The 106,531-nt window shown below is 37.3% G+C and overlaps 3 protein-coding genes and 1 long non-coding RNA gene across 5 annotated transcripts; 3 read left to right on the top strand and 1 right to left on the bottom strand.

Annotated features, from left to right (window-relative positions):
• Window positions 1-1,612: 1,612 nt before the first annotated feature.
• ZNF382 (zinc finger protein 382) lies at window positions 1,613-56,312 on the bottom strand. The gene is made up of 5 exons (XM_082439462.1): window positions 56,249-56,312; window positions 28,092-28,165; window positions 25,650-25,776; window positions 25,282-25,377; window positions 1,613-6,270 (listed from the first exon to the last, which is right to left on the bottom strand). Exons 2-5 carry the CDS (start codon window positions 28,098-28,100, stop codon window positions 4,847-4,849), a joined length of 1,656 nt encoding a protein of 551 aa, XP_082295588.1. The 5' UTR covers window positions 28,101-28,165; window positions 56,249-56,312; the 3' UTR covers window positions 1,613-4,846.
• Window positions 30,445-35,487, top strand: LOC309649440. The gene is made up of 2 exons (XR_014257115.1): window positions 30,445-30,675; window positions 34,024-35,487. It is a non-coding gene; the product is annotated as an uncharacterized lncRNA (long non-coding RNA).
• A 547-nt stretch (window positions 56,313-56,859) lies between the features above and the next one.
• On the top strand, window positions 56,860-76,007 carry ZNF529 (zinc finger protein 529). The gene is made up of 5 exons (XM_082439449.1): window positions 56,860-56,949; window positions 57,981-58,034; window positions 64,009-64,102; window positions 65,344-65,470; window positions 72,806-76,007. The coding sequence occupies exons 1-5, from the start codon at window positions 56,924-56,926 to the stop codon at window positions 74,209-74,211; spliced, it is 1,707 nt and encodes a 568-aa protein (XP_082295575.1). The 5' UTR covers window positions 56,860-56,923; the 3' UTR covers window positions 74,212-76,007.
• A 13,079-nt stretch (window positions 76,008-89,086) lies between these two features.
• Window positions 89,087-102,586, top strand: ZNF260 (zinc finger protein 260). Of its 2 annotated transcripts, none has more exons than XM_082439460.1 (2): window positions 89,087-89,641; window positions 99,604-102,586. In XM_082439460.1, the coding sequence occupies exon 2, from the start codon at window positions 100,073-100,075 to the stop codon at window positions 101,309-101,311; it is 1,239 nt and encodes a 412-aa protein (XP_082295586.1). In that variant the 5' UTR covers window positions 89,087-89,641; window positions 99,604-100,072; the 3' UTR covers window positions 101,312-102,586. The 2 variants fall into 2 exon arrangements, with proteins under 2 accessions (XP_082295586.1, XP_082295585.1); XM_082439459.1 differs by lacking the exon at window positions 89,087-89,641 and adding an exon at window positions 89,693-91,871.
• Window positions 102,587-106,531: the final 3,945 nt, after the last annotated feature.

The raw sequence follows: 106,531 nt of genomic DNA, 5'->3' as shown, positions 1-106,531 counted from the left end.
TGCTCCCAAAGTCCACCTCCTCAACTTGGGATGATTCGTTGTCTATTCAGGTATTCCACACATGCAGGGTACATCAAGTTGATTGTGGAGATTTAATCCGCTGCTCCTGAGGCTGCTGGGAGAGACTTCCCTTTCTCTTCTTTGTTTGCACAGCTCCCGGGTTTCAGCTTTGGATTTGGACCCGCCTTTGCGTGTAGGTCACCTGAGGGCGTCTGTTCTTTGCTCAGACAGGACAGGGTTAAAGGAGCAGCTGATTTGGGGGCTCTGGCTCGCTCAGGCCGGTGGGAGGGAGGGGTACGGATGTGGGGCACGCCTGCAGTGGCAGAGGCCAACGTGACGTTGCACCAGCCTGAGGCGCACTGTGCGTTCTCCTGGGGAAGTTGTCCCTGGATCACGGGACCCTGGCTGTGGCGGGCTGCACAGGCTCCTGGGAGGGGAGATGTGGATAGTGACCTGTGCTTGCACACAGGCTTCTTGGTGGCTGCAACAGCAGCCTTAGCATCTCATGCCCGTCTCTGGGGTCCACGCTGATAGCCGCGGCTCGCGCCTGTCTCTGAAGCTCATTTAGGCAGTGCTTTGAATCCCCTCTCCTCACACACCCTGAAACAATATTCTCTTGCCTCTTGGGCAGGTCCAGACTTTTCCCGGACTCCCTCCCGGCTAGCCGTGGCGCACTAGCCTGCTTCAGGCTGTGTTCCCGCCGCCAACCCCAGTCCTCTCCCTGCAATCCGACTGAAGCCCGAGCCTCAGCTCCCAGCCCCCACCTGTCCTGGCGGGTGAGCAGACAAGCCTCTCAGGCTGGTGAGTGCTGGTCAGCACCGATCCTCTGTGCGGGAATCTCTCCACTTTGCCCTCCGCACCCCTGTTGCTGCGCTTTCCTCAGTGGCTCCGAAGCTCCCCTGCTCCACCACCCGCAGTCTCCGCCCGCGAAGGGGCTTCCTAGTGTGTGGAAACCTTTCCTCCTTCACAGCTCCCTCCCACTGGTGCAGGTCCCGTCCCTATTCTTTTGTCTCTGTTTTTCCTTTTTTCTTTTGCCCTACCCAGGTACGTGGGGGAGTTTCTTGCCTTTTGGGAGGTCTGAGGTCTGCCAGCGTTCAGTAGGTGTTCTGTAGGAGTTGTTCCACATGTAGATGTATTTCTGATGTATTTGTGGGGAGGAAGGTGATCTCCGCGTTTTACTCTTCCGCCATCTTGAAGCTCCTCCCAGTATGTAACTTTTTGAGACTAGTTTCATCCATAATGTTGCGTGTGTCAATGGTTCATTATTTTTATTGTTGAGTAATATTCCATTTTGTGGATGTACCATGGTGTATCCATTTATCCATTGAAGAACATTTGGATTGTTTCCAGTTTTTAGTGATTATAAATGATAATACTATAGACATTCATGAATAGGTTTTTGTGTGAACATAAGTTTTTATTTCTCTAGGCTAAATATAAGTGGGATGGCTAGGTCACATGGGAAGTGTATGTTTAACTTTTTAAGAAACCGCCATATTGTTTTCCAGAGTGGTTTTACCACTTTGCATTCCCATTAGCAGTGTATGAGAGTTCCAGTTGTTTCACATCCTCTTCACTGCTTGGTATTGTCACACATCTATGATTGTGAAAAGCCCCAGTTTATAGAGACCAGTGTTGATATCTGTGTTTTGGCTGTTGTATATTACTTATAAGGCAGGGCATGACAAGTCTGGCACTATTTCTGGACCACAAATTAAGTGAAGATATTCAAGCATTACCTGGCAAGAATGTTTCAGGTTTGAGATGCACTATGCACAATCTGATACTGGGGACACAAGAAGTGAGGCGACATGCTTTTTTGCATACACAGATTATCAGAAAATACACAGGAGTTGTAGGAACCATGTTTATGGGATGGAATTGATTTATAGCTGGACTGGAAAATCTCTAACATTATCTCCATGATGCTTGAATGTCTGATGTTGCCTTTGATTGAGATAAGGGCAGAGGGATATATAAGGTGCTGTTTAAAGTTGAAAACTTCCTCAAAGACAGCCCAGAGTCAATTTGTTTACTCACATAAACAATTAGATAGCCCAGCTTGACTATGTGACCAGTGAACAGAGGGTCATAAAAGCCCTTGTGGGGAACTTCTGCCTGAGCTCTCCCAGAGCCAAGATTCACACAGATCTTAGTGGTTCAGTCAGGAGATAAGAGTGCAGTCTCTGTGTGAATAAGGACACTGGGGAGCTTGCAACTGGACTCCCCCCAACCAAATGCTTGCCTACCCTTTCTCTTGGTAAGCTACATCCTTTGCTTTTAAAGGAAAGCATTACACGTATATACTCTGTGGAGTTTTGTTAGTTCTTTTGAACTGATGAAATTTTTGCCCATGTTAATTCTCTTGTGTCCTATGACCTTGCAGTTAGGTCTACAAAATATGAATTTGCAAATTAATTCCTATCTTGTTGTATATATTTAGGAATAAGTGGACTTGGATTCCAAAACCATGTCCACTCCTCAGAGCTGCACAAACTTCACTGACCAAAAGATCAGTTAGATGAAAATCCTCATTTCATATATTTATCAATTCATAAAATAAGGACCCATAAAAATTAATGAAAAAGAACATTTTCATCTTCTTCAAAAGAAATCTTAACACAGGAGTTTGGAATATAGCCCAATCCTGTTTCATACCAAAATAAAAACTATTGGACCTAATTTTCCTGAACGGCTGTTAGAAAACAAAACTTCAAGGTATTCAAAGGTTCCTCCTACAAGGATATGGCGGTACTTATGTCCATTGGACTCTATATCTTGATTTCTGTCTTCACCTTAGTTCATGAAATGACTCTGCACAGGATCTTTCAAAGATAGACTTACTTCTCTCTGCATTGTCCATAGCTGGTATTTTGGGGCTATTTTAATTTTTTTTGCAAAATTGGGAAGTATACATTTGCATTGGTAATCAAGTTGATGAGTATAACTTACTACCAAAAAAGGAGAAAAAAAAAAAAAAGGAGGGAAAAAAAAGATATGTATATGGACTCCTCACTGAATTGTTATGTAGATATGTAATTGTAAACAAAAATTACAGTCCAAACTTCAACTGTATTTCAGGGCCAGTTTTTGCTCACGCCTAGATCACCTCGTAGTCACCACAGTTTTGCTCATTGACCCTGGAATCCAAATATTCATACCTTTATTTTTTAATACAGATACTAACAGATTATTTCCCCCTTCTTTTAATCTATCAAATTTAATTTTAAAATGTGACCATTTAATTTTGAGGGTCAGAAATTTGAGAAGGCCTCAGCTGAGCAGTTCCTGCTTGGGAAGGGGGGAGTGGATGTCTCATGTGGTTCCAGTTGGATGTCAGCAGCAGCTACAGTCATTTAAAGACTTGACTTGCCCCAGATGGCCCATTCATATAGTTGGCAGATGATACTGGATAACGGCTTGGTGCTTAGCTGGGGCTATTGACTAGGGTGCCTACACATAGGCTCTCTAGCATCATGATCTCGGTATGGTTGGACTTCTTTCATGGAAACAGCTTTCCCCAGAGTTAAGAGTTGAAGCCTCATCTGTTCCCATGTCAACCTTCCTTTCTTTAGTATGAATTCTTTGCTGTTGTATAGAGTGAGTTATAACTAATCATTCTTACAGTCATTTCATTTGAAGTGTTCCCATCCATTGTGAATTCCCTGGTGTTGTAAGGATTTGAGCTATGGCTATAAGCTTTTCCATATTTATCATTTTTATATGACCAGTAAGATAGTATTTTATCCAGTTAGAATTCTCTAATGTTGAGCAAGGAAGATACTAGATGCCTCCTTCTCTCTAGTATGACTTTGATTTCAAATAGGCATTCTTAGGGGTAAAGGCAATCTCACATTTATTACATGTGTCTGGTATTCAGGATTTGAGCTGTGGCTAAAAGCCTTTGGACATGCATTATATTTGGATTCCCAGTTTTCACAACATTCATAGAGTTTCCCTCTAGTATGAATTCTTGCGTTTGAGCCATCACCATATTGATACTATTTACAGCTGTCTTCCTTCAGAGTGAATTATCTCATGTTGTGAAAGTTATGAGTCATTTGATAGTATCAACATACATATATCCCAGGACCCAGCAATTCCACTCCTAAGTATATACATGAGAGAAATGAATATATGTACACTGAAATATAAATACAAAGAAGCATTATTTATTATGACCCTAAGCTGTAAACAATAAAAAAAGTCCATCAACAGTAGATTGGATAAATTGAAATATAATCATATAATGGAATTTTATACAGAATGAAAATAAATAAACTTCTGCCACATGCACTAATGATGAGTTTTAAAGACAGAGTGATGGATGAAACAAGCCATATATGAAAGAATACATGATGTATAATTTACTTTATATAAAGGTTTATAATATGCAAAAACTATAATGTTAGAAGTTAGAACTGTGGTTAACTCTGAGGAGGTAACAACTTTTATACCATATTTGCAATGAGAAATACAGTCACACCGCCTTTCTTTTAAAGCAGTTCTGTTCACAGTGTGGTCCATGGGCCACTGCCAGGCAGCCTACTGTTTATTACTGGGTCACAACAAGGTATATATTAAAATTTAAAATAAGCAATTTAAAATGTTTGTAGCAACTTGATAGAGGAATTTATGTTTGGTGAATCTAATAAAAATTTTAAGCTTGTATTTTCAATGACTTTTATCATTTAATTTGTCCAGTAATTCTTTTTATGTGTTTTATAGGAGAGCAAATAGTAGGTACATATGTGGTACAGTACCTTAAACTGTTTAATATTATTATATTTGCAAGCAACAGGTTTTACTATGACTTTATAAGTTTTCACCAAAAAAGTCACAGATTTTAGTGAATTCCCACGGTTTCTATCTTGTGAGTTTTCTGATGGACAATGAGGTTTGACTTACAACTGAAGAACTTTCCACATTCTTTACATTCATATGGTTTCTCTCCTGTGTGAGTTTTCTGATGGCGAATGAGGTTTGATTTCCTACTAAAGGCTTTCCCACACTGAGGACATCCATTGGATTTCTCTCCTGTATGTATTCTCTGATGAACAGTGAGGATTGCCTTCTGGCGGAAGGACTTCCCACATTCATTACAAATATAGGGTTTTTCTCCTGTGTGAATTCTTTGATGGAGAGTGAGGGTTGTCTTTTGGCAGAAGGACTTCCCACATTCATTGCAAATATAGGGTTTCTCTCCTGTGTGAGTTCTCTGATGTACAGTGAGGGTTGTCTTCTGGATAAATGCCTTCCCACATTCATTACATTGATATGGTTTCTCTCCTGTGTGTGTTCTCTGATGATCAATGAGGTATGACTTCTTTCTAAAAGCACTTCCACATTGAGTACATTCATAGGCCTTCTCTCCTGTATGTGTTTTGTGATGTCTAGTAAGGGTTGCCTTCTGGCGGAAGGACTTCCCACAATCCATACAAATGTAGGGTTTCCCCTCTATATGTGTTTTCTCGTGAAGAGTGAGGGCTGTCTTTTGACGGAAGGCTTTTCCACATTGACTACAAACATAAGGTTTCTCACCTGTGTGAATTCGCTGATGTTCAATGAGATATGACTTCCTTCTAAAGCTATTCCCACAGTAAGGACACTGAAAGGGTTTCTCTTCTGTTTGAGATCTCTGATGCATGATAAAAATGGACTTCCTACAGAGGAACTTCCCATATTTGCTGTATGCGTGGGCCTTCTTCTCCATAATATTTTGTTGGTGAACATTGAGATTTGACTTTTCGATGAAGCCTGTTCCATCTTTATTGTATTCAAAGGGTCTTTCTCCTCTGTGAGCTCTAGTATGTGTAAATAACATTCCTTTCATAAGGAAGGGTTTTTCACATTCATTATGTTCAAATGACTGCTCTGGAGTTTGAACCTTCTGATGTTGAATAAGCTCTTGTTTACCACTCAGACTCCGCTCTGTTTGTTTATAGAGATTCACTGCAGTATGAATTTTCTCATGTTTAGTATTAAGGAGTGATTTCTCCCATCCATTACTCTCACCAAACTTCTCTCTTACAGGACTTATATTTCTAATGACTAATTCTGAAATATTTTTAAAAATCTTTCCATCAGGTTTATATTCACGTAGTGTTGTTTTTGAAATAATATGGTTCTTGCTGACAGTAAATGTTTTCCCCAAAATATTAGTTCTCTCCTTCATTAGCCTTTTGTGGTTGATGGATACAACTGATCTAGAATGCCTGTCTTGGTATTCTTTGAACTTCACTAAAACATCTTCAGCTTTCCAATCTTCTTCTAGAAAAAATACAATTAACACCAGTAAGTCTTCACATAAACGTTATGGATAAGATATATATACAAACAACCCATGGTGGGACTATCTATCTCACTACTGTAGTCTACAGAAAGGCCAAAATAAATTACCTCTTGGAGGGAAAATGTATAGAACATTAAAATGAGGAAAAATTGCCATAAGCAAACAACATTTATATCTTTGGGATGTTGTAAATATAAGCTACATTAGGCAGGTGTAATAAACACAAGGGCAAGTAAGCAGAAGATAAAGGATGGTGAAAGTGGGATTGCTCTTGGAATGGGCGGATTCAGAGATAATGGAGGGAGCCTATCAAGGGTACTAAACAGTAAGCAATGAAAATGTTCAGGTGAAGATGAAAGACTATATATTTATTCCCTAATGACTAAATAAGTGTTATAAAATACTTCCATGTGTTTCTTCCTCACTTGTATTTAGCCCACCCATGGCAAATGAACTTTCTCAGGACTAATTTCCTAGTGCAAACAGACACACTCGTCTATAGTCTAGACCCTAACTCTCCATATCGCTGCAATTTTTTTCTCTTGAAAGGGAAGAATTGGGAAAACATAATTCCATTAGGAATTGTAAAATAAACCAGAGGACAAAGCATATCTGCAACATGAATATAATCACTGTTATGTTCTGACTGCTGCTACCATCAATGTATTCTTCCAGAAATGATCAATAACTAAATTCTCTTGACCGTCAATTATAACTTTTCCTCCTTTCAATTTGCTAAATTACTTTTTCAGTTTTAGGGAAGGATGGGTTCAAGTTTTCCTCCCAGTGGAGTAACATACCTTAACTCTGCTATTTCCTATTGGGGCTGTGAAAGATTGAATTCTTCAATGTATAGGTACAGCACTGATTGGCCTTAAAAACTATATCTTACTACTGTTAACTTACTACCACCCATATCTGGTGGGGCAATTTTAAAGATGGATTCATCTTACTCACGACTTACATCTTATTTACAACAGCCCTTTTATCCCATCAAACTAGACATCGAAAGGTAAACAGGTAATACTGTATCATATATTTATAAAATGGAATACTTCAGTGAAATTTATACAATGGAATACCATTCAGCAATAAAAAGGAAAAAACCTACTGATACATAATGACAAAAGGGATGAATCTCAAATATTTTTCAGATTTAAAGCTTTATGCAAAAGAGTACACGTCGTACAATTCCATTTATGTGTAGTTCTAGGACACACAAAACTAATTTGTATCAATAATTGGAATTATACTGCCTTGCTGAGAATTCAACCACCTTCAGGGACATGCTACAATCCAATTTATCCAAAAGCCTTCACATATTCTTTCTACCCTTCAATGTCTATTTTGTCTGAAATTAGTATATAATTATAGTCTGGACCATCCATTTCAAGCAATCTTTCAACAACCTGCCATTTTCATATAATATTATATGTAAAATGCTCAATTTGATAATAATGCCTTCCCAACTAAAACTTATGCTCTTGGACGTCAACATTTTATTGACTATCTTCTTCGAAACCTTCTGAGTATACATTAACACACTTATCAGTGGTAAAGAGATATGATCTTGACATGTATATCTAAAAAGAACTTACCATTAAATGATTTTTGAATGGATGAGAAAGATGTTTTCCTTGCATACTACCACAGGCCATCAATCAAGTAACTATCGGAATATCTAGCCTCTGCTACAAGCCACAGTAAGGAAAAGTAAAAGAGAGGACCTTATTTTGAGGGAATTGTTAATCAGATGGGAAAAGAGGCCTCAGATAAAACAATGTTGAATCAGGTAGCAAATTACTAGATCATATCAGAGGATTTGTCTGTTTGCATGTTTATAGACACTAAGTATAATGTGAATGCAGAAAAAAAGGAACTGACATGCTTTGGAGTCATCAAGGAACATTTCATGGGGAAGTGAAATTTGATCTTTTAATCAAAGGATATGTAGTATTGTGTGGTAAAGAATATATAATCTTGCCCAAAGAGAAGTCTGACATTTACCTTTGGATTCTGGGAGGTAATCTCTAAGTCCTTGGAATGTCATGCCTGAGAGGAAAATTAATTGCCTGGGAGCCTTTGGCCAGCCAGAAAGTAACAATGTGATTTGGGGGGGGGGGTGGTCTTTGAGTCACACCAACAATGTGATTGAGAACGGGGGGTTTTGGGTCACAGAATATTAGCTCAGTCTCTTAAGGGGTTAGAAACTTAGGTCAGCCACATGGGCAGTCAAGCATGCCTATGTGATGGAGCCCTAATATAAGCTTTGGACAATAGACTTGGGTGAAGCTTCCCTGGCTGGCAGTATTCTATATGTATTGTCACAGGGAAGTAACACTGTCCATGACTCCAGAGAGAGGACTACTAGAAGCTCTGTGTTTGGTACTTTCCTGGACTCTGCCTTATGTGCTTCTCCCCTTGGCTAATTTTAATCTGTATTCTTCTCTTACAAACCATAACTGTGAGTATTATAGCTTTCAGTAATTTTTTAAGTCCTTATAGAAAACTATTGATCCTAACAGTAGTTGTGGGGACCCTTGAACTTACAGTTGGTATCAGAAGTGAGGGTGGCCTTGTGTGTACTACTGTACTCTCTTAGTTTGTAGTTGGCTAACTTTGCAAGTATCCTTATGGTTATATGGCAGCTGTCATATAATGAAAGGTCCAGTGTGAAGAATAAAATCAATTGTATTGAGTACATTTGGGAGATTCAAACAGACATTAGCAGGAATTCTTAGTCAAAAAGAGAAATACATGTGGAATGACCAGATGGAATATTATTCTGTCAGCCCTTGAAAAAGAAGGGAGTTAAATTTTATATAATAAGTGATATCTTTTTAGCATATTGACTGAAAGAAAACTGAAAGAACTGGAAAAAAAATCATGGCAAATCTAAATAGTAATTACAGCAGCCCACACCTGAAATAACATGGCTCTCGCTTTTGAAGATGTCAGTGGCAAACGAGAATATGAGAGGATGTAAAGATATTTCATGGAGTGAAATAAAACACAAATTGTGGAGAGACGATTTTTAAAATATTGCAGAGATGATGGAATCAACCTGATGTTACAAGAAGCTGACTACTGGAACAAAAGGATATACAAAGATAAGATAAAGTTAATGACTATTATTTCTGAAACATCAATAACCAAAAGGATGAGACAAGTGATGCTATATTGCTGTAGGCAGATTAAAATATACCAGTAGAGTCCAAGTGGGAGAAATGGGCTGAAAATGGCTATTTGAAAGCCATTCACATAAAACAAGGAAATCACAACTTGAGAATGGATCAGATTATTACAGTTTACATGGCTTTTATAAAGACAAGAACTGAGGATGAAGAAAGATTCTTTAAGGATACCTATGAGAGCCTACTGAAATAAAATCCATTTATTCAACAAATATTTATTTTTTCAGAGGGAAGAAAAGCAACCAAGATGAAAAAGGCACTCAGGAACGTAGGATAAGTTTTTCACCCAAATCAAGGTGGGTACATATCAGGAATCTGAGCACTATATTATGAAACATGGAGATTTGTTGGGAAGAAATTTATTGAAAGAAGTGATACTGAAATTATCACTTTAGTCCAAGTCATATGGATTTTGAAATCTGATAGTAGGTCTCACAGTGAGAATGGGATATGAGACTGAGTGCAGGAAACAAGTAGAAGAGGAAAGGAAAGAAAGAAAATGAAAACTAAGAGGAAAATTAATATTAGCAATGATTACCCTTTTATATTTTGGATAGATTTAAGAATGCGTATAAATAGGAGACTATAATAAAAGAAGAAAGAGAAAGAGCTGAAATGTTAAAGAAAGAGATGAAAAACAGAAGAAAGGCCTAAACCAACAGTTTCCAAGAGACCCTTATGGGAGGTCCACAAAGTCAAAAATATTTTTGTTAGTAATAACACTTCAGGGGGACTTCTCTGGTGGTCCAGTGGTTAGAACTTCACCTTCCAGTGCAGGGGGTGCAGGTTCAATACCTGGTTGGGGAGCTAAGATCCCACATGCCTCGTGGCCAAAAAACCAAAACATAAAACAGAAGCAATATTGTAACAAATTCAATAAAGACCTTAAAAATGGTCCATATCAAAAAATCTTTTAAAAAAAGATAATAATAACACTTCATTGGGACTTCCCTGGCCGTCCAGTGGTTAAGACTCTGTGCTCCCAATGCAGGCGGCATGGGTTCAATCCCTGGCCAGGGAATTAAGATCCCGTATGCCACATGGTGCAGCCAAAATAATAATAAAAATAACAACACTTCATTATTAACAAAAATAATAGAATTTTAAACTGTGTTCTTATTTGCATTAGTGGGGCAAAAGCACTGGTGGGTGTCTTATGGAATTTTAATTTATAGAGGTGACTGAGTGATGACACAGAGAGGTTAATGCTATTAAAAGAAAATTTTTTATTACTTACCTTTCCTGAGAGGAGGGGCCATGCCATGCCATGCAGGGCCACATGGGGAAGCACCAGGTTTGGTCAGGAGGCAGAAAGAAGCAAGGGGAAAGTGTAGGCCAGAGCCTTTACTGGGGCTTGCTTCCATGGGAAAGGCAAGGCAGGGCAGGGGAAACAGCTTAGGATTGGCTAGTTTGAAGAGTGTTGGCAGGTTACGGGTTATAGGGGAGCTCTCCAGTTGTCTGATACCTGATCCTGGGTGATTTAGGGCAGGGTAAATATTGGCTTGGTGTCTGTGAGTTAGAAAAAGGAGGTGGTTGAGGATATGGAGTGGGGATTGGTTGATTTGTATATGAAAGGTGGGCTCACCAACAAGTTGTTTGTTTACTATTTCTAGAAATTGGCTAGCTCTGGGAAGGGCAATCTCTCCTCAGCCAGTAGGGCACCCCAAAGATGTCAAAACATAAAATATAGAAAATTTAACAATGATTGATACGGTGGGTAAAATGCTGGCACATTAACATATATCAAAGCACTGGCACCAATCTATAATAGTAATCACTGCATTTCTAACTACCACACACTCGCAGGAAAAAAGTTTCACTTAAGACTTTTTGATAGAGCAGAAAAAATTCATTAATTTTATTAGATCTCCACCCTTGAGTACATATATTTTCAATATTCTGTGTGATTGTTAAAGAATTTTGCATACAGCACTTCTTTTGCATACCAGAGTACAGTTGATCTTTAAATAACACTGGGAGTTAGCGGCGCCAACCCTGTGCACAGTCAAAAATCTGCATATAACTTATAGTTGGCCCTCAGTTCCTCCATACCCACAGTTCCACATCTGTGGCTTCAACCAACTGTGGATCGTGTAGTATTGTAACATTTGCTATTGAGAAAATTTGCATGTAAGTGGACCTGCACAGTTCAAATGCATGTTGTTCAAGGGCCAATCATATAATGTATTTTGTGAGGAAAAGTGCTGGTGTAATTATGTGAGTTGAGAACTAAATATCTACATTTTGTGGAACAGCAGTTTTACTTGAAAAAACACTATTATTCAGATGTGGGTATCTGGTAAACATTTTCTTGAACAATGTGAACCTGTCTATTCAAAGAAAACATCTGCCAATACTTGTCACCTACGATAAAAGAAGTATAAGTCATTATTTTAGAAAGCTTGTATTTGCTACAGTGAGCTTGTCAACTTCCCAATACTTAAAAGACTTTTATAATGAGATTGCTGGTGATATTAACACATGTGGGTTTGGGGTTTTAAAAAAAATATTGAGGGCTTCCCTGGTGGAGCAGTGGTTGAGAATCTGCCTGCTAATGCAGGGGACACGGGTTCGAGCCCTGGCCTGGGAGGATCCCACATGCTGCGGAGCAACTGGGTCCGTGAGCCACAACTACTGAGCCTGCGCGTGTGGAGCCTGTGCTCTGCAACAAGAGAGGCCACGATAGTGAGAGGCCCGCGCACCGCGATGAAGAGTAGCCCCCGCTTGCCGCAACTAGAGAAAGCCCTAGCACAGAAACGAAGACCCAACATAGCAATCAGTCAATCAATCAATAATAAAATCTTTAAAAAACAATATTGATATGGAAATGTGTCAAATTTGGCAAACCTGTATGCACCAGTGAACTGTTACTTTCCAAATGACCAATACACAATATTACAAAACAATGCATGGATAAAATATTTAAATAGGCCATTGGATTTTATGTAATAGTCTACAACAGTTCATTGTTATGATTTCAGATTTTATATTGCAACTAACTGTTTAGAAAAAACCAATTGTTAAGTGGCAACTAACTGCTTAGGAACTACCAATTGTTAAGTTTGGGTGTAGTATTAATGAAGAATATCCATGACAATCTAAAAAGGCTTTTAAAATATTTCTCTTTCAATACATATACACATGAAGGAAGATTTTCTCCATATATTTCAATTAAAACAACATATTGCAACAGACTAAATGTACAATCAGATGTGAAAATCAGCTATCTTTTATTCAGCAAGACATTAAATAAACTTCAATCAATCATGTAACAATGCCCCTTTGCTCACTTTTCTCTTTTGAAAAATAGTTTTTGTTTGTAAAAATATGATTTTTATGTCAACATGTAATGACTTTATTATATTTACATTGTTCTTTTTAAATGAAATAAATGGATATTTTTAAATGTGTTTTAATTTTGAATAGGATATACACGCATTCACAAAGTTCTTTTAATTCTTAATAATTTTAAGAGTATAAATAAGTCCTGCAGCTGCATGTAAATCAATGAAGTTAGAACACACCCTCACACCATGCACAAAAATAAACTCAAAGTGGCTTAAAGACTTAAACATAAAACAAGACACCATAAAACTCCTAGAAGAGAGCATAGGCAAAACATTTTCTGACATAAATCGTACCAATGTTTTCTTAGGTCAGTCTCCCGAGGCAATAGAAATAAAAACAAAAATAAACAAATGGGACCTAATCAAACTTACAAGTTTTTGCACAGCAAAGGAAACCATAAAAAAACAAAACAAAACAAAACGAAAAGACAACCTACAGAGTGGGATAAAATATTTGCAAATGGTGCAACAGACAATGGCTTAATCTCCAAAATATACAAACAACTCATGCAACTCAACAGCAAAAAAACAAACAACCCAATTGAAAAATGGGCAGAAGACCTTAATAGACATTTCTCCAAAGAAGACATACAGATGGCCAGTAGGCACTTGAACAGATGTTCAACATCACTAATTATTAGAGAAATGCAAATCAAAAGTACAGTGAGATACTACCTCACACCAGCCAAACTGGCCATCATTATAAAGTCTACAAATAACAAATTCTGGAGAGGATGTAGAGAAAAGGGAACCCTCCTACACCACTGGTGGGAATGTAAGTTGGTACAGCCACTATGGAAAACAGTATGGAGGTTCCTCAGAAAACTAAAAATAGAATTACCATATGATCCAGCAATCCCACTCCTGGGAATATACCCGGACAAAACTATAATTCAAAAAGATACATGCACCCCTATGTTCATAGCAGCACTGTTCACAATAGCCAAAACATGGAAACAACCTAAATGTCCATCGACAGATGAATGGATAAAGAAGATATGGTACATATATACAATGGAATATTACTCAGCCATAACAAAGAAAGAAATAATGCCATTTACAGCAACATGGATGCAACTAGAGATTATCATACTAAGTGAAATAAGTCAGAAAGAGAAAGACAAATATCATATGACATCACTTATATGTGGAATCTAAAATATGGCACAAATGAACCTGTCTACAAAACAGAAACAGACTCACAGACATAGGGAACAGACTTGCAGTTGCCAAGGGAGGAGGAGGGAGAGGGATGGAGTGGGAGTTTGCGGTTGGTAGATAAAAACTATTACATTGAGAATGGATAAACAACAAGATCCTACTATATAGCACAGGGAACTATATTGAATATCCTGTGAAAAACCATAATGGAAAAGAATATAAAAAAAGAATGTCTGTATGTGTATAACTGAGTCACTTTGCTGTACAGCAGAGATTGGCACAACATTGTAAATCAACTATACTTAAATAAAAAAAATTTTTTTTAAGTCCTGAGACTAAAAAGTTTGAGAACTGCTGTTTTAGACATTCAAAATTCTGGTAATAGCAAAGAAGTTTGTATCAGAACAACCTTCCAACTGATAACAGTGATAACTATGGACCAATTATAGAAGACCAACTTGTTTGAAGACACTAAAGAATGATCAAAAGCAGGCAGAAACTGGAATGGTTACAACCTTTGAAAGAAAGAAACCACACTGCAATAAGATCTACTTTTATCCAGGTCTTCCACTGTGTGCCCTGGTAGTTCATGCAGCACACAGGGGATAGATCTCAAGGAGAAAGCAGGAGTCATTCTGTGCAGAAGAATCAGAGATCAGAGTTCAGGAGTACCAGAGTGGCTGTAAATTGAGGACAAAATCCAAGGATGAAGAAAGCATAGAAGGAAAGCCCCAACGTTAGCATAAACCCCTCCTCAAAACCTTGGTTAACTTCATTTCTACAGGGTAAGACTGCAAGGAGCATAAAGGGAAAAGACAGCTGGAACACTGAAAGAACTCAGCAGAGATTTCAGCAGCTACTTAACTCTGCAAAAACAGTTTTTAATTCCAGTCCTGTGCCAAGTTAGAAGAACCTGGTTAAAACTTTGGCCTTTCTACTGAAATCCCAGAAGGGCCATGAATTAGGAGTAAAGGCTGCATCCCAGGACTTAGAGCAATACCATAAAACTAAAGGCAAAACTGAAACTGAAATAGAAATAATCTAAACAACTTAAAAGCAACCTGACAAAAGAATCAACATGAGCCTCCAGTAACTTAACCTCCTGTAAGATTAAAACTCAGCAATCTTCAGAGGAAGAAAAAGGATCCAGCAACTTCACAACATGTTATATAAAGCCTTCCTGAGAAGAAACAGGAAAATGTGACCAATAGGGAAGATAAAACCCATTCAACAGAAACAGGCTGATATATGTCCCTATGTTGAAATTAGAAGACATTTAAAATAACTATGATAAATATGTTTACAAATCTACAAGAAAAGATGGAAATATGGGTGAAGAGATGGAGTAGTCAGGAGGCATAAGGAAATGCAAACTGAAAAAAACCCCAATAGCTGAAATATAAAATTCACTGGATGGGTTTAACAGCAAATAAACATAAGAGAATAAAGAATCAGTAAACTTGAAGTCAGGTTAACAGAAATTACCCAAACTAAAAGAACTTTAAAAATCCTTAGTGAACTACAGGGTAGGATGAAATGATTTAAAATATAATTGAGAATAGAGCAAGAAAAAAACTGTAGAAGTACAGACCAAAATTTTCCCAAGTTTTATCTAAAACAAGAACTCTGTGAACTTGCTAAATTCACTTATTAGTTCTACCAGTTCTTTTCTTTTAGATTCCTTAGGATTTACTATGTACACAATCATGTCACATACAAATGAAGATAGTTCCCTTTCTAATCTGAAGCCTTTTAACTTCTTTTTCTTGCCTTATTGTATTGACTTGTGTCCTGTATAATGTTTAATAGAAGTGGTGATAATGGACATCCTTTCTTTGTTTTTGTTCTTAGAGGAAGAGCATTCATGCTTTCACCACTGAATGTGATGGTGGCTATGTTTTTCGAAGATATTCTTTAGGAAGTTGAGGAAATTCCCTTGGATTGCTAATAAATAGATTTATAATAAATATAAATTGAATTTAATTATTTTCCTGCATTTACCGAGATGATTGTGGTCTTCTCTTTTATTTTTCTATACTTTAAGTGGTAGCTTATATCCTTGAGTTTCGACCTCTTTTTATCTTTACATGGTGAATTATATAGCTTTTTATTTTTAATGTAATTAATTAATTTATTTATTTTGGCTATGTTGGGTCTTCGTTGCTGCACACAGGCTTTCTCTAGTTGTGGTGAGCGGAGGCTACTCTTTGTTGCAGTGCGCGGGCTTCTCATTGAGGTGGCTTCTCTCTCTTGTTGCAGAGCAGGGGCTCTAGGAGTGCGGGCTTCAGTAGTTGCAGCACACAGGCTCAGTAGTTGTGGCACGTGGGCTCTAGAGCACAGGCTCCATAGTTGCAGTGCGCAGGCTCTAGAGCACGGGCTCTAGAGCACAGGCTCAGTAGTTGCGGCGCACAGGCTTAGTTGCTCCGCAGCATGTGGGATCTTCCCAGACCAGGGCTCGAACCCATGTCTCCTGCATTGGCAGGCAGATTCCTAACCACTGCGCCACCAGGGAAGTCCCTATAGCTTGATTTTTGAATTCCAAATCAACTTTGCTTTCCTGGGATAAACTCCTTTTGGCCATGTGGTATCATCCTTTTAAAATACTGCTAAATTCAGTTATTTTCTTAGATTCAGTTTTATAATATTTTATTAAGGATTTTTATATCTAGCTTCATGAAGGATGTTGCTATGTAGTTTTCTATTCTTATAGTGCCTTTGATTGTGGATAATGCTGGTCTTATAAAATGAGTTGGGAAGTGTTCTCTCCTACTCTTATTGGTTGGTATAAAATTGTCTGTATATTCCCTAATGGTCCTTTTAATGTCTGTAGGATCTGTAGTGATATAGTCTCTTTAATTTTTGATATTGGTGATGTGTCTTCTATTTTTTATTAGTAATATAGTTATGGTTTCTTAATTTTATTATTTTAATGTATCAGCTTTTGGCTTCACTCATATATTCTTCTTCTGTTATGTATTTCATTGATTTCTGCTTTAGTCAATTTTTTCCTCTTACTAACTTTTGAGTTTAATTTACTTTTCTTTTTCTAGTTACTTAGGGTGACAGTTTAACCCCTGTTTTAGGCCCTGATTTAAAGGGATAAAAATTTTTAATGCTGCTATAGTTGCATCCCACACATTTTGATATGTTGTCTTAATTATCATTCAGTTCAAAATACCTTCTAATTTACCTTAGGATTTCTTCCTTGCTTCATGGGTTATTTGGAAATGTGATTAATTTCCAAAAATTTGGGGAATTTAGAGATACGTTTTTGATTTCTAAATTAATTCTACTGTGGTCAGAAACTATACACTATGATTTCAGTTCTTTTTAATTTATTGATACTTGTTTTATGCCCAGCATGTAGAGTCTATCTTGGTGAATGTTCCATGTAAAATAGTCTATAAAGATTAACTAGGTACAACTGATTGTGTTTCAAGCCTTCCACAGCCTTATTGATTTTCTTTCTCTTTGTTCTCTCAATTACTGAGGGAAAAGTATTTATATCTTAAGCTATAATTATATTGCTTCTTTCAGGGAGCAAATTTGGTTCTGGAGAAAATGAAAGAAGAAAATCTTACATATTACTATGGCTTGTGGCCCTCCAAAGGGCAAGAGAACATAGATTATGGTATTAAAATTTCATGGGGGGGGCAATTAGAAAGAAAATTTCTAAAAAGACTTTTTAAGGTAGTGAAAATGATAAAAAGCTGAGAAACACTGAAGTATTTTGAAGCTGTTAACAGTTGTTATGACTTCTTAATGAAGTGTCCCTCTTTATCACTGTAATATTCCATTTTCTGAAATCTACTTTGATATATGGCCGCTCCCATTTTCTTCTTAGTGTTTGCATGTATAATAGAGTCAGATTCTATTTTTGATGTCTTACTGCTGACAACTTCCTAGACCCACTCCCTTTTTTTCCCCAGTCAGAAACCTTGCATGTTCTCTCTGTTGGTGCTGGCAGGAAGTTTAAACCATGCAAGCCCTAGCCTATGTGTAGAGACCTGACCTTACCCCCCACCAAAACACAATAAACACCAAAGCCAGACACCCCTCCTTGCTCTCTCAAGCCATTTTAGGACCAGTTTGGGAATCTTCCCTGCTCTCCCTAGAAAACCTCATTATGTGAGATTTCAGTCTTGATATCTGTCCCAAATTTTGGGTGAGTGCAGGGGGGGATGATCTCATCCCCACATAGGGCAATCGCAAGACAGTACGGTACATATTTTTTCATCATTTTATGTTTTACCTACCTGTGTCTTTATATTTTAATACATAGGACATAGTTGGGTCTTTCTTTTCATCTCAGATACTGAATAGTCATCTTTAGAAGCTTCTTTTGGTTTTTATTTCGATCTTTGCTATCTTGCCTCATTATGTTCATTTTCAGTTTACATCCTTGATGATACTCAAGTCATTTATAATGGCTGTTTTAACATCCTTGTCAGCGAATTCCATCACCTCTACCCTTTTTAGGTCTGTTTTTATTAATTGAGTTTTTTTCCTATTGAATGATCATATTTTCCTCCTTCTTCATATGTTTAATAATTTTTGATTGGACATCAGACATTATCAATTTAATGTTGTTGAGTTTAAGATATGGTTGTATTTTCATAAAGAGTATTTTTTTTTTTTTTTTGGCATTCTGTGGCAGCCAGAGTTGCACCACTAGGACCTCCCTTCAAAAAGAACTTACCATTCATGTGCAAGAACTGTTAGCATCTTCAGGATGCTCTTCAGATTTTGAACCAAGCCAGGGTCTCCCCAGGGAATCCCCACCAAAATGACTGAACACTGAGTGGGTACTAGAGGGTGGCCATTTCTGTCCATTAGGACTCCTCTGATGAACAGTCTTTGCTTCAGAGGAGTTAGGCTGGTTGAGACTTTGTCATATCTGCATAATGGTCTAAGGGTCTCCCTGCCCAATCCCCTTTCCTTCCACATATCTGTATCATGGTCTGATGGCTTTCTGTTTCTGATCTTACTTCTTCCTTTATCTTTCATAGATGTCACCTCTAAGAAATCTATTACACTCCCAACTCCATCTCAGCATCTCCTTGGAGGACCCAACAGGCACACAGCAGTTATTTTTGGATTAGTTTAATCCTTTTGATGCTTTAATTTAAGCCCTTTTATGACAAATCTTGCAGTCTTTAATCCATTGCCCCATTTATTAGGTGTGACCTTTCTAGGGTGTCTATCTAATGTCCTATGTATTAAAAAGTTCTCTCCGCTCTGGCTGAAGGGAAATAAAATGATTCCTGGTGCAGCAGGCTATGTGAATTGTTTGTCTCACAACACTGTTGTAATTGTATTTTTCTTAGAACATGTCCTTGCCTGGTCTCATGGGGTTTCACCTACCCACGTGCAGACTTATCTTTAGCCAAGACTCAAGGGGAACCTTTTCAAGATTTGGGGAACTCTTTCTCTGCATAACTCCCTCTTTTGGAAAGTGTGTCCTGCAAATTCTAGTCACCTCAATTTCCTTGAATGCCAATGTTGGTCCCCTAAAGTCAGTAAAACTGCCAGGTTCTTTCTGGATTCCTCTCTCTGCACTGCAGTCTGGAAGTTGCCTTCAAATGAAAGCCTGGAATGAGGTAGGGTGCATCTCATTTATTTATCTTCTCTCAGGAATCCAGGCCTGTGCTGCCTGTTGTTCAATATCTGAAAATAGTTTTGTCCAGTTTTCTAGTTGTTTCCTGTAGTAGTATAATTCTAGACTCTGTTACTTCCTCAGGGCTGGAAGCAGAAGTTTTGAATTATAAAAATGCAGGCCCAAATGGCTTAATAATGATTTTCTTCAAACATTTAAGGTAGCAACAATGCCAATCTTACAGAAATTCCATAAGAAAGTAGATGAAAAGGAAACACCCCCAGTTTGATATGGCTGACACAATTCTGGATACAAAAACTTTTCAATGACATTACAAGAAAACTACAAACCACTATCCTTGGTAAAATCATGCATTTAGCTCACTAAAATATTAGCAAACCAATTTCATCAATCTATAAGACAGATAATGCATCTTGTCCAACTGGGGTTCATCCCAGGAGCCCAAGCTTGGTTTAAAATTCAAATTAATCAATGTAATACATACAGTAACAGATTAAAAAAGAAATATCATATGATCATCTCAACAGGTGCTGAAAAAGCATTTAACATCAACATCCATTCATAATTAAAATTGTCCGAAAACTAGGGAAAAAAGAGAACTTCCATAATCTAACAAAGAGCACTTATGAAAAATCTACAGTTAATATCAAGCTAAAGAATGAAATATTAAATGTCTACCTTCTAAATTTAGTGAACTGCTAAGGATGCTCACTCTCACTACCTCTATTCAACGTTGTACTGTAGATCCTAGTCAGTACAACAGGGTAAGAAAAAGAAATGAAAGCAATAAAGTATGCAAATGTAGAAGTGAAATATGTTATTTCAACAAGGCCTGTTTTATGTATAGAAAATCTAAAAAAAAACCAAAACAAATAAAGAACAACAGTAACAACAACAAAATTTAATACCATCAAAAGAAATATGCAAAGTCAATATCTAAAAGTCAATTGTGGAGACACATATTAAGAACAAGCTGGAAAAAGAAAATTTAAAAATCTCATTATTTACAATAGCATCAAAAATATTAAAAGCTTAAAGATAAACTTAATAAAATATGTATAAGACCTCTATACTAAAAATAATAAAACACTGCTTATGGGAATTAGAGAAGCTAACTAAAATGTTAAGATATAGTATAGTCATGGACCGGAAGACTCAATATTGCTGAGATGTTATTTCTCACCAATAAAAATCCCAGCATATTTATTTAGAGAAACCAAGATGGTACTGGCACAGAAACAGAAATATAGATCAATGGAACAGGATAGAAAGCCTAGAGATAAACCCATGCACATATGGTCACCTTATCTTTGATGAAGGAGGCAAGAATATACAGTGGAGAAAAGACAGCCTTTTCAATAAGTGGTACTGGGAAAACTGGACAGCTACATGTAAAAGAATGAAATTAGAACACTCCCTAACACCATACACAAAAATAAACTCAAAATGGATTAAAGACCTAAATGTAAGGCCAGACACTATCAAACTCTTAGAGGAAAACATAGGCAGAACACTCTATGACATAAATCACAGGAAGATCCTTTTTGACCCACCTCCTAGAGAAATGGAAATAAAAACAAAAATAAACAAATGGGACCTAATGAAACTTAAAAGCTTTTGACAGCAAAGGAAACCATAAATAAGACAAAAAGACAACCCTCAGAATGGGAGAAAATATTTGCAAATGAAGCAACTGACAAAGGATTAATCTCCAAAATTTACAAGCAGCACATGCAGCTCAATATCAAAAAAACAAACAACCCAATCCAAAAATGGGCAGAGGACCTAAATAGACATTTCTCCAAAGAAGATATACAGATTGGCAACAAACACATGAAAGAATGCTCAACATCATTAATTATTAGAGAAATGCAAATCAAAACTACAATGAGATATCATCTCACAGCGGTCAGAATGGTGATCATCAAAAAATCTACAGACAATAAATGCTGGAGAGGGTGTGGAGAAAAAGGAACCCTCTTGCACTGTTGGTGGGAATGTAAATTGATACAGCCACTATGGAGAACAGTATGGAGGTTCCTTAGAAAACTAAAAATAGAACTACCATACGACCCAGCAATCCCACTACTGGGCATATACCCTGAGAAAACCATAATTCAAAAAGAGTCATGGGGGCTTCCCTGGTGGCGCAGTGGTTGAGAATCCGCCTGACAATGCAGGGGACATGGGTTCGATCCCTGGTCCAGGAAGATCCCACATGCCACGGAGCAACTAAGCCCATGCACCGCAACTACTGAGCCTGTGCTCTAGAGCCTGCGAGCCACAACTACTGAAGCCCGCACGCCTAGAGCCTGTGCTCTGCAACAAGAGAAGCCACCGCAATGAGAAGCCTGCACACCGCAATGAAGAGTAGCCCCCCTGCGCCGCAACTAGAGAAAGCCCACGTGCAGCAACGAAGACCCAACACAGCCAAAAATAAATGAATAAAAAAAAAAATTAAAAAAAAAACAAAAAAGAGTCATGTACCAAAATGTTCATTGCAGCTCTATTTACAATAGCCAGGACACGGAAGCAACCTAAGTGTCCATTGACAGATGAATGGATAAAGAAGATGTGGCACATATATACAATGGAATGTTACTTAGCCATAAAAAGGAATGAAACTGAGATATTTGTAGTGAGGTGGATGGACCTAGAGACTGTCATACAGAGTGAAATAAGTCAGAAAGAGAAAAACAAATACCATATGCTAACACATATATATGGAATCTAAAAAAAAAAAAAAAAAAAGGTCAGAAAAACCTAGGGGCAAGACGGGAATAAAGATGCAGACCTACTAGAGAATGGACTTGAGGATACAGGGAGGGGGAAGGGTAAGCTGGGACAAAGTGAGAGAGTGGCATGGACATATATACACTATGAAACGTAAAATAGATTGCTAGTGGGAAGCAGCCGCATAGCACAGGGAGATCAGCTCGGTGCTTTGTGACCACCTAGAGGGGTGGGATAGGGAGGGTGGGAGGGAGGGAGACACAAGAGGGAAGAGATATGGGGACATATGCATATGTATAACTGATTCACTTTGTTATAAAGCAGAAACTAACACACCATTGTAAAGCAATTATACTCCAATAAAAGATGTTAAAAAATAAAATAAAATAAAATAAAGAAACCAAGAAGTTGATTCTAAAATGTATTTGAAAAAGAAAATGAAAATGACCTGGAATAGCCAAAACAATTTTTTAAAAAGAAGAAAGTTAAGAGGACTTACTCTGACATCAAGACTTATTATAAAGCTACAATAATCAAAGACCAGGTGGTATTAGTAATAGGACTTAAATTATATCAAAGGAAAGAATACTCTAGAAATAGACTGACACAAATACAGTCAAACAATTTTTGATAAGGTCATCAGAGCAATTTAATTCAATTCAACAAGTGATGGGACAAATTGATATCTGTATGGAAGAAAACAGACTTTTAACACTTACCTCATACCATAAATAAAACTTAATGAGATGGATCATAGAACTAATTTAAAAGAAGCAAAATATACATAACATTTTAAGAAAATAATACAGGAAACTATCTTTACAACCTAAGGCAAATATTTGTTTGAGAGGTCAAAGAAATAATGATAAAAGAAAAAAATGATAAACTGGACTTCAAAAACTTGTGCTTATTGAAAGACACCATTAAAATGAGTAGGCAAGCCACAGACTAGAGGAAATATATGTAATACCTATATCAAACAAAAGACTTCTATTCAGAAAATGTAAAGAATTCCTACTATTCAAGGAAAAAAAATATTACCCAATAAAAAATGGGTAAAATATTTGAACAGATACCTCTGAAGAAGATATAAAAAGCACTTGAAAAAGTTCTCAACATCATTAGTCATAAAAGAAATCTAAACTGCTAAGATATGCTACCATTCTTCAGAATAGTACTTCACAATGACCAAAATGAAAATATTGATAACATCAAATGTGAAAGAGAATGTGGAAGGCAATCAAAATTCTCATACATTGCTGGTAAAAGTTTAAAATGCTATGGTAACTTTTAAAAACTGGCAACTTCTAAAATGTGAACTATAAACCTGCCTTATGAATGAGCAACACCATCTGATAGGTATTTACTGAGAAGAAATAAAAACGTGTGTCCACAAAAAGATTTTTACAGGAATGTTAACAGAACCTTTATTCATAATAGCCCCAGGGACTTCCCTGGCGGTCCAGTGGTTAAGACTCTGCGCTTCCATGGCAGGGGGCTTGGGTTTGATCCCTGGTCAGGGAACTAAGACCCCACATGCCATGCAGTGTGGCCAAAATAATAATAATAGTAATAGTAATAGCCCCAAACTGAAACATTTCAAATGTCTATCAATAGGAGATGCATAATAAACTGGTATCTCCATTCAATTGAATACTATCCTGTTTAATTAAAATAAACTATTTATATATGCAAAAACATGTATAAATCTCTCAGACATTAAGCTGAGTGAAAGAAAGTAGATATGAAAAAGGTCCAGAATAGACAAAACTAATCTATGTTGGTAGAAATCACAGTGGTGATCGTCTTAGGGAGGGATTGACTTGGAAGAGGCCTGATGGAACTTAATGGGTTAATGGAAGTGTCCTTTATCTTGATTAGAGTGTGAGATATGTGGGTTTATACTTCTGTCAGAACTCAAAGAACTTTACGCTTAAGATCTCTATGGACATTATACCTACAAAGCATGGAGTGGATTCTTGGTAAAGTAATAGCAGCCAATAGCTCTACAAGCATAAGGCACACAAGGAAAGGATTTACGTGGGGAGCAATATTCAAAATAAAATTTAGATTTTAGAGGTATGGAAGTCAGTCATGTATAGACACTTCAAAGATCTCAGGCCTTTAAAAACAGATCCCTAATAAGACAGCTACTATCTGAAAAAAAAGAAGAAAAAAAGAAAATAACAGTTGTTGGTAAGGATGTGGAGAAACTGGAACCCTTGTGCATTGTTGGTGAGAATGTAAAATGGTGCAGCCACTATGGAAAACAGTATAGCAGTTCCTCAAAACATTAAACATAGAATTACTATATGATCCAGCAATTCTACTTTTGGGTATATACCCAAAAGAAAGCAATGACTTAGATATATATTTATATACCCATATTCATAGTAGCATTATTCACAGTAGCCAAAGGGTGGAAGCAACCAAAGTGTCCACTGAGAGATGAATGGATAAGCAAAATGTGGCATGGACATATAATGGAATATTATTCAGCCTTCAAAAGGAAGAAAATTTTGATACATACTACAACATGGGTAAAACTTGAAGATATTATGTTAAGTGAAATAAACCAGTCACAAAAAGGACAAATACCATATGATTCCACTTATATGAGGTACCTACCAGTAGTCATATTCATAGAGACACAAAGTAGCATACTGGTTGCCAGGGGCTAGTGGGAGGTGGTAATGGGGAGTTATTGTTTAATGGGTACAGAGTTTTACTTCTGACAGATGAAGGGTTCTGGAGATGGATGGTGGTGATAGTGGCACAACTATGTAAAAATACTTAATGCCATGGAACTATATGCTTAAAAATTGTTAAGATGATAAATTTTATGTGTATTTTACCACAATTAAAAAAATAGATCTCTGAAAATATTCAAAGGCATCAACTACCTGAGTCCACTGGACTTTATCGATACAGACTCACCGAGGTAACTCTGACTTGGAAAAATTTTCTCTGTTGTCCATAGTTCTTTTCCTTGTTCCAACTTGTGGATCATATCAGGCTTAGTCATGTGAAATCCTGATAATAAAAAATGAGACTTGGTCTAAGCTGTTGGGCTTCAAAACTATTGAAGGAAGAGAAAGATACAGCTTCAAGACGGCAGACAAGGTACACATTAACATCCTACCAAAGTTAATACCTTGCACTAGGCCAAGTGCGGACACAATCACGCTTTCTACTAACAGAAAGGGATTCATCACCTCTGATCTTTGAAATTCAAAGTTCCATATGTTTCAGAAATTCTTGAAAGGAGATGCATGACACTGAAAGATTCAAGGAATTTTCCTTACCTACAGAGATGAGGTGACAGTAGTTTTCCAACATGACATCCCTGTAGAGGGCCTTCTGAGCAGGATCCAGTTGCTGCCACTCCTCCTGGGTGAAGTCCACAGTCACATCCTTGAATGACACTGATCCCTGTAAGGGCATAGTCTAGTTCATCCTAACGTAATTGAAACTAGTGAGAACTAGACATTGGAGACCATGTTCAGTGGTCAAACTGGTTTTCTTACTTTGTGTTTTGTACTGTAGAAAATTCTCTCTGAAAATACATTCATCAGTATTTACTTATTCTCTCATAGTAAAAATACATGAGATCATACTCTTTGCCTTGAATGTGATTGGTTGCTTGGTGCACGAAAACAAATAAAACCCTGACCTTGCTCATAAGAAGTTACAGGCTAAAAGAAGGGCATATGTGTAAATACATACACTCAATAGATATTACAGATGCAATGACAGAAATATGTACAAGGGAACATACTACAAAGTAAAGAAAATTTCATTTTGTATTCTAAGACTTCATTGAGGACATAAAAATTCTGTACTCACAATGAATATTTTTTGCAGAACTACATGTCATTGGCTTTTAAGATTCATGGGGAGAGTAAAACCAGTCAGTAAATTCAGGAAATAGCAAAAGGTACAGTATGTTAGGAAAGAGTCTTTGAGCTTAAGAAGAAAAAGGTATATGGAGGTAGGCAGTAGGCATATTTATGTAATACTGGATTTTTTTTCTACAGAGCAATGGTCTTAAAAATGTACTGAGCACACTCCCAACATATTTGTATTTATTTATAAATCATCAGTTGGCATTAATAGCAATCCACATTGTTAACGATTACTGTTCTTGAATGTAAACTATTAGTATTTTCCTCCTTTTCAGTATACTGTCTTGTACATTCCATTGTAATGCATACCCCACTTTGGGTCTGCTGCTTTATGGAGTATAAAAAAACATGAAGAAATGTTAAGTCATCACATATGTTATGTGAAAAAATTTATACTTTAGAGGCAATACTCTTGAACACTAGAGAAGGCTTGAGGTGTGTTAGGTGGGAAAGACAATTAAGTAACCACTGTTAGAGATGTGTCCTAGATTAAAGTGGTATTAGTGGTCTGGACAGGAGACAATTGGTTGCTTCATGACGAGTTTCAACAGAACTGGTCATAAATTGGTTGTAGAGTGGAAAAAAGAGAGGCACAGCTCTTAGGTTATCTGCACAGCAAGTGGGTGGGTGCTGAGACTAGAAAATGGAAATGGGAAGCAGGAGAAAGAATAAGCTGGACCAAAGGAGGTAATGAGGTAAACCTTGGACATGTACTTGAAATGTCTATGGAACATACAGGTAGTGATAGCTGTTGGAGGTTGGATATATGGTTCTGATACTCTGGTTAGAGGTCTAGGGTGGAGAGAGGTATCTGAGAGTCACTAGAATCAGATCAGTATAACCTCTGGAGTGAATATGATTGTGCATACAGAAAAAGAGACAGAGAGGAGAAGAGAACCAATTACCAACTGGGGAAAACCCAGATTGGTATTTCAAAGATTGGTAGATGAAGAGGAATTTTCTGAAAGAAAGATATGGAAACAGGAGAAAGTATCACCTTTGATTCAAGAATAGAACATCTCAAGAGTGGATTAGCAAATGCATCTCCTTCTCTTGCACGCACATATAAAGATTAGAAGAAACTAAAAATATAAGAATAAATCTATAACAGCACTGAAACACTGTGGAAAGGTTTTCACTGGTGGGCCACAGTTTGTAGGAATTGCTGGCAGACATGGATAAAATAGAAAAATCAGAGAGCAATGTAAAATTTCAGTTTTCTGTACAAGATTGCAAGCAAATCTCTATCCTAAAAACCTCACAAAACAGGAAATCTAATCCAAAATAATAATGTGATCTATCAATTCTACCTCCCACTGTATTATTGCAAAACCTAGGTCAGTGGAGATGATCAAGGTTTTTGCATGTCTGCTCCCTGACTCCTCAGAAATTTAGATCTCAAATCAGTGTCTAGACAAGATAGATTCATTTAAGTAATATATTCCCATTTAAATGAAGATAATACATTTCTGTTCCAGCAGTACTTTTATGAGAGGACTAAGAAAGGAGATGATGAATGATACACCCAATCAATATGCAAACATTGGCTACAACTAGAAGGTGCATTTGGGGAAGACTTAAGTTTATCCGGTTGGAATGAGAGAAACTGGGAACAGGACTGCAACTAGGGTGAGGCAGGTAAGACACGTAGGGTACAAAAGTTAGAGCTGGACAGCCCTGAGGGTCCTTCTTAAATTTTGTACCTAGGCCACTTGCTTGCCCTACTGGAGACCAGTTTGATGGAAGCAAATCCCAATATCCAGAAAATTTAAGGATAGGGAAGCAAATGTTCATATAACGTAAAAACAAGTTACTTCAGAAAGAGAGGAAACATCATCTCACCTGAGGCATGGCTTTGATATTTGCAAGAGATGAAACTTCTCTTATGAGCTCTTCTTTTGGAAAAGGGAAGAGTCCTGAGAAGGCAGAGATGGGAAGATACAAGGAGCCATGTGAAACCATATTTGACTTAGATCACCCAGAATAACTCAGCTAAATCTACATCTATTTTCAGTTTCAGCACTTGCCCACTCTGTGTACCCGACACAAATCCAGGACAGAGATTAGTGGGGAAATGGACAAATCCTGTTGCCTTATCAATGCCAGAAGCCTAATCTTCTGGTGAGGTAGAATAGATTCTGGGGAATCTGTTGTAGCATGGAGAGAGGGAACATTGTGTGTTTCCCTCTGCAGCTCTACCTTCCATCTGCCATGGAACACAGATTTATCATATATTTCTAAATCGTTCTTCATGGATTTCCTACCAATTTACACTGTCTCCAGCAGTGCATGAGAATACCTCCCCACACCCTAATGAATGCAGTTGAAAATAACTTTAATCTCTGCCTACCAGATATATATATATATCTATATATATCTATATATATCTATATATATAGATATATATATTCTAATTTACACATTTCTTATTATGAGAATAAGTTTTTATTTCTTTTCTGTGATGACACCTTATAGTACGTCTGTTTTTCTCATAGGTGTTTATTTTCTAATTGGTTGACATTATCTTCTTTTTCAATTTAATAAATTAAACCTTTATCTATTTTAAGTTGAAAGTAATTTTTCTTAGCTGTTCATGTGACTATTAAAGTGTTTATGCCTTGTGAAGATTTTTTTCCCTGTATGTTTTATTGTTTAGCAATACTATGTTCTCAGTTGATGTGAAATGCCATCTCTATCATTATTACATATCCCTATATACTTGAGAATATTTGGACTTTCTATTTAATTTCTCTACTTCATCTTTTTATTGATTCACCTGTGCATACTACTAATTAGCATAGTTAATTATTGAAAATTAACCATTATTCATTATTAATTTATTAATAGTAATTTAAGTATTAACTACTGAGCAACTCTTTTTAGTAGTACAGGTATGGAAATAGAAAAGAAATTGATCTTTCCACACTGTAGGCTTTCAGGCAGAGAGAAGAATAGTTTGCTAAATGAAGTCTGAAGTATTGACTGCTACAGTGAATATTTTAAATAGCAAAATAATATTTTAATTACTAAAATGAGACTGGTCTTATGATTAAAAGTATACCTAATACTTTTATATCATGGAATGCCTGAAGAAGCTATTGACCCTGCCATAGATTTCATCCAGAAGCAGGAAAACTTACTTATATGTCAGTGTTGAAAGTGCTAGTTATGGGTAAAAACTGTTTTTTCCTGCATGCTACCCATGGAACACTAATCATTTTAACACATTGGTTTTAGTTCATATAATACTTCCCTGTAATGAACCTTACCATCTGGGAATTATGAAATCTTACCTCTTCCTTTCCAATACTCATACCTCTATTTTATTTGCTAAATTGCTACTGAGTTACAATTTTGCAGGCAGGCTTAATGACCACTATTCAGATAATCAAATCTTACGTACCTAACTAGTGGTCATACAGAGTCTCTCAATCACAAAACCATCACAAATAGTAACAGTAGGTTACAAACACATGAGAGTTACATTCGATCACTTACTTCAGAAAAGCACCGTCTCACAGCACCCCCATGTCATTCACAATCTCAGACAGCACATTACTAATTCCAGGCAAAGTCACAAAATCACATCACAAATCATTTCGCTTCTCCATAGTCACCTGGGGTCTCAAACACGACTCACATCTAATCCGAAGAGAGACATATGCAGAGGAGTCCCCACGCAACAACAAGACTCATCCAGCTTCACACACAGTCAGCCGCAACATCCCACAGAGCAGCACGCATCCAAAACGCAGCAAGTTGGACACAGGAGGCCGCTTCCATTTGGTACACACACACACACACACACACACACACACACACACACACACACACACACACACACACACACAGCATCCTCTGTGTGAGGCCCTGCTCCCTGCGATGGAGATTCCTCGGGGTCAAAACAGACAAGATCTCTCCTCGCAAAACTCGCTCCAGGTCACACTCGATTGTCACCTTCAGGGTCACGCCCACGGACCACGCCCGAGGCCCCGCTAGCACAGATCTGAGTGTCTGGTTACCACGGCCCGGTTCCGGTTCCCTCCTCATAATTACCAGGCCCAGTTTGGACTCCCAGTTTCCTCCCCAGACTGCCCACCAGGTCCCGCTTCCCTAGTCTGCCCTCCGGGACCGGAGCTCCCAATTCCCGCCTCCTCCTCAGAGGCCCTAGGACCTACCAACCTCACCCCCGCCAAGGCTCAGTCGTCTGCGCCTGCGCACTCCCGCGCGGGCTGGCGCTCCCAGGAGTCTGCGGGGCGGCGGGTTAGGAACCGCAAGGTCCCAGCAGCGGACGCTCGGGTGTGTTAGTGTCGGCGCCCGCGCTTTTCCGGGTTGGACTCCCGTTTCTCACAGGCCTTGGGGGGACTGATGAACTTCGGCCTCTGGTTCTTTTTCCGCTAGCCTTGTGGTCATCGTTTTCCGTGTGGTGAGTTGAGGTGACCCGGGTCTGGGTGAGGGAGGAGCTCACTGCAGGAGTCCCGGAGTTTCAGGCACGGATGCGGCAGGTGGAGAGAGGAGCCTCGAGCCTTTGTGAATTAGCTGCTGAGGAAGGTGATTGTGGGTGGGCATGTGTGATTGTGTGACTGCATCAGTGTAAGATACACACATATGAGTGTGTGTATCAGAAAGAGCGAGAGCGAGCAAGCGAGAGCGTGTGTGTGAGTATGGGGTCGGGGTGTGTGCGTGGTGGGGAGGCTCTGACTGGCCCAGATCAGCTTCCTAGGACTGAAAGGGGGCGGGGCCTCATTAATGACCGTGGTCAGCGGCGACTGTGAGGTGTTACACTGTGACCAAGTGATCCTGTGACAGCACTATTGTGACCGACTAGAGACAGATCAAAACTGGCCTAGTGTGACTTTTTTTTACTTTTAGGAGGGTGGTTTCATTTTTGCAGTTCTAGCATTGAGGAATCAGTGGACAAGATCCCTGTGTGACTCAGCCTGTGCCTGTCAAAGACTGCGAGCCCCTTGTTAACCACAGAGGTCCCCAGTTCTAAAGCATGGCCCCTGTTGCCTTCATCATTGCACCCTGTATCTATTGTCTAGCCTAGTGCTTAATACACAGGCATGCAGTACATTCAGTGTAACCTGTTTTGGAGCTAATTGTCAATTCCATGGTTTCTTGGAATTTGTTGCACTGGGCTTTCTTTCACTGCCTCTGTGTTTTCACCTGTTATAGCCACACTGCGCAGAAATGCTAGCTGCACAAAAATGGCTAGCACTCTAGGTCTCAAATATTCAAAGGGAAGTTGAATAGAGACCTAGAATGAAGGTTCCAACTAAAAAAATCAAAGCTCTGTGTTTATTACGGGGACTTTAGAGCTGGAATTGCCCTCAAGGCAGGGTCCTGGGAAGAGATGATATTAAGGCACCAAGAGTAGTAGTCCTTCCTCCAAAGATTCCTCTTGGAAGCTCTGTGGGGGCAAGCTGCATATTGCAGATCTACAGCATTTTCATAGCTTTGTTGACAGGAAACTGCTGTGAACACAGAAACAGATTCTGCTCCTAGGCTTCAGTCAACCTGACTTTTTTTTATGATACAGGGAAGGGTCAACAGTATTCCAGTCTTTCTCTTACTTCCATTGGGTATATTTAACATGGATGATGGAGGCTTGCTAGTGATGAAGAATGTGTTCTTATTTAGCCTGTCTTGGTATGAAAGGCCTAGTATGTCATGATCCCCTTTTCCTTCCAAGTTTTGCTGTATCCCAAAAGAAGGGCCGTGAAAGGAGAAAAGTGTTGCAGCTGCACATCTCAAAGCCAAGCTAGAGGTCATTTTTTTTTTAAACATCTTTATTGGAGTATAGTTGCTTTACAATGTTGTGTTAGTTTCTACTGTATAACAAAGTGAATCAGCTATACGTATACATATATCCCCATATCCCCTCCCTCTTCCATCTCCCTCCCACCCTCCCTATCCCACCCCTCTAGGTGGTCACAAAGCACAGAGCTGATCTCCCTGTGCTATGCAGCTGCTTCCCACTAGCTACCTATTTTATATTTCGTAGTGTATATATGTCAATGCTACTCTCTCACTTCGTCCCAGATTACCCTTCCCCCTCCCCATGTCCTCAAGTCCATTCTCTCTGTCTGCGTCTATTCCTGTCCTGCCCCTGGGTTCATCAGAACCTTTTGTTTTTTTTTTTTAAGATTTCATATATATGTGTTAGCACACGGTATTTGTTTTTCTCTTTCTGACTTACTTCACAATGTATGACAGACTCTAGGTCCATCTGCCTCACTACAAATAACTCAATTTTGTTTCTTTTTATGGCTGAGTAATATCCCATTGTATATATGTGCCACATCTTCTTTATCCATTCATCTATTGATGGACACTTAGGTTGCTTCCATGTCCTGGCTATTGTAAATAGAGCTGCAATGAACATTTCGGTACATGACTCTTTTTGAATTATGGTTTTCTCCGGGTATATGCCCAGTAGTGGGATTGCTGGGTCATATGGTAGTTCTATTTTTAGTTTTTTAAGGAACCTCCATACTGTTCTCCATAGTGGCTGTATCAATTTACATTCCCACCAACAGTGCAAGAGGGTTCCGCTTTCCTAGAAGTCATTTGAGGTTTTTGTTTCATGGAATGAATTTTTGTTTCTCAGGATATAGAATAACTTCATCTTAAATGCCCTGCCAAATAGTGACTAATCCATTTACCTGGCCAAGCCTTCTATTCCCAGTTAATGATAGTACCATGAGGATGGATCCCCTTCTTTCCCAGTTCCTTATCAAATGCCCTTCCTACAGTTAATTTTTGTATAACCACTTGGCAACACTTTCCCCTTGTGCTGTTTTTGTCTAAGCGGTCCCATGACACAGAAACAGTCCTCCTTTACATGGTGATTTGTTAATGCTTAGGTAGAATTACACATTAGATACTTTAGATTTTCTTCAAAGACATGAGTGGGAAAATGGCAAGGTAGGAGAAGGTTTGATTGATTTCAGAAACAGTCTTCAGTAAAAATGGTCTTCTGTTTTGGAGACCTTTAAGAATATTATTAGGGGTATGTACAGAGACATGTCTTTCAAGAAGGGCAGAAATTTTTCCCCAAGGAATTAGAAGATTTATGTGGTACCAACCAGTTATTGAATAAGATTTGGCAGTATCAGTTTTTTTCGAGTCACACAATTGTGTAGACTGAGTCAGCAATGTATAATGGTCTCTGAGTCTTGAGCAGAGGTCAGCAAACCATGACCCTGCAGGCCAAATCCAGCTTGTAGCCAATTTTTTTATGGCCTGTGAACTAAGACTGGTTTTAACATTTTTCTATAATTGACAACATATCAAAAGGAGAACAATATTTCATGACGTGAAAATTATATGAAATTCAAATTTCAGTGTTCATAAATAAAGTTTTGAATTTTGTCAAAAACTTCTATGGAAATTTGTTTTCTCTCTTGTTATATTAGCACCTGCATAATATCCTTGATTTTCTCTTTTGCCCACAAAGCCCAACATATTTACTATCTGGTCCTTTACAGAAAAATTAACTGACCCCTAATCTAGAGTATCTGGATTAAAATCTTGGACTTGTAAGTATTTGTGAATTTGGGCAATATATTCAGTGTCTTTCTGTTCCAGAGTTTATTGTTTGTAAAACACAAATAATAGTACCAATTTCAAAGAGTTTTTATGAGGATTAGGAGAGTTAATATTAACAGCACTAGGACAGTGGCTGGCAATAATAAGTGCTTAAATTAAAACGTGTTACGGGGGGACTTCCCTGGTGGCATAGTGGTTAAGAATCTGCCTGCCAGTGCAGGGGACATGGGTTCGAGCCCTGGTCTGGGAAGATCCCACATGCCACGGAGCAGCTAAGCCCGTGCGCCACAACTACTGAGCCTGCATTCTAGAGCCCGCAAGCCACAGCTACTGAAACCCGTGCACCTAGAGCCCGTGCTCCACAACAGGAGAAGCCACTGCAGTGAGAAGCCTGTGCACCGCAACGAAGAGTAGCCCCCGCTCGCCACAACTAGAGAAAAGCCCGTGCACAGCAACAAAGACCCAAGGCAGCCAAAAATAAAATAAATAAATACATAAATAAATTTATAGGAAAAAAAAAGAAAAAAAAAAACCTAAAAACCTGTTATTGGGACTTCCCTGGTGGTCGAGTGGTAAGACTCTGTGCTCCCAATGCAGTGGACCCAGGTTCAATCCCTGGTCGGGAAACTAGATCCTGCATGCCGCAACTAAAGAGTTCACATGCTGCAACTAAGAAGTCTGTGTGCTGCAACTAAGATCCCGCACAACCAAAATAAATAAATAAGTTAAAAATATTAAAATTAAAAAGAACCCTGTTGTTATTATGTGGATATCCTAAGTCATCCCACATTCATGAATGAGGAGCAATGAAAATATAAAGTTATTGTAATGGGCATTTTTAAGAAAACAAGCTATATGCTTAGATGGTCTATAACAGGTATCCTTCACCTTAAATGGTTTGCCCTGGAATGGTATACCAAATTATTGTATATTTATTTTATTAATGTATATTTTTCTTGGGGAAAAAGTCTATAATTTGGAGACTGTCAAAGGTGTACAGGAACCAAACAGGGTTTGAATCACTGACCTAGAACCAGTAATTTACACCTGGAAGTGAACTTTAAGAGGAGTTTGTCCCAAAATAATTTCCTGTATCATGTAAATATAAGGTTAATCATATTACATTCAAGTGATTAATATTATATAGATACAAAAAGAGATTCTAGTATGAAAAATACAAAGTGTAATGCTATGCAGTATTCATGTTTATGAACAAAATTACTCAAATTGCTAAATTATAAATCAGTTTAATTATTATAATGGCATTTCTTACCAATTTTTCAAGGATTGTATCCAATATGGTACATTAACTGGTCGTTCAGTAGAGAAAGGCAATGATAAAGCCACATTTATTAAGCCTCTACTATGAACCAAACATTGAAAGTGTCGCTTACCTGAATTGTGCACATTCACAGGTGAATCTTTTTTTTTTTTTTTTTTAGGACTGAAGATTTTTCTTTTAATTTTTATTTTATATTGGAGCATAGTTGATTAACAATGTTGTGTTAGTTTCAGGTGTACAGCAAAGTGATTCAGTTATACATATACATGTATCTATTCTTTTTCAAATTATTTTCCCATTTAGGTTATTACAGAATATTGAGCAGCATTCACAGGTGAATCTTAACATGGAAAGTGTCTCACTATGTTTATGAGATACAGTAAGAGAAGATACAAGACTTGGTAGGTTTATTTAGTCACACTGGTTTTAGTGCTTTTACCTGTCATTTTGCCAGTCTGTTTGCTCACAGTTTTCATAAGAAGTAGAAGATTGCCTTTTTAGAAAAATGCTTTATATGGAAATAGGTGTTAATTCCTGATGATCAAATGAATGCAGTCTTGTTGAAAAAAAATAGTAATCCAGATTGCACTTATAAAATCAAAAGTACTTATAATTTTAGCATCTAGAAATAATCACTATTAACATTTTGGTGTACATTCTAAATTTTTCCTTATGCTTATGTTTATATGATTTTGTCTTTTTCAGGAAAAAAAATCACGTGAATTAATCATTTAAATGAATAAAGACCTCTCTAGCTCTTAGTTTGAAAAAGGAATTCAACCCAATCAATGGTTTGTTGTACTTCCTTGTATGTAGTGTCAAATGACAAAACTAAAACAATTTAGTAACGAGTTTGATGTCTTTAATTCAAGGGAAACAGTCCATGGATTGGGGGAGTACAGTACCTCACAAGCAGAGCACTCTCCCAAGGGGTTTTGGGCAAGAGAGAATTTTATAGACTGTTAGAAGAGGCAACAGGGAAATGGCATAATTGGCTAGGAGGTCAGGGATTTTCTTATAAGGCTAGCTGGTCCAGTTTTCTAGGGTAAGGTAAGCTAGCCAAGCTGAGTTGGAAGATTGTGATTGGTGTAACGTTAGATTTCCTTAATAGGTGTTTCCTGTAAATGCAAGCTGACTTAAGTTTACATTTGTGACGTGGGCTGGACCACTGGGGTGGCCCCCATTTTGTGGATCCTGATACACAAATTAACTTTATCAGTAGGGATAAGGAAGTGATGATGACGTCCAACTGATTTGACAGACCTTTTGCAATTTTACAGATAACAATTTATGCATAATTCCAGGGGAACAAATTATCAAGTAAAGCTACTCAATTAAGTATTTAATATTTTTTTTTACGTAGTTAGAAAACTTTCAGAAAATAGCACTAATATCTCAAGACCAAATATCTTAGGAGACTCCATTATATAAATTATGCTGACAAGGATGAGTTTATAATTTCAGATAACAGAATTAGATGTTAGTAGTTATAAATATGCATAGTTACAAATAACCCAGCATAAAAGTCTGGGTTAGACAGCGAACAAGATTGATTTTTTGTTAATATTTTCAATTTGTTACTTAAGCCGGTCAGATTCTCTTAGCTAGCTTTATGAGGCAGAATGGTGTCTATCTGTAGCTGCTGTCCTCTTCTTTCTCCCATTCTTTGTGGGTTATGTTGCTGGTGAAAACAAATTACATTTGTAAGCTGTGCTCTGTAATATATTAGCATTATAAGGAAGAGCAGGCCTAAGAAGCTCGAATTTCACTTTCATAAAAAATGGTAAGCAAAGAGAATTTCCTTTAATGGTAATGGATTACAGGATATGAAATAGTCTCTTCATCATCAATAAAAAATAGATAATATTTTGTTGGGTTTTTTTTTTTTTCCACTTAATCCTGACAACTCTTTGAGGTACTAGGTACTATTGTTTTTCTCACTTTATTGATAAGGAAATCTAGGCAGTACAGATAAGATACTTACGAACACACACAATAACTTTTAGAGCTAAGATTGACATTCTGAAAGTTTAACCACAGAGCTTGTTCTTATTTACAACTGCACATAATCTCTCGATAAGTTTTTAACCTGCCTGTCTTACTTATTAATTCATTACAAATGTCTTTCCTCAATATTTACTATGAATTAGGGTAATCACCTTTAAAATCTAACGTACATATTAATAGTAGCTACCAATAATGTTTTTTTTTTTGGCTGCCCCATGTGGCTTGTGGGATCTCAGTTCCCTGACCAGGGATTGAACCCAGGCCCCAGCAGTGAAAGTGCCAAATCCTAACCACTAGACCACCAGGGAACTCCCATCAATAATTTATTTAACCTCTTTTCTACCCTGAGATTTTTATGGTTATCAAAACTACTCTATGATGAATATCCTTAAGATATATCTTCATCTACTTTTATATGTTTCCTGCTCACAATATGCCAGAACTTATTCTAGTACTTGAGGGGACACCAGCACTAAAAAGAGGTAAGTTGTTCATTATTAAGCAAAGATCAAATATATGTGGGAATAAATGTAAGGTAGACTGTGATAAAGGCTCTTAAGTCAGATGAAACATATTGGGAATGCATATGGAAGAGACATTCTGATGACAGCATTCTTAGGTTATGACCAGATTATATTGGAAGACATAAAAGCTCTGGGGAGGTAAATAGGTTTTATTCAAGAAAATTTTTGTGAGATTAGATGTAAAAATGAGACTAAGAGAACAAGATTAAACAGGTGTTTGGTGGTCATCAGGGCTAAAAGGAATGAATTAGAAGTGAATTAAACCCATACATCAGGAAGACATGAAGGCAGCATTTAGAACATCATCAAAACTTATGAGACTTCTCTCAGGGACCTTTAACCGTTCTTTTCTAGGCAAAACTCCAACTTCCTTTGCCATATGTAAAAATCAAAGTGTTAAATTAGGTGTTGGGAGCAGAAAGAAACAAAAGCCATTCAGAGTTGGCATCTATTTATCCTAAGCATTTTCTCAAAGTTCACGGAAGACTGTTTAAGACTACTTCTTAATTTAAGAGTGGCCATGTATTAATATAAATATGCACTTTAAAAGTCTTTAAAAAGAAAGCTATTCTTCAAAAATATATTAATATTAATACATGGCCACTCTTAAATTAAGAAGTAGTTTTAAATAAAAAAAATCACAGACAGCACAGAGAAGCAATGCTAACATAAGGTTTCATAACTTTCCAGATACTTTTCTTTCTCTGTTTATATATATACATTTTACAAGCAAAATGACATATTTATGTATTTATTTTTAAAAAAACAATTGAATATGTTTTGAATATTTTCATACTTTTTCCAAGTTTTATTGAGATATAATTGAACATATTCTTAACTACAAATTTTTTTTATAACCATGCATTTAATGACTACCTTAGTAGTCATGAATGGATGTTCTATAATTTATTTTAAACCAATCAGTTATTGCTAAAGCTGAATCTTACCTGCGCATTTCCTTCTACTTGCTCTGCAGCTCCCATGTCTTGGCCAACTTTACCTCCCCATCTAGGACCCTCTGGGAACATCTGTGTCATTTCAAGTGTAGACATGTTCTGCAGTGTCACATTGGCTCCTGCTGGGTGGAATGCAGATGACAGTAACTTGCTCAGATGTATTTATTCAGGGGAATAATATAGGAACTGAATAGTTTACCCTTTTATCTGGGTCTCACTGAATACAAATATCTATGTACCTCCCCATTCAAAATCTACTTGTTTTGAACTTCACATAATGATAGATCTTTTTAAAAAATAATTAATTAATTAATTTATATTTTTGGCTGAGTTGGGTCTTCGTTGCTGCACACGGGCTTTCTCTAGTTGCGGTGAACGGGGGCTACTCTTCGTTGGAATGCGCGGGCTTCTCATTGCAGTGGCTTCTCTTGTTGCAGAGCACGGGCTCTAGGCACACGGGATTCAGCAGTTGCAGCACGCAGGCTCAGTAGCTGTGGCTCGTGGGCTCTAGAGTGCAGGCTCAGTAATTGTGGTGCACAGGCTTAGCTGCTCCATGGCATGTGCGATCTTCCCGGGCCAGGGCTCGAACCTGTGTCCCCTGCATTGGCAGGCGGATTCTTAACCACTGCACCAGGGAAGCCCAAAGATAGATCTTTTTTTTTTTCAACATCTTTGTGAGATTCATCCATGTTGCTGCATGTAGCAGGCACCTTTTCTTTTGCTATATATTCCATTATAGGATGTTGCACAGATTATTTTTCTGTTATTCTGTTGTTGGAAATTTGAGTTGTTTCTAATTTTTCTTGAAGAGATACTACTGCTATGAACATTATTGTACATGTGTTTTGTGGACTTAAGCATTCTATTTTGCTGTGGAGATATATGCACAGGGAAAGGATTGCTGGGTTATGTAATACATCTATGTTTAGTTTTGTAGACACCAATGTACATATATCCAGTGTGTTATGCTCTAACAGCCACTGCATGAGAGTTCTAGTTGTAATAAGTTAAGCATAATACTGCAGTCTTTATGATAACCACTAAGAATAATGTATGACAGTATAAATTAATGGGGAAAACTAGAATAATAAAAGTATTTGACTAATACAACAGAAGGTAAGAATGGTGGAATAGAAAAACAAAGAAACAGATGGGACACATAAAAGCAAATGTTGGTGTACCCAACATTATTAGTAATTAAATTTAATGAAAATGGATTAAACACTCCAATAAAAAGAAAATTGTTGAAAAGAACAAAATCAACCATATGCTTTTAGCAGCTGACACATATTAAGTATAATGGCACAGAATATGAAATATGAAAGAGGTATAATGCAAATACTAAAGGAAAGTTGGTGTCTCTCTATTAAGATCAGAAAAAAAAAAGGACTTAACGAGAGATAACAGGGACGTTTCATAATGATAAAAGTTTAAACCCAAAAAGAAGATATAGTGATCATGAATTTGAATATACCTACTAACAGCTTCAGGATATACAAATCAAAGATTAACAAAAGTAAAAGGATGAATCAACAAATCCAGTCATTGTTGAAGATTTCAGCATACTGTTAGAACAAGGATACTAAAAATCATTAACGATAGATGTTAGCAAATGACCTAACTGACATACATAGAATACTATATCCAACAGCTAGAGGGTATACAGACTCCACTTACTGAAATTTGCAAATTGCCTGACTTCTTTACCTTTTGTGTTCTGATCTGTTGAATGGAAAGATTAAATTAAATTATAGAGCATTGATGAAGATTAAATGGTAAGGTTTATAAAGCATCTATCACATAGAGCTCTTAGTAAATATTTGTTGTTTTCAAGCTGTAAGAGGCTTTACTTTTCTCCAGCATGAATACTGATAAAAGAGGTGGTAAATGATGCTACTGAAGGAATCAGGGTAGCTGACTGTGATTAAGAAATGGGGGGGTTTCCCTGGTGGCACAGTGGTTGAGAATCTGCCTGCCAATGCAGGGGACACGGGTTCGAGCCCTGGTCTGGGAAGATCACACATGCCGCGGAGCAACTGGGCCCGTGAGCCACAATTGCTGAGCCTGCGCGTCTGGAGCCTGTGCTCCGCAACAAGAGAGGTCACGATAGTGAGAGACCCGCGCACCGCGATGAAGAGTGGCCCCCACTTGCCGCAACTAGAGAAAGCCCTCGCACAGAAACGGAGACCCAACAAAGCCATAAATAAATAAATAAAATTTTTAAAAAATGAAGATATAAAATTAAAAAAAAAAAAGAAATGGGAAGTGCTAAGCTGGAGGATTCTGGGACTTGTGTTGGCTTGGGGGTAGGACTCCATGTGGGCCAATGCTGTTTTGCAATGGCACTGTTTTCTGTTTTTGTGTGTAGGGTGATCAGGCATTCCCAGTTTCTACATAAAAAACATCCCAAAATTAGTGGCTTAGAACAATGATAGCATTTGTTTTAATCATTAATTTGTTCATTGGGCAGAACTTTGTGGAGACAGCTAGTCTCTGCTCTACCTGGCTTCAGCTGGGGTGGTTTTAATATTGGGGGCTGGAATCATCAGAAGGCTTGCTCACTTACGTATTTGGTAGCTCGTGCTGGCAGTCAGCTGGAACCTCAGCTGGACTGTGGTTGGAATATCTTAGCTGTGGACTTCTTGTGTAGCTGCTTGGATTCCTCACAGCAAAATGATTGGGTTTCAGGGTGAGCGTCTTGAGAGTGAGTTACTAGGAAGCTCTATTGCCTTTCCTAATCTAGCCATGGAAAATAGTGTCATTTCCACTGCACTCTATTCATCATGAGAATCACAAAGGCCTGTTCTGTTTCAAAGGAAGGGAAATAAACTCCACTTTAAAAAAAATTAATTTATTTTTGGGTGTGTTCTGTCTTCGTTGCTGCATGTGGTCTTTCTCTAGTTGCGGTGAGTGGGGGCTATTCTTTGTTGTGGTGCGTGGGCTTCTCATTGCTGTGGCTTCTCTTGTGGAGCACGGGCTCTAGGGTGCCTGGGGTTCAGTAGTTGTGGCTCGTGGGCTCTAGAGCTCGTGGGCTCAGTAGCTGTGGTGCACGGGCAGTTGCTCCAAGGCATGTGGGAATCTTCCCGGACCAGGGCTCCAACCCGTGTCCCCTGCATTGGCAGGCAGATTCTTAACCACTTCGCCACCAGGGAAGCCTGTAAACTCCACTTCTTGATGAAGTAGGTGAATGGCAAAATTCTGGAAGAACATGCAGGACCTGAAATATTGTTGTGGGCCTTATTGGAATTTACAGTATGTACCAATCCCTGAGGCCAAAGATGAGGTTTAGGTGTGGATGGTGTCTTCCCTTTGCAGCCCTGCAAAGTAGAATAGCGGGAGGAGTTATCTGCTGAAGATATGCCCAATCTCAGGCCCAGGCCAGTATTAGCAGAGTGGAGGACGAGCCAGAACCCTCCTGCTGAAGTGTCTGGATCCTACTTTCAGACAGGAGGACCTCTGCTTGGTATCTGTGCCTGTTTACTGGATTCTTTGTGTGTGGACTGTTTAGATTTGTCCAGAACCCATCTTACCTGTTATTTTCTATATATGTTGATAAGGTACTGTTTACAGGCAGGAAGACAAAAGAAAAAAGCACATATTAATGTGTATCATTTGGAGAGCTGAGAAGTACATCTGGTGTCAGACCAACTTTCTTTTCCCAGTTCTCACCTCTGTAGTCTCTGTGCTTCTCCAGGAGGGAAACCCTGAAGAGTACTGACAAGTTCTCAACCATTTTAAACCATGGCTTTGGTAAGTTGCTGTTTCTCTCTAGTTCTTGAACATAGTTATATATTAGATCATGTGAACATTTCTTTATTTAGAAATGTCCTGTGTAACAGAGATCTCTAAGAAGCTGTCCCCAGTTCCTCCCATACCAGTGAAGTATGATGCCAGCCAGCCCAGGGTCCTCCTGATGGGTCTCCCTGTTCTTCCATTAATGTGTAGCATCTCCTATAAGTTCAGCCTTCTTTCAAGAAGAATTATGGAGTAAAATTAAATCGCTTGAGGAGGAGGTATTTCACCATCCAAAGAATGGTGGAGGGATGATTAAGAGAAGTTGGTCCCATTTAATTACTCATGGAAAAACTTAGAAATTCTTTGCATTTTCTAGGAAAATATACGATTGGCAGTTGATTGTCCCCAGTGTTGGTATGTGTTGAGATTACATGTTTTATGAGGCTTTTAGGATTGGGTAGGAGTAAAATTGGGACTTGCATACAGAGAGATCAGGGATCTACCTTGGGAATCAGTCATGGAAAGATGATTATCAGGAGGAAGATTTATTGTGTACTTGAAAAGTCTGTGCTGGTTTAAGATGATTTTCTATGTGATTATGGACCATTCTGTATTTTATATCCACTAACTCAGGATCAACTAAAGTATTCAGTGAGGGATGGTGGCTCAGCTGGATTTAAAAGAAGTAGATAACTATAGACTCCCATCAGTAGAAAAGATGTTAGAGATTTTTTTCCCCACCCTAAACTTGGTAGTATAAAAGAAAAATTAAGAGTGATATATCTACTAGATTAACTGTAGCTGTTGAAAAATTTACTAAATACTTTGGCATAAGAAAGTTTAGTGCTTATTACATATTTTAAAATAATGGTCTTAACACCCAAACCGAAACAAGTTAGAGAACAATTCAGTGTGAAATATGAAACCATTAAAAAAATGACAACTAGAAAAAAAATGGTATATAACATAATGATGAACCTGAGGCTTGAAGAAATTCTTTAATTTTACGCAAACTATTATCTCTCTCTATATATATAGAGAGATTTAATACTATGTTGGAAAAGAAATTCCATGAATTATATTTTCTTAGTCTATAATGGAAAAAGAGGATGTAAAAATTCACATTTATTAATAACTTATGAGGTAGGCATATGGCATGCAGTATGCTCATATTCACTATTTCAGTTAATTAGTAAATTGTGATTCTTTTATTCATTTCTAGCCATGTTTCTAGACATGTTTTTATAACTGAGGAATCACACAATAGGCATGAACTAAATCAACTAGATTACTTAAAAATATGTGTATAATCTGTTTCTGAAACACTGATTTCCTTAACTTCTCTTACCATAGACTTCCAGCCACATCCTATTTGCTTGCTATATAGCCCCCTTCTTGGATTTCAAACCTTTATCTACTCTCTTTCTATTTTGAAAACATTTCTTGAATTTCACCAGTAATGCTTGGGTTTGTGCTTTTAGGAATGGGTAACATTCAGGAAAGCGGCCCTAGAGTTCACTCAGGAGGAATGGAATATCTGGGGTTCTTCTCTGAGGGAATTGTACTGGGATGTGATGATGGAAAACAGCAACTTAATCTCACTGGGTAAGCTATCTGCCTCAAATAATTTAAATATTCTCTCTGGAATATCAAGGCTATCTTTTAAGAAACTAGATGATTTTTTTCACCCTGTTTTCAAAGGAATGGGTTAAGCTTTGTTGTGTTGCAGATGACACCTCACCATCCTTCATGACATTTATTCTTCATGATGGTCATACTTTTCTCAGCCCCTTCATATAATTTCTACCTTCTTTGATACCCAGGGAGCTAGATGTGATTTGTGGGACATTTAAGACATATGTATTGCCAAAGAAACCAGGTGTTATATTGTGTTTGAACTCAGAATTGGTAAAGATGCTGTACATTATTTTCGGACCCACCTTGAGAACAGACAAAAAAAATCCTGATTTGTACTGATTTTCAAAGTAATCTCTACAATTTACATGGTGATGGACTGAGTCAAAAAATATTTTAAATGACGTGAACAAATTCATTTCTTATAACAAAATTTTTTTATTTGACCTACATTGTCATTGAAAATGACAATCCATGAACTTTGCATTTATCAGCATTTGTTTAGCATTCTAGAAAGAACCTGTGAATGTTTCAGAAATCTCCATTTTTCCTCTTAGCAAATAACAAACAAAAATATAGTAATCATAGCCAACATAGTTCTCATTGAATTAACTGTTATACTACATTGCCTTTTAATACAGAGAGAACCAGTATAGGTTTAAATAAGACCTTTCTTACCTCTCTCATCTCTCTATTCTTTGTGATTCTTTCATCACCCTAAGGTGACTGTTCTCTCAATCCCTCTACCCTTCTCTGAAGTCTTCACCAATATTATTTTTGCTTACAGGTCATTAGAAATTTAATTCTCAAAATGTTTTATAGAGTTGGTTTTAATTCTTATAAATATTTTTATACATTATTTCATATTTATTTCTTATAGGCAGTGTGACCACAATATTTGAGCAAGGGAAGAAGCTGGGAGGGTTGTCAAGAAGACAGAGAGCTCAGCTGAGTGAGGGCTGATCAGGCAGGGAACTTTAATTACAACTGTTAGGCCTTTTTAAAAAAATTTTCACTTTTCAATTGTTTGATGTTACTATATAAAATTAGTTTATTATATAATAACTTTGTATCCAGCAACTTTTCTAATTTACTTATAAGTGCTAGTTCTTGCTTTACAGATTCTTTAGGATTTTGTAAACAAACAATTGCCATCTACAAATAGGGTTTTCTTCTTCTTTGCCAGTGTTTATATCTTCATTCATTTTTATTGCCTTAATGTAATTGCTAGGACTTCCAATACAGTGTTGAATAGAAGTAGTGAAAGTAGCCATTGTTGCCCTTTTTTGGTCATAGGAGGATAATGTTTAATATTTCATCATTACACATAGGTGGAGGTTTTGTGTAGATGCTCTGTCAAATTTGGCAAGTTCTCTAGTCCTAGCTTGCTGAGAGTTTTTATCATGAAGGGATATTATATTTTGTAAGATACTTTTTCTGAATCTACTGAAGCAATATGTCTTTCCTCCTTTATTCAACTAATATGATCAATTAAATTGATTTTTGATCATTAACTCAATCTTATATTCATGGCTCATGTTGTATTTCCTTATATATATTTCCATATTAAATTTGTGTGAAATAATAGAAAAATATATGTTGATCTCTGCCCCCAGTTCCTAGTATAGAACTCCTAAAACCCTTGTATTTGCCTAAGTCATAAGAGTACTAGGAGCATCTTTTGTTCTAATATTTGGTCTTTGACTCTGGTTCCTGACAGAGTTCCTAAATCCCTTGGAATTTCCTAGGTAATAGGAGAGTGTCTTTTGTTCTGAGAAGGTAACTCTTGGTGGGCCCCTGGATGGTAGCTGGTCACCAGAAATATCAAGCCATGATTAGAAGCTTGGAATTTTCAGCCCCACCCATCATGGGTAGGGGACAGGAGCTGGAGATTAAGCTAATGATTGATTATGCCTACATGATAAAGCCTCCATAAAAATCCCCAAAGTAAGGGATTCTGAGAGTTTCCAGGTCGGTGAACACAGTCACATACTGGGAGGGTGGTGTGGCCCAACATGGGGACAAAAGCTCCTTGACTTGGGACCCTTCCAGACCTCCTTCTATGTACCCCCTCATCTGGCTGTTCGTCTGTATCCTTTATGATATATTCTGTTATATAACAAACTGGCAAACATAAGTGTTTCTGAGTTCTGTGAGTTCTAGGAAATGCTCATACCCAATGAAGAACCCCGATTTATAGCCAGCTGGTCAAAAGTACAGGTGACAACCTGGGGCTTTTGATTGGCATCTGAAATGGGGTGGGGGAGTGGGGAAGACAGTCTTTTGGGACTGTGCCCTTAACCTGTGGGATCTGATGCTATCTCTAGGTAGATGGCATCAGAATTGAGTTAAATTTTAGGACACCCAGCTGATGTTAAAAAAAACCCATAGGGGCTTCCCTGGTGGCGCAGTGGTTGAGAGTCTGCCTGCCAATGCGGGGGACACGGGTTCGAGCCCTGGTCCAGGGAGATCCCGCATGCTGCGGAGCAACTGAGCCCGTGAGCCACAATTACTGAGCCTGCGCGTCTGGAGCCTGTGCTCCGCAACAAGAGGGGCTGCGATGGTGAGAGGCCCGCGCACCGCGATGAAGAGTGGTCCCCACTTGCCGCAACTAGAGAAAGCCCTCGCACAGAAACGAAGACCTAACATAGCCATAAATAAATAAATAAATTAATTAAAAAAAAAAAAAAAAAAACCCATACTTTTGCTGACCAGAAGTAAAGTGGGATAGCAGTGTAAGACTAAAGGAGAAACACAGGAGGAATGTGTTTTTCCTACCCAATTTGCTAACACTTTCTTAAGAAATTTTGCACAAAGCTTTAGTGTGTCATTTTCTCTCAAGTTTTGGTATTAGTGTAGTACTGGCCTCGTAAAACAAGATGTGAACTATTTCCTCCTCTCTTCTAGAAAAGTTTGTATAAGATTGGTATTATTTCTTGAACGTCTGGTAGCATCCTCTAGTAAAATTAGCTAGGCCTGGAGTTTTCTTTGTTTATGATAACAAATTCATTTTCTTTAATAGGTATTGGGCTATTCAGATATTCTATTTCATCTTGTGTCTGTCTTATACTGTTATATTTTTCAGTAATTTTGTCCATTTCATCTGAGTTGTCAAATTTGTTGCAATGAAGTGGTTCATAATAATTCCCTTGTTAGACTTCTACTATTTATATGTTCCTTAGTGATAAGTTCTTTTTCATTCCTGATATTGGTGACTTGTCTTTGCAGTTTTTTATTTTTAACAATTCTAGGTAAGGTTTAATCAATTTTGTTGCTCTTTCCAAAGAAATCACTTTTGGTTTGGCTAATTGTATGTCTATTTTCTATTTAGTTTATTTCTTCTCTTTTTCCTTCTAGGTACTGAGGGTTTACTTTGCCTTTCTTTTTCTAGCTTCTTAAAGTGGAACCTCTGGTTACTGATTTTAGACCCTTCTCTTCTAATATAACATTTAAAGCCAGAAATTCCCTACTTTAACTCCATTCCACAAATTTTTATATATTGTATTTTTATCAGTCAGTCCAAAATATTTTATTTCCATTTTGATTTCCTCTTTAACTCATGGATTATATAGAAGTGTGTTGCTTAATTTCCAAACATTTGTGTGTTTTCTAGCTACTTCATTGTTATTGATTTCCAATCTAGTCCCATTTCATCATTGTGTATGATTTTGATCCTTTGAAATTCATTGACACTTTCTGTATGGCCCAATATATAGTCTACATTGGTGAATATGCTGTGTGCACTTGAAAGGAATATGTATTTGATGGATGTTGGGTGAATTATTGTACAAATATTAATTTGTTCAATTGGTTGATAGTTCATATCATTTATGTCTTCACGATTTTTTTTTGTCTTGTATTTTTTTCAATTGCTGAGAGACAGATATTAAAATCAGGGCCAGGACTACAGTAATGCTGAATTGAGTAAAGCACCTAGGGTGCAAAATTTAAGGAGGCACTCATTCTTAGGGTCATGCAAGTGCAGTGTTGTTTGATGTTGTGTTTTTAGGTGTGTACACATATATGACAATAATTCTTCCTAATGTATTGACTCTTCTATCATGAAATGTCCCTCTTTATCACTGGTGTAGTTTATCTGAAAACAGTATAGCCACTCTACTAGCTATATAAACTATATCTATATAAACACAACACACTATAATTTTTACCTTGAATACTTATATGTAGTTTAAAGAAGTTAAAATAAAAGAGTTATTACATTTATCCAGAGAGTTACCATTTATGCTCTCTTCCTGTGTTCCTGAAGATCCCATTTCCCCACTGGTAGCATTTTGTTTTAGCCTGAAGAGCTTCCTTTTAGCATTTCTTGTAATGCAGGTCTATTGGTAACAAATTGTTAGTTTTCTCTTATCTAAAAGTGTCTTTATTTTTCGTTCATTCTTGAATATATTTTCTCTGAATATAGAATTCTGCCTTGTTAAGATTTAAACACTTTTTAAAATTGTGTAGTGGACACTGACACCTCTAATTCCAATCCAATTTAACAAGGTTTATTTCAGACCTCTTCCTTTACATGTTTGTACCTATCTTCTCTGACTATGAGAATCATGGTTCCAGATATCCTCAGTATACTGTTATTACCCAGTTACTCTGCATGTATCCAGGCTGTCATCCATGCAGACCACAAACTCTGCCTGAGTTTCTCTGTACATGTCAACACATGGGCCTAGACCCTGATTCTCTCCCCAGTTGTGGTCAAGAAGATTGAGCTCCTCCATGGACTCCATTTTCCACCACTCTGACAGAAGATATGTGACCTCTTTCTCTTTTCATACCTTTATTTTGAATTTTTTTTTTTTGGAAAAAAAATCTCATAGAGGCTGTGGGCAAGCAAGCCCTGATACTAAGACCCACCACTCTTGTGGCAGGCATAAACACCAAGTGAATCAATTTCCTTATCCCAGAACTGAAAACTCTTATGGTAGACTATTGAGCCCCTGGCTGCTTATATATTCTTTACTTTGAAAATTTGTAGTTTTAAAAATTTTATTTGTCTTAAGATATAATCTGTGGTTTTATTGTTTTTCTTTATTGCTTGTTTGTCTTCACTTCTGGTAAACTTTCATTTGTAATTTATTCTTGAATTTGTTTCTGAGTTTTCCTAACATATACTATTAGTTTATTTATTGTAATATTTTCTGTGTTTATTCTTATGTAGTAAAGAATTAACCTTATACAAAGAGAGGTCTTGCCTTTGCCTTTGGCTCCTGGGAGGTGATCACTAAACCCTTGGAATGTCCTGCTTGATAGCATCTTTGTTTACCTGAGGGTAAAAACCGAAGAGTCTAATAATGTGATTTAGGTTGGAGTTTTGAGTCATGCAGTATTAGCGCAAACTCTGGAGGGGGCTGGAAACTAAGGTCAGCCATGCAGGCAGTCAACCATGTCTATATGACTGAGCCCCAGTAGAAACTCTGGACACCAAGGCTCAGGTGAGCTTCCCTGATTGGCAGTACTCCATGCTTAGTCACACACTGTTGCTGAAAAAAGTTAGCATCGTCCATGATTTCACTGGGAGAGGACACCTCGAAGATTTTAGAATGCTTTAAGTCTATTCTTTCTATTGTTAGTTACTGCTTTTTAATCTTTTGTTTTGAAACGCCATTAATTAATCATTACTACTTAGTATACACTTACTTAGACTTCCCAACCAATTTTATCTCATTCTGTCTTTCTGGGATCAATTTACTTCTTGCTAATGTGTATGTTCTAGAAATTCTCCAGTGAGTCTATGAAAGAATCCCCATTCTTTGCCTTAAAATGTCTTTATTTTGCCCCATTCTTGACTGCTATTTTTCCTTTATCATTTTGAAGGTATTATTCCATTGTCTTCTGACATCTCATGTGCCTAATCATCATTCCTTTTAGGTAACATGTTTTCTTTCTTTTTCTTTCCTTCAGAAGATTTGTTATTTTGCAGTATCAGGATGTGTCTAGGTATTAGGTCTACTTTCATTATCCCACTTACAACTTATTTTGATTCCTGATCGTGAAATCACGACTTTAATTATGAAAAGTTCTAAACCATTTTCTTTTCTGATGCCTCCCCTCCTTTCTCTATTTCCCTCCTTTTATGACATTAGATATGTATTGAACCTTTTCATTTTCTTCTATATCTCTTATAGTTTCCCTTCTATATTTCACATTTCATCTCTGTGCTGCCTTCTAGGTGATTCCCTCAGATATATGTTTAAGTCTAATAATTTATTTTTCAGTAGTGTTAATTCTTTAAGTTCTCAGGTTTTTGTTTTTTTTTGTTTTTTTTTTTTTTTAATCGAATACCTAATCAGCAAATGCTCCAATGATTCAACTGCTTTTTTTTTTTTTTTTTTTTTTAAAGAAATTCACGTTCTTTTTTATTTATTTATTTATGACTGTGTTGAGTCTTCGTTTCTGTGTGAGGGCTTTCTCTAGTTGCGGCAAGTGGGGACCACTCTTCATCGCGGTGCGCGGGCCTCTCACCATCGCGGCCTCTCTTGTTGCGGAGCACAGGCTCCAGACGCGCAGGCTCAGTAATTGTGGCTCACGGGCCTAGTTGCTCCGTGGCATGTGGGATCTTCCCAGACCAGGGCTCGAGCCCGTGTCCCCTGCATTGGCAGGCAGACTCTCAACCACTGCGCCACCAGGGAAGCCCAGGTTTTTGTTTTTTTTACTTTGATTTTTATTTCTGGAAATTCTCTTTATTCTTTTAATATCTGCAGATTCTTTTTATGTATTGTGCTTTTTGTTGACTTTTCCATTTTAAACATTTATTTCATATTCTTTTATGTTGTCATATTATATGCAGTTCTTGTAGGTACCAACTTTCTCCCCCCTGCCCAGTTTTACTGATGTAATTGACATATAACATCATATAAGCTTAAGGTGCACAGCATGATCACCTGACACATGTATATATTGTGAAATGATCACCACAATAAGTTTAGTTAATACCTGTCACCTCACATAGTTACAAAATAATTTTTTTCCTTCTGATGAGAACTTTTAGGATTAGCAACTTTCATATATGCTATTCAGCATTGTTAACTATAGTCATATTGTTGTATATCTCCAGTACTTACTTGTTTGTGCCTTTTGACCATCTTCACCCAATTCCCCTACCCACCACCAACTTTATTGCTTTACCTGCTGACTCCCCTGTGATGGCTTTTTCCTTGTTGATTTATTTTTAAAAATTTTTTGATTTTAAAAATTTCCTTCCTTTTAATTTAATTATTTATTTTGGCTGTGTCGGGTCTTAGTTGCAGCACACAGGATCTTTTGTTGTGGTGGGCGGGCTCTTCATTGTGGTGTGCGGGCTCCAGAGCACACAGACTCAGTAGTTGCGGCACGTGGGCTCTCTAGTTGTGGCATGTGGGATCCAGAGCATGTGGGCTCTGTAGTTGCGGCACGCAGGCTCTGTAGTTATGGTGTGCGGGCTCAGTAGTTGTGGCACGCAGGCTTAGTTGCCACGTGCAGGTTTAGTTTCCCCACGGCATGTGGAATCTTAGTTCCCTGACCAGGGATCGAACCTGTGTCCTCTGCATTGGAAGGCAGATTCTCAACCACTGGACCACCAGGGAAGTCCCTTCTTGTTGATTTATAGTTTTTGTTTTTCAGCTCATTTCAGTGGAGGAAGAGGTTGTTGTTTATTTCAACTTAATCTCATGTGCCCTGAGTTAAAAGAATTTGTAAAGCAGTGCTGTTACATTTACTTCCTGCTGAGTTGTAAGCATTTCAGTAGAATTCAACCAGGTTCTCCATGTAGGAATTTTTTTAATTAAAAATTAAATTTCTTTAATAGATATGGAGAGATTCTGCTTTTCTATTTCTTCTTGAGTTAGTTTTGGGAAGTTGTGCTTTTCAAGCAATAATAGCATTTTATCTGTATTGTCTAATTTATTGGCATCAACTTGTTCATAACATTCCCTTATTTTTTTGCTATCTGTGGGATCTGTAGTGATATCTCCATTTTCATTTCTGACATGGGTAATTTGTGTTTTTTCTTTTATTAACTATTCTTAATATGGATTTATAAATTTTAAAACTCTTTCCAAATAAACAACTTTTGGTTTTATTCATTTTCTCTATTGTCTGCTTTCTACTTCATTAATTTCTGCCTATTTTTATTTCTTCTACTTATTTTGGGTTTCGTTTTTTGGGTTGTCTTTTTCTAGTTTCTTTCAGCCTTTATTCATTTTTTAAAAGTGTGGTAAAACACACATAACATACAATTTACCATCTTAACCATTTTAAAGTGTACAGATCAATACTGTTAAGTATATTCACATTGTTATGCAACCAGTCTCTAGAACTTTTCATCTTGCAAAACTCAAACTGTATCCATTAAACAATAACTCTCCATTTCCTCTTCCCCAGCCCCTGGCAACCACCATCCTGCCATCTGTTTCTATGTGTCTGACTACTCTAGATACTTCATATAAGTAATACAGTATTTTTATTTTTTTGCCCCCAATCCCCTAAAAAAGTCTCAGAGATTGCAAGCTCCCTCATCTCTTTGGGCCAGTGAGTAGTATTTTTCTAGAAATATTTTATAGGACTAAGCAGGGTCTTAGTTCCAGCTCTCTGCCCCCAGTTCCTGTGTAGAAATTAGAACCCCAGACCCCAGTTAGTACTCTTAAGCATTATATATGGGATCAAAGATCTCTATGAGGCGTCAGCTCAAAGTTACCTTTACATTTACTGTTGTGATTCATCTCTTTGTTTCTGGATGCAGAATTTTCCTTTTTCTGTTTCTTTTCTTTTGAACTTGACCATTTTTAAGACATTTTGTCATAGTTTAGATGGCATTTCTCTGTGTTTGTAGGGGGAGTAGGGACAGGCATTCACTTGTTATGTCTCTCTTTTAAAAAAATTGCTGGGACTTCCCTGGTGGCGCAGTGGTTAAGAATCCACCTGCCAATGCAGGGGACATGGGTTTGATCCCCAGTCCAGGAAGATCCCACGTGCCGTGGAGCAACTAAGCCCGTGCACCACAACTACTGAGCCTGTGCTCTAGAGCCAACGAGCCACAACTACTGAGCCCGTGGGCCACAACTACTGAAGCCTGCGCACCTAGAGCCCATGCTCTGCAACAAGAGAAGCCACTGCAATGAGAAGCCCGCACACCGCAACTAAGAGTAGTCCCCGCTCACTGCAACTAGAGAAAGCCCATGCACAGCAACAAAGACCCAATGCAGCCAAAAATAAATAAATAAAAAATAAATTTTAAAAATAAATAATTTAAAAATTTCTACTGTACTTCGTTCTTGCCTCTTACCTAGAGGAGAGAAAAAAATGGAATGATTTCCTCACTTTTTAAAAAGTGTAAGGGAGGCATGGAGAAGAAAAAAGAGTGGGTAGTATTGAATTAATGACCAGAGGAAGGCTTAGGGCACCTTTTCTAATTTTACTGAGGTTCAAGGCCTGCTCTATTCCTAGGCTCCTGTCACCAAGGACCTGCTTCTCTTGACCTCTCTCTTCTCCAGTGCTTTACCGTGTATAGAAAGTAGGCTTTTCTATCTGCTCTTTCAACCATAGATTACTTCTATGCCTTTGGTGCCTGTTACAGAATGGAGATGTGTAAATGGGACAAAGCACTCCTGGGATATGACTACAAGGGAGAGATGGAGAAACACGATCCATAAGGGTTAGCTGGAGATGGAAGAAAGGATACAGTGTAACACGGGGACCTCCCTTCTTGCCATATACTAATATTATAATCTATTGATTTTACGTCTATCTTCACTCACTAGAAAACCAAGGTCTGTGGACATAACAAAGTCTTCTTGTATGGGCTCTCCTAAGCACTCACTACTTAGACATCAAATCACTGTCTAGACAAGAAAGGTTCATTCAAGGAATATATGCTTATTTAATTCAAGAGAATGTATTTCCATTTGTGGGCATGAGAAAGGAGATGCTGAGCGAAACATGCAATTAGTAAGTGAACATTAGTTAAAATTAGAAGAAGATCTTGGATAAGGTACAGGTTTATCTGGAGAGAATAAAAGGAAGTGTGGACCAGTTTCATGAAAGGGAATCCTATCTCCAGGAAGTTTCAAAATGGGAAAATGCTCATATATGCTAGGGGAAAAAGACTATTGCAGAAAGGAGAAAAGAAACATCATCTAATCAGAGCCATGGCTTTAAGATTTGCAAGAGAGGACCTTTGCTCTTTTCGATTCTTTTTTAGAATAATGAACAAGGAAGAGAGAAGGGAGGCATAAGAAACCATGTGAAACTGCACTTACCTTAGAGTTTCCATAACAACTTGATTAAGTCTGCCTACTTACATAGTAAACAGTTACTGTTAAATATTAATATTCATTATGCTAAATATTAACTATTCAGTAATACAGGTTAGGGAAATAGAGAAGAAACTGATTATGTACTTTTCCACACTGCAGGTTTCAGTCAGATGGAAGAAATTTTTCCTTTAAATGAAGTTTAAATATTGATTTTTTACAGTAAACATTTTTATTAGAAAATGACTAATTTAATTGCTATGAGACTGACCTTGTGATTTGAAGTATTTCAGATACCTTTCCTTAGCTTAGAGCGACTGAAAAAGTTATTAAATCACCCATAATTTCATCCAGGAACAGGGAAAAAAAACTCACTCAAATCTGTTAAAAGTAGTACATAGAGGTAAAAAAAGTATTTTCTTGTGTACTACTTCTTGAACCCTAGTCATTTCAACATATTAGAATTAGTTCTGATGGTGTTCCAAGTATGCAATCCAGTCATTTAGAAATTAATTTTACCTCCTACTTTCCAATTCTTTTTTTTTAAAGTAACATACTTAAGTTTAAGGTGTACAATGTGATGATTTGATACATGCATATATTGGGAAAAGATCACCAAGATAAGGTTAGTTACCTCATATAATTATGCTTTTTTGTGTGTGGTGATAACATTTAAGATCTAATCACTTAACAACTTCCAAGTATATAATACAGAGTATTATTAATAATAGTCACCATGCTGTACATTAGATCCCCAGAACTTATTCATCTTATAACCTTTGACCAACATCTCTCCCTTTCTCCCACCCTCAGGCAACCACTATTATTCTACTCTCTATTTCAATGAGTTCGGGTTTTTTCGATTCCACATACAGTGAGAACATAGTATTTGCCTTTCTCTGTCTGACTTATTTCACTTAGCATAATGCCCTCAGTGTCCTTCCATGTTGTCACAAATGGCAGGATTTCCTTCTTTAAGGCCGAATAATACTCCAGAGTGTGTGTGTGTGTGTGAATGAGTGTGTGTGAATGAGTGCGTGTGTGTAAACACACACATTTTCTTTATCCATTCATCTGTCAGTGGACACTCAGGCTGTTTCCATGTCTTGGCTGTTGTGAATATTGCTGCAGTGAAGATAGGAGTCAGGTATCTCTTTAATATCCTGTTTTCATTTCCTTTGGATAATCTTATATTGCTATTTTACTTGGTTAGAAACAGTCATAATTCTGCAAGCAGAACCAAAATGAAACACACCTAACTAGACACACACAGTTTCGCAGTCATTCATTAATAACGCTTATGTAGTGATCCACTTTCACAGTCACATTATAATGAACACACAAAATCATGGTAAGAGTTAGTACAGACACCTTGTTTCCTATGATCTCACCCACTTCACAAAACCACAATTCCATGGACCCTACGTGATATTCCTGGCTCCACTGAGCCCGTCTCCTAATTCCATAGAAGAATACCAAATCAAACTCAGAAACCACTTACTTCACAGTCACATACAGTCTCAAACAGAAATCGTAACTAATCCTACAAGGTTTGTCAGCTTCTTAGAAAGTTAAATAGAAACTTAACCTATTATCAGCATTTTCTTCCACTAGGTATCTCCCCAGGAGAAATAGAAACATGCCAGCGTTATCAAAATACATAAAACCTGGAAATACACTAAATGTTCATACAGAGAAAAATGAAAACACAAATTGTGGCACATTTGCACAATGGAATGCTGTCTAGAAACAAAAGGAATGAACTAAACAACATTAATAAATCTTACAATACTAGGATGAGCTAAAGGAGACAATTGGAACTGTAGAACTGACAAAACTAAATTACGATGACATGTATCAGAACCATGGCTGTCTCTGCTGTGAGACTAACAGGAAAAGGACACCAGGGAACTTCCTGGCGGTGATGATATTAAACACGCCAAGGGCGTGCATACACTCACTGCGCGTCTGCTATTTGCCGTGGGTGTTGGGGCTTTCTCAAGGGGCAAAACTGACAAAAACAACAAAACCCTTGACCCTCTGGTTCACGATCACGGACCTGGGGTCTCGCACGTACAGGCCTGAGTGAACTCGCCTGGGCTCTCTCCTGCCCGAAGTCCCTCCGCACGGCTTCAGCCCTTCTTAGCCCGGCCTCCCTCGGCAGAGATTCACGATTTCCGCCCCGGCCCTCCTCTGCCGGGTTCCCAACTCCCTCTTCCCTCCTAGGCCCGGAGCTTCCAATTCTCAGCCAGCCCTACCCTAGCCAGGCTTCTTCCGTTTGCCTCCTCGGCCCGCACCCGGCTTCCGGTTCCCTTTTCTGCCCTCCCCGGCCCAGGTTTGCGATTACTTCCTCGGCTTGGGCTCTCCTTCCTTCCGCGACCTCACCTCGCTCTCAGAGGACCATCACCCGGCTCTTCGGCGTCTGGAAGGACAACCAGCTGCAACCCCTCCACCAAAGGCGTGCGATCATTGCGCCCTGGAATTTCCGGGAGTCTCAGGGCGGGGAGGGTGGTGTCTCTGCAGCTGGTGGGCTCCACGCTCCGCTCTCAAGTCTGGACTTTTTCGGTGTTGGACTACGTTTCCCACAGGCCCCAGAGCCGCCAATGAACTTCGACCTTTGGTTCCCCTTCCGGTGTCGTGGTCGTTATTGAGTTATCCCTGGTGAGTTGAGGTGACCCAGGTTAAGCTGCGGGAGGGGCTGGCGGTGAGGAGGCCTCAAGCTCGCAGAGCGTGGATGGGGTTGTGGAGCCAGGAGCTTGTGTATGCGTGAGCCGCGGACGACCATACTTGCGGGTGCTACTGTTTGTGACGGCGTCGTTGTTGAGTGTTAGTTCGCGCCTGTGCGTGCGTGAGAGCGAGAGAGCGAGGGCTAGAGTGCGTGTGACGGGGCCCTGGGATGGCGTGACTGGTATCTGATTGGGCTGGTGAGACTGTCAGTGGGGGCGGAGCCTACTGTGTGACCATGGTTAACATGGTGGCGACGAGGGTGTCTGACTGACACTGTGACCGAGTGATCCTGTAACATCTCTGTTGTGACTGACTATAAGTGTGCACGAAGTGGAGTTTTAAAATTTTGTTTTCAATGAGCTTGTTGAAGTTTGGAGTTTTGTTTTTTTCAGCTAGGAGTGTGTAAATTTTTTTTGTACGTGTGTGTGTATAAGCTATAACACCATGTCCCCAGTACCCAGCCTCGTACTTTACACAGAGGGGGCATTGGTGAAGTGAGTGTTGCCCATCCAGGTCCAATTGTAGGTTCCATCGTTTCTTGGAATGGGTTTCCCTGGATTCTCTTCTGTCCTCACACCATGTAGCCAGTTGGGTCTAGCTGTAGAGGGATGGCCATGCAGAGTGAAAGTCATGAATTTCACTCCTATAATGAAAGTTCCCAATAGAAAAGTACATACTGAATCCTTGGATTAGCATTTAGGCCTGCACTTACCTTCAAGACAGGCTTCTGGGAAGACATGAGGGGGAGGGCACAGGTGTAGAATCCCTTCGTGGGTTAAACTCCCTTGGATGCATTATGGAGGCCATGTACACCTTTCAGAACTACAGCATTCCCTGAGCTGTGTCCTGTAGAAACTGCTGTGAACTTAGATTCCAGCTCTGGGCATAGGTGATGCTTACCTTTTTCTCTGATACTGGTAAAAGTCAGCATTCTATTTTCACTCTTACTTCCATCCGCTTGTATTTGTGGTGGGTGATGGGTCATGTCTGATGGTGGGCAGTGTGTTCACCACAACTCTTAGCCAGTCCTGAGTCTCACAAGTCCCGTCTTCTTGGTCCTGTAGCTCTGCAAGTTCTGAAGTGGAGAGCATTGCTACTAACTTAATGGCCCATACAAGGTCAGTTCGTGTTTGCTTTTTGTTGTCATACATTTTTGTTTTACAGAGCATAGAATATTTGCTTTCCTTCCTTTAAACTTCCCTACCTAATTGTGACTTATCAATTTTCCTGGTTCTTGTATATAATATCACATCTGCAAATAGTGACAGTTTTGCTTCTTTTCTCATTTGGATGTCTTTTATTTCTTTTTTCTGTTCTCTCTTTTTTTTTAACATGTAATTGCTCTGGCTAAGACTTCTAATACTGTATTGAATAAAAGTGGCAAGAGTGGGTATCCTTGTCTTGTTCCTGATCTTGGAGGAAAAGCTGTCAGCTTTTCACCATTAAGTATGGTATTTGCTGTGGACTTGTTATATATGACCTTTGTTATGCTGAGGTATGTTCCCTCTATATCCAGTTTACTGAGAGTTTTTATCATAAATGGATGTTTAATTTTGTCAAATGCTTTTTATGCATCTATTGAGATGATCATGTGTGTTTTATCCCTCATTTTGTTAATATGATGTATCACATTAATTGTTTTGGGGATGGTGAACCATTCTTGCATCCATGGAATAAATCCCACTTGGTCATGGTGTATGATCCTTTTAATGTATTTTTGAATTCAGTTTGCTAATATTTTGTTGAGAATTTTTGAACCTGGGTATGTATTTCTTCTTTTGTTTCTGCAAAAAGAATTACATAAGTTTGCCACATAAGTGAGACAAAGTCACAGTTTTATCACACTTCTAGGTATGTAGGAATAAGTAGAAAGTGCCAGTGGTCACCATGTGATTTGACATATCTAAGTTTTCAAAGCTTTGGGGATTACATAGATATCAAATAAACAATTACCAGGAGAACAAATCATGAATTAAGACTGCTGATCAGAGATTCATGGTTTTTTAAGAAGTGGTGGTTTCTTTCAGAGGACATAGGAATGATCTGGGAAATCCAGGTATCATACAAGACCTCATTATACAAATTACACTTGAAAGGACAGTTTTATAGAAACAGAAATAAATATGCATGTAACTCTCTGTGTTGGACAGAGGAACAAGATAAAGCCTTTTATGCTCAAATTGTCACATATTAGATAGATTCTAGTTATATGTCTGCAGCTTTGTGTAGAGGGCAAGGAGATATATCCTTTCATTTTTGAGAATCTTTGTGACAAATATTATTGAGGAAAAATTGTAATCTCAAGGCTGGACTCTGAAATGAATTAACATTATAAGAAAGAACAGACCTGAAAATCTCAAATTTCGCTGTAGCACAAAGGTGACGCATAGAGGGAATTTTTAAAAAATAATGAAACAAGGGATGTGAAATATTCTTTACCATTTCATAAATTAGCAGACAGCTTTTATTAGGTATCATTAGGTGCTTTTTATATGGCACTGAAAATGCTTTATGTCTTTTATTTAATTTGATCCAGACAGCAACACTTTGAGGTAGGTCATGTTGTTATTTCCATTTTACTGATGAGGAAATTAAGGCAGTTAAGTAACTTAGTAAAAGGTTACACAATAACAGCCAAAGATAAGATTTGCAAACTGAATTTTGGATGATAGATTTTATGTTCTTTATCATGATAGTACACAACCTCCAATTATTTTAAAAATCTGATTGTTTGATGAGTAATTCATCAAAATTTTTTCCCCCAACATTTAATATGAATCAATGTTATCATTGTTAAATACTGCATAGATATTGCTAACATATAGCTCACCACACTTTAACCTGTTGTCTATCCATAGATATTTAGAATTATCATAAACTACGCTGATGTAGATCATTGTAATAGAATTTTGTCTACTTTTTTATCTGTTACTTAAGGAAAAATTTCCAGAAGTTGCATTTACAGATTAAATATTTATTAAATGCCTGTAATATGCCAATTTTATTCATGTTATTGGTGTGGATATTAGCATTAAAGAGACATAGTTGCTATCCCTTAACTTGTTTATAACTGATCACATAATATAAACTGTGAATAGGACTAAAACTATAGTAGGGTATGATAATGATCATTAAAGAAATTGGATGACATGCATTTGAAGTTGATGAGGAGAGACGTCATGGAGACAAACCCAAGGCTGTTAGGTTTTTACCAACTTACACTAAAGCCATGGATTGTCAGGGTTTACCAAAACCATCCTCAGATTGACGATTTGCTAGGACTCACAAAATCCAGAAAAACTGTTATGCTTGTGTTCATGGTTTATTACAGTCAAAGGATACAGATTAAGATCAGCAAAGAGAAAAGTCCAGGAGAAATTAGATGTGTACTTCCAGTGGAGTCATATAGACAGCACTAAATTCTGCCAGCACCATTTTGTAACAACACATGTGAAGTAGGTCAGGGAAACTCACCTGAGCCTTGATGTCCAGACTCTTTATTGAGAGTGAGTCACACAGTCATGGAGCAACTGTGTGACTAGCTTAGCTGCTTCAGAGGTCAAATTGATACAGTGCATCCCAGGACCCCTGGCCAACAAAAATAGGTGTTTACCATAAATCACATTTATAGCATAAATTATCTGTCTGGCATAGCCCAGATATGCTCTTATCAAGCAGGATATTGTAAGGGCTCAGAGGTTGTCTCCCAGGAGCTGTTCAAGGGCCATTCCTTTCTTTGGAAAGAGCAGAGTTTGGGTACTCCAGATCCACTGAGTTCATTGTTTACTGCACCCATGAGATATCCATGGACATGAATGGATTTAGTTAATAACTTTCATGCTTTAGTAAATTTTGGTAGGTTATAGATTGTTTCTAACTTGCCAGTGAACTACTACCCATGCTCAGATTTCACTCCATAAAGAAGAAATTCTGAACTAAAGAGACAAGAACCAGAGTTAGAACTGTCTTTGTAGTAGGAGGAATATGAGTTCAAAACTCAGCTCTGCCACTTTGTGGGTTTGGTTTTTTTCTTAGACGTAACTTAATGTAAACTATACAAACCATATTCTAAAGCTGGATTGTTTTTAACATTTATGTATATCTATGTAACCATTACACAGCTAAGATATAGCATATTTCCCACACTCCAGGATGCTCCCTTCTGTTTCCTCCCAGTCATTACCAACTTGCCTTTACCCCCAACAAAGGTAACCAATATTCTTTTCACTATTACAATAGATAAGTTTTAACTAATTTGGAAGTTCATATAAATGGAATCGTACATTATGTACTTTTTTTTTTTTTTTTTTTTTGCCGTGCTGTGTGGCATATGGGATCTTAGTTTCCCAACTAGGGATCGAACCTGCACCCCCTGCAGTGGAAGCACAGAGTCTTAACTACTGGACAGCCAGGGAAGTCCCCATTATGTACATTTTTTTCTGCCCTCTTTTGCTCAACCTCATGTTTATGAAAATCATCTGCTGTTTGTTCAGTTTTATTCTTAAGTAATCTTCCACTATAGGAATGTATCTCATTTAATTTTTCCCTGCTTCTGTTGATGGATGTTTGGGTTGTTAACAGTTTCAGGACAGTGTAAAGAAATGCAGCTAAAATAATTCTTTTACATACTTTTTGGACGGAAAAACTCATTTCTATTGGGCATATACACAAGAGTGGAATTGCTAAGTCACAGTATATATGTTTCTTTAGTAGATTGTGTCAAATAGTTGCCCAAAGTAACTGAAATAATTTACACTCAACAACAAGGGGTTTACAGTTGTAACAGGTGAAAAATGCATAAATTAACTTCTACAGTAGGGGTTAACAAGTTTTTTTTCTGTAAAGGACAGATATTAAATATTTTAGGCTTTGTGGATTACACAGTCTCTGTCACACCTACTCAACTCTACCATTGTAGCACATAAACAGGTATAGATGATATGTAGCTTTGTTATATTAATCCTGTTTATCACTTTTCATTCTCTTTATTTGAACCTGTGGATTCAGATTACCATCTGGATTCGTTTCCTTTGCCCAATGCAGCTTTTCTTCTACCTATCTCCTTTGTGTTATTATTGTCAAACATATTACATTTATATATGTTGCAGGCCCAATAATACATGTTATGTGTGTGTATATATATGTATATAATATTTATGTATATGTATACATATATATGAATTACTTCATACAGTTGATTTAAAAAATTTTTTAAATTTATTTTTGGCTGCGCTGGGTCTTTTGTTGCTGCATGCAGGCTTTCTCTAGTTGCAGCGAGCAGGGGCTACTCTTCATTGCAGTGCGCAGGCTTCTCATTGCGGTGGCTTCTCTTGTTGCGGAGCACGGGTTCTAGGTGTGCGGGCTTCAGTAGTTGTGGCTTGCGGGCTCTAGAGCACAGGCTCAGTAGTTGTGGCGTACGGGCTTAGTTGCTCCACGGCATGTGGGATCTTCCCAGACCAGGGCTCAAACCCGTGTCCCCTGCATTGGAAGGCGGATTCTTTACCACTGGACCACCAGGGAAGTCCTGGGAACTTTTCATCCATTATTTATTTGAATATATTAAAATGCACCTTTCCTCTTTTCTGTTACATTTATTACAGGTGTGTGCTTAATGGTGTTAAAAACATTTCTCTGATGCTCTTTTCATTTTTCTTCCTTGTGTTTTCTTCCTTTGTTCTTCAGATTGTATGATCTCTATCACGTTATCTTTAAGTTTTCTAGTACATTTTTTTCTGCCCAGTTCACATCTACAGTTGAGTTACTCTAGTGAAATTTTCATTTAATACTTTTCAACTCCAGAATTTCCATCTAGTGATATTAAATAACTTCTATCTCTTCACTGATTCTTTATTTGATATGACATTGTGATCATACCTTCATTTACTTTAAGCATGGGTTCCTTTGTTTATTGAACATATTTATAATGGCTACTTTGAAGTCTTTGTTAAATCTGGTTGCTTTCTCACAGGCAGTTTCTGTTGTCTGTTTGGTTTTGGCTTTGGTGTTTTTGGTTTATGGGTTATATTTTCCTATTTCTTCACCTGTCTCTTGTTTGTGGAAAGTAGATATTTTAGATAGTTGTTGTAACTTTGGTACTTTTGTCTACTCCTTCTCCCCAGGCTTGTTATTGTTTGTTATTTGCTTTCTTGTTTAGTGACTGGCTGGATTAATGAAGTGAAATCTATCTCCCCCATAGTGTAAATCTCTGATGTTGCTCCTTGGGGTATAGACTTTGCTATTACCGCAGTTACCCTTGGATGACAGTGGTTTTGACAGGGCTGTCTTTGAGTGTCTCTTTACCTGACCACACCAAGCTGTTAGGATCCACTGATTGTGACTGATGGCACTATTGTTTTCAGTAATGCTGTGGGGTTACACTGCTTCACAGACTAATGAAATCAAGTCAATGTCTGAGATTTGTTCTGACAATAGGAAGGGCTCCCCAAGTATCTTTCTCTGATCCTTTCTGACAAACTAACCAGCATACAGTTTAGCATTTATCTCCAATGAATTTTTCAATCTTCTCCCAATAGCCTTTCACCAAAATTTCCACTGTTTTTGTGAATGTCCTTACCCTTGAACTTCTTCACAGTCTGTTGCAAATGAAGGCAGTTCCTTTGGAGAGGGCTCTGGAGGGGATTGGGCAGCAGTCCTAGGTTTCAACTTGCCTCTCGTGGCATGGAACTCCTGCCCTATGAGCCAAGGCAAAGACAGTTGGAACCCCAGTATTCTCAGCAGTGCCACACCCAAGGTACAGCCTACAATTCTTGTGTGGCTACTAGGCAGAAGAAAATTTCCATTCCTTCGTTGCATTTGCCTGAGCAACGGTAGCTGGGGGCAGAATGAGAAATGCTGATGTTCTACTCCCAGGAAGATAGTTATCTGACTGGGAACAGGGCTTGAGTGGTGAGGAAGTTTGTGTCCTTGGCTGTACTAGTTTGCAATGGAATCTTTTTCTCACTAGGATGGGATGGACAAGGAATGGTGCAGGTTAGATTAAGATACTGCAGACTTTCACAGTTCTTAATAAGTTTTAGTAGATTTACAAATGTTTCTTCATTTGCTCTATGTTTTTATATATAATTTTACCAGTTTCAGTGGGGAGCATGTCGGTGGAGCTCCTCATGCTGTCATACCAGAAGTGGAATTCCCTGATCAATTCTTTACAGTTCTAACCATGGACCATGTAAGTTGCTATTCCTCTCTCCTTTGTGAACATTTCATTTGTCTGAATCTTCCCAGAAAGCAGCCCTAAGAGCCTGCCCCACATCCCCATAAAAATCCCCATTTTCACTTTCTAGTGAGAGTTGGAGTCAAACAGCACACTGTACCTCCTATGTGCCTATCTATTCTCCAAATAATGTTCAACATTCCTATGTGTTCAGTGTTTTGTTCAGAGCAGCTATAGGGTAGAAATGGAATCCCTAGATGGAGGCATTTACCAGCCTTTTTCATACTCTTGGGTAGAGAAAAAGAGCAAATGGATCCATTTGATGACATATGGGCAAAGTCTGTACTTCTGAACAGACCTATTTTTCCAGGTAGACTGGATTTGATGTTGACTAGTCTCAGTCAGACATAAATAGTAGATTACTGTAGATTTCAGAATTGGAGGAGATCTTATCCAACTTATGTCTAAATATAATTAAGGCTGATATATTTCCACCAAGCAGACTACTCTGTAGCCACTAAAAAGCATTTAATAAATAATTTTTCATTAGAAGTTATAATTCTTATATATTGTGAAATGGTGATTAACAGTGATGAACTTGGGGTTTTAAGAAATTTTAAAATATTGTTCATATCCCATTTTCTAAGCTAGATATTTTTCCTTTACAGAGGAACGAGGATGTAGAAATTCACTATTATTGATAATTCATTCAGCAGGCATGTAGCATGCAGCGTTCATGTATACACTATTTCTTTTAATTTGTAAACTGATTATTTTGTTTATTTCCAGACGTGCTTATCTAAGAAATCCCATAACATGCAGGAAGATTTCTCTGAATCAAAAGGATTCTTTAAAGATCTGTAGATAGTCTGGTTTGGAAGCATTAATTTCCTTACTTCCCATACCATAGGCTTCTACCCCTGGCCAATGTACTTACTATTAGACCCCTTCCTGTAATGCAATTCTTTTTCTTTTTTTTTTAAATTTATATTATTGAAGTATAGTTGATTTACAATGTTGTGTTAATTTCTGTTGTACAGCAAAGTGATTCAGTTATACAGATATATATTCTTTTTCATATTCTTTTCCATTATGGTTTATTACAGGATATTGAATATAGTTCCCTGTGCTATACAGTAGTCCCTTGTTGTTTATCCATTCTATATATAATAGTTTAATTCAATTCTTTATTTCTTACCTTTTACTCAAAAATGTTTCCTTCAATTTTACTTATAATATGTGGTTTGTTGTTTCAGGAATTGGTGACATTCAGGGATGTGGTCATCAGCTTCTCTGAGGAGGAATGGGAGTATCTGGATTCTGCTCAGAGGGACTTGTACTGGGATGTGATGATGGAAAATTACAGCAACTTGGTCTCACTGGGTAAATTTAGCTGTTTACATAATTTAGAATATGTTCTATAGAATATCAGTTGACATTCAGTGAACTCAAAGCTATCTTTTAAGAAACTAGATGAATTTCTTCTCCCAGTTTCCAAAGGCATGGATTGAGCATGGTGTTGGAGATGACATCTCCATTAAGCATCTTCCTCATTCTTCATGTAATTTCTATGAAGTCCCTTCTCAGTCTCTTATAATTTCTACCTTCATTTATTTTTGGCTGTGTTGGGTCTTTGTTGCTGCGTGTAGGCTTTCTCTAGTTGCGGTGAGTGGGAACTACTTTTCAGTGCAGTGCGCATGCTTCCCATTGCTGTGGCTTCTTTTATTGCGGAGCACGGGCTCTAGGCACGCAGGCTTCAGTAGTTGTGGCACGAGGGCTCAGTAGTTGTGGCTCACAGGCTGTAGAGCGCAGGCTCAGTAGTTGTGGCACATGGTTTTAGTTGCTCCGTGGCATGTGGGATCTTCCCAGAACAGGGCTCGAACCCGTGTCTCCTGCATTGGCAGGTGGATTCTTAACCACTGTGCCACTAGGGAAGTCCTTGGATTTGACTTCTAGGATACATACACTGTATCCTTTGAGATATCTATTATATTGTGTTTGAGCCCAGAATTGCTAAAATTTCTTTATTACTTTCTTACCCACCTTCTGGGAAAACAGCTAAGATACTGTGTCCTGAGTTGTTATGATTATTAAAAGAATTTGTATAATTTATATTGTTACATTGGCAAATAGAAGTCATATTCATTGCCTGACACAAGTGTTGTCTTATACCTGCTATGGGGTTAAAGAACTTTGCATTTAACGTTAAGTCAGTATTCCAGCAAGGACCTTTTAATGTTTTAGAAAGCTCCTTGTTTTCCTCTCAGCTCACATAGTTCTTGCCTTGTACCAGGCCCTGATTTAAGCCCTTTTAATATACTGAGTTATTTAATTCTACAACCCTATGGCATAAATACTACTTGCATTATTGTTCTTTGAAGAGATTGCTAAGACAAAGAGTATTTAGGCTACCCCTCCAGGGTTACATAGCTAGTGTCAGAAGCAGGTTTTCTTACCCAAGCAGTCTGGCACCACAGTTGATATTCTTAGCTGTTACAACATACTGCCTCTCAAGGCAAAGAGATAGCATGGGTTTAAATAAAAGAAGACACTTCTTTACCTATCTGGTAAAGTATTTATACAGCTAGCCATGAACAATCAAAGACTATGATAGGCTAAAATATACTAAACCAATGAAAATCAACAAATCCATAATGATACATAAATAAGAGGTCAGAAAATTTATACTCTCTTTATACTTTGTAATTCTATGGTCACTCTAAGGTGAATGTTCTTTCAATCTTCTCATATTTCTCTTCTCTGAAGTCTTTCATTTCAACCTCATTTATTAAAAACTTAACCAATTCTCAAAAGTGTTTTTTAGAATTGGTTCTGATTCTTATATATTTCTGTATATTATGTTACATTTCTTTGTTGTAAGCAGGGTGTTCCATTTCTAAGCCAGTTTTGACTACCTTATTAGTGGAAGGGAAGTTGCCCTGGAGGGTTACAAGGGATGTGACAAGTAAACAGGGCTATGTGAGTGAGGACTTGATGAAGCAAGGAAAGCGATCACCAGAGTAAAAAGCCCAGCCTGTCCAAGAGGAGGTTGGCCCCTGTGATGTTTTGGGGAAACTCCCTTTAAACCCCTATGGGAAAAAAGTCTGATACTTGGGGAAGAAAATTAAGATCTTTCCCAATTCGACCAACATTTCCTCTAGTTCCTCTTGTATTTAGACTTACATAAATGTCTTCACTGACAAAAAAATCTTGGTCATTTATATAATCAACACTTAATCAGTGTCTACAGTAAGATAGATATTGTGTTAGCCCTATAAGTACAATGGTAAGAAAGACCAATACAGATCTTAATGTCATGGAACTAACATACTAGTAAGTGAGATATATAATAAATAGGTAAATAGATGATTAGAAGATATATCATGGATAGTGATATATGCTATGAAGAAAAGTAAGCAAAATAAAGGGATGAAGAATGATGGAACTAATTCATATATTATGGTCAGAAAGGGATCTCTGTGGTCCTATTTTAGCATTCTATGAATATACAGTTCCTCATCAACAATTCACTTAATGCTTTTTACAGTTGAAAACCTTCATTTAAATCAGTGTTGTACTAAGTCCAACATTCTTTCTAATACATTTAATTAGTTACCCTCATGCTACTTGATAAACTTGAAATCTAATGGAAAAGGCAGCAAGTGTTTGATTATACTCTTTATATGATTGTAACTAATTAGCCACCTCAAATGGTGCACTTGAAAATTTCTGACCTCTTATTTATGTATCATTATGGATTTGTTGATTTTCATTGGTTTAGTATACTTTAGCCCATCACAGTCTTTGATTATTGATGCCTAGCTGTATAAATACTAATTCCTTATGGATTTTTGTGTACCTTTGACTTGATTCTTTATTCTTTGAATTTACTAATGCTTTCTGAAGCTTTCCCAGGCTCACTCTATACCCTCCCTATCCCAGACCATACACCTGAATTGGTTAAAAGTGAGTTCTTCTGGTCTTCCATGTTTTATGTGTTTTGTTCCTTTTTAAAAAATTAATACTAGCTATAAATTTTTAGTTGTTTAGTTAATGTTTTAGTACACAAAGTACTTTTCACCCTCTTTTGATTCTTGTATTGTCAAAATGGTGGTCTCCTTCGATGATTTCTGTGTCTTTTTGTTATGATTCATTAATATTATAAAACATTCTTGCTTCTGTCACAACAGTCAAGGGCACATCTTCTACCTTCCCTGCTCCAGGTCATGACTCAGATATTTACTTTAGGAGCCCTGGTTCATTACCTGGTTTATTGCCACAACCTGGGCAATAGGCATGCTTATGATTTTTTGTTTCATGGGAGGTAAGTCTTTGACAATTTTATCTCTTTCTAGCAAATTGTTCTTTTTTCAACTTTTATGGCTTCTGGGGTTTTCAGTATTTATTTACCTAGAAAATAATTCATAAGTCAACATTTTCAAATTGATTGGCATACGAGTCTTATAACATTTAAAAAATACCCTCTGTGATGGTTCTTTCACTTGTCATTTACTTTTTTTTTAAAATAGATCTTTATTGGAGTATAATTGCTTCACGATACTGTGTTAGTTTCTGTTGTACACCAAAGTGAATCAGCCATATGCATACATGTGTCCCCATATTCCCTCCCTCTTGAGCCTCCCTCCCATCCTCCCTATCCCACCCCTCTAGGTCATCGCAAAGCACAGAGCTGATCTCTCTGTGCTATGCTGCTGCTTCCCACTAGCTAACTACTTTACATTCTGTGGTGTATATATGTCGATGCTACTCTCTCACTTTGCCCCAGCTTCCCCCTCCCACCCCGTGTCCTCAAGTCCATTCTCTATGTCTCCATCTTTATTCCTGCCCTGCAACTAGGTTCATCAATACCTTTTTTTTTTTTTTTTAGATTCCATGTATATGTGTTAGAATACGGTATTTGTTTTTCTCTCTCTGACTTACTTCACTCTGTATGACAGACTCTAGGTCCATCCACCTCACTACAAATAACTCAATTTCGTTTCTTTTTATGGCTGAGTAATATTCCATTGTATATATGTGCCACATCTTCTTTATCCATTCGTCTGTCGATGGACATTTAGGTTGGTTCCATGTCCTGGCTATTGTAAATAGTGCTGCAATGAACGTTGTGGTACATGTCTCTTTTTGAATTATGCTTTTCTCAGGGTATATGCCTAGTAGTGGGATTGCTGGGTCATATGGTAGTTCTATTTTTAGTTTTTTAAGGAACCTCCATACTGTTTTCCATAGTGGTTGTTTCAATTTACATTCCCACCAACAGTGCAGGAGGGTTCTCTTTTCACCAAACCCTTTCCAGCATTTATTGTTTCTAGATTGTTTGAGAATAGCCATTCTGACTGGCATGAGGTGATACCTCATTGTAGTTTTTTTTTTTTTTTTTTTTTAAAGCAATCCCTCCAGGACATTCTTTTTTTTTTTTATTAATTAATTAATTTTTTTTGGCTGTGTTGGGTCTTCGTTTCTGTGCGAGGGCTTTCTCTAGTTGCGGCAAGCGGGGGCCACTCTTCATCGCGGTGCGCGGGCCTCTCACTATCGCGGCCTCTCTTGTTGTGGAGCACGGGCTCCAGACACGCAGGCTCAGTAATTGTGGCTCACGGGCCCAGTTGCTCCATGGCACATGGGATCTTCCCAGACCAGGGCTCGAACCCACGTTCCCTGCATTGGCAGGCAGGCTCTCAACCACTGCGCCACCAGGGAAGCCCTCATTGTAGTTTTGATTTGCATTTCTCTAATAATTAGTGATGTTGAGCAGCTTTTCATGTGCCTCTTGGCCATCTCTATGTCTTCCTTGGTGAAATGTCTATTCAGGTCTTCCATCCATTTTTTAATTGGATTGTTTGTTTTTTTGATATTGAGTTCTGTGAGCTGTTTGTATATTTTGGAGATTAATCCTTTGTCTGTTGTTTCATTTGCAAATAGTTTCTCCTATTCTGAGGGTTGTCTTTGTGTCTTGTTTATGGTTTCCTTTGCTGTGCAAAAGCTTTTAAGTTTAATTAAGTCCCATTTGTTTATTTTTGTTTTTATTTCAGTTACTCTAGGAGGTGAGACAAAAAAGATCTTCCTGTGGTTTGTGTCAAAGAGTGTTTTTTGTATGTTTTCCTCTAAGAGTTTTATAGTGTCTGGTCTTACATTTAGGTCTTTAATCCATTTGGAGTTTATTTTTGTGTATGGTGTTAGGGAGTGTTCTAATTTCATTCTTTTACATGTAGCTGTCCAGTTTTCCCAGCACCACTTATTGAAGAGGCTCTCCTTTCTCCATTGTATGTTCTTGCCTCCCTTGTTGTAAATTAGATGACAGTATGTGCGTGGGTTTATCTCTGGGCATTCTATCCTGTTCCATTGATCTATTTTTCTGTTTTTGTGCCAGTACCATACTGTCTTGATTACTGTAGCTTTGTGGTATAGTTTGAAGTCGGGGAGCCTGATTCCTCCAGCTCTGTTTTTCTTTCTCAAGATTGCTTTGGCTATTCGGGTCTTTTGTGTTTCCATACGAATTGTAAAATTTTTTGTTCTTATTCTGTGAGGAATACCACTAGGAGTTTGATGGGGATTGCATTGAATCTGTAGATTGCTTTGGGTAGTATAGTCATTTTCACAGTATTGATTCTTCCAGTCCAAGAATATGGTATATTTCTCCAACTGTTTATGTCATCTTTGATTTCTTTCACTTTTTATATTTGTTGATTATATTCTTTATATGTTCTCTAACTCATCACATTCTGATTCTATATTTATTGAATTCTCCTCTCAACTTTTCTTTAGGTCACTTTGTTCTTTTCTGTCTTCTTGAGTGGAATGTATACAATGGTTTTCATTCTTTCATTTTTATCAATATAAGTGTTTAAATCCTTACTTTCTATGTGACTAATATTGAGTTTCATAGATTTTTAATGTGCAATATTTTCAACGACACCATTCCCTGAAAGTTTTGTAATTTCAGTTACATTTCCACAATAACTAAACAGTTATTTGATAGAAAGTTTCTTCATTTCTAAGTGGAAGTACTTTTAGTTTACTGATACTGGAATTCATTTATGATTTTATTGTTTCAGTCAAATAATGGTGTTTGCATTATTTCACCTTAATTATACATAATTCAGTCACAGGAAATTATTTTTGCCTTTTATCATGCAATGTATATCAGTCACTTTGGATTTTCCTTAGGTTGTTCCCTCATCTGATTGCCAATCTCCAGCTAGGTCCAAGAGATCTTTTGTTACAAAGTGCCTTACACTCTTGCCCACCTCCACCACCTTTTACATACCATTCTGTTACCAAATTCTCCTTTTCAGCCACAGGTTTACTCAGAATTGCATAAGCTTTAAAATATGGGAAATACCTATTATAATATCTAAAACATTCTGATACGTTTTTAGGCAATATAGCAGTGGTTAGCTTTGAGAATAGGAAAATGGAAAGGAATACCTGGGAAAGAGCATAAAGGAAAACATTTAAATATAGACTAGGATTTCAGGAGGATAGATGAATAATAGTGAAAATGTTACTGAAGAGAGGTAAATAAAACACCATCTTTATTGGGATGAAGAAACTCATGGTTTTGCATAGGAGGAAATTAACAGCAGTGATGGAGACAGTATGCATAGGTGGAGAGGCAATTGGAAAACAATCATTTATAAACACTATTATATATATGAATGTATCTTACTATATTATAAATTTCATGTATATAAATTTATATATATAAAATCACTGTAGTGTAGTGTGAGGTTTTAAAGGTATGGAGATTCTTATAGTTATATAATTATTTTGATAATTGTGTTCTCCAGTGACTTATTTTTGTAATATTGGCTTTTATTCTCACATTGCTTTCAACCAGTGATTTGCTTTTCCTGTAATTGTAAACTACTATGACCTTGGGGCTTGCTATTCAGTGGCACATAGAAGAATGATTTTATTTTTCCTTTTGGAGTTTAATAAGGAAATAAACAGTATGATAACAGAGAAAATTACAGATTACACAATTGAAAAAATGGGTATGAGGGCAAGGAACTAGATATTGGAATAGAGACATAGATATGAACTTACTTAGAGTCAGCTAGTACATCATTTCAGAGGGTGGTAACTTTTAGACCCGGACAACGAAAAGGAGGTAGTATATAAGGATTCCATTTCTGAGAAATGAAATATCTTGTGGGTATCTCTAAATGATAGGAAATGTGGTTTGATGCAGAAGGTGAAAATGATTAGGGGATAATGGATTAAAATGTTGTTTTACAAGCAGCACCCTGTTATCGATGGTAAAGTATTGGGATTATATTGTAAAAGAAAAAAAGAAAACTATCAGAAAACTGTTAGTATGTATCAATAATCAAATTTTGATCTGTATTTGCAGTATCTCTACAAGATACTGATGACAAAATCCACATCTATAGGTGTTGATTCAGTCTATCTGGATTAGTTCATGAACATCAGTACTTGACAAGCTTACTAGGTGATGATCAACACCAAAATTTCAGACCCACTGACTTAATCCATTTCTCTTAGCACAAACCTCACAACCTTATGTTATACTCTTATCATTCTCTGAGTTCTCTTTACCTTTCCTCAAACTTCATAACAGTATTTTAATCATTCACTTATACTGTGAATTATTTTCAGTTTTTCTCCTGTGCACTTCATAACTATTTTATCTTCGTGACACCTGAAAAAAGAAATTGTTTTTTCCCTTTCTTTCAGACTTGGAATCCAAGTATGACAAAAAGACTTTATCTACAGAGAAGGACATTATTGAAAAAAATGATTCTCAGTGGGAAGTAATAGAAAGTAGTAAATTAGTTGGCCTTGAGAACTCCATTGTCAGAAATGATTGGCAAAGCAAAAGGAAGATTGAAGTACAAAGACCTGAAGTGGGATATTTCAGTCAAATGAAAATCATCTCTGAAAAAGTGCCCAATTACAAAAATCATAAATTTCTTACATTACATCAGAGAATTCATGATAGTGAGAAGCCCTGTAAGGAATATGGGAAGGTCCTTAGTTGTGACTTAAACTTTGATGAAAATGAGAAAATATATACTAGTGAGAAAACCTCTGAATGTAGTAGATATTGGAAAACCTTTGGAGTAGATGACCCACATACCCTACAACTGAATATTCATACTGGTGTGAAACCTTGTAAATGTATGGAATGTGGGAATGCATTTAGTTTTTATGAAGACCGTAGTGTACACTGTGATGATCAGAAGTGCTATAAATGTAAGCAATATGGAAGGATTTTTAGAAGAATTGAAAAAATCACTCCACTTCAAAGAATTCATGATGGTGAGAAACCCTATGAATGCACTTTCTGTAGGAAATCGTTTAGAGTGCATGCACAACTTACTAGACATCAGAAAATCCATACTGATGAGAAACCTTACAAATGTATGGAATGTGGCAAGGACTTTAGATTTCATTCACAACTGACTGAACATCAGAGAATTCATACTGGTGAGAAGCCATACAAATGTATACAATGTGAGAAGGTCTTTAGAATTAGTTCACAGCTTACTGAACATCAGAGAATTCATACTGGTGAGAAACCTTATGCATGTAAAGAATGTGGGAAGACTTTTGGAGTCTGTCGAGAACTTGCTCGACATCAGAGAATTCATAGTGGTAAGAAACCCTATGAATGCAAAGCATGTGGAAAGGTCTTTAGAAACAGTTCATCCCTGACTAGACATCAGAGAATTCATACTGGTGAGAAACCATATAAATGTAAGGAATGTGGGAAAGCTTTTGGAGTAGGTAGTGAACTTACTCGACATCAGAGAATTCACAGTGGTCAGAAACCTTATGAATGTAAAGTGTGTGGAAAGTTCTTTAGACTTACTTCAGCCCTTATTCAACATCAGAGAATTCATAGTGGTGAGAAACCTTATGAATGTAAGGTATGTGGGAAGGCCTTTAGACACAGTTCGGCCCTTACTGAACATCAGAGAATTCATACTGGAGAGAAACCTTATGAATGCAAGGCATGTGGGAAGGCCTTTAGACATAGTTCATCCTTTACAAAACATCAGAGAATTCATAATAGTAAGAAACCCTATGAATGTAAGGAATGTGGGAATGCCTTTAGAGTGGGCAGGCAACTTACTTGATATTGAACAAGTTGTACTGGTGAGAAGACTTTTGAATGAAAGACATATATAAAGCCCATTTGTTTCTGAGTTTCATTGGAAAAATCTGTGTATTTAAGTAGAAGTTATCGCAGAGATTCTACCTCTTAAATCTATTTCCAGACTTTATGGCCACTCTAAAACTAGAATTATTCATTCATAAGTGATATATACTTTCAGCTTTGTTCAATATCACCAAATATTTCTCCTTTTTATATCAATTAACGTTCTGAATATCTGTTTATGTAGGATGATGCCTATCAATCCATTTCTTAAATGCATGGGAAATGTATTTCCCTAATTATTAATTATTTGAGTTATTTTCATATGAGTTTCTTGTCCAGGGATGTTTTGCTTACAGTTACTTTTGGTGTTTGTGTTTTTGTTCTTTTGCCTATTTATCGTTTTTGGCTTAGTGATTTGTAATATTGCTCAAATATATCTTTTGCATTCTAATTTTTTGCTTGTTTTATATGGCATACTTATCTTCTCCAGAGAGTTAGAACCCCCAGATACTATGTGGTTTTAAAGTTTTGTGGTCCTGCAAGGTGTTTGTGTAGATTTGTTTTGTTTTGTTTTCTCTTGATTTTGTTCTAATGGTAGATGTTTTAACTTTTCCATTGTCATCAAATGTTTGAATTCTTTTTGAATTTCTATTTTGTTTTGACACAACAGATTTCCCTAAATACCTTTTGCAACACAATTCCTTTAAGGAGGCTTTTCACCTCTAGGCAGTACCAGTCGGCATCCAAATGAAATGAGCATTTTAAATATTTCATAAAATATTCTAACCCAATCTTATCAGTCTCTTAAATTTGTTAGGCAGCTTTAAAAGTAGGAGAAAATCTACAGCTATTGCAATGATTATAAACTGGTCACTAAAATTAAGAGGGTTTACAACGCTGCTATTACCATGGCTTCAATTGGGTTTTGTATCTATTTATAATTTTCCTTTTTATTCCGTTCAGTGTTGTCTTACTGTGTTTTGGCAGTTGGAAAATCAGTAGACCTTTGATTTTAGCAATCTTCCCTGACTCAGGAAAAACAAAGAGACAACAAAAAAAAATGAGACAGTTAATAAGGTTGCAAATCTTAGCTACTCATCACCTCTTTCTTACGACCGTTGACCTGGTTATATAATCAAAGTGATCAAAAGCCACTGGTTATTAATTTTTATAAGAAGATTTACCAATTATATTTACATACATTTACATCACTGTCATTCATTAGATTTTAATTTTTGAGATTGGTGTCTTGCCCAGTTTTGCATGATCAGCAGTAGTAAGTAAGGTGTTTTCTCATTGGGTATACTGAGGTATGTTTTCTTTACATATTCCTTATTAGTAATTTATTTAAGTTAGCAGTTATTAAAAGTATGTAACTGATAGATCATTCATGTCCTACAGAGTAAAAGAATGGGTCTCTGTTGTTATCCTTTTTATTAGGATACTTGCTGTTTCATATCTTTGAAATAGTTCAATTGTATTATAATTATTAATGTTGTTATTAATAGCTCACTCTACTTACTGAGCTGTCATGTGACCACACTGCTGATTTGCTCTTCTATCCTACTCTACCTGGTTATTCTGAGTTACCATCAATGCTGATTAATTTCCCTCATCTTGCGTAGTACTCCAGAGCTACTTGCCCTACACTTCTTTGTGTGTTTTTAATATTTTTTGCTTGCTCGAACAAATTAAAACAATGAGCTATCTAAACCTTATATATGGACTTAAAATTAATGACAGAAATAAAATAACCATGTGGCTTGACACTTATTTTTTGAATCATTAATGAATAAATGAAAAAAAATACAACACATCCTCAACACATCCACAACATTTTTCTTTGAATTTTGTTATGAACTCCTGTCATTTCACAGACTGCTAATCTGATAAACCAAAATGTAACTTTTGGTACTTTTTCTTGGTGCTCAAATTGATAAAATTTATTCCTTTCCATTTTCATTTGCTCCTTTATCCTTTCCACATTTTCCCTAGACTACTTGGAAGCTTTGGGTTCTTTCCCCAAATACAAGGGGATGTTCCAGACCTATCCTGTTTATTGCTGTCCTGACCATAAAATTAGCTACTGCAAAGAAGGGATTCTGGTTCAATTTAATGGTGAAGAATTCTAATTAATAAATTTAAAGGGAATGAGGGAAATAGGAAATCACCATAATAATAGTGGTAATTATATACAAAATCCATTGATGGATGGTAAGAGTTGAAGGTGAAAGTATAAGGAAAAAATGGGATATTAGAATTGTCTCAAAGTGTCTCTCCCAAGTATTTAATTACAAAGATAAGACATTGCACACACCCCTTTAACCAAATAATCACCAACAGTGAGACATTGGCATCAAGGTGATGCACTAAGAAGGGCAAACGCTTGGGTAGTATTCTCACCAAAACATGCATAACTATTTTCTAATAATGAGGGAACTGCAGGCAAACCCAAAATGAATACCCTTTTGTAAAATAACTTGCCCAATACTCCAAAAGTTCATAACTTTTCTAGGTCATAAAAGGCAAGGGAACTAAATACAATGCTGGATTGTGGATTCAATTTTTGGAACATTAGCAGAGAAAATTTGATGAAATTCAATCAAACCTGTCATTAGATAGTATTGTTCCCAATGTTAATGTCCTGGTTTTGATCATTATACTACAGTAGTGTAAAATGTTAGTATTAGGCAAACCGGGAGAAGGGCATACGGAAGCTCTGTAGTCCTCTTGCAATTCTTTTTTTTTTTTTTTCTTGCAATTCTTAAGAATAGAATTTTTTTTTTTAATACTCTGTTTCCAGTCAAAATGGGAATAATAGAGGCAGGATTTACCTTCCTACCTAAAATAACAAAACGCTAGATAAAATATGAGAAATAAAGGTTTTCAGACATTGGACACCAGGCAACACAATGGTAATGCCTAAGAAAGTATAAACAAATGTGATCCATACACTTGACCCAGCTTACTGCCTAGAGAGCATTTCCACATCTCAGCACTGTGAGGGGGAATACAAGGGGAGCTTTGTAATCTCCCTAAGTAGACAAGATGGAGCTGAGAGTCCAGGGAGGCAGTGATGGCTAGAGTCTGCAGGGCAGAGTATTGAGCCAAGTTCTAATCAGTGCATGGGATCAAGGAAACCACGTGAGGACAGCAAAAGAAATGCTTAAGAGCACAGGTAATCCTTGGAGCTCACACAGAGCCAGGGATAGTTTGTGTCCCCATCAGCAAGAGTGGTAAACCTCATAATTTATAGGGCACTGGTTAGATTACTCAAAAAGCTATTGCCTGAGTAGAGGCGAGTTAGCACTAGATTAAGGCTTTCCTAGTCCCACCTAGCAGAGCTTAAAGCAAATCTTGAACAAATTGTTTCCAGGTAACATAAGTATATTACAGAACAAAGTTTGAGTATATTTATAGAAATGCAAAAATACCAAGCACATTGAAGGTAACTTTCATAATGTCTATAGTAAAGAAATTTTACCAGAAGTGTAAATAAGCAGGCATACATGACTATAATGTGAAAAATCAATAGAAACACAACCAGAACTAGAAATGACAAAAATAGACTTTGTATTTGATAATAGATACTGACAATACAAAAGTCATAACTATATTCTACATATCCAACAAGGAAGAGAGATTGATCATGTTAAGTACCAATGTGGAAAATATTTAAAAGACCCAAACAAATCTAGAGGTAAAAACAACAATGTCTGAGACATAAAAATACAGTTGCTAGGATTAATAGATTAAACATTGCAAAAGCAAGCATTAGTAAACTTGAAGACATAGCAATAAAAACTATATAAATTGAAACAGAGAAAAACAGACTGAGAAAATATGAGTATCAGAGAGCTGTATGACAACTTCAACTAGCTTAATTACGTGTAATTGAGATCCCTAGAAGAGAGGAAAAAGAATGGGCAGGGGATGAAAAAATAATTGAAGAAATAATGGCTGAGGGACTTCCCTGGTGGTGCAGTGGTTAAGAATCGGCCTGCCAATGCAGGGGAGACGGGTTCAAGCCCTGGTCTGGGAAGATCCCACATGCTGTGGAGCAACTAAGCCCATGCACCAGAACTACTGAGCCTGCGCTTTGGAACCTGTGAGTCACAACTACTGAGCCCACATGCCATAAGTACTGAAACCCATGCACCCTAGAGCCCATGCTCTGAAACGAGAAGCCACTGCAACAAGAAGTCCACACACCACAATGAAGAGCAGCCCCCGGTCACCACAACTAGAGAAAGCCCACGTGCAGCAACGAAGACCCAATGCAGCCAAAAATAAATCAATTAATTAATTTTTAAAAATAATGGTTGAAAACTTTCCAAATTTCATGAAAATTATAAACCCACAGGTCCATGAAGTTCAACCTATCCCAATCACAAGAAACATGGGGGACAGGGGGTATTACTCCAAGGGAATCATAACGAAATTGATTAAAATCCATGCCAAAGAGAAAATCTTAGAAGCAGGGAGGGGGAGAAATATCCTGTATGTGCAAAAGAGCAAAGATAAGAAACCATACTTCTGGACATGATGGAGTAAACACATTTTGCCCTGTTACTCTCCACTTATTAGACTTAAAAATCCATGGAAAAAATACATGAAATAAACTTAAGAAGAATCTGAAAGTTGGAGTAATGAAGGCCCAACTCTATTGACCTTGGGATTCGAGTAACAACCCAGCCCAGTGGTGAGTTCCCTGGCGGAAGACTGGGTGTTTTGTTGTTTTTGTCTTCCCATATATTCCTATCTGAGCACCAGAGACTTGAAATTAGAAATACCACCAGGTGCAAACAACTACCAAAACACCAAACAATAACAAAAAAATAAAACACCCAAGGTATGCTTGCTTTTCCTATACAAAGGGCTGAGAAGGTTGCTGCCCTGCAGAACAATACCCTGTTGACAATGCCAACTCTACATTAGCTGAACACTTTAAAAATGCCAATCTTTCACACTATTATGCACAACAGCTAGCAGCACCATCCTCCCTTCTTGCCAGTAAGCATCTGCAAAGGCCTTGTGTGTTCACAGCCTAAGATCCCAGCCCAGCAGTAATGCCTCTTCTCCCAAGCAATGGGCATATGCAGATGCTGTGTGTGTGAGCAGAGACCTGACTGCCATCCTGGCCCATCAATAATGGGCATCTATAAAGATCGTGTATGTGAGTAGAGCATTGACTGCCAACCTAGCCCAAGAACCATGAAGCACACCTCATTTCCTGGCTGGCAGACGCATTAAGAGGGTGTAAGTACAACTAGGGCATTGACTACTGTTGCGACTTGGCACTTACTGGGTGGTGTTCCTCCCCTTACTATCTGACAGGCATTTACAGGGGCAATATGTGAATTATCACTCCAATGAAGGAGTAACAAAGGTCCTTTCCCTTTCCAGCCAGTGGGGGCTCCAAATACTATGTGTGTAAACAGAGCCATGATTAAATTCCAGCTTATCAACAAGTAACAAGATTTACATAGGAACCAGAGTGTCTTAAGATTATAACCCAAATCATTGGGGTACAGTCAAAATTTACTCATCCTAGCAAGAACAAGGAATATTCAACTTGAATGAAAAAAGACCAAAACAAAACAAAAAAAACCGAGATGACAGAGATGTTGGAATTATAAGGATTTTAAAGTTACTATATAAAAATGCCCAAATAAACATGGGATGCACATAAAAACAGAGCTCCAAAATACATGAAGCAAAAATTGACTATTTCACAATAAGTAGAGCCTTCAAAGTCAGTTTCAATATCAGCTAGAACAACTAGGTAGTTGGGCAACAAGAAAATAGAAGACTTGAACAAACTATGAATCACTTAAAAGGCATCAATAGAAACTCCATCCAATAAGAGCAAAATACACATTGTTCTCAAGCATATACATGTAAAACATTCTCCAGGATAAAACACACTGAGACATGAAACAAATCTTAATAAATTTAAAAGGATTAAAGTCATACAAAGTATATACTTCAGTCACATGATATTAAATTAGAAATCCAAGAAATATGAGAAATTCACAGATATTTGGAAATTAAATACATTACTAATTAACCCTAAGGGTCAAACAAAAAAAAATAAGGAAAATTAGAAAAATATTTTCAGATGAAAATGAACCTAATGAGATGCATATAAAGCAGCACATAGAGGTAAATTTATAGCTGTAAATGCTTATATTTTAAAAAAGAAAAGAGAAAAAAAAATCTCAAATCAGTAACCTAACTTTGCAGCTTAAGAAGCTAGGAGGAAAAACCTAAAACAAGAAGGAAGAAGGAAATAATAAGGAATAGATGAGAAATAAATGGAAGAGACAATAGAAAAAATATATAAATGAAACCAAAATTTGTTTCTTTAAAAGATCAACAAGGGACTTCCCAGGTGATCCAGCGGTTTAGACTCTGTGCAGGGGGCGTGGGTTTGATCCCTGGTTGGGGAACTAAGATCCCACATGCCACATGGCGCAGTCAAAAAATTTTTAAAAATCAAGTAAAAGATCAACAAAATGACAAATATTTGGCTAAAACCACAATGAAAATAAAAAGGGAGAAGGTACTAAAATCCAGAATGAAAAAGAGGGCTTAACTACCAACCTCACAGAAATATAAAGTATAATAAGGAAATGCTATGAATACCTGTATCCCAGCAAATTAGATGACTTACAAAAAAAATTCCAAAAAAGACAAAATCTACCAAAACACAAAAAAATGGATAATCTGAATATGTCCATATTTGTTAGAGAAAATGAATAACAACCTTCAAAACAGAAAGCATCAGGCACAGATGATTTCACTGGTGAATTCTACAAATGTCTAAGGTAGAAATACTAATTATCTGTGATCTATTCCAGAAAATAGAATGATGTCCTAACTCATTCTATGAGGCTGTCATTACCCTAATACCAAAATCAGATAAAGACATTGTAAGGAAGGAAAATTACATACCAATATGTCTCATGAATATAAAAGCAAACATCCTCAACAAATTATTAGAAAATCAAATTCAACAAATATAGAAAAGTAATTACATACCACAGTCAAGTGGGATTTCTCCCATGCTTGCAAGACTGGCTCAACATTTCAAAATCAAGTAATTACTCTATCATATCAGTAGGCTAAAGAAGAAAAATCATACGATCATATCAATAGATGCAGAAAAAGCATATGAAAAGATTCCATACTCATTCATTATTAAAACCCTCTCAGGAAACTGGAAATAGAGGAAACTTCTTCAATTTGATAAGAACATCTACCAAAAACTAACAGGTAACATCATATTTAATGGTGAGGAACTAAAGGCCTTCCCTCTAAGAGCAGGAACAAGGGAAGGATATCTGCTCTCACCACTCATATTCAATATTGTACTGGAAGTCCTAGCTAATGCGACAAGAAAAAGAAACCGTATACAGATTGGGAAGTAAGAAATAAAGCTATTTGCAGATGACATGGTTGAATGTGTAAAAATCCTGAAGGATGATCAAAAAACTCATGGGACTAATAAGTGATTATAGCCAAGGTTGCAAAACATAAGGTTAATGTACAAAAGCCAAGTACTTTCCTATATACACCAGCAATGAAAAATTGGAATTTGAAATTAAAAACACATAATTATTTACATTAGAACCAAAAAAGTACTGAGGAATAAATCTAACAAAATATGTACAAGAGATATATGAGAAGAACTAGAAAACTCTGATGAAAGAAATCAAAGAACTAAATAAATTAATATTCTATGTTCATAAATATTAAAAAATTCTATGTTTGTAACCCAATATTGTTAATATGACAGGTATTCCAAACTTGACCTATAGAGTCAATGCTATATCAATTAAAATTACAAGTTATTTTGTGGATATTGACAAACTGATTCTAAAGATCATATGAAAAGACAAAGGACCCAGAATAGTCAAACAATACTGAAGATGAAGAAGTTGGAGGACTAACACTATCAACTTCAAGATTTACTATAAAGACACAGTAATCAAGACAGTGTGTACTGGCAAAAGAACAGACAAGTAGATCAATGGAATAGAATAGAGAGCTCAGAAATAGATCCAAACTAATAGAGCCAACTGATTTTTGACGAGGCAGCAAAGACAAATCAATGGAGAAATGTAACAATCAACAAATACTGCTGGAACAACTTGATAGCCACATTAAGAAAATGAATCTGGACCAGGCTTTACAACTTAAAAAAATAATCAAAATAAATCATGGACCTAACTTTACAGTGTAAAACTAAAAAAAAAAAAACAAAAACAAAAACACACAAACTTCTAGAAGATAACATGGGAGAAAATCTAGGTGACTTTGGGTTTGGCAATGATTTTTTTTTAGAAACACCAAAAGTACGGTCCCTGAAAAATAAAACTTGATAAGTCAGATGTCATTAAAATTAAAAACTTCTGGGGCTTCCCTGGTGGCACAGTGGTTAAGAATCCGCCTGTCAATGCAGGGGACATGGGTTCGAGCCCTGCTCCGGGAAGATCCCATATGCCATAGAGCAACTAAGCCCATGAGCCACAACTACTGAGCCTGCACTCTAGAGCCCGCATGCCACAACTACTGAGCCCACGTGCTGCAACTACTGAAGCCCATGCGCCTAGAGCCCATGCTCTGCAACGAGAAGTCACCGCAATGAGAAGCCCGCGCACCGCAACAAAGAGTTGCCCCTGCTCGCCGCAACTAGAGAAAGCCCACGCGCAGCAACGAAGACCCAACAGCCAAAAATAAAGTAAAAAAAAAATTAATTAGGAAACATCCTTGTATGCAAGGAAAAAGAAGGTATAAGGAATTGAAATACATTTTGTTAAGGGAAAAGAAAGTAATTTTGTCTGAAAGAGAGGTCAGATAGAGAGAAGAGAAATGGACAAAATCTGGAGATAAAAAGGAAATTATAGAAGGTAATGGAAAAGAAACCCCGGGCAAAGAGTTTAATGTGTGATCAGGACTAAGATTAGAATAAATTTAATTAAGTAAATGAATTTTAATATTAAAGGTAAGGTGGTGCAAAACTAGAATTTATTTCCCTCTCTGTTAAGAGGACAAAGTTTTCCTGGAATAATGATCTGCTTTAATAACAGATTATAAAAGTTTCTTTGCCTTTTAAGTAATCTGTTTTAACGATCTGTATTTGCCTTTGAAATCTTTTATTGTCACTTTAGTTAAGTGAAAAAGTATTGTTTCACAGCACCTATAATCCTAGTTGATGTTTTTGACAAACTTTCCAAAAATCAACTTCTAAATGAAGTGTTATTGACGTGAAATAAACTTGACATTTTCCAGAGGTCCCCTGGAACATCTGAAGAGATTTGTTTTCTCTCCTTATCAGAGAAAGATATTAAACTAATTAGGCTTATTTGATATATTAAAGAACATGGGAAGCATTATCAAATGAGTGGTGATAAACCCTCTTAGGATATACTGTATGGATAAATATTAATATAGCTATTCTAGAAATTACATGGAATTCCTAAAAGTCTGGTATGTTCTAGTATAATGTTATCAGTCATAATTCTAGTTATTATCTTTAATTGTCCTATGTCACAGAAGTAACCAAGTTTCTTTGCCAATTGCATTGTAATCAGATCTTTAACCATGCCTTTTTAAGTCTTTTGTCATTTATAGGCAGTTATTGTACTCTGATGCTTTTATAAAAATGCTTCATCTTCAAGAAGATTCATAGAAAGGACCTTTTGACAAGTACAGGTTTCTGATAATTTTTACATCATACCACCGAACTGGGTAAGAAATTAAAGAATTCTAATGGAAACCCTGATGGCTTCATAAAACTGTTAACAAAAGAGCAAGATCAACAAGAATTAGCTACATAGGGCTGAATGATAGTTTTTATGACTTTTTTGTCTGAAATATTACTGGCTTTTAATCTTTGTTTTCCAGACATAAAGAAACCCTCCCCCTTAAGCTAATTATAACTGACAGCAATTTGGTAAACTATACTTTTGTAAGCAGAGTAGAAACATTTATCTTTTCTACCTGATCCCTCCAGAAATTGGAAACTCCTAGGTTCCCAGCAGCCTTACCAGGTAAATAAGGAAGGCCACCTGACGGGTACAGGAATTTTGAGTTATTTGGGGGACCTTGAGAAGGGAGGAATTCATCCAGATCTATACCCATCACAGGTGGCAAGTCCTTGGCATGGCTTTCCTGGCCTTAAGAGGCCTTTTAAAAGTTCAATCTGAGATTCCTTATAAAAAGTTCCAGCACAGCCAATTTAAAAGAGCCTGTAGGATGAATTACACTTATGTAAATAATCAGGCTAAGTTTATTGAAATCAAACTTACTTTGCGAACAGTCTTAATTTGACTATCTTTGGTAGAAATGAGGATAATTTTAGAGAGAAAAATTATGGTTTAGTGATATTACTTTATGTATGTTAAGTTCTAGTGTTGTTAATTGCTTCTGAGGGTTTGTGTTTACTACCTAAGACTCACTTCCTGGATGACTCCTTGTTACTATGTTGTGTTATTACAAAAGTTTAATTGAATTATTCAAAGACATTCTAGGTTTGTTTCTGAAGCTTATCACAGTAGTCTATCTTTAGATGAAGATCAGATGCCCTGTGACCTACAACCAGGAGATTATATACATATGAAGAAGCATCATTTAAAGCAGCAATCCCCAAACTTTTTGGCACCAGGGACTGGTTTTGTGGAAGACAATTTTTCCACGGATGGGGTGGGAAGGGGGAGGGGGATGGTTCATGCAGTAATGAGAGCAGTGGGGAGCAATGGGGAGCAGCAGATGAAGCTTCACTTGCCCGCCAGCCGCTCACCTCCTGCTGTGCGGCCCGGTTCCTAACAGGCCACGGACCAGTACAGGTCCGCAGCCCAGGGGTTGGGGACCCCTGATTTAAAGGACTGTCTCCAACCTAGATGAAAGGACCCTTAAACTAGTTGATGTGCAGCAGAAGTGAAGAAATTCACTCTTAGAATCATATTTCCCACTTAAAATGGGCCCCTACACTGTACTGGTCTATATAGAGGACTGCTGACCTCAAACTCACCTTAAAACAATGCTCAAACAGAGAGGAAATGACACACCAGGACAAGAAGACAACATCAGAAATAGAGAGCTATCCCAAGATGCTAGACCTGACTTGTATGATTATTTATAGTGTTCTCTTGATCGCTTGGACTTTTGCATATGAATCAAATGTTTTCTATTACAGGCAAAATTCTATACAGAGTTTAAAACGTAATCCAATTGTTGGGCTTATGGTCAATTACCTATGTCCAGTACTTTTGGGTTACCTTGGTGGATTTCTCCTCTCCAAGGCAATGATTGGATAGTCCTTAGGAAATTTATTATAGAAGAAAGAAGTTATAGTTCTGTTCGGGCCACTATTGATATTACTAGATTGGACCCCCTCAGTTGGCCAATCAATCATACTTGCTCTGACCCTGGACATAAATATGTATTTTCTTTTAAAGTTACTCAAGCTCAGAGAAATGAGCTAATTTCAGTGAAAGAATATAAACTCCTGATTATTAGGAGGGACCCTCCCTCAGTCATGGGATGGATTTATATGGCTAATACCAGGCTATGGTTGTTTAAGTTTAAGGGAACAATTTGTTTGTTGGGAACAATTAAATCATACTAAAGATAACCAGCCTAATAACACTAGGAAATTGGGCTGAGTGCCTTATGAACAATGCTTATATATCATTACCTTTAATGATAGCGATTGGTAAGGAACAGACTGGGTCAGATGACTGGGGATATACTGGGCCACACCTAATGGAAGCGCTTGGTTTAAATTCTTACTTATGATCTTATCAATGCTACTAGCTGTATTACTTATACTCTGCCAATTTTATAAAATTATTGTTTTTTTGCATTACCAAATGTGACTGAGCCTCCAATAAAGATAATGATGACTAAGCAACCTGAAACAATTAACTAAATATAGTTTTACATATACATATAAGATCAAAATGATTGTAGTAGTGTAACCCTAGATATGGGAAGAAGCAGCAAGAGGGAATCATTTCCTAGACCATAACAGACTAGTAAGACAGATGGTACAGAGACTTTTATGACTACCATTAACAATGCCTAGTCCAGTAATAGCACATTGAGTGGCCCATCAATGAAATCCTTGCCAGACCTAGGATGAGCCTTCCTAGCACCATGGGACAAATTGGTCACAAAATGCCTCCCAAACCTTGGTTGAATTTATGACCAAAAGGGGGAAACTGTAAAACAAAAAATGTTGTCCACCATCCAGTTCTACAAGAATCAAGCCATTAGCCACTATAGTCACTGACTTACATCCTGAAAGGAATTCAGGATGAGTCACTCTGTGCTCTGCAAAAATGGGCCTTTAGATAGTTAGAATTATTTCAGGAGAATTTTTAAATGAACTTGGATTCTTGCATCTTCCCATACTCAGAAAAGCACTAAAATCATTACTTGAGATATTTGTTCCTCGTGACTGGCAGTAACCTTCTACCGAGATGTATCCTTAACTGCGTGTACCCCTTCACCTCTTCAGGGTAATTTCTCAGAGCTATCTGAGAGGTTGTCTCCCAAGGTATAGTGCTCAGTAAGTCCCCAAATAAAACTGAAACTCACAGTTCTCACGTGTGTTTTTATCTCAGTGCACATTACAATGAAAAGAATGAAAATGCTACTACACATTTCATGCACCTATAGGTAAATTTTGTTTTGTTTACCAAAAACTTTCATACAATATATACCATTTAAAATCCTCTATTTTCATTTAATACTGTAAATTCTCTTATGCTTCCTTTCCTAGTAAATACATGGTTATAAGATGGCTGCTCCATATGCAGCACTATATCCACTTTCCAGGCAGGAAGGAGAAAGGAGGAAGGCCAAAAGAATACATACCCACTGAGCCTGCCCCATCCCCACCCCTTTAAAGCACTAAGAAATCCAATCTAACAGCTTTTGTTTACAACCATAAGGGAAACTAAAACATGTTTTTTGTTTGTTTGTTTTTGGCCATGCTGTGCGGCTTGCAGGATCTTAGTTCCCTGACCAGGGATTGAACCCATGCCCCCTGCAGTGGAAGCCTGGGAGTCCTAACCACTGGACCGCCAGGGAATTACCTTCCTATTTGTTTTTTGTTAAGCTGAGCACACTGCCCCTTCGAACAAAAATCCGGATTTTTATAGCAATAAAGGAGAGAATGGATATTGCGTTAGTCACACATGAAAAAACAACACTGTCTAATATTAAAAATATTCTCAAATAACTTTCAATTATGTGGGAAGTTACAACATCACTTAAATGAAAATATTTAAAAAATATATATGTATACACATGTGTGTATATATACGTGTGTATATATATGTATCTACAGGGTTACATATATGTACATATGTAAAATCAGAATACTCAGCATACATAATTTTTTAAAGTACGAATGCAAGGAAGATATTTCCAAAGAGAAATAGTGGGTTCCAGTTTACTTCATGGGTCTTTGTTAGGAGTTAGCCAAGAAAGAAAAAAAATCACCTCCTGAAAAAGTAAAGCATTTTACAAACAAAGAGAAAATACCAAGCCACCTTATGTACGACTTTTAGATGTCACAACCATTATTTTCTCCTCCTTGGAGATCTCTCTTGGAGAAGGATATGTTAGCTAAGCAGCAGTAGGGAAAGGATGGGGTTAAAGCACACCAAAGTGTGCTTTGTTTTGCAGAAACTGTTAAATTGCAGAAAGTTCCAAACGCCAGATGTTTCAAAAAGGTTACAGTGCAAACAAACAACCAAAACACCTGCTTGCTTGCAGTTTTTGACAACCTAGAGTAACCTCTAGCTCTTTACCATGCCTGCCCTTTCAGGGCTATGCATGCCCCCCAGGTTTAAAACTTCCCCGTCCAGCTTTGGAGAGACAGTACTTTGAGAGCTAGCTCTCTGTCTTCTTACTTGTCACAAATAATAAATGCTTCTGCTTTACTCAAAAGTACTTGGTGTGCTGACTGGCTATGCACCACAAGGGACAGACCCATTAAGCCCGGTAACAGAGATGGGGCAAGGAGACAACAAACCTTTCTTGAGGTCCAGATGACAAGGTCACCTTGCTCACTTGCCCCTCCCTGACCAGGGGAAGGCTATCAGAGGAGACCCGGGCTTCCATCTCAACCTCAACGTCATAGAGAAGAATCAGGATTTTTACAGGGGCAGAGCCATCCTGTGTCTCATACATGACTACATGTGACACAGTAACTGACACAGTCTCCCCAAATTCACACATCCAGTGCTGCATAGTCACACACCCACCAGTAGACACAAAGTTAACAGCCTCAGTCACAGACTCCCCCTTCCTTCCGCACACAGTGCTACACACTCACAATCCCCACTAGGGCGCAGTCACAGAGGCACAATAACAAAGCTCCCTATGCCTGCACAGAAGAGGAATACACGATCCCACAGAAACAATCCACACACCCACCACAGGGACACACAGTCACCGGTAACCCACACCAGCACACAGTATTACACACGGTCACACATTAACAATCATACCACGGAGATTCATCCACAGAAAGCTACACACACACGGTATCACACACAGTCAGAATAACACACACATCACTGGGACACATAGTCACACAGAATTTCGTAACCGACACTCCCCTCCCCAGCCCCGTCCGTTCCGCCTGAACAGACTTAATACTCAGTCTCCATCCCCGCCCCGAGCTCTGGACGTTTCACCTCCAATCTCCCGTGCGCGGCGTCAGCCGCCAACAGCTCAGAGACTAACACCCGGCTCCCGTACAGCTCTGCTCAGAGCCTCCGGCCGGAGAACGCGGCGACCTCTGGGAAATGTAGTTCAGAGCCGCACTCGCGAGGGACAAGATGGCGCTGGGCTTGATCCCTGCCAAAGAGATCCCCACAATCACTCCCTGCCTCACCCCTACTCCACCCCAGCCTCGAACCGCGCCTTGGAGTCTTCTGGCGCTCCTGGCGTAGCCTTGCACCGTGGCGCCTAGTTGGAGTCTCCCTGGCATGCTTGAACTGGGCTTATTATAACCCAAGGCACACCACTGCCCTCTTCCAGAGGTAGAGTTAGCACAGATAGAGTGTTAGGTCCTAAGTCCTGAGGCTCAGCCTACGTACACTACTCCCCCAACCAGGAAGACAGTCCCACAAGCTATGGTGGAGTTGAGAAAGCGCGAAAGCTGACTGGAAAAGCCGACTCGAACCACTGAAACTTCTGGGAAATGTAGTCCACAGTCAAAAAAAAGTGGACAACCGGCCAATATCGACTGATTCTGCCCGGTACTGAGCCCAGGCTTGGCGGAGCCCAGGAGACCTCTGGGAATGCTCGCCAGCCTGGAGTGCGCAGGCGCAGGCGCAGGCGCAGGCTTTCCGGCTCGCCATCGTCGTCTTTGTCTGCTGGTGAGTTTGGTTTTGGCTCAACGAAACGCAGATCTTGTTGCGGGACCTGGGTTTCTGGTTTTAGAATCTGGTCGGGTAGGCTGTAAGGGAGGTTTTGTGGAGCCTACTACCGGGCTGGGGAGACTGAAGGGGAGGAATCGCCTCCTGTGACGTGCAGTGTTCAAAGCTTCTGTGGATGGGGGCAGGGGTACAGAAGGAAACGGGCGGGTTCTCCGGTGGGTGACAAAGGTTGTGAGGGAGTGTGAGAGGGTTGTAGAGTTGCAACCTGTATGGTTCCAGGTTTGTGAGTTTGGGTGGCATTGTGAACTTAGTGGGGTAGTACCATGTAAACCTCACTTTTCTAGTTTCTAAAATAATGATAAGGATGCATCTCTCTGGAGCATCCGTTTCTGTGAAAGATGAGAAAGGGAAAAGGCTAAAAGCAGACTCATTGTGGAGTAGAAAACAAAATCAGCATTCCTTTTTTTTTTTTTTTAAATTGGAAAGATTTCCGGGAAACTTGTTATTCCTTGTCTAGACTCTCTGTAGGTATTGAATTTTCTTAATTCTTTGAAGGAATTTTGGTAAGGCTGCTTTGAGAAGTCCTGGACTAAGGAATAGCTTTAAGAGGTAGTTTCCACTAGTGCAGACAGCACGGACGGAATTGGGAAGCAAGTTGTCCTGTCTTTGGTGCAGAAATCAAGTAACGGATTTAAGACTCCCTGGTTTGTCAGTGAGCATGGCAGTCTGACTCCTAATTTGGCCAGGTTTTCCCCAAACGAAATGGCCTTTATAAATGTAGCGAAACAAATTTTTCTTTTATCTACAAAGAGAATTTCTTCCAGTATTTTATCACACTTAACATATTTTTCAATAAAACGAAAAAGAAAAGTACCACAGTACAAAAATTCATGTATAGAAATAATAGCTTTGATACATACCGAAAATGATCAGTAACAGTTATAAAGAAGACTACTTTATTTACAATAGCAACAAATCAGATAAAACACCTAGGGATAAACAGTAAATGTATAAAACCTTTATGAAGATTATTTTTAAATGTTAATGAAAGACCCAAAAGAAGACTTGAGCAAATGGAAATATATACTATATGTTAGATAGATTTTGAAAGTCTGCAATGTATTTTGTTATATGAAGAAAGTAAAGTGTATGTTTGGTGTAATACACTACTTTTTTTAGTAAGTGGGGATAGGAATATATATTTGTAGTTACACAGAAAATAAAAATAGCTGTGAGGGGATGCAGCAGCTAGGGCATGGATAAGAATCACATTTTTGCTTGCGTGTTTTGTACACTTCCATTTTTAATTGGGATGGAGGAATTAGATTTCTGTGTTCACTCCATTCCTTTTCAGGAGTTTATCACTGCCTCATTCTTGAACGTTTCCTTGATTTCCATAATACTTCTCTCATTTTTATAATTCTGGTCAAAACCAAGGAACAACTCCCCCCCCCCAAAAAAAAAGAAAAAGAAAAACCCTCCATTAGTGACTTATGTTTCTGTTTTTCCCTTAAATATTAGTGTTCTTAAGTTTCTGACTTTGATCATTTTTTTTCACCTCTAAGAACTCTATGAGCAAAAAAATTCCACTGCTGTGGCTTCAGCTGACACAGGACTAACAAATGATCATTCCTATTTGAGGCTTGTCCTGAGCTCCTCATGCACATATCCAACTGCCTAATAGACAGCACCATCTGGAGGTTGCATAGGAACTTCAAACTCTTTATGTCCAGAATGTTATACTTATGTCTTTCCTCCTGCAGTTTGCCTCCATCCTTTCCCCCTTCTGTATTACCTGTTGTCATCAGTTCATAGCACTGTCCGGGCAGATTCTAAGCATACTACATTGGATCAAGCTTGTGAGGAAGTATGATCCTTTTATCTGTCATACCCCATTACAAATTGGAGACCATGGTCTTTTCAATACACATAATAAGTGAGAAATGTATATATGTTTGCTGAACCAATGAATTGAATGACCATATAATTATAGGACGCTTAAAATATTTAATGTCTCCTAGAGTAACATAACCTAGGTAAAATATTAGACTTCTAAAAATTTTAAGAACTCTGATTCATGAATTATTTCAGAGTCACTCCCTTTATATTTTATCCATATCACTCAAGGTTGGCGACTTCACACTTATGAGAAAAGTGTTGTTATGATACTCAAAACTGTGACTGTGACTATTCAGTCAGGAGCAAGGCTACAAATGACACCTGCTCAAAGGTACCCATACAGGTTGTGATTCTAGAGAACTCTAGCAACTCAGTCTTGTAGTTTCTCTGTGTAACCTAAATTCTGAAAATACGATACCTTCTGTTTCTCATTTTTTGAAATGTATGGAGCCTTTAAATGGTATAATGAGTTTGACCTGAGATGCAAATTACAAATACTCTTTTTTCCATGTGCTCACATGTATGTATGTGCTCCAGTTTCTAAGCCAAAGGGTCAGCGTTACTTTGTTCTTTTTCACAAGCCAGCTTCCTTGTGCATCTCCAGGAGGTGCACTTTCCTTATCCTTAAACTCCTTTGAGGGTCTAAGGGCTCAGCCTGAATTCTGGGATGCTGCTTTGACCTTCAGCAGTAACATCCAAATCCTATGTTAGTATTTCGAATTTTAAAGTCACCAGTTCAAACAAGAAGAGCAATGGATGACTGAGGAAGAAATGTAAAGGAGGTGTTCTCCAGGTGAGTTAGGAAGAACCCAGCAGGTATGAATGGAATAAAGGCTCGTTACAGTTATTCAGTGAGTTTACAACATCTGAAACTTTTTTTGAGGAGGTTTTCTTATCAGCCCCCATCCTTTGGAGTGAAAATTGCTAGGAATTCTTTAGATACCTAGGTAACATTTCCACCTGTTCTTCCTGGATTGGTGCTCTTCTTTTCTCAGATTCTGGAGGACTGGGTGCCTCTCTAACCTCTATTCTGGATGCCAGCCTCTCTACCTCATTTGCAGTCTCAATTTTAGGACTTCTACAGCCTAAATTTCGTCCTTCTCTCTCTAACATTCTCCATTTTTTACTTCTCCCTATATGCCTAGACTCCTTTCCTTCATTCAGTCCTTCTTGCCAAGGATTATAGATCTGTAATCTTTCAAAAACTAGCACGTAGATTCTTTTCTTTAAAATTTAACTATCATTTCTCCCTCCTTCTATCGTTATATACCTCAGAGTTGAATTTTACCCCCTTATCCTTATTTCTTATTGTCTTCTTACCTCCAGATATCATAGTATAACTCTTCTCCAACTCCTGCCTTTTAACAATAATGCAGGCTTGGAAATGAGTGCTGACTTCCTACTAGTTCAACTCCCTGTTACTTTTAAAGAGAAATAGTACTATTATTTTTAAACTCTAATACATATACTTGATAGAAATTAAAAGACTAGATATGTTTCCTTATTCCTGGCTCTCAGTTCTCCATTTCTGCTCCCTGGAAGCAGCAATTATTAACATTGTATGCTTCTAAATGTTTTATGAGTATACAAGGAGACTTTTAGGCAGAGCAGTGACATGATTTGACTGTGACAAGATTACTGTGATTGCTATGTTGAGAAGAGTTGTAACATATATCAAAATGCTCAAATGTGAAGCAAACTCAATGTATTCTGTTTAAATGGTGACCTGTTAAGAGCAGAGGTTGGCAACTATACCCTACTATGTGTTTTTGTAAAAAGTTCATTCATTTTCTTATGGTCTGAGACTACTTTCAGGCTACAATGCCTGAGTTGAGTTGGCATCTGCAGATACATGATATGTAAAGCAATGAAACAGGACTAAAAAGTGTTAACAATCATGGTAAAGCTAAGTGACTATAATAAACCCCAAAATGGCTGGTTTAAGGAATGTAGGAATTCATTTCTTGGTCACATATCAGTTATGTGGTGAGTAGTCAAAATTTGCGTGGTAGCTTTGGTCTTTGTGGTACTTTAAGATCCAGATTTCTTCCAGGTGTCTCTTTAACATTTAGTTGTGGTTGAAGCTGGATCAACAATGCATCCTGGTTCCAGCCTGGTAGAGGAGAGAGGAACCACCACTCTAGGGTGGGGGTGGGGGTCAATAAATTATTTTGTAAAGAGCCAGGTAGTAAGTTTTTTAGGCTTTGTAAGCCATAGGATCTCTGTTGCAACTACTCAACTCAGGCATTATAGCACAGTTAGTTTGCTTAGCATTAGAGCATTTTGATTTATACTTTGAAAATACTTTTTAAACCACAAGATAAATGCTGTTGAAAGGACCATTTTGCCTGGTATTCAGACAATGTTGCCTAGTTCAGTTCAGGACTGTCATTTCACAGTATAAAAAATTCAGTTTGGGGAGGGTGGGAGGGAGGCTCACGAGGGAGGGGATTGGGGGATATATGTATGCATATGGCTGATTTACTTTGTTGTGCAACAGAAACTAACACAGCATTGTGAAGCAATTATACTCCATTAAAGATGTATTTAAACAAAATTCAGTTTTGATAAGTATGTGTGAAGGATGTTGATATAATCTCTGTAAAAATACAAGGGGCTTTAATTACCAAGGAGATGTAATTTCTGTGTTTTCTTTTGGCTTATTAGTAATACAGAACTTAGTCCTGATCTGTTGAGCATCATGCTTTTGCAAATTTAATGAATTTAAAAATTGGAAAATTTTAAATATATAGTATTACTGTACTTTGTTAAAAGTTTAGTAAAATTCACATCTTAAACCATGTATACCTGGGACTTTGGGGTGATAAAATGTCTGAATGATTATCTCTTTTTTTCCTATGTTTATTTTTCTGTTTAGATTTTCTGTCTTTTCTGGTCTCAGTTTTCAGAGGTTGTATTTGCTAGGTTTTCAAATTTATTTGCATAGGGTTGAGCAAAGTAATCTCTACAATCCTTATTTCCAAATAATCATTTTTTATTTTTGTAATTTTGCTTTTATTCCCTTTTAGTTTTTCCCTAAGAATCAACTCATGAATCTATTATTACTTCTATTTTTGTTTGTAATAATTACTTTTCTTATCTTTACTAATTTTTCTGTTTTTCTTTTATTTTCTTCTCCTTATTGTAATTCCTTAGTTGGAATGTTTATTATGATTATTTCTTTTAAAAATAATGTAAACATTTATGCTAAAACTTCTCCAAGCATTATTTTCAAATGTGTTCTATGGGTTCTGGGTTCTGATATACATTGTGTTCTGAATAATATTCTGAACATTACACAATTTATTTTAATTTCCTCTTTGACCAAAGAGTTTGTTCAAGCCAGTAGATTTTGGAATTTACAAGTGAAAGATTTTCATTTTTCTAATTTATGACTTTTTTTTTTTGGTCAGAGTGTTTTATTTTTTATCTGTCCTTTTCTACTTTGTGGAATATTTGAGATTTTATAGGCCTACTATGTGGACTGATTTTGAGAATGTTCTCTGAGCATTTTAAAAGATGGTTCACTATCTATTTTCAAGGTACAAAATAAACTAGTTAGCTCTATATTATAAATAAGTGCATATTTTTATTTCATGTTCCCATTTTTTATATGTTTGCATATTTCATGGATTTGATCTCCGAGGTTGAGAGAGGTAGGCTTCTCAGTTGCTAATGTGTTTTTGTATCTTGGATTTCTGTATTTTATATATTCATGATTATCTTCTTTATTTTATCTTTAGTCTTTATTTTAGCATTTCTTATATATTGTTTTAGATGCATATCTTGTATATATATAGTTTAGGGGGGTTTTGCTATATCAGTTGTTAAACTTTAGCATGAATCAAAGTCACCTGAAGAGCTTGTAAAATACAGATTGCTGGGCCCTACCCACAGGTTTTTTGATTCTGGAGGTCTGGTTTGAGGCCTGAGAATTTTCTGTATGATCCTATCATAGCTCTTTTAATAGTTATTTTTATTCTAGTTGCACTTATTGACAGGAACAATATGGTTGGTATTGATTCTCTGATTTTACTTTATATACTGTTTTATTTTTATTTTTTTATTTTTTTTGGGCCACACAGCACAACTTGTGGGATCTTAGTTCCTTGACCAGGGATTGAACCCATGCCCTTGGCAGTGAAAGCATGGAGTCCTAACCACTGGACCTCCAGGGAATTCCCAACTGTTTTAAATTCTGCCTCATCTTTTATCTTTTGTATCTTTTGCTTAGGATCTTTCTTTGTTTTGAATATATGTCTTTTTTTCCCGAAAATTTGGAAAGTTTATATTTTTTTCTTATGGTTCCCTTTATATTCATAATTTTCTTAGTCTTCATCCTTGATTTGAGACAATATCTATTTACTATCTGTTACCAGTATATTTTATACATTTTACAATACATATTTTCAGTCTCCCTCTTCCCTTCACTGCACAGTTAGTGATTGTGATTATTCTTCTAGCTTAAAGTAGTAACGGTTGCACCGTTCTCACCTCTCCCTTCATATGTATGAAATTCTTTGCCGTTGATTGTGCAGTGACCCATCTATCAAAATCCTATCCACTGTTCAAACTTGAACTTCATTTTTATTAAACTGTCTCTCACTTCTAGCCCAATCTCTCTAATCTCTGTATCTCCATCTTATATTGTAGCTTCCAGAGCAACTTGGATCTTAAGTGTATACACTGTTAGATTTGTATTTTTCGCTTTGATGTCTAAGATATACATTGAAGCTCATTGGCAGAAAGGCCAGTTTTTTATCCTTCGTGTCTGCATTCTTGAGCACAAATAAGATGTTTTATTTTGTGAAATGTCTACTCTAGTCTTTCTCCCATTTTAAAAACTAAATTGTTTATCTTTTTATTATTGTGTTTCAAGAGTTGTATATATTCTGGATACAAGCCCTTTATTAGTTTCTCCCAGTCTATGGCTTTCCTTTTTGTTTTCTTAACTGTGTTTTCTTTTCTTTTCTTTAATTAATTAATTAATTAAATTTTTTTTTGGCTGCGTTGGGTCTTCCTTGCTGTGTGTGGGCTTTCTCTAGTTGCATCGAGCGGGCGCTACTCTTCGTCACAGTGCACGGGCTTCTCAGTGCAGTAGCTTCTCTTGTTGCAGAGCATGGGCTCTAGGTGCACAGACTTCAGTAGTTGTGGCACGCAGGCTCAGTAGTTGCAGCGCACGGGCTTAGTTGCTCCGCGGCATGTGGGAGCTTCCTGGACTAGGGCTCGAACCCATGTCCCCTGCATTGGCAGGTGGATTCTTAACCCCTGTGCCACCAGGGAAGTCCTTAACTGTGTTTTTTGAAGGGCGTTAATTAATTTTTAATTTTGATGAAGTCTACCATTTTTTCTTTTATATTAATAGTTTTTTTATTAATAGTTTTAATAAGTTTAGTTCTTATGCTGAGGTCTATAATTGATTTGAGTGAATTTTTGCTTATGGTATGCACTGAGGGTTGAGGTATTTTTTTCTAGTTATGGAAATTATAGCACTGATATGAGTGGCAGCATATTACTAATCAGTTCTTGAAATGATTTATAAGAAAATGAGGATATAATTTTAAGACAGATAGATCAGGATAATGTCCAAGGTTTGCAGTGAGTGGATGGAAAACAGTTATAAAAGAAAGGATTTAAAGAGAGGCCAAGAGAGACTCTTGACAAAAAAAAGAGCTTGGGTGCCAGTATATCAGGCATAATGAAAGGAGAAAAACAAATGAAAATTGAATTTGATGGCAATGACAGTTTCTGTATCAAGAAATGATAGTACCAGTAATCAAAATAGAAATCAAAATCAGATTTGGAAGCAAAAATGGCTATTTTCTGTCATATTTTCTTTTTTTCTTTCCCATTAAATATATGTGTACTTCGCTGTTTAGCCCATGTGAAACTCAGTTGTAAGTAGATAAAAAGAGCACTGTCTATAGTTATTATACAATTATAGACTCAGTCAAGTTAAAAGGCCCAAGTCTTCAAGATCTCTGTAAGTATAACAAATAGGGGCTTTTAAAAGTCAAATAGGATTATAGCTATGCTTGCTCCATTCTTCCTCACCCATAGTTTTTGTTCCACATAGACAGCCACTTTCAACTCATTTGACTGTGTCTGTTGGTGTTTATTCCCGTATTTTATACAGCTATTTTACCTATTTTAAATGTAATCAATTTAATCATTATCAACATGCTAATGTGAAAGATGGGGTTCAGAAAATTTCCTGCATTCATTTTTCTTCATATTTTCTCTGAAACTCCTTTCTCTGGTGCTTCATATTTTCTCTTGAACCTCCTGGATTCCTCCACTAAACTACTAATTTCCCAGTCATTACTCTCCTTTTTTTTTTTTTAATAATTAATTATTTATTTATTTATGGCTGTGTTTAGTCTTCGTTTCTGTGCGAGGGCTTTCTCCAGTTGCGGCAAGCGGGGGCCACTCTTCATCGTGGTACACGGGCCTCTCACTATTGCGGCCTCTCTTGTTGCGGAGCACAGGCTCCAGATGCGCAGGCTCAGTACTTGTGGCTCACGGGCCTAGTTGCTCCGCGGCATGTGGGATCTTCCCAGACCAGGGCTCGAACCCGTGTCCCCTGCATTGGCAGGCAGATTCTCAACCACTGCGCCACCAGGGAAGCCCTACTCTCCTTCTTTATTCCTTTCTCCCCTCCTTCCTTTTTTTTTTTTTTTTTTTAATTTTTTTATTCTTGGAGATATTCTGGAATGTTTTCCCCAACCTATTGAATTTTTAAGGTCAGCAGCATATTGTTTATTTCCAAAAGCACTTATTTATAGAATCCTATTAATATTTCATTGCTATATAATCTCTTAGCTTTCTGTGATACTAATTATATATTGTATGTATGTGCTCTTTTGTTCCTTGCCTTGTTTTTTCCTATTTGTTTGATCTTTCACATTATGGCTTTTGTCCAATTTTTGTGATCTTTAACTCTACATTAATACACTGAGGTACCAGAAGGATTATTTTAATCTGTGTGTCCATGGGTGGGTCTTGTAAAATGGTGGGCTTCACTGTGCAGCATTCAGTCAGATATCTAAGTCTTTCTTTTATATGACTCCAAATGTCAGTATCTGTAGGTGTTCTCATGATCTCATTTTTTCAAACAAGAACCCTTCCATTATCTGACAACTACCAGCATTCTTGGAGTCTAGCAGAAGAAAGAAGTTGGGAGCCTATACTATATATAAACTTATACTCATCCCCTTCTTTCATTATGGTACTCTCATCTACTTTCCCTGTTATCACTAAATTTGGAGTTTCTCAGTTGTACTTTGTCTGGATAATTCCTATTTCTTTCCAGTTAGGAGAATTGGGTGTATCAGCTGTTCCTTTCATTTTATAAGCCCCACCTTCCACTCTCATGCAGTGTCTCCAGTTATAGTGCCTTTCTGTTGTCAGCTGTGGCACAGATTACCTTGCTTCTAAGTGGCATCCTCATCTGCTAGCATTTTATTTAAGTCACTCAGTTCTGCTGTTAATTTACAGTCCTTTATTTGCTTTCCTTTCAAAATTTCCTAATACTTTCATCCACTGTTGTCTCCTCAACCTTTTAGATTTTATGAGTAATGCCCTTCATCCCCTATTGTCATTTTAATGGAGTTTCAGGAAAATGTAGAAATAAATATCTTATTTAACCACATATCCCTTATTAATACTCCTATTCATTTTATTTTTTATCCCTTCATCCTAGGCTTTCCAAATGTTACGTGTTTGTCTTTCATCCTGTTTGTCACCTGTGTTTTATGTTTTCCCTTATTTTACTGAGTTATAAAGTATACATTGTTTCATTTAAAAGCAGTTTAAGCTACATGCGCCCATGGATGTTATTTGTATTTGAGCTTTCTTTTATACTGGTAGGTTAGGTTTGAAATAAAGAGTTTATTTTTAAATTGCATATTTTTGAAATTTTATTAAAACTAGTGGGAAAATTTACAAGTGTGATATTGATGATGATGATTGCTACTTTATTGAATGTTTACTACATGCCAGGTATTAAATATTTTACAGTTATTAACTCTTTTCAATGATGATTTTTTTGTACTCCTTTTTAGAAAAGGCCTGGGAAATTTATAAGTAAATAAAGACACAACAGGAAAGACTTGTGGGTTAAGTCTCATCCTTCTCCGTGAAAACACAGCTAAAGAAAAACTCAGAAAACCTAGGTAGCAGAAAAGTATTTCCTCTGAGCACAGACATTGATTCTTTAAGATTACTCCTCTGTGTATGGGACTCAGTTTAAACGAGTTTGGAACATTTAATTTACACTTAAATATGAGAGATGCTGTCTAAGAAAGAACCATTAAGAATATAATGAGGATGCTATATTTCATCCCAATTTGTAATCAGCTAATCACAGGATAACCAATGTGAAAAGTCTTTCATCATATATTCAACTTTGATAGACAGCTGAGAATTACTATTGAAGAGAAACCATATGAATTTACTGAATGTGGAAAAGCTTTCATCCATGTCACATGTCAAGAGATACTAAGGAATTCTTGTTGGAGAAGGTATCTGTGCATGATAAGAATGTTGGAAAGCCTTCAGCCTGAATCAGATCTCCTTCAGCATGATCAAATTCATGCTGGAGAGAAACCTTATGAATGTAATGAATGTGGAAAAACATTTAGCCTGAAGCAAAACCTCATAGAGCATAAGAAAATGCACACTGGAGAGAAATCACATGAATGTAATGAATGTGGTAAAGAATTCTCTCGAGTCTCATCCCTTACTCTACATTTGAGAAGTCATACAGGAAAGAAACCATATAAATGTAATAAATGTGGAAAAGCCTTCAGCCAGAAGGGAAACTTACTTACTCATCAAAAACATCATACTGGAGAGAAAACTTATGAATGTGGGAAAGCTTCTATTCAGATGCCAAGCCTTATTAAACACCAGAGAAATCATATTGGAAACAAACCCTATGTATGTAAGGAATGTGGCAAAGCCTTCAATGGCAAATCATATCTCTCTGAGCATGAGAAAATTCATACAGGAGAGAAACCATTTGAATGTAATCAATGTGGAAGAGCCTTCAGCCAGAAGCAATACCTTGTTAAACATCAGAATATCCATAGTGGAAAGAAACCCTTTAAATGTAATGAGTGTGGAAAAGCCTTTAGCCAGAAGGAAAACCTCATTATCCATCAAAGAATTCATACTGGCGAGAAACCTTATGAATGTAAAGGGTGTGGGAAAGCTTTCATTCAGAAGTCAAGCCTCATTAGACACCAGAGAAGTCATACAGGAGAGAAACCTTATATATGTAAGGAATGTGGAAAAGCCTTCAGTGGGAAATCAAACCTCACTGAGCATGAGAAAATTCATATTGGAGAGAAACCCTATAAATGTAATGAATGTGGAACAATCTTTAGGCAGAAGCAGTACCTCATTAAACATCACAATATTCATACAGGAGAGAAACCCTATGAATGTAATAAATGCGGAAAAGCCTTCTCTCGAATCACATCTCTCATTGTACATGTGAGAATTCATACAGGTGATAAGCCTTATGAATGTAAAATATGTGGGAAAGCCTTCTGTCAAAGCTCATCTCTTACTGTGCATATGAGAAGCCATACAGGTGAGAAGCCTTATGGTTGTAATGAATGTGGGAAAGCCTTCTCTCAGTTCTCAACTCTTGCTCTGCATATGAGAATCCACACTGGAGAAAAACCTTATCAGTGTAATGAATGTGGGAAAGCTTTTAGCCAGAAGTCACATCATATTAGACACCAGAGAATTCATACTCATTAAAACTCTATGAATGCCTTGAATTTGGGAACACCTTCAAGAGAATTCATATTAAACAGTATATCAGAAAATTCATTTTACAGTAAATTCACATGAATGTGGAAAATCCTTCAGCAACAGCTCAAAATGTAATATACTGAGAATTTAATAACTATCACAGTATCATGAAAACCTACACCCCCAAGACCCCACAACAAACATTGTTCATGCTGTACTTTTAGGAGCATTCTCATTAAGGATCCAGTCATGGACACTAATCAACATGGTTCTGGAAGGCCTACCTGATGCATTCAGACAAAGATATGTGAGGTATAAAGATGTGAAATTAAGAGACAAAATTGTCATTTTTTTGTTACATGTTTTGCTACATGTATAATCATCAAAATTATTTGCTCTTGATACAGTAATAGAAAACAAAGATTGTGACAGAATATTATATCCAGAAACATATGCATGTCTGTATGGGGAATTGGCAATTGATAGAGGTGGTAATCACAAGTTGGTAGGGAAATCTGGATGATTCAAAAAATGGTCTCAGGGTAAATTGACTCTTCATGTGGAAAAATATTAGATCTTTGCTGTTGTTATACATTAAAGTATTTATTTAAAAATCCAAAAGTGTTATGAAGATTAGAATGCAAAGAGCAAAACTTAGTAATATAAGAATTTTATAGGAGAATTTTTTCAAACCTGAGGGTAGGAAAGAATTTCGAAAACAGATTCCAGAATACCCACTCTTGAGTATACATACATATAGCGAACAAACTGATACATGTACCCAGGGAGTCCTGTACCTTTATGTTCATTGCAGCATGAGTTATATTAGCAAAAAATTGGAAACAAATGTCTGTCACTTTTGAAATGGATGAACAAAATGTGATGCAGTCACACTGTATAATATTCTCTAGTAGTTAAGTATAACAAATTAAATCTATATGTATTAATAGAGAAAGATATGAAAATCATGTAGAGTGAAAACAAATGAAGTGAATATATTATAATTATACCTGTATAAATTTAAATTAAATCAACACTAACCAACACTAGTATTAAAGCATTGGTTATGGGTGAACATTTTTATGTAAAGCTATGAAGAATGGATTGGAAGAATACACACTCAATTCCCAAAAGTGGTTGTCTCTAAAAAGAAAGGCAGTAGAAGGGAAATGGGGCCAAACATGGTAGTTAAAGGATACTTCAGTTTTGTATCTAAATATCTATCTCATTAAAAAGAAATAAAGATTCCAAGTAAATAAAACAAAATATGTTAATTCTGAATTGTAATAATATATGAGTTTATTCTGTTGTTTATGCTGTTTCTTTTAAACTTCTGAAAATTAAAAAAGATAAGGATAGGAGTAGGGAAACTACATGGAGTACATGTTATAGTGGATTCACATTCCCAGTTAGATGCAGATATTTTACAGAAGATATTTCTACAATCATATCTTTATTATAAAATATGAATTTTAAAAATTGGAATGGTAACAAATCTAGTTATTTAAATTTACTCTCAGATGTCATATCACTAATCTCTGTGTGGTCTTTACTGAGACCACAGTAGATTATAGCATGATTTTGCAACAGGTGATTGAGTCACATACATTTAAGGATCATATCACTTAGTAATACATCACTTAGTAATACATGCACAGACTTGTTAGAGATAATTCGTTTTTCAGAAACATTTATCAGGAATTTTAATAGTCCACATAACCAGTATTAGCATTAGAAATTTGACATTTTTTAAATGAGGAAAACATGTCACTCTTACATTTTTTTGTATGCCATTGAGTAAAACATCAACTCTTGCATTTCAGCTTGAGTTTTAAACTCAGACTATTTTTTTCCTCTAATCTGCCACAGTCAATTTCCCCCACCTCTAGTTTGTTTGTTTCCTTCAGGAAAATGGCACTGAAAAGGGAGATCTCAGACCTAAACAGAATTCTTTTATTAAAAGCAAATCTTTTTGAGGATTTCAGTTAGTGCTCTTTTTGAATAGTGATAAAAATGAGTATGTAACACTTAAACCTTAGGCTGCTTTCAAATATATCAATTTCTTTTAAACTCAGAATAATACTATGCTACTATAACTATAGCACTGCACTGCTTATTATTAGCATATTTGAAGGTTGGTCTTGAGATAAGATTATAAATGCCATAGGTTGACTTTGTGAGGTAATGTATCCAAATAAGATACATGTATATCTATGTGAATCTAAATTATCCTCTCTTTTCTTCCATTTCTCATTAAGCATTCTCTCATATTCCTTAAGTGTTATCCACTTGTGCTGGTGCAGCTTTGAAGTCACCAGAGCAACTAGGAACTCTAATCCAGACCAAATAAGGAGGATTACCTTTTCGTGACTATAGTTGGTCAGTGCCAAGGCCCAGCAACAAGAATGATTATAATGGTCGGATAGAGTAAGATAAGCAGTTGCTGCACAGTATTCAGTGATATTGTGTGCTATAAATTTATTCAGCCATCCCCCTACTAATTCAACTTGTTGCTAGTTATTTGCCATCACAAACAACACTATAGTAAACACGTTTATATTGGCCCTTACATTTTATTTTTATTTCTGGGGGATAGATTACAGACAAGAGACTGCTAGATTAAAGGATATGTGCTATTTTAAAATTTTAATAGATGCAATCAGTTATTTTCAAAAAGACAGGTTTCCTCCGGCCATGCAATAGGTGGTATTATACTAAAACTCATGTTTGTCTGATGAGTATAAACCTCACCTTTTCCTAGATTTGCTTCTTTGTAAAATTTCATATTATTAGCCTATTTTCCTATAGGATTATTTATTTTTTTGTCAGTTTTGAAGACTTCTTCACGTATTAGACATTAGGAAGTTTATGGATTGGTTATAGAGATATTTTAATCTCTAGATTGTATATGTTACCTCTTAGGTTTTCTTATAAGTTGTCTATTTTCTTTTTGCAATATATAAATAATCCATCTAGAATTGAATTTTTAATGTCATGTATGAGGGTTCATTTTCTTTTCTTCCAGATGGGTTGCCAGTTACACAAGCACAATTTGTTAAAATAATCCAGCAGCCAGTTTAGCAGCAAGTCACACAGCTCTGACACCTGCATGTCCACCAGAAGCAATCACAGATTTGAACTAGCAATCAAAAAAAGAGAGAGGGAGAGCAGAATAAGCTTTAACCTAGCATTAGGTTTATTATTAGCTTTGTCCTGACAAGAAAATGTCTTCACAGCATGTTCATCAGACAGTCCTGCAACTACCCAAGCAAGCACAGCTTCCACTGCTTTAGCACTGCACAGAGGAGAAAAGATCAAAATGGGTGTGGTTCACCTCAGCACTGGGAAACATTAACATTCTCATCCAGCACATTTTATAATAATCAACCAGGGCATCTGCACGGTGTGCCACCATCACATGGGGCACACTCAGTTGTAACAATGATAATAATTTAAGCACAGAGAACCCACTGCCTTGGTGTCCCAAGACTTGTGATGTCTTAGTTATATAGGCTGTCAGTGTCTACATGCCAATTAACAGTTTGTCCCATCCAGATACAGGCTACAAATGAGAGATTTACAGTGGTGTTTTCTTCAAGGAAAGTGTGGTAGAAAGGCAAATCTAAAGTCATCTTTCCAGAGATGAATCAGTGGGAAAGGCCTGTTCTTAATCCTTTACTGATACCACACTTTTCCTACTCAACTAAAACTTTGCTATGTAATCCTTTAACCATATGATCTTTTTTCATTCAACTTAAACTGCCTTATATTTTGATTTATACCAAGACCTATTTCTATATTCTCTTGCTTCATTAATCTGTTTTTCTATTCCTATGCTAACACCATATTAATTGATAACTTAACATTAGCCTTATTGTATTTTGATACTGAGTATTACAGCAAGTCCCCCACTCCCTGCTGTTTTTCAGTTTTATTGGCTAAATTAATTTTCTTTCTATATAAATTAAGATAGTTTTCTCAAATTACAAAAACCCTTTGATATTCTAATTGGAATTACATTAAATTTATACACTTACTTTGGGAGAAATGACATTTATGATACTGTCTTTCTGTCCCAAAACATAGTATGCCTTTGCATTTGTTCAAATTGTGATTCACGTCCTTCAGCATGAGGATTCTGAACAAAGTAATTTGAAGCCCATCACTGCTTAATACCATTATATTAAAGATTTTTGTTCGGTGAATAAGGAAATCTCCCCTCCACCCCAGCCCAGAATTCATGTGTGGAAGCCCTAATCTACAATGTGATGGTATTTGGAGATGGGGCCTTAGGGAGATTAATCAGTTTTAGATTAGGTCATGAGGGTGGCACACTTACGATGGGAGTAGTGCCCTTATAAGGAATGCCTCGTGTATGCACCAAGCACACAGTGAGACAGCAGCTGTCTACAACCCAGGAAATGGACCTTCACCAAATCTGCCAGCACTTTGCTATTGGGACTTCTTAGCCTCTAGAACTGTGAGAAATAAACGTCTGTTGTTTAAGCCACCCAGTCTATGGTATTTTGTTATAGTAGCTCAAGCTAAGACAGTCCCCTTCCTGCTTAATTCTACCCCAGCCAGTTAAATATGAGGTAGACATCTTGTCAGATGCTTACTATGAGCTCCTGATATATGGTAAATAAGACAAAGCCACTTCTCATTAGAAGAGTATAATCCCAACTCCATTAACAAGCTCTGTAATTTTTGGCAATTTGTAAAACTTCCTAAGTCTCAATTTTTTCATTTTAAAATAAAAATTGTTGGAATGGGAAATATGTGGAAAATACAGTTCCTGCAAATGACATCACCAAAATGTTGAACTAGAAAGCTCCAAGCTATTGTTTTCCCACAGAAACTGAAAAACAACAACAACAAAAAAACCCCAGAAGCTTTCTGAACCAACTTTGTAGTACCTCTGAAAAACAGTCAAAGCTTTTTTGAAACAAGAAAATGCTCAATTAAGAAAAGCCATCTTCAAAAGTTTTGTGGCATGTTTACTCTTTCCCCACCCCTCCCCAGCACAACAGTGATCTTGGTCTTGACCTGGTGGCAACCCAGTTTCTCCTTCTCAAACTTGAAGGAGCAGAGCAGACCATGTTTGCAAATTATTGTGTATCTCTGTTCTAACCTATCTTGAGGATACATGAAGGACTGATGCAAGGCACATTGCTGTTTTACATTACTCAGAATGCAGGTGGGGAAATGAGCATGCACTGCTCATAA

The sequence above is a fragment of the Balaenoptera physalus genome (genome assembly GCF_965194825.1).
Source record: "Balaenoptera physalus genome assembly, chromosome: 19".
Taxonomy (NCBI): Eukaryota; Metazoa; Chordata; class Mammalia; order Artiodactyla; family Balaenopteridae; genus Balaenoptera; species Balaenoptera physalus.
Note: the sequence above shows the minus strand (reverse complement) of the source record. Positions and strands in the feature narration are given on the sequence as shown.

What these genes read in the sequence shown, in the direction of transcription:
- ZNF382 (XM_082439462.1), bottom strand. An exon ending in CTGTCACCTCATCTCTGTAG is followed by an intron (nt 25,378 to 25,649) that starts GTAAGGAAAATT and finishes TTTTATTATCAG; the next exon opens with GATTTCACATGACTAAGCCT. An exon ending in TCCAAGTCAGAGTTACCTCG is followed by an intron (nt 6,271 to 25,281) that starts GTGAGTCTGTAT and finishes TATTTTTTCTAG; the next exon opens with AAGAAGATTGGAAAGCTGAA.
- ZNF529 (XM_082439449.1), top strand. Translation starts at nt 56,924, where the DNA reads ATGGGGTTGTGGAGCCAGGAGCTTGT. An exon ending in AACTTAATGGCCCATACAAG is followed by an intron (nt 58,035 to 64,008) that starts GTCAGTTCGTGT and finishes TAATTTTACCAG; the next exon opens with TTTCAGTGGGGAGCATGTCG. An exon ending in CAGCAACTTGGTCTCACTGG is followed by an intron (nt 65,471 to 72,805) that starts GTAAATTTAGCT and finishes CCTTTCTTTCAG; the next exon opens with ACTTGGAATCCAAGTATGAC.
- ZNF260 (XM_082439460.1), top strand. Translation starts at nt 100,073, where the DNA reads ATGATAAGAATGTTGGAAAGCCTTCAGCCTGAATCAGATCTCCTTCAG.